General features: G+C 43.9%; 1 protein-coding gene across 1 annotated transcript; it reads left to right on the top strand.

Moving 5' to 3' along the window:
* Positions 1 to 31,342: 31,342 nt before the first annotated feature.
* Positions 31,343 to 128,002, top strand: tmtc2b (transmembrane O-mannosyltransferase targeting cadherins 2b). The gene is given in 13 exon segments (XM_053427811.1): positions 31,343 to 31,656; positions 73,398 to 73,974; positions 93,637 to 93,702; positions 93,704 to 94,484; positions 96,622 to 96,736; positions 97,129 to 97,214; positions 99,174 to 99,358; positions 100,453 to 100,531; positions 105,061 to 105,182; positions 112,051 to 112,132; positions 114,036 to 114,150; positions 118,966 to 119,029; positions 125,094 to 128,002. Coding segments are annotated over 13 exon segments (2,535 nt in total). The 5' UTR covers positions 31,343 to 31,573; the 3' UTR covers positions 125,274 to 128,002.
* Positions 128,003 to 135,470: the final 7,468 nt, after the last annotated feature.

Here is a 135,470-nt window from a genome sequence, read left to right as displayed (position 1 = left end):
ATTTCTAATTTATGATTTGTCATCTTCACTTTAATCAGTTGGTTATAATCACTAGGTGGTTAGTTAATTGATTCATGGTTGCCTTATGATTATCTATATTCAACGGTCACACAAAAAAAAGGCTCAGATGAAAATCAAACTGACAAATGTGGAAACCTTCTTTCTGGTTTCATAATGCTATTAATAAACAGACATTACAATTGGAATAATGCAATGAAAACACATCTTTTGCATCTATTTATTATAACGAGTCCGAAACAAACTTGGCAGCAAAACGTTTCACCGCGTAAAGATCCTCTTTTGGAGCTAGCGCGATGCAACTAGCTAACATTAACGAGCTAGAATGCACAACGTGTAATTAAGGCAATTTTAGAATTATTTGAGTTGCATCTCTTAAGTTTTACTGGAGGCCTCCCACACCTCAAGCTGCTACGCAAAGCTAATACCTCCTGACTGTCCACATCTGAAACCAAACTGATACCGACCATCACGCTAATAGCGAGTTAGCGAAGAAGCTAACCTCCAGGAAACTAATTCTTTATCTGATCCATTACTAATTAACGATATAAAAAACAAATGGAATTCAATGCATCTACTCGTGTAAGTAAAATAAGCCTCAGGGATCCTCTCTGGAGATGTGGACTCGTTACTTCAGAGGCTCGTGGTCGGAAGCACAAAGTATTCTGGGAATACACATGTCTACATATCTATATCATGAGACTCATCTCTGGCTCCTGAGGGATTCTGTGCCCCATGAGCGGCTTGTTTACTTCAGTAAAAGCAATTTTACAACAGCAGCATTATGGTTTGACCTTTCAGCCGTCGGGTATGGGTCTGTCTCAATCTATTATGTCCAAAAGCAAAAAGTATTGTATATTGTATATATATATTGTCGTTGGTATTATACAGTCGGCCTAAATCCAGAGCCTCCCAGAGTGTTCGATGTGTTTGAGTGTGAAGTGAAACGGGGGCTGTCACATCTCTGCATCTGAAACCCAAGCCACTTAGCTGCAATTTCAGCGTGTCCTGAAATAAATCTAACTATAGTGTGTTTCTCTCGCCCACATCCTGGAGCTGTTGCAGATGTTCTCATGACTAGACTGCATGTGGACTGCATGGCTTCTTGTTATGGATTATTTAAATAGATACGTACCGAGCAGCGGGTTGTACGTTGCCCTTTCCCGCTCGCTCCTTCCAGCGTCGCTCGTGGGAATGTCACTTTCAAAACGGTGTCGTGTGAAATATGAACGTGAACTCATTTGTTCTACAGGGAAAATGTCAGATAAAGAGGGTTTCAGTGCACATTTACAGAGCTGCTCTCCAACACAATAACAAAAACGAGGTAATAACAGGACAAAGCTACCCGCTTGAATAATGGGTCTTTCAGAGACTTCAGCTGGAGACGTATAGAGGTTATTTTTCTTACATTACAGAGTGTGATGTGAAGTAAATACTGCAGTGTAGCCTGCAGCCAGAAGAAAAAGCACAGGTTTGTTTGATGTAATAGGTTTGTAGATATATTCCAGGATGCAGTTTAGAGTTATGTGCAGACAATGTCCTTATGATTCAATGGGATTTCCTATTTTTCAAACATTTCTGGACTAGAATCAAAACTTCCAACCACCATTTATTAGTAACAACCTTATTTAAAACCTCAATGCATTAATTTAACATTACTTCATTTTGCAGTTTGATAGATCTGTGCTAGTCCTAGTTGCTCTGGCAAGCGTGTCAGCAAATTCGAGGACTGCATCAAATTAAATCAGTTGATGTATAGCTGAATAACAGAAATCACCTGCAGGTTAATTTGACTGATTTTTCTATAAGCTTAAATTTCACCCCCTGAAAGCTTCTACATTCCTTTCTCACAGGTCTGAAACTATCAAATGACATATTCCGACCACACCGTCCCTCAGACCTCAAAGTAAAACAATTGTAATGAATGTAATTAATGTATGCGGGGGAGAAATATGTGCAGCTCTGCAGAGCAAGCCCCCCCCCCCCCCAAATAATCACCTCCAGTGAAGTCATGTTTAATCCATGATGGATGAGCTGCTCTTGATTTCAGTTTCTGCTCCTTACGTTTAGTTAATGGCGGAGCTGTGCCGCTCAGTCGCAGCTTATTAATCATCTCTGAGTGTTGCTGGTGCAGGGAACACTTTGGAGCTGGATTTAAACAAGCTTGAGTTCTGGCAGAGGAAGTTCAAACTGTGTGAGGAAATAAACTGTGAGGAAACGATAATCCGATGGTGACGGAGGAGCTGGTTTTGGCTTCAGTCAACAGAAATCTGCTGTTTCATTGGAACGTGGCTACAGTCGACGGCAGATCAGAGAATCCAGCGTGAGTCCAGATCAGCAGATTTCTCTTGAATTAAAGATCTTTCGACGACTAAAGTTTTATTCAAGGTAACAGTACGTTTCATTTTGGTCACTTTATCGGTAGCTTTGCCCGTCTCTGCTCGAAATTTCGGGGCAATCAACTTCTAGCTACATAGCCACTTCCTATTACTGTTTCACTGGTAGTGTATCATTAATATGAATTGCTGTTTGCAGATTAAAACTTTGAGATAATTCCTCATCTGTGAACAAGATTTGTGCCTGATTCAAATCAGGTAGGTGGTGAAGACGACTTCTCCCATGATCCCACGCTGCTTTATGACCTCATCACACTAGATCTTTTGTTTTAAGGTGCATTTGACTTTATGTGGCTCTGCGCTGATCAGACTTAAAGGGATAGTTCACTCATTATCTCCTCATCACTGTGCTGATGGAGGTGGTGGGTGAAGTGTTTGAGTCCACAGAACACTTTTGGAGTTTCAGGGGTAAACAGCGTTACAGCCACATCCAATACAACTGAACAACATCTTCAAATGCAAAGAAACAACAGAAGGAAACATGAAATACCTCCATCCTGATCCTGTGGTGTCGAACTATCCCTTTGACTTGATGCATTAAGAGAACAAATGTTGTCTGGACGGCTGCAGCCCAAGTCCATTTCTTCGATTGTTTGCTCAAACTTACATTTAAGGAAGTTGGTGAACTTCCTCTATCTTTTCTATCGTATTATATAATGTGATTATTATATCATGATCTTACTGAGTTTGTTACAAGGATGTTGGAATATAAAGCAGATATTTAGTCATTTTTTTGTACAAGCTGAGAGACATGTTTTTAACAAAGCACCACAGATTATGATCAATCATCCCTCCCTGGAGATCTGTCTTTGCAATGCGTGATCCAAGAAATACTAATAGTTTATTATATTCATGATCCTTAAGGGATATGACGATTCCTCTTTGTTCCTCCCTCAGGAGACAATTCGTTCGTCATCTGCCTCATTTTTTCTTCATGACACCAACCTCCCGACACATCACAACTAAGGAAACGTGTGAAATTGATTATCACTTCACCTTTTTTGCGAGAGTGAAATAGCGTTTCATCATTTTAATGCAGCGCCTCAACAGCCACCATGACACTTAATGGACTGGAAAGTAGATTTTCGCTTCCTGCTTTGGCAGATAAACGCTAAACCGTGCTGACTTTTGAGATTCTGTCAAATACTGTAATTCACTGCATCATAATAATGCAGCTGCTGAGTGGGTGTGACTCCAGGGCGTCTGGCACTTTCACAGGAAAAGCAGTTTTTCAAACTTAATCCAACCACTCAATCCAAATAAATCTGTAATTAATTCTTCTCGTGACCCTTTTCAAACAATTTCCTCCATCATTCACCGCTGAGGCACCACCACCGCTGGGTTGTCGGACCTAATGCCATCTGTCTTCAACCGACTTCCCCCTCCTCACCTCAATCAAACACCGAAAGCCACGATTAAATAAATAAATGAAGCGGGGCGTTTGAAAACAAGTGGTCCTCTGTGGCCGAAGGTGGAAAGCACAGCAGGTCATCTGGATCTCCCTCCATCGGGCCATGTGTTTCCAGTTTTTATTGTTTTGGTTTTGAAAAGCAAAGGCCGCTGCTAGAGGAAAAGATAAGCGCCATCAAGCCGAGAGAGACGGCCATTAATCAAGCCTCCTCCGTTCGCTGAGGAGGAGTTATTGTTTGAATGTGCACACCACATGGTCGATAAATCCTCCTGGACTGTACCTGGATGAAAAGGCTCCTGCGTGAGATCCCTGGCTGTTCCTGTTTGGACGGAGGAGGATGAGGAGGAGGAGGAGGCTCAGCTGGAGGAAGAAATGCACGATTTAAGATTCTAGATACAGCACAAAACAACCAAACAAAATGCAAAATGAGCGTTGGGTGATTCGATCCAGGCTCTGTGAAGTCCTCCGGTTCAAGACAGGATGAGCTGTGGTCTCCGGCCTCGTGGGACAATAACATGTAAAATACAAAATGTGGGCTAATTATCCCCCTGAGGACGCTGCCTTGTTAGGACCTGCCAGAACCCAATTTCCTTTGACATAAATCACAATAAATAAAAAAGGAACAAATAATGTCTGTTGCTGCCTGTTTATCGGTCCTGAAGCGGAGCCAGACTGAAAAACATTCATCACCATGGATATCGTGGCACACAGGAAACTATGCGCGGTATTTGACAGACTGTAACCGGCTCGATCGGGTTTTTTTGTTTTGCCTGCTGCAGATGTGAGTTTTTACTGAAGAGCCAGACATCGATCACGCTGGAGGGAGCACATGTATTTTGTTAGCGGAGATGCTGACCATGACACCGGCTCGAAATTACAGAACATATATAGATTTTCTTTTTTCCATGTCAACCATCCTTCCAGACCTATAATCAAAGGCCTAACTCTGGTTCCTGGTGAGAGCTCTGGATAAGATACAAAGTCCCTCCGCTGCTGTAATGTGACTTTTAACTCGTATTTTGGAAACACACCCTTAAAATGTTTTGCAAAAACCGAGATATCGTGTTGCAGCTAACAAACGGCTCGGAGGTCGGTCACTGAAATCAACACCTCCTTCACTTTGAAGCCACTGAGGTTCAGATACTGTGAGACACCATGTGGCTTTCCGATGGCGTCCCAGGAGACGGGGAATGTTTTGGCGAGCGGGCGGCGCTCGTGCGGCTTCACCCTGAATACGACAAGCAGCAGTCGTCTCACTGGAAGCCGTCATTACCATCTCAGTAGATCATCCTGAGTCTGAATGTTCCCTGTTGTGACGGATTGTAAACGTGTCGGACGCCCGATGATCCGAGCTCCAGACGCAGCAATCAGGGGGGGGCCGGTTCCATTGATGTTAAACCATTAGCAGACGGGGAACACACACAATACTGACTAATGGTTCGCCATGCAAATATCATTTTATCATGATTAAGCTTATGAATGCAACGTGGTTGTTCGGAATGTTGATATAAAAGATTGGGTGAAAACAAATGTCTTCACATCCTAATTATCTGTCAAACAAATATTTGATTTATTTACAGACTTGATAAACCAAGATCCATGGGGTGTAGATGTATTTATTTAACTCGTATGACCTTTGATATTTTATAAAGAAATTGAAAATTTAGCTAATTGCAACTGCTTATTTATTGTGTGTTCTTGTTTTTGTCAGTCCACGTCTGTAAGTTGCTTTCGACTGCTCTTTCTGCCCGAAACCAAATTGCGTTCAGAATTCCTGAAGTTGAATTGTTTTGTATCGTATTGAACTGTATTTAACATTGAGAAAATGTTGTATAAACTTTGTGTTTGCATTGTTCTCTCACATGAATTAAAAACTATGTTGGTTCAAGCATCCAGCGAAGTCAGATCAAAGAGGATATCACATTTATGTAAGGAAACACGCATCTTAATATTTAAAATATTAAGATGCGTGTTTTACACAAGCTGATTATCATGATTAATCAGCTTGTGTGTCCTCAATTCTTATGGTGGACTTATTATGCTCTGACTGCAAAAATCGATGATTTTTCCTTTTTGGGAATGTCCTGCTGAGCTGTTATCTAAAGTAAAGGAGGGAAGTATGGCTTCTCTTCACGTGTCTGTTATCTGTCATGTGTGTAAGACTAATCCGGTGTAATGATGAATCTCGTGTGAGGAGTTTCTTCATTTTCTGAGGCCAAAGTTTACGATGAGGAGGAGGAGGAGGAGCGCTACGAGATAAACGATGAAGGTGGCTGATATGCTTTTACGTGTGGACTGTTGATACTGTAAAATAAAACTCCGGTCTCCAGGTGTTCATCCGCTGAACAAACACACACACGGGGGGGGTGAGAAGCTACATCACGTCTGCTTTTCAAATATTTTTCTAATGAACACCGTGTTCGAGTGTTTGTATTTTCACACTACGGATATGCTCCATAGAAAACAGTATAATTTGTGGGTTTGGAAGCAAAATCTAACCATTGTTCACGTGCACGCTCACAGAACAGAGTCGGAAAATTCAATAAAGAAACATATAGAAACAATATAAACCCTTGGGGCTATTAGATCGGAGAAGTTTACTGTGAAATCAAATTCTCTCAAACACAGGAAATTGCGCCCTTTGAGCTCGACTGTACACACACACACACACACACACACACACACACACACACACACACACACTCAGTTTCTACTTGTGATGTATTACACATACAGCTAATGAGAGAGAGGCGCTACTGATTATGAGTCATTGCTCTCTCGCTGCGTGTGTAATCATCTGAGCTCAGATCTGTCCGTCACACACACAGAGAACCCCCGCCTCCCAACTGGTTTTTATTATTAGAATCTGTGTGGGTTCATTTCATAGAGTTTCTGCAACAGTGGGTTCAGATTAAGAGATGAAGTTCTTTGGACATCACCTTTTACCAAATGTCAGCCCCCTGTCTTATCTCTGTATGTTGTCTGAGTTCCTAACCATAACATCACAGTGGTTCCATCTAAGATCTACAGATTCTGGAGGTTAATTTGGGGACAGAAGACTTCTGGCTCCTGTTCCTAGATTGACCAATCATGTTTGAGCCGGTTTTGTTTGCCCGCAGGTAAACAATGAATCGGCCATTGGCTTTTAAATTCATCTGCAATCACGTGCACATATCTGTTAATTGCTTTTTTATTCAGAAGTTTTATTTCGTTCATCAACCAAATGAAACAATTTAAATGCAAACACAAAATCAGGAGCAGAGCAAAGGAGCAGAAAGAAGAACAATCCTATTTAATCTGCCCGTCTCTCACAAAACATTAATTTCAATAAAGCAAATAACTCAAAATGTAAAGATCAGCTAATCAACTGTGGAGAGACATTCGACTCTAGTGACAAAAGAAACCGGTCAGAGTGGAAACAGTGGTTTGCAAACTGTCCCCTACCGTCTACAGCGGTAGACCCACAATATTGTCCGTCGCCCCCAGAAGCTCATTCATCATCAAACAAAAGCCGATGAGCTCAGAGATCGGGTCCAGGCTCACACTGGTGTGGCCCCTTTGTTTCCTGATGCCACTAAAGAGATTTGCTGACAGTTACAGTTTAATTACTTCAGTTCAGTCTTGTCAGCGTCTTGTCCTCGTCAAAGGAAAAGGTCTCTTTGATGATTATATTTAGTCATAAAAGGGATTTGTCTCCTGGTGTAAAGATGTTCCTGGGACCCATGAAGCTCCCACATTGTAAACACTTGTGTTAAAGCTAAGCCATATTAAACATGTGGGCTCTGTGTGGCCTCCAGGATCTCCCTGTATCTCCCTGACACAGCCAGTGATTCAAACCAGAGGTCACATCAAATAGCTCCAGATAAAAGTGTCAGGGACTTAATGGCTTTTCAACGCTCATCATTATTACCTTTTGATATTTGCTTAGCTCATGTCCATGTTTACCAGTTGCACCAGTTTAATATTCTTAACATATGTAGAAATCACAAGCAGCATGTCCACAGGCTGCGTCCTGAAGAGCTCGCTGAAATTCAATAAATGGAAAGTATGTGAGAAAGTGCCTTCTTTGTCTGTGTGTGTCTGTGTGTGTGTGTGTGTGTTTATCAGTGCCATGCTTTTTGAGCAATCTGTTTGTATAAAACCACATTAGTGTTGCGATGTACACAAACCTGAGGCGAGAGCATATCGTGCTCCCAGTATTAATTTAGTGTGTTGGCCTCAGGAGTTTGTGTTTAATTTTTCAAAACAAGACACAGACTTAACTGATTTCAGGGAAAACATCATTCAAGCCGTCCTGTGAGAGGGCGTTCGCTGCCAGCAAACCTTAATCGAATGAAGTAAGAAATTCCATTTTCAACAAAGGAGACTTATTCTGCACATATTCAGGTTGATCATTTTAATTTGGGTTATTACTTAAAAGAGGTTTTCGTGCAATAATCACTTTTCTAACACTGTCCATTGCTGCAGTTCCTCTCTTCAGCCTCTGTCGGAAACACTTGGGTTTAGCTCCTTCAACTTCTTCTCCTTTAGCTTTGTTCTTTTAAGCTACTTCAACGTTTCCCGCCTTTTTAATATATCTACTTATACAATATGCAAGTAAAGTTTCCTCATCTGTTATCAGGGTCGTCACAGTTATTACAGCACTTGTGGAATATATCAAAAGCTTTGTTGCCATTTGTTATTGACCAGTAAGAAACATGCTGAGTCGACTACTTTGTGTTTACGTGGAGATGATCTGCTTTATTCAGACAATGTTGACTTAGGCAGCGCTTCAGAATCACGTCTGGTTTACTCAAAGAGTACAAGTGAAAAATCTTTTGGCTCTGGATTAACAATAACTGTTTAGAAATCATAATAAACTGGTAATTCGTTGGCAACCTGCGTCCTCCCGTTTGGCTTCGAAAGCGTCTTCTCCAGTGCAAAGGCTCTTGGGAGACGGTTACCACAACTGAAGTTATGGCAATTTACAGCAATATAATCTGTTTGCATATATATATAAATTGGCATTACATCCTTGATATGCACCCAAAACTGCAGCTTTTCCAACTCAGAGGTGAGGAGCTGCATAAAACAGACATTACTGGGGCCAAACATTTCTATCCATCCACACATCTCATCTGGAAAATCCCTTTCCCTCCAATTTGACAGCGTCCCTCCGAGGGCGTTCAGATTCAATCAAAAGACAATTTATGTCATGTCAAACATGGATATGTCACCTAGAGCCAATCCCTTCCCTGGTGTCATGGAAAGTCTACAAGGCCGGAGGCGTCGGTGTACTTCTCAGATCCAGTATCGGTGGACTCGGAGCGTGAGTCCTCGCAGGTCCCGCTGACAGGGGAGCTGGTGTTTGGAAAAGTGGCCACGTTCTCTGGTCGTCCCCTGTAACCTCACACCCACTGTAGCCTGGTGGAGGAGTGCATGAGGAGCTGTGGGAGAAGGCCGTGGGAGCGCACTGTAATCCAGCTGTCAGACCAGTGAGGGATGAAGGCTGGATGTTCTGCGGGGGGGGATAGAATATGGTGGGAGCTGAATGATATTGAGACAAACACTGTGGGAGGATATTACACCCCATATTGTTAATTAAAGTCATACAAAGGTCTTTTGCATGTCATAAATAGACGAAACCCAAAGTAATTATCTTCCTCTTCTTCTCTGTTGTTGGGGATAAATTCTCATTAGAGAGTTCTGGACAACTGTCCGAGCATCCGAGCGAATCCAATCAGGAACACGTGACTTTTACAGTCTCGCTGAGTTTGTGTAATTAACCTTGTTTGTGTCCACGTGTTGTTTTTGTGTGAGTCCTTTCGGTGGACCCTGTCAGATGTGTGTCTGTGTAACGGGGCATCTGTGTTGTGGTAATATTTATGTCGTGAGTTTTATGTTTCCCACAGAGGACACACATCTGCATCAAAGGCTCTGCGGTGTCGTCGTCCGAGGAAAGAAATGCTTCTTGTTTTTGTTTCATGCATCTGAGAGCGATTTAATCCGACTAACATCAACCTGTCATCTTTGAAATCAGTTTAAGTCCCGCAGATGGAACCGATTCATCATCGGGGTTCATTCTTTATCTGTGCATGTGTGCATTTCGATTCCTAAAGTCCCTTGAAATCTATGAGCAGCTGTTTGGATTTTACTCCTGTTGACCCTTTCAGTGAACACTGGGTTTCTCTCGTCCAAAACAACATCTCCACATCTACAGGGAGAATTATCAATAGGTTCGCTGCAAACGTTTAATTTCACATCACAATTAAATGTTTGAATTGATGATTGATGACTTGACATTCACACCAACTTATCTGACTTTGTGTTTGGCTCTGATTAGCCTGCAAACATGCTGCTATAGCTTCTAAGCACCATGCTAACTTTGAAGCTAACACTTGTGCATGTGAAACGACAATAAAGTTGAATCTAATCTAATCTAATCTAACATTTGTTACCACTTAGCTGCTTGTATTTGCAGTTCGAACGTTCTCGCATGACTTTTAATACTTTTAATATTTCAGTGTGAGAATCTCACAGTCCCCAGGTCAGTGAAAGACACGCAACCGACCACTGGGATGTTTCTCAGGTGCATCTTCCTCCAGCAGCTGCATGTGGATCTAGATAACTCCACCTCTGTAGATCTCTCGTTTATGTACAGAACATTCAGACCAGACCTCAGATCATCAGGTCAAATGTTTTTCTCTATGTGAGTATCTATCCTTCATCTTTACGGCCGACGGTCTCATCGTGAGGAATTTCCTGTAGCGCAGAATACGGCCGGGCTGCAACAAATCAACTCCACTACTCAAACTTTCCTTGGAACTTTTTTTCTGTGTGTTGCTACTGATAGTTTTAATCATAATTCATCAACTTTTATCACATTATATAACCCTTTTGCAATAAAGGTTGGTTGGCTGTGTCCCCTTGGCTGATATGTGTGTGGGTGCGTATGATTGGTTGGTTTATCTTTTCACTGCCATGAACCCACCTTAGCCGGGGATCATGGGTAATATCCACCGTTCAGTTGAGTTTCAGTTCTGTGAGTTTAGACTTACTTGTTCCTCTACTTAAAACCGCATTATTGTTCGTACAAGGAGCCCGACAGAGTTAATCCTCACGTGTGGCTGCAGGGGGCGCTGCTGCTCAGTACAGATCACGTGGTGTTGCTTTAAGACCAGAACAGTGCTATATAAATACAGTCCATTTCTATATAAGTCGAAACACGTCGGTCTAACGGTGAATTTGCTCTATATCTTGCAAGTAATGCTGGAATTGATGCTTCTCTGTCCTGCAGTGCAACCGGCTGCCACTTGTCTGTGTACATAGGGCAATCGATTGCTTTTCCTTACAGACCAGACCCCAGGGGAACAGCAGACATCACCAACGCAACCTATTACAGTTCAAATCTTGCTCTTCTGGACGAGACCTCGCACACAAAGGGAATTGTCTCGTTACTTAATTGTCTTGTCACTCACACTCACACTGACGGGGGGGCGATAGTGTGTCTATACCTGTGTGGAGGGGGGGGGGACTAAAGCTCCTCTTGTGTATCAGGCTCACACATTATCTCGTGTTCTCTAAGAACAACAGTCTATTGCTATGTGGGAGTATGAGTTGTAAGTTCTGGACGCGACTGCTCCCCGGTGACCTCTGATTTAACATCCCACTCCTCGTTCTGCTGGAGTGTTTGCACTGTCAAACGATCTCCTTACTCAGCACTGTGGTCTTCACAGCCGAGCTGCGAACAATAGTTTGCTTTGAATGGAAATACGAAGATATGTTGCTGCGACCATTTGAGGTTTGGACCATGTGGCATTGGGTTCATCTAACAAACACAGAGCTGTTATTGATTTTCCCTCCGCTGTTCCCTGGACAGATGTTCCTACAGCAGAGATCACTAATATAGATGTGTCTTTGTGGAGCGGACACAGAGCCTGGCACAGAGGAGCGTCTCTGCACGGCGGAACAAAGTTTTCAAACGCACCTAAATTACAAACGCATTTCTCTTTTGCCTTTTCATCCGTCCCACATCTCCCTTCAGCACCGTCGTGTGAGCACAGCGGTGACGGTGCGTCCACGTATCCAGCCTCCAGCAGCTTCAGTCTAATTCCAGCAGTATCACTGTATTTTTCCATGCAGAGGTCTCAGATGCGAGAGGGAACACAAACACCGCCCCGACTGAATTGCTCTGATGGGAGACAGCAGGAGAAATTGCACTGTATTCAAATTCAAACACTAGTAGTTAAATCGACAACACATAGTTTAAATCCTCAGGAAATGATACGTGTAGGAAGTAAATGTTCATATTTCATCAGCCTCTCTGTCATTCATGATTTTTGTTTACTAACTGGGGATAGAACCCTGTGTAGAGCTTTCTCTTTATAGACCGTGGCACCAGTCAAATTAGACAGGACAATAGATTATTAGGCACAAGCTACATAAATAATGAAAATTTATTATCGAGACCAGAAAATAAAGGACATGAGACTTTTAGGTTTGTTGTATTTCAGTCTAGTCTCAAATACTTTCCCACCTGAAACGCTCAATCATGGTCTTGTCTTTGTTATGACTTTCACCATGTCTACAAACCTTGATTGGTTTGTAGACAGGAATGCATCCACTTTTTTAATTTCGTTGCCACTCTAATATCAGTATGGAATTACTGTCTGCAATCCTGTGAGCTACTTCCTTTTCCTACATTGTTTAAGGCTGACACATCTTCTTGCAATTGATCTAAAATTCCGAGCTGTCCCCCAAAAAATTGTTTTGGGTGATCCGGACCGAGTCCACCTCCTCTGGTCAGACCAAATCTCGGTCCATTGGACTGAGGCTCTTTCACACATGTCTTTTTGGTTCAGACTAAAATGAAAAGTCTCAAGCTCCAGACCAAACAAGGTCGATGTGAAAGTGCCTTGATATAATAAGGTCTGATACTAACCCTGGTTTTATTCTACCTTTGTAAATCAATTGAATTAATTCGTTAAATGAATACAGTTCCAGTACTTACTCATTGAATGTTGTTTTCTTGACGTCTGTAGCAGTGAGTTGAATAGCCTGTGATTTTCCGAGAGTGCTTGGTGCCACCTGGGATGCGCCTCCACCCAGATACATAAACAAACGCCAACGTAATGGAGAGGTAATTCATCCGTCAGTGTAACATTTACGATAATTACAGGAGCCGCTGTGAATGCTTAATTACCGCTATGAAGACATTCGTCTCGGCCTGTCCTTTAAATGTCACCGTGACTATGTTCCGTCTGCTCGCGGCTTCACGTCAGAGAGGTCAGCTCACGTCAGGAGGAACCGTGGAGCGGCCTTCGTTTGACGTGTCATCAGGAATTCATCTGCATTAATTAGCATATATGACCGATTTGTCACATGAGCCCATTAGTGATTTTTTTTTATGCAAAAATAACACCACCCTTTTTATTCATAGGGTGAATCTGTGTGGTTTTAGTAAATCCGTTTCTATGAATAATTCACAGACCTCGATATGAACAGTTTTCAAAGTTTCAATAAAAACTTCTTACAGATCGAGCAGGAATCTACTTTATTCTTTTATATGTTTTTAATCACTTAATAAATCACCTTCATCTAGGATCTCATGTTCACATTCACCCTGTCAACTCAGAGGAAAGCTTGTGTTTGGCATTTTCACCAGGGAATAAAGTTACGAATACTAAGATACTAATGGAAAATAATAATAGAAGACACATTAAGGGGATGATATCCATGAGAGTGTCCAATTTGGTGCAGCCTGATTGATATTAAGGGACTGTTGGGGCTTGGCGGAGGTTTCCACTCTACTGAGTGCCTTTCTAGTTGTGCACTTAAATCCCCATTATAACAGTTTCGATAGCATGTATTGTTTTTTTAATCAGCTCTCCAAATAAATTACCTTGACAGACATCTGCACTCAAATCTTAGGTGTCTGAGAAAGACCAGGATAGAGTGAATATTGAATGTTTGGTCCATCACTCAGCTCTACACAAATATCATGAATCATCTTTTTCTAATCCAGCCCCAGCATCCAGTGTTCATTTGTTTCACTCTGGGCAACCTCCCGATGTTCATCTGCTCCCACAGCTCTGCTTTCACCCAAAGCTCCCATGCCTGGGATACGTGTTTTATTTATATGACAGTTCAGAGGTTTTATTTTGAGCAACAGTCTAATATTCGTGCATGTGTTCTGCAAGAGTGCACCGCCAGCCCCTGCACCTGTTTGAAAATATGAAACACTAAACTGCGAGATGTCAAAGTGAAATGTAGCTCGCGAGCAAGAGACTTGGAGAGGGAGGTAAACGAATACCTGCGTGACGCACACACACACACACACACACACACACATACACACACACACAGACACACACACGCACAGAGCTGTGAGTTACTTAAACCTAAAAGCCGACGACTGAACCGAGCTCCCTGAGTTAAACTCTTCTTTGAAGCAGAGAAACGTGACGCTGGGCTTTTCAGAACCTTCCACTCTTCAGTCATCTCCCTGTTAACCGGATCTACCCTCCTCCCCTGGGTGCATGCACTGCAGTGTGTGTGCATCAGGTTCTATAATGGAGAAACTCAATGAGTGTGCACAGATGAGCCCGTGTTTCTGCAATGAGACAGGCCCGGAGTGATATCATGCTCGAGCCCTCGTACGTGGGACTGGTGCGAGTGAGGTCGGTGCCTGTGAGAGGGGGTTTGAGTGTGAAGATGGGCTCCAGATGGCTGGACGGTGGATTTATGGATGAACAGTGGCTTTGTAAAGAGAACGAGTGGGATGAGAGAGAGACAGAGAGATGTGTGATCTCAGTGCTGCAGCTTCCAGTTTTTCTCTGTGTCACAAGGTTTGTCTCTTCTCTAGCAAAAACGGGAGCAGGAAAACAAAACACTTCTGGCAATGATTACGCCGCTTGTTAGAAATAAATAGAGATGTTTCATTATCAGCATTGGAAATTCCTCAGTTGCTGCTGAAGATGCCGGGGTCGGGCATCTGCATGTGAACAGATCTATGAAAACAGAAAGTTTCTTTCCCTGGAAAGTCTTTGGCTCCAACGTAATATTTCAAACTTGCGAGTCTCACAAGTGAAACATCAGTTTGTATCGTGTGCAAGAGTTCTGGATGTCATGTATCCAATCACAACAAGAGCAATCTCCTAAAGCATTTAACAAGGTTTTAATATAACAATAATAGTAATCATCCCTTCCATACATGGTTAATCACATACAGCTGTGAAAAATGTGTTTTATTTTCTTGGATCGTGAAATAAAAACCTGAAACTTCAATATTAAAGTTGTAATATTATGATAATAGTAATAATATCAGGTAATAATGTGATTTTATTACTTCATGCTCAAAATCAACATGACCCTTATCATCCATATAGGATCGATCAATATGCAGAGTCAAGGTATTGGAATTAGTGCTGAGAAGGAAATTCGATATCAGAACATCTCTAGATATAAAACATTTATATTCTATAACCTCGCTGTAGTTTTTGGGTGTGAATTTAACAGTGTCACTGTGGAGCACCCCCCCCCCCCCCCCCCCCACAGTTTAGTGCACCTGTATCTACTGTAGTCTCCTTCTGCATTCCCTCCTGCAGGGGACGCTGTTTCTCCAGCTTCAGGAACATCTCCGGAGATAAACCACTCTGCCTCCTTATCTTCAAAACCTTTAACCAGCGGCTAATTGGTTTCTCACAGGCCTCGGTCATCGCTTTCTGGGACGTTGCATGTGGGTGGAGTGGGTTGGGTCCAGCCCGGCCTGCCTGCCACTTCTAAAGCACAGCGGCTGCACGAAGAGGGAAAAAAACGACGCCTTGATGGGATTAAGCTCTTCAAGATGTTCACAAGTTGGTGTAAAGCCGAGGGAAAGAAAGAGAGAGAGAGAGAGAGGGAGGGAGAGAGAGATAGAGGGAGGGAGAGAGAGAGAGAGAGAGATAGAAGGCCACTCGAGGCATTGCATTGTCACATCCTGTTGTGTGTCAGGGTGTGCGCTCTCCGACTCTCTGAAACTCACGCAAAAGACGCAAACACACAAATCAACAGTGACTTTGTGTGTCTGGCAGCAGTAAACAAACTCCATCACCGCCTCCAGCCTCAGGAGTAGAACAAAACGTGTTGGAATATTTGCAGGAGGATGCACTGGACAACTTTTGCAGGATCCAAAGAGAAAAAACCCTGCATGGGAAGTGGAAAGTGGAGAAGTTGTTGCTCCAATCGAGTGGAAAATGACTTGCACCGGTTGCCAGATGTCATCTTAAACACATTAGTTACCTGCTCCGAAGGCATGAAACCTTTGGTGTCATATTATAATCACGTGGCAGGACTTTCACCTTTTATTTCTGGTCTCTAAGCAGCGAATCAGAGTCCAAAACGAGAGCGGTTGGGTTGGTTAATGTTCGGCACGTGAAGTGAAGCACTGCAAACCCTCTGACGCTGCCTCAGGCCCAATGTCCTGGTGTGTGAGCTGCCAGAGATTTCTAAAATTCCATGTGTGAAGTTTATTCCCATAACCCATGAGGTAGAAGAACCTGTGCCTGGAGAAGCTGTGTACGGAGAGCTGGACGCACTGATGATGGGAGATGATGGTACATTGGTTGAGGGCCAATAATATATATATATATATGGAAACCTGAGCTTCAGCTTGATTCCTGCCTATCATGAAGCCTCAACCTTACTTTGTTTATATATGAATTAGATTTAATACTATTAATTGCTTTGAAATAAAGATTTGATTAGTTCAATGTTAAAAGATATTGAATAAACTAAATATTCTTCTCCCTATTGTGAAAACATTGTGTTAACTTGAACTTGAACTGATTGATTAGATGACTTAGATGGATGGATAACTATCAGTCAAAAAATCAAGATAGAGCCACCCGCCTATCATCATCATCATAATCATCATCATCATCATCATCATTATCATCATCATCATCATTAATCATCATCATTTCCTCGCATGCAGCATCTAGAATTCAAAGGCTTTCGGTACGTGGCAGGAAACCGAATCTTGCCAGTTTCAAATCAGGAAATATTCATAGTATGTTTGTAAAAGGCAGTTTACACTTGATGAGAACAATTTAGTGTCTGATACATTTTCAGAGTGATTGGACTTGTCCTCTTCGTGGACACCAGTCAATCACTTTAGGTTTCATTCATCAGAATAACGACTTTGTCTTTTAAAAACCTCCGGCTCCATATCGCTCAGAAACATTCTGAGAGAACGAAGCTGGTTCTTCTCCAGTGATTTAATTTTGCCCTTCTGATAAATTGGGGACGTGCAAGAGGCAGCTTTCTTTTAAGTGTTTGGAATCAAACATATGAATCCAAGTTCCATATGAGCCAAGCTGCAAAAACACACCTATCCTGAATTTTCCATAATGCAACTCAATAGTGTTGTTCCCTTATTTGATTTAACAGTGGGTTTTTAGAACTTTAGAAAAGACCAGTAGAAGAGACTTTATAACAATTGTATGGGTATTGATAAGAATAAAACCAGAGAGCACAATATATTGGGATGGATGTGTTGAGAAATGACAAAGTGTTTTTACTGCGAGAGGCCGTTAATGCTCCGTGAGTCATCTTGCCGTGCATCTGTGTGTGTTTAGTGAACAACATCACAGCACAGGCCGTAAAAACAAACAGATTCACATAACTTGAATTCAGTGTGAGAGTCTGATGTCCGTCTTCTTCTGTGATCTGTGGGTTTACTCTGTGAAATAGGGCGAGTCAGCACCGCGCAGCAGGGGTTGTTGTAGCCGTGTGCGTGGCTACCAGCTCCGTGTGGGGAATCCGTGTCCAGTCATAAAAGACTTCCTGCTCTCTCAAGTGGATTTGAGAAGTGCTTTGATAGAGCCACCAGAGGACAGATGATACGGAGAAGACGCTGCATGCTGCTTGTAGCCTGTAACTGAAAAAATAATCGATTGATGCCTAATATCATGTTTGCAGGACGAGGATCCGATTGTTAAATTTCTAGGGACTCGGACTTTTTTTATGACCCTTTATATCGAAGGACGATGTGTCCACTCTTTTCCCACTATAAGCCATAATATCCTGGATGTGAACAATTCCATCTTGCGTCATTTGGAGCCAGACCTTCAAGGTTCAAGGCATTTTTATTATCCCCGAGGGCCAAATAGTTGTACAGCCAGCAGGTAACCACATAAAAACAATAAATACATCAACAAATACGTAAAAACAAGACATTGAAAAGGTCGATTGGGGCGGACGGGATGAATGACTGCACAGGTAGTGATCGTGGAAGCTATCGATCATGGCGTCTCACCCCTTATCATGACGTCAAGTAACTATTTAAAACCAGAGTTGAGCAACTGGAACATACAGCATGACGGCATCGATCCAAAATGATAGAAACCTTCTTTGAATGAACTGATTTGACATCTGTTCTGACTGTTTGGTTTGCTCCTAGTCCCATCTGCTAACATTGAGGAGGAAGGGTTTATGACCTGTGCTGCAGCAAACCACCAGGGGGCCATTGAGAAGCTTTGGCTTCACGATGTGTGCGCTGTTATATCGTCCATCCAAATACAAAGTCCCAATGCTGTGGACTTGTGGGACATCTTCATAACTTGAAAGGATAAAATGGCTTCTCCTGAATAGCACAGAACTCAGTGGGGGATTTTGTAAACTCCAGTTAAGTTTCTGCACATTCCATTTCCTGTTTTATTTTGTTAATGATTAACATATCCTGTCGTTTCACTTCCTGTTTCACGACCACACCGAGGTACCTGATTAGTTTCCTGTTCCTGTTTCCCTGGAAGCTCTTCATCTCATCTGGACTTTGTGATCGACTGAATTGTGAGTAAAACCTAAAACCTGTTACCTTCCCTCCTGGGCTTTGTTCAGCCCACACAACACATAGCGAAGCGTTTATTTCAAAGTAAACCTCGGTGCTTTGATCTCACCCTGTTGTCGTACACAAGCGCTGCAAACATGTCAGCTGAGAAGGTCATCCTGCAGGGAGGTGACGTGGGTTAAACATGTGTTGAACACTTCAAAATACATTTTACGTTACAGTCTCTGCCTTCGTCAGAACACCCACATCAAGTGAGGGAATTTGCGGAAAGTAAAAATTCGTAGAAATCAGAAACACTTGAAATAAGTAACTTTTATCGGATTATTCTATTTAATAAGTTCAACATGTCTTCCAACATCTTCAATTGATACAAACGGCAATAAAAGCAGCAGCTGCCGCGTTTGTGAACTTCAGGATCGAACGTGCGCACTGCTTTTAATACGCTGGGGTTCATGTGCAGGTCACCGTTGATCAGGTGACATCTCCGACACGCCCACCAATCAGGAGTCAGCCGAGTCTGTTGCACGTTGTTCTGAGCGAACGTGTCCTTCAACCTGGAAACGGTGGATAAATGAACGTGCCACATATCTTCTGATTTCAATCTAATTTAACTCTGCCAGTGTCACAGATTCACATTCATATTTCAACTTAATGCCACAAATTTAAGGTCTTACGTAGTTAACAATATAAAACCTGAACTTACAATAAAAAGGGAACCAAAAATCACCAAGTAGAAAAAGTAGAAACTGTCAATTGAATCACTCCCAGATGTCCGGGACGTAAATAAGCTCAAACACGATCCCTTTCAAAATTGAAATGTTGCATAAAAACGTCCAAACACGACGAAGCCACTGTTTATCGCCAGTCAAAATATTTTCCACGACATCCTCCACATCTGTCCCCGCCCGTGTCTGCCGCGCCTGGCTGCCCCGTTGAGAAGACAGGCAGATTAAAGGGCCCATTAGAGGCTCGATGACACCGTGTCCCGTGTATCACTGGGGGGGGGGGGGGGGACTTCCAGTAATCCCTGTCAACGATGTAAACAGTTTGGAGGATCACTGCGCCCCCAAAAAATGCAACAAAGGACAAAAGATGTCATTATACGTGTGGAGGAATTTCCCTCGTGGTCATTATTCGTGATACGAGGCTGCCGAGCTGCAGGATCGGAGCACTCTGTAATTTCTTATGGGAGTTGGAAGCATGTTTCTCTTGTTATTATCTCCCAGGCTTTGGCAATGAGGCACAGTGTGGACTGTGTGTTCTCTCTCTTCTACTGCAAATCACTGATTCGGTCCTAATGAACAATAATTGCCGATCGCATAAGAGTGTTGGAAGCACAACACTGAAGTTTAATATCTGCTCTCGGGGGGGGGGGGTCTTTATTTTTCAAACAGTGGGTTTATGATGGACTACTTACAAGAACTTGGGGAGACTTAATAGTCAGCGGCAAACAAACGTCTGCAGCACTCCATTCGAAATTATGATGTTGGCAAATAGTCTCCTGTAACAGTTAGAAAGCCAAAATAAAAAGACAAGGAATCTCTCAGCAAAACAAAAAATACTCTCATTAACTTCTATAACTTGGCCATCTCATAAAAAAGCGTCTCGCAGTCAGGAGACTATGTACATCGGGCTTGGCAGACACTCGTGTGTGTGTGTGTGTGTGTGTCTGTGTGTGTGTGTGTGTGTTTATATGCAACATTTAAATCCAATTTCATTACATTTGACGGAAAATATGTCGAGGCTGTTTGTGGTATTGTGGTGTTTTGAGAGCTCGGCCTTTGTTTAGTATCTGTCATCTCTCCGCCTTGCATTGCGTGAGCTGGCAAACACGACTGGGACGAGAGCTCGTGTGCTGTTGTTCTCAGTTTGTTTTACAAAAATGCACCGCGGACTCAGACGGAGTATCCGATAAGATCCGATTGTTTTACACTGAAGACGTCGTCTTAAATGAATGCAGAGGCCCCCGGCTGGGAGCATCTGGTTATTTCACGGCCGATCCTTCAGTCTTGACCCGGGTTCAACTCTCCGAAGTTGACGTGGTCACATTTTCCTCATCGGACTGTTGTTCACTGACAATCTGCTGCAGACGAGCTCAGATCTGTCATCAGGCTCCGCAATAACTGAGAGCAGCTCGGAAAGCCACTCGTATAGTTTTATATCATTTCCATTCACTTGAAACAGTCACAGCGCAGACGAGTAGACGATGTAGACGATATAGTCGAGTCCAGTGATTGTGACTTGTGATATGATGAAAACACCCGGACCATTAACAGATGATTTCTATTCATTCTGAGTCAAAAAATGAAATTGTGCTGTCGATTGTGTACGTTTGGTCGATTAAGCCCCTTCACAAGTTAAATAATACAAATATGTAAGCATACTACACAATAACTTTAGGCTAGCAACAGAATTTACCAACATAATTAGAGTGACCACAGTAATGAGAATATGTGCGATCACAATGTGATGTATCTCTCCCCCGTACAACAGCGGAGAGGAGAGAGGTAAAATAGGACTGTGGTCATTTCAGGTAAAATCTTTTTACACCAATTGTAACATTGCATATAACAAATGCAAATTTGACCGTTATATATTTTTCCCGCTGCATGACTGACATTATTGTTCCATGAAGTCTCTCTTGTTTGAATCTTAGACTTTTGCCTATAGAAAGATGGATAACACAACCTAACATCTTCCCACTAGATGGGATTCTGGATATGAAGTCAGAATCTTTGCGTAGTTATTCACAGAATCACTTTTGTAGAGCTGACATTGTGTCCCATCTTATAATCTATGGTTTGAACAGTCGTGTCCATTACATAGAAAATCTACATTCATTTCAACCCAGACGAGACAAAAATCATTGCACTCTGTTGCTTGATCCCAGAATTAGACGTGTGACACGTGAAACTTATTAAGTATTTAGTTTGAAAACAGTAGATTCTGAACTCAGATGACACATATCCCTGTTCTCTCAGACATGTCATAATATTAATACCAGTGTTAAAAAATGTTTGGTTTCCTCTGATGTATAATAACACATAATCCCTGAGGGGCCACATCACACGGTCAAATTACAGCGCAAGTGTCGTCCTGTTAGCCCCAAACAAGAGGTTACAGCTTGTCCCCTTCATATGAGGCCAGACTGAATTCCTGATGTGAGGCTCCACTCAAGTGCCCGAGCACCATGTGGATTTCTGGCTCTGAACCCCGAATGGAGCAGAGAGGAGGGAAAGAAAAAAGACGGAGACAAGAACAAAAGAGAAAAAAAACGTTGGAGCCACTTGCTTTTCACTCGCCTGTGAGCCGTCGTCATCGCTGAAACTATTGCGTAGAATAAGTGTAAGCGTGGCCCCACAATTTGTTGCGCGTGTTTGCGAGAGTGGAAAACTAAGTCGGAGTGACAGGAGGCGAGAGGATCTGAGACGGAGGAGGACGGGGGGAGAAGGGGGGGGGGGGGGAGGAAGCATTCGTATGCAAGGTTTAACTTTGGTGCATTAGCATTCATAGACGAGTCACTCTCCTCTATGTGTTCAGTGCACTATAAATCAAACAGCATGTTTACAGTGTGGGAGTGCAGCGATGAAAGGGGGGGTTGCCGATGCAAGGCAGACAATGAGGCCACTCCGAAGCGCTTCACATTTGATTTTGATTTGATGTGCAAAGCGCTGCAGTTTGAGGCTGTTGTCGATGCTAATGGCGTCCAGGAGAACATCTTGATGAAATTGATCTGACTGATAATTGGAATCTGAGAGACAATAGCAGCTCTTTTTGCCAGGGACGTCTTCCAGGGGTCCGTTGAATTCAGTTAACGGATTTTCCCTACTGAATGTTTTTGCGAGCAAACGCTATTTGTGGCACGGCCCCTCCGATATCATCTGTGGCTGCTCCTCACTAACATTCACTTGTCTAATTCGGAGGGATCTTTGTGTTCTTCATGCACGGATTAGTGAAGGGACTGGACGGGTCCCAGTTTGTCCCACAAGTCATTGTAGCCTGTTGAAGTGGAATATTAATATAGAACAACATCACATCTCTGGTATCAGTGGTTGATTTAGATATTTATTAACATTATTAGCATTATTCCATTATGTCTGCCATAAGTATTTACTTTGATCTTTTTGATAAAAACCATGAAAACAATATCAAAGTAAGAACAAACATTTAAAAAAGAACATTACTCATACAATGTTTTCATTGTAGCATTAACTGGAAAAACACAAATGTCTTTTGTTGGCAATTTTGTTAAAACATTAATTGATTTTTTTTCTACCAATTGAAGCATTTTTCTTATTTTTACTTTGTTATGACAAACTTTAGAATTTCCCTTCAGGTTGTTTTTCGGCAATCAGGTGAATCAAGTCTGGTCATTCTCTTTTTAGCTCTTGTTTTGGTCTCCACCAGCCCATGAAGAAAACATCGGGCTCCTCAGCTGCTAAGTGCTACGTTGTGTTCACCAGCTAGTTGCTAAATGTTTGGTCCAGAGAAGGGAGAAGTGCACTGTGGGGGTTTTGAAAGTTTTTCCATTGTAAAAGAGCTGCAAGCTGACGCCCAAAATAATAACATGGGAGCTGTGAGAGTGAATGAAAAGAGTGAAGTTGACAGTCGGAAACCCAAACAGTGAGCTCAAGGATGCTATAAACACTTCCACTTAAGCTTTGTCCCAATTCAGGAGCCACATCCTCCAGAGGCCTCGGTCCAGGAGAAACTAAATAAGGGAGCGGACTTCGAAGGCCGAGCCGAAATGAGACGGTCTGGTCTGCAGAGGACTTCCTAGGTTCATCTCTTCTTACCACTGCAGTGTTAGCTACCCTGAGCCTCTGCACTTACACTTACTTTTCATGACCTGTGGGTAAAAATCCGGAAAATTGGTAATTGAGATTGTGTTTGTACATCGAATTCTCCTGGATTTCTACGGACTTTATACCAGGAGGTCCGGCCCGAGAGAGTCAGCAGAAACTGCGGAGCTCTCACTGGGACATTTGCGTTCACATATTCCCCCCCCCCCCCCCCCCCCCCCCCCCGAGAAAATACAAAGGAACTGCAGAGATCAGGGAATGTCTGGAAGCAGCCGTACTTCATCCACCGAAATAGCTAGCTTGTTAGCCAGTATGCAATCAATCCTGGGATAGATTAGCCCGATAAGGATTCCATGGTGCCAAGTTTGAAGAAGACAAGTTTCATGGGCCTCTTCTCAGGCACTTGTGGAAGTCATGACTGTGATTAATTGACAGCTCCACTCTTCACCTTAATAATTTGTTTGTTATTGGTAGATTAATACATTTGTTGATTCATGTTATTCCTGTCATAACTCAGCCCACTGCCACGCTGAACTTTACCAACATGTGCATTTGTTACTTTTAAAAGTAGAAACGTCTGCTGTGACAAAGGCCTTGTAAAAAAAAAAAAAAGAAAGAAGCTGTTTTCTTTTTTCTCTGTGGTATTTTTAGTAACACATGTTAAAGAGTATTACGTATTACGAGTATTTACGATAATGTGTCCTTATTTCCTCCCTCTGGTCGCTCGTTCAAACATCTGCCAAACTGCAGCGGAGCCAGCAGACTCACAACGTCTAACTCGATCGCATGACGCGACATCAAAAAATACACAATTCCATAACATCAACAAGACTCTTGTTCACATTAAGCCCTCCTCTAGCGTGTCCACTCACCAGAGGAGCCGGGGCCGGGGCAGAGGAGCCGGCGTTTAGAGGATCCCTCGACTTCCATCTTCTGCTGAACACGTTAACTGGGATCAGCTGTGCTTCTCATCAGCGGCACTCAGACCGAATGTTACACATCAAAAAATCGACCGGGACGGATGTATAAACACACGCCCTTGTAAACAGACGTGCTGGTTTATGTGCATGAGAGCAGCATCCAGACACACACACACATGCTACACACACTCTGGTACTTCACACACAGTTACAGCCCTGGGATTCACAGGCAGCGCAGATACACATTAAAATGATTGTGCGTCCTCCGTCTGAATACATCTGTGAGGTTTAGGTGGGAAATCTGCAGGCAAAGTGTAAGCTGTCCGTTGGGCCTCGTTTAAAAGTGAACATTCACCAGGTTTATGGGAACAGTCGCTGCTGCAGATTGTAGTTTGCAGTTTCACAGATAATCATCGTTGAATTTATGTGTATAACTTTGAATATAACTACTTTTTGACCATCTCTCTGTTTTATTTAACTTATTTATAGAAAAGGTCAGATGCTTGACGTTAAGTCATCAAATCGACCTCCAAACATATCCTCATTTCCGGCTGCATGGAGCATCTGAGAGATATTCCTGAGCAGCCTGGAGGACAGGCTGATTCTTGCTCTGCAGAGAGTCCGTCATCTGAATGTCCTCGGGCCAAAGGCTGTAATTTTTGCCGCTTTTAAAGGTCACAGGAGGATCCGGTACAAGTCCACACGGCTCTGGTGGAACCTGCCAGTTGCCAGAAGTGTGGGAAACGAAGGTTGGCCGTGACAGAAGTTTCAGCGATTGTCTCTGGAGTGAAGGCGCAGATTGAACCGTGGAAAGACCTTGCTGCGGGTGATTTTCATCCAGCCGATGAGTGTGAGCACCCCTGTGTGCTGTGACCGTCCTGAAGAGGACACGGGGCGGTGTGCGGCTGGCAGGACACGTCTGGGCTGGCAGAGATTGTCCCGCCACCACCACCACCACAATGATCTGATGGGTTGCACTTATCCCCTTTTACTTGGGTCGAGTTAACAGGGAAGATCGGTATTCGGAAAAAAGCCACAGCATTCCTCTGACAATGCCTATGTCTGTATAGCTTAAACAGATGGGAGCTCTTGGCCTCGCAGCGTCCTGGCTTAACGTTACTTTAAGATCTATTGTTTTTATTTATAGCCGGCTGCTGCTGTGCTGGCATTTTCATCCCGTGGAGAATCTGGTGCCTAATCAAAAAGAACTGGAAGTTAATACTGAACCCTCCACATAGCTAATGATAACACAGATTAAAGCGGACGTTTAATATAACAGGTTTCATACAATGTGTCAAAGCGCCCCATGGAAACTGTTCATTTTGCTGATAATTCGCTGGCTTTCTCTTCTTGTAGAGAGCTTTTATTGTTCTTCTTCTCTGTCTCTGAGCCATGAATAACCCCCCCCCCCAATTCTCGCTGGCCCATCGAACCTTAACCATTTTTCCCGTTGTCATTTTAAAGCTTCACGGCGACTGGTTAAAAGTGCAAACACACGCTGAGCTGCTACTTGGAAGGTAGAAATCACAGACATGCACCCACGCTTCACCCACTCCAGCTTGGTTTGATTTCACCTGGCAAAAAAAACACAAATCTGCCTCAGAACTCGTGGCTTCAGAGAGATTTTTTTTTTTTTTTTTTAAACAAGCGCTCCCTTCCTCGCCAAAGATAAAGACTCTCCCTCTCTGCGATGACTGGAGAGGGAGGGAGGCAGCGGCGTGGCGGCTGCTGCAGGGGGCATCTGGGTTCAAAGCAATACGCAGGCTGTGCTGATGGATTCCTAAGATGGTGGTTGCCTGAAGAAAAATGTAAAGTATAGCTGCTTATTTTAAAGAGCCAAAGAACCTGTAGGTTGTGTGCCACAGACGTAGGCAGGTTCATCCTAAAGATAATAGCAAGGCTCTCTCTGAACACCTCTGCTCAGGAGTAAATTGGTTTTTAAATTGGAAATGTTGTTCTCCATGCACCAGCGCACACACTCGGACCCAGTAGAGCTCAAGCAGCCATCACCTTGTACATTAAGAGGGAGCAGGTTCAGGGTAATCTTCCTAACAATCTCCAAAGATCTTTTTCTTATCAATCCATCAAGCTTCGAAGGACAAATTATACTAATGGAAATGCCACTACGTGTTGTTTGACAGACACATACTTCTTCCCCCGTCCTCTCGATGAGCCTGTTGGCGTTGTGTTCCCTCCGACTGCACCATCGACTCTGAAGTGAAAAGCAATTTACAGATGAGAGTTGCTGAGTAAGCTGCTTCAAGATGAATCCCCAGAGCTGATGTCTCGCAGTAAAGATTTGTCCTGATTAGCCTCTCGGGCAAACACGTGGAAATCAGAGGCGTTTTCTCACCTGAACCAAGGCTCATGGTTTCCTCCCCTTGTTCACACCAGTGCAGTGCCCATTGTAAACCTGCCTGTGTGTGATGGACTGTGGTGACGCTGGTTGGTTGCATCTTTCTTTCCCATTCTGTAAAAGGGGTCTGCTACAATCGAGCCACTGCGAGAAAAAAACAGCAGATCCCTAAACCTGAGAAACACCTACAAGGGCTGTGTCTGTCTATTCTTTATTTTGATTGAAGAACATGAATGAACTGTTCTTCTCGTTGCCACTCTAAGATCATCATGGTATTATGACCAGCAGCCCCAACTTCAGGCGCAGTACTCTTAGTACAAATGACCAAATGTCCTCGTCTTCAGACTGAAAGTAATCCGGTGAAACTGGGCTATTCTGGAGAATCCGGTAGAGTGATTGGTCAGTTGCTCTGTAAGTCAGCACCATCCCAAGAATTGTTTTCACTCTGCAAACAATCAAAACCACCTCTTTTGGCCCGTTGGTCCGACGCACCTTTCACATCTGTTATTTTCGTTTCGACGGTCTGAACCACACAAAGCGAGGGAGGTCTGAAAGTCCCCTTCAGATCACACGAGGATGACGAGGAAAGAAACATATTAAAAACATTTGGGGCAACAATTGGCGACAGTTCTTTTGTTTCCATCCTGACTCAACATAAAACCCCACGTGGAGGCATTCACTTGGTTTTATTCAAGTTATCGTTCATTAAAGCGCTGCCTGATAAAAGTTGTTTGTTTCGTACTGAATTTCCGTCCCCTGCAAAAACACCAACAAAGCACATTAAGCCTCTTGGCTTCGTGCAAAGCCGTACTTACGAGCGCCTGCGTAAAGCATCACTTTCAGTTTTTCACCGCACTCTGGGTTTTTTTCCATGCAGAAGTGATTTGGCCCTCAGACGCTGGGTCTGAACCTGTAATTATCCAACAGCCAGAGCAGTGTCCCTGTAATTCCTTTAAACCGTCCAGGATCCAGGGACGTGCAGGGAGGTCTTCCTCTGTCACAGTCATCAGGCAGAGCCCCACCCGGCCGCCCTCTCTCTCTCTCTCCTCCTCACACATGCACATGTTTTCACTTTGGGCCGGACACTTTACATATGTGAAGAGAACTGGTAATGATAACGCACAGTTACTGGGATTCCTTAACACAGAATCAGATATATAGATATATAGTTTACTCTATATATCTGTTTGATTCCCCTTATCAATAACTCTATATACTTAGTTATTTATAATATATTTTAAATACTTCATAATCCTCACCAACGATGCATTATATTTTAGAGACATACAGTAAACATGTGCTGTGCTAACAAACAAATTTGAGGGTCTTGCACTTAAAAATGTCAAACCGCATAATAATTCCACTAAAGATCAAAGAGAAATATTGTGCTTTTATCTCTATTAAATTTACTTGTTACTTTAGAAATGTATAATTTACCCGCTGAGCCAATGATAAGCTTCTGAAGGATGATGCATTATAATAAATAGAAAATTGACTGTATGAATTTGAATTGATTTGACGAGTGAGGAAAAAGTATTAACAGGGGGAAAGAACGTTGAGACATCAGAGAGACACGTGAGGATGTCCTCTCCCAGGGACGGACAGAAGACAAAATAACAGTATTTATAACATCGATTAGAACACACAGTTTAGTATAATATATAAGAAAATGTCTGATAGAGATGAAGGCAGCAGGAATGATACATTAAAAGCAGCAGTTATTTCCAGTAATGGTGGAATATGTGAGAAGGTGTATTGTAGTCTTGTTGTAATCATTGTTCACAATCAGCCGCCTCCACAATCCACAGGATCCACAATCAGAATCCAAAAGTAAAGAGAAGCAGTTACACGTGTGCATATGAATTATTTGATCAATCATTTCTCTCTTTGTAGTTTTCACAGTGATGGTCCTTGTTTTTTAAATGAGACATTAAAGCACATGAATGCACGTGTATTTAACCCAGTGGGGGAAGAAGCAGCATCGGCTCCTTCGTGTTTTTTATATTTCTTCAGTTCCTGTGAACTGCAGGCGAGAAGCAAAGCAGAACAACAACCTGGTGCCGATTGCTCTGATCGGTCTCATTAGTTCCTGAGCTGTGTTACATCACAGTGTCCTGCTGCCGTCCTGTGAAAGGCCACTGTCTGTTGAAACAACCCTGAATCACCATGCAAGCGGGTCAGACCACTTTCTTTGTCTGTGGAGCACTTTTTGTTTTTCTTTACAATTATTCTCCAAAGTCTTTATGTTGTGCAACATCCTCAGAGGAAGCTCGTCCAAGAACATTTTAACGGACATAGAAGAAGAGTTCGATCATTAAATGCCAAATATTGTTTCTGGAAATGAAAACATGTTATTCATCCTGAAATTGATGATCCAATCTAGGATCATGTATAATAATAACCAGATGCTGATGTTGTTCATCATGAAGATGTCGTTTTATTATTCCACTGTATTAAAGTGTTTTCAAGTAATTTGTAGCAGTGACATAATCACTGGATAATTACTAGAAAATTATTGTATTTACGTATTTAATTGCACATTTAGAGAGTGCAATTAGAACTGTGTATGATCTCTCCACTGACATTATGAACTGGGAGCCCTCTACTGGTCACTGTGGGACCTGCTCTACAGTTCCTTTCATCCTGGCCCAACCCTAAATCAATAGAAAACAATTACTGGGACGACACCGTGGAGCCTCTCAGGGGCCGAGGTGAGGAACCTGTCACCTTCTCTTTACATTAAATCAGGGGAAATATTTTTTTTACCTCTTATGATTTATTAATATGACAGCTTTTCTTTTTTCAATCGAAAGGGTTCAGAGGGTCCATTCAGAAAACTGTGATTTCTACTTAAAGCTGACTATAAGGTATTTCTTATAAACAAATTAGGTATTTTCAATCTTTTTCATTAATTTTATTTGTACATTCAACAGAAGAAACAGCAGAAAAATGTAGCTGCTGTTTCTGATCATTTAAGTTGAGAGTATTGAAGCCAGAACAGCATAAGAATATAAGATTTTGCTAAATAATTCACAGACACAATTATATAATCATCATCACGATTTTCTTAGAGATCTTGAATTAGTTATTTTTTTCTAATTATTGAAATAAGGATATAGATATTAGCTCAAACCATAATTTATTCTGCACTGTTGGAGACACATGAGCAGTGTGACACCACTGATTATAATAATATATATTTAATTATGCTGCTAAACCCAGAGAGAATGAAATGATTATGAAATGAAATTAACTATTCATGGAGTCGCTCGGTGAATCAGTGGGTTTATACCTGCAGTGACAGGACCACCTCACCACTGAGCACTGCTGCTGGCGAGTGGATCTCATGGGCTGTGATTTATCCACAGCTCAGGAGGAGGAGGAGGAGGGGGGAGGAGTGCGCATGCGTGGTAGATTCTCCTCACCACATGCGTTTTGATCACAACTGCGTCAATACACCGGAGAAAGCGAGAGAAGCAGCGGAAGTGGATCAGATTGCCCTCCATAATAAAACGTAAAACCTGAAAAATGAACAGTCGAGCATTTCCATGGGGGACATAGATGATGAATATAAATTAAATATTAATTCATGCAGTTGAGAAAATAAAGTAAATAAAGTGAAACGACTAGTTAATTTACATTTCATCTGCACATGGAATATTCATGTTTATGTTAAAAATAAATAATCCATGTTATTTATATTTCCACTCAATGCATATAATGCAGCTTAAAGTGCAACAAACGACATCAAATGTCAGCATAGAATATATAAAAGCATATAAATGCAAACAAAACATTAAAATATGAAATATTAAGTTGCTGCAGTATTTATATTTAATGAAATTGAAGAATACATTACGAAGTATACTAGCTCTGGTTGAAGTGTGGTTCATTAAGACAAGTTAAGATCCTTTATTCATCCAACAGCAGGGAAGTTTACAAGAGGGAGTCAGTAAAGTGATCATAAGTAACATGCAATATTTAAAAATATATATGTAAACAGAATATGTGGCCTGTGAAAATGTGTAGTGTATTTAATTGCACATTAGCCTTTGAGTTTTATTGACAGTTCGAAATTGAAAAAACATAATATTTGTGTGTAGTTTTGCAAATATGTGTTATATATTATATGTGCAATACAATGATTCATGTGTAATCCATTCACTGTACATATGTTTTCTTGTCATAACACTGTATATAGTAGTTTGTATTCATTCATATTTTTCTATATATTTATATTCCCTCACACTTAGGTGTTTCATGATACCTATTATAACTTACTTACTTGACTCTGGCTGCTGTAATATTGCAAATAGAGGAATATCTTATCCTATCTTATCTCATCTCATCTTAAATATTTCTCAGCACGCTTTATTTTCTAAGTCCGACCGGATGTGCCACTCTTGCGCCCGGCAGCTTGACCTCGCTCCCCATCACGACGCTCCTCCAGCCGCGGAGCATCAGAGGCCGAGTCCTGCCGCTCGGCGTCGGGTGAGGGAGGACGGAAGGACGGCGTGTGCGCGTGTGGCTTCACTTTCCCCCCCAAACCCCGCTCGTGTTCTCACCTCCACGCACCCAGCGGCTCCCCGCAGCACCTCGAGCCCGCGCAGCTCGCACCCCAACATGGGTTAGAGAGGCGGCCGCGCACGGGATTATCCACTTTGTGCACTTCGGGAGGATTGATGGAGCGGGAGACGGACTTGTGTGTTTCGCGGAGACATCCTGACAAAGACGCGGACTGAGAGGGAGGAGAGCTCGCTGGCTCTTCCCGGATCGCTTTGCACATTTCCCCCTTTTTCTTACATTTTGTTTTTATTATTATTATTATTATCGTTATTCCCTCGGGTGTGAGCGACGCAGAGAGATGTTTGCAGAATTGCTTTGCGGCACCGTGGCTCTGGTCCTGTATGTCAACACGCTGGGCGCCGACTTCTGCTACGATGACAGGTACTTGCAGAATGAATGAATGAATGACTGAATGAATGACGTGCACCTGATCCCTCACCTGTAGCACGGGTTCTAACTGCTGCACAACAACAAGGAGCTATAATAAGTTCAGTCATTTGTCTCGTGCATCTAACTCCAGTGAGCTGAGCTTCCTTCACTGACACATGCAGCGTGTTCCAAGTGCAAATATCAATCCATCAATCAGAGCATCGTCCTGTCTGTGTGCAACACTGTGGAAAATCAGTTTTACTTTGAGCTCTCAGTGGCTTTGCAGATGTCATAATAATCTCCTCCAACATGTCCACATTTAATAATAACTTTATTTGTATTGCACCTTTAATAACAGTTTTAACAAGGAGGTCAAATAAATACAGTCCAAGAATACAAAACATCACAGGCAAGAGGCAAATTGAAATCAAAGACAGAATTTGATATAACCCAAAATCTGAAATTAATGACGGTAGATATAATATTACATTTGAAATGAATGTCAAAAGAAAAAAGATAAAGGAACTGTAAGCATAACAAAAGAAGTAGTACCTGTATTTCTTATGATAGCAGATAGTATAATGATATATATTCCCGCAGCCTGCATGTTTTTATATCTTTACACTTCCACTGTAGTCTTTCTATCTTCTGGAATCAAAGTGTTGCAGCCTCCAGAGCTTGGACTTACTCCGAGTCTTGACTTGTTCCGAGGAAATAATTGATCTCTGGAGAAGACGCTCACTCACGTCTCTTCACTCCGCAGCAGGAATCCCTTTGTCCAACGTGTCCTGCTGGAACTTTGAGCAAAGTCTTTTTCTAATTTCCTTATTTATTTGCTTAAAGAATAGTGGTGGTTACAGTGCTTGGCTCAGCTACTGGGATGGTTTACTCCCTGCTGCTCCCTTCTGATATCTGATGGCTGAGTGGTTGACAGTCCCTCAGGCTCAGCTCTCCTCCAGCCGTGCCTTGATGTACATGTAGGTCAGAGCTGCGTCATGCTTCTCCTGCCTATATGTCACTGTATCCTCTTACTTTCACTTTTCACAACCAATACAGGTCTTATTCAAGCACATGAGGATTAAATGCAGCTGCTCCGGTCAGAGTTTTGTGTATGACAGGTGTTGTGTGACTATTAAAACACACTCAGAGGATACAGCCGAGTGCACAAACAGTACATTAACACCCTCCACCCCTACTACAGTTTATTTCCTTAGCAGCTGCACTTACTGCTCTGTTTAGATTTAAACATTAACACATTCCACGAGGTCTTTTTTTGCTGAGAGTCCGATTCTCTTCTTGTGGCTGCACTTTGCACTCAGGGGTCAGGTGATCCCCGCTGCCCGGTGCAGGAGAAAGATGCTGTTGTGTGTCCATTAAACCTGTCAGGGAGCGGCACAGTGTGGAGAGGTGAGAGGCTACTGGTGCTGCCGCTGCAGAGTCAGCTGCTGCTGCACAACCACGCGCCCTCCAACTTCTCCAAAGTGAGACAGAAAGCCAAACTCTGGATTACTCCACGAGGAGATGTTAACATCATGTTATTTATTACGACACGAGGTCTGGTTCAAGTTAGTGCAGGATTCTTACGACACAAACCAATGACAGCTAGGGGTTTAAAACCAAACACGTTTCTTTCTCTGACATGTTCTTTCCAGTGTTATCTGTTTCTAACACCGTGTGTTTGGTTCAACTCGCAATTAGCAGCCGTCTCCTGTCCCCTCGGGCTCCACTGGTGGAAGGGGGGGAGGGAGATAGAGACAGAGGGAGGGCGGGTGCGATAGAGATATATGATTTTGCTAAGTGAAACAGTCCTGGACGCAGAGGCTCATCTAACTTGCTAATGCTGAGCCTGTACAGAAAACAGGGCTTGTAAAGAAGCTGTCATAATGGAAGAAAAAAAAAAAAACTCGATGTGTTTGTGACTATAAATCAAACGGCAGCAACCTGCAGCCTGGAAACTGGATTTAGATCCACTGAGAATCTGATGGTCATTCATGAATCATTCACAGACCAGAAGGACGTCAGAATAAAAAGCCACATACTCCTGCAAACGCTGATGTTTCATTTAAAGTCCTCCCCCCGAATATGATAAATAGTCGCCTGATGATTTGTTTATGGATATTTTCTCACAGTGCAGAATTGATTCGTCTCTGTGGGAAGACGGATTGTTCTCTAACCTTCGCTTCCAGCTGTGAAACCAGTGCATTGACTTTGCTCATCTAGTGATTACAAGTTTGCTGTGTGTGTGTGGGTGTGTGTGTGTGTGTGTGTGTGTGGGTGCACGCCTCTGGGCTACAGAGCTGGCATAAAAGTTACCTGAGGTTCTGGAATTGATTGGGTGTTATTCTTGGTATGGAGCTGGAATGCATAATGACTTTGTTGCTTTATAGAGGGAGAGTCGACCAGAGCAGAAATCATAACCGTGCAGCGTACTGTGTGTGTTTCTTCTTCTTATCAGAGGTTTGTTTAGTGGTTACACATTCATGTGAGCAAACCTCAGGCTTTCTATACACAGCAACCAAGGCTATTAGGAGGTCACGGTTAAACGAGAGAGTTAACACGTGTTACAAGAAAATGTTTTCCTCCAGGCATTGAAAACTAAAAATCTCATGCAAGGCAATTTTCAGTCCCTGCAGTCAGTCACGGCCCCTCCCTCGATAAAAACGACAGGCTGGAAGAGTGGCTGCTCCTCGGTGCCAAATCTCCCCGGGGGAGCTCTTCCCCTCTCGCTCTCCCCTGGTCACACTCATCATTAGCACATACACAACTTTGACACCTGCTCCGCGAGAATGGGAATCGTACATCACGATGTTCATATCTCTGCTGCTGTAATCTACAGTAGGAGCTAAGTGAAGGAATGGGGAAAGCCCAGATAAATGTCAGGGGAGAAATACTGGTCCAATATTCTGCGACCTGCACTAAGCCTGCACATTAGAGACCTTTTGCGGGGGAGTGGCGTTGTTTGCTTGATTGCTGGTGGGGAAATTGATATCACGCTCGTGGGGGGAGGGGGTGACCTAGAGGGGCAAACAGCTAAAGCACATACAACATGGGTTGGATGCCCTCAAGCTGCAGGTCCCTGGTTTGACTCCCGGCCAGCGGCCCATTTGCAGGAGTGCCTGTTTGGAATGGGCTGTTTGCTCGGCCTGTGGTGATGCTTGTTGCAGGTTTCTTTTTGAACTGATAAAAGGGACCTGCAGTATTTGAGTGGCGGGTGCAGAACCCTGATGCTGCACATCTGCTGCTGCACAAGGAGCTGTTCACCTGTTTATTCAATAAGGTAAACGGTCCCTTACGTTGATTAGTCCAAGCCGTCTCCTGTTTTTTCAAAGTTTATTAATATTGAACGTATCCTGTATCCACATCGCACAAACGTCAACACGGCGCTTCTCTGGGCCTTTCACAATACAAATTTCAAGTGTGATAAAGGATAAATAATAAATGACTCTAGAGATATGCCTTCCACTGTCAGACAGACATGACAGGGTTTGTTTTTTTCCCCTCTCGACCCGTGTACTCTGCTACCGTGGATTACTGCTCCCTGTCGGTGGGCCTGATGGATGCGATGAACTGCAGCCACCTCATTTTTCTGCCCTCACTCAATGTCGTGAGGTGCGACCGGTCGAGGATGTGTGTGCGGGTCACACTGAAGGACGCAGCCTCCCTGGGCACTGCCGATGATTTATAATGCTCAGACACTCGGTGAAGGCGAGTCGCTGCCTTGCTCTTCATGCCCTGAAAGCTTTATTAGCAAATGGGTCTGCGAAGGGGCTGGGGGGGGGGCAGCAGAGGCGAAACCCCTTCACGGCTGATGTGGTTTTGTTGTGAGCTCCGACTTGATGACGGCAAAGAAGCCACACAGGGCGGGTGACTCATGTTGTTTAATGATCAACGGAGACAGAACCAAAAGTAGTGGATGTGTATTTTTGGTTTCCTTCTATTTTTCTTGGTGTTTTATTTTATTTATTTTGACTCCTGCTACATTTTACCGGCCCCTTGTCGACTGTAGGCCGTGTGTGAGCCTCTCTCCTGACTGCATCATGTCGTAAAAGCCCTCAGGTTGAATTCTAGCCTTTATGGAGCTTGTGTTACTGGTGTGAAGGCTCAGTGTGGTTCCTGTCAGGTGGACGCTGGCCTGCGATGGCCGACCTGCACCGACGAGGATTCTGCGTCGCTGTCGGTGCCCGCGACCGCCTCCTCCCTGGCTCCATGTGTCAGTGTACTGATCTGGAACCCTACTCTCGTGGCCTCTAGTATGAGATGGGCTGGTTAGCATTGTGGTTATGTTGAGGGCCCAAGGGCGGCAACCCAGCAGTCTGAGCATCTCTGCTTTTTTCCCCCAGTCAGGGTTTCTCCGTCTGCGCCCTGTAATTACCGTCCCGCTCGCAGAGAGGACTCATGACATGGTTTGGTAGACGCAACCGCTCCACTGTCTCTCCATCTCGCTCTGTCTCTCGTTTTCGGCTGTCTGCTTTTCCTTTCCACCACCCCCCAAAGCCTTTCAGGGCGCCATCTTCCCGCAGCCAATGACTGCCTCCAGATGGTCCCGTTTGGTGAGCAGTTTTTTGGTTTTTCTCCCTCCTGCAGTTTAGAGGGGGAGACGGTTTGAAGTGGATTCAAATGGAAGATGTTGAATTTGCTGGTAATTGCAAGGATGGAGACATCAAAGTTCCCAAGGAGACAGACAGTGCGTAAAAGGGTCAGTGAAGACGGCCTCTAGACTAAAGCATATACTGTATATAATGCCTCAAATGGCCATGTGTAGTGTGAATAGAATCACTTTAACTGACAACAGGAAATGATCATACACAGTTTAAAGAGCTTTATTACATTTATAGGGTTCATCATTTTAATTTGGGTTTTTACCTGAAAGGTTTAGTTACTCTAATGATCAGAAAACACATAACTTTCATTATGATGTCCATTGCTGCAGCTCCTCTTTTCAGCCTCTGTCTGAAATGATTGGTTTTAGCGCCTGTCTCTTTAAGTTGCCCTTCTCGATAAAGCTCAGTCTTTTATGATCGGTCAACTGACCGACTCTTTAGTGATTGGTCAATGTCAGACTCTGACTTGGCTTTGTTAGGGGCCGTAACAGGCTAACCACGAGGCATACATCTAGCCAATTTCGGGCATTGTGACATCACAATGACATTAGGACAGGATGAGGTGATTCAGGAGCAGTGCAGACTTTCCAGACCTTTAAGATTCACAAATAACAATATATCACTAGAGGGAAAGAAATCAAATTAAAAACGCATACGTTGTCTTCTTTAAAAAAAACTGTAAACTACTTGCAGAGGATCAAATAGACAAACAAAATTGGCTACTAGCTAGAGATTAAAATCGTGGAGCAAATATGAAAGCTATTAAAGACACATTTGTTCTTTAAGATTTATAGAAAAACCAAATGTTGCTTAAAGTAGGCTGAATATTTGCTAACAAATTGGCCATAGCAATCTAAATGTTAGTGGTTGTTAGCGGTTGTGTTCACGGCTTGTTTCTGCTGCCCCCTTGTGGCCAATGAGATCAGTTAATGATGCTTTAAATTCAATGTCAAATATAAAAAGAAAACAAAGAATTGATATAAATGACTGGTGACCAGTGCGGTAGTGGATGTTTGGGTAGTGGTTACAAGGGCCCTGAAGGCTCAGCTCAGTTTCCACCACAGAACGATCGAATCTTCATTTTTCTAAGCTCTCGTTTTCCAGCAGATAGACGATCGGGGAAGAAATGGTTATTTTCACTCACGCCACAACTGCAGATAAGCTAGTTTGGCCAAAATTCATTTGTTTCTAAAAATACCAGTAATGAGGGGTTCAGATTTGTTTCTTACTTTTCATTTACCCACAAAACCCGATAGAATTACTAGTATTTGAGTCTTGGATGGATATTTAAATAAACACACAACTTTTTTTGCCCTTACTGTCATCAGGGCTTCAATAAGACTTCATCAAATTGTATCTCGGTTATTGAATTTCACCTCTTAAACTTAATTGGAAAATGTTGGCCCTTGTTCTCCGTCCCCTTGTGGGTGAGACAGAAAATAATAAACTGAAAATGTGCAATAGAGGTTTGATTGAAGAAAAGAGTTTTATTGGTGCACTTCCGAACATGTGAAGACTTTTTAAGAGACAGACGACACAGCAGATCACTGGATTCATGTTGCTTTATTGTGGAGGTCCTCTTCCCCTACTTTTCCTTTCTGGGTCACCAGGTTTCCCAGTTACTGTCAAAGACCAATACTACATTATTTCAGATGCAGAATTGCTGAAGATGATAAAAAACAAAGACGAGAGAAGAAGCTATGACACTGAAATAAAACTAATGTAATCTTGATGCATAAACAGTTATAACACTGTTCACAGTGGAGAAGCAGAGTCAATCTTTATATCCATCATACCATGGTCACACCATAATAACAAATTGGCAGTGGGGCTGACCTTATGGCTGAGTGGTTAGGACACATGCCATATGGATGCATATGCCTTGGGCAGCTGGCCGTCAGTTTGACTCCTGGCCAGCTGAGCCACTTACTGCTCATCATCCCGTGCTCTCTACATCTCTCATCTCTCCTTCGCTGTCGTTATAAATAAAAGCCAACTAACGGGATAATCTGGCGTTCGGAACAATAGCATTCTGTCCCGCTGAGCCCGGTGGTCACAGTAATCCTGAATGACGTTTAACATCGGGAACGTGCTCTTGTGACGCCACCGGACACCCGCAGCCTCCGGGGTCCAGATGGCGTCTAGACCCTTGAGATACATGATACATACATGAGTCTTAAGTACCTGTGATATCTTGATGTGGAGGTGATCACACGGAGCGGAGGAGAGGACAGCCCTGCCCGTCGCGCTGGGATTACTGGAACAAGCTGCTATCTACCACCGGATGAAACTGAATATGCGTGGTGGCGTGCAGGGGGCTCAATCTCTCCAGCTCTTGCACGAATCAGTTGATGGTCATTTGTGATACTCTGCAGCGGTAAGGCGATGTTCTTACTGTGGGATTGGAAGCCGCTCACCAGCAGTCGCCGTGTCCTCGCTGTGCTCCAGCCAGGCCACAGCAAGCCGCTTCAAAGCTGAATTAATCAGGCTCTGATGCTTTGTAATCACCCCACTGGTATGCAGCAGTTGGATGAGAAATGGGCCATATGTAGATGTTGGGTGTGCGTTTGCCCGGTGGTGGATTGAGGCGTTAGAGATTGTTTTCGATTCACTGCACAAGGCGTTGACCTCAGTCCTCTCCGGATATTCTCGGCACTCCTTGCCTGGCTATTTAATTAAAAGCAAACAGATAATCTCTCCTAGTACATCATGTGGTTATAACAGCACACGCGTACAGTAAACGACTGCCGGCCCACACACACACACACACAGACACAGTGATAATAATCGCCTTAGATGGGGAATAATGTGTAATACCAGACTAAATCATCTAACAAGTAAATCCTTCCTCTGCCTGCTCTGTGTCGTGTGGCAGTCATGCAACCCAACAACTCAATAATGTGACAGAAAATGAAAGCTGCCATCCGTTGAAATTATGTGTCAAAATCTATTTTTGAAGGAGTTGGTTTTATATTCAAATAATTTGCGTCAGCTCTGAATTCGTTCAGATTGTGATTAATGAACGTTAAAGGTTATGCTCCCATCATTAGACAAGGGTCTCTAATGATTTGACTCCACAGGGCTAAGTTGTTAATGGGTCTAGACAAGGGTTTGGATTTCGAGGGCTAATGCCTGCTGATGGCTCTTAAGCCGTGGCCACTCTCGGGCTCTCGGCCCTCTTCATATTAATGGGATTAACGGGACTGTGGATGAGAGGGGGCATGACGTGTAAGCAGAGAACCCAAAGCCATCGGAAACAAAAACTCCCCTGTCCTCCATATCCAACAGGGATGCTATAGTTTGCCCCTTTTCAGTAGGGAAGAGGAAAAGGTTACCCCCTCTTCACAGGGCCTCCGCAACTCGGTGGTCCCATTCCCTGACAAGGAGCACTGGCTCGTCTCGATAAGGTTATGACACAAGTTGGCCCGTTTGGGTGAGATGCCTTTGTCCTTTGTGAGAAGAAGGGGCTGTGTGGTCCCTCTGTTCTCTCCGGACCCCGGAGAAGGAGGCCATTTGTCGCCACACACAGGAGGAATTAAGCCCCCGGTTGTTTTGGCGCGTTGTTTATGAAGGACAAAGAAACAAGACCTCAGTGTTTGCACGGAGCAGAAAATTGCTGCAGTTTTGCAGACCAAACTTGTCAGAACCAATTGGGTGAGCTCATGCTCTGGTTAGTGTTTTTCCAGTGGTGGGAGAGGAAGCGGGGCAGAGGATTCACAGTGAGTCAGCCAACAGAAGTATCATTGTGTTCCCGAATAAAGCCAATTCAACTTGTTAGTTTTTGGGTGGGATGTAAAAATGATGCTCCAGTCGATGCCCCTTGGGGAAATGAGGCTTCACACGTTTTTAGAGCTGGTTGGCTGCTTGGTCGGAGTCCAGTCATCTGCTTATCGTTGCCATATTTCAGTCAGTTATAATTGGAGCAATTTTGGTCTTGTGTAATTATAAGAGCCATGTTTACCTCCGACGTGGAGGTTATGCTTTCACTCCTGTCCGTTTGTTTTTTGTTTGTTTTTAAGCGGAATTGTGCAAAAACTGCTGCACGGGTTCCCACGAAACTTTGTGCACGGATGCTTCATAGGTCAGCGAAGCATCTATTCAATTTTGGTGTGGATCTGGATCAGGGGGCAGATCCAGGACCTTTCTTTAATCCTGTTCTCCATGGTGCACGGCTCTAGCCTTTGCCCATCTGTGTTTGCCGAGCATTGCCTTTCAAAGACTAAGGGGAATTCCTACTATTTTTATTCTTATTGCAGTTCTCTCTTGTGTGTTATTCCTGCTGACAGGTTATTGTGTGTCTTAATAAAATTGATAAAATCTGTGCAGCAGCAGCACATTCACCCGAGTGGACGATTCTCTGCTCAGGGATACAATCAGTTGTTTTGTTGCACAGGGAAAACAACAAAGCCCCGAATAAACCTGAATCTACTCTAAACCTTGTTGGTTATGATGGATGATAAACACAGACTCAAATTTCAAAGTAATTTAACACAATTATTGTTGAGGACTTTTTCCGTTTCTTGTCAGATTCTGCTTCGTTCCCTAAAGGACACGTGCGTTTGAATTGGTCTGACTCGTGTTATTATTGTGGTCGAAGTAGATTTCAGATATGATTACAGTATCCTGTGTGTGTGTGTGTGTGTGTGTATGTGTGTGTGGGAGGTGAGTCAGATGCAGCACAGATGGGCCTGCGGTCTGGCCAGTTTAGCCACTATAGGTAACCTGCTTCCCCCGTTAGCCCTGAAACACATGAACACTTGCCCCTTGTGCCCTTTATTGTGTGTTTAATCACAACAGAGAGAGAGCATCATTGTACGTTCATGTAAAGGGGGGGTTTTAACACTTCTTTATTTGAGGACCTGCAAACCAGCTGACAGACCAAATCTACACCAGAACACTTGTGGACAGGGACAATCTCGGCTTTAGGAGCTGCTTCCCCTTCCTGCGTGTCCCTGGCCTAACTTCCTACCTCTGACCAGACCACAGCAGTGGAGGAAGAACATCTTTTCACAAGCTGCCCTAATTGATACTGTTGGGCCCTGGGAGCCCGGCGCGTGGTTTCAGTCCTCTGCAAAATGCGTGCAAAGCACAACAGCCTGCAGTGTGCCACCCTCTGGGACACCACAGGTTATTTACGACCAGACAAGCAGTCTGGCTCAGGTCCTCGTATAGTTTCACTTAAGTGCGTTCGAAAAAATACCCACCGCACTTGTGTGTGACCCTTCCCAAGTCTGTCATCAAATAGCAACACAGAGAACGGGCAAGAGTTGAGTCCAAGCCAGAGCTGAAATCTCAGTCTCAGGGTGCTTTCCATCAAACGTGTGTGTGGGAAATGAAAGAGTGAAACCTGATATGAGTATTTTTTTTATTGGATTCCTACTGTTGGTACTGGCTTTTCTTTTCTTTATGTACCAACATTTGTTATTAAATATTAGTTTTTGGATTAATAAGTGTGTTTGGAATGGGCTGCAGTAGTTGAAGAATGGCCACTGATGCTGCACAAAGAGCTGTTCACCTGTTTATTCAAAGTGCAGTGACGCATGACTCGGTATGAAGAACCCCGAGAGGATCGGCTGTCGCTGCTGTTGCCGTGAACGTGCCGCAGTCGAGGCCGAGTAGAGTTTATTCAGAGTTTAATAATAATAAAGATATCGTGTCTAAATTGCACCCAGCTTGGACACTGCACTTCCTTCCTTCCTGAACAACACACAAGCCAAGTGTGAAGGAGATAAGATGACTAGCTCTTGAGAAATTCCAGCCACAGACAGATAGACGTAAAGATGTTTTTTGGGTCATATATATGTTTTACGTTTGGTTTAGTGTGTGGGACTTCACCAAATCCAATCAAATGTCGTATGTATATATATCGACTGCTTCTAATGTAGCTTGTCACGGCTCGGCGAGGCAGACGAGTCTGACATGGGAACGGCTCGTGTTGTATTGTGTTTCACAGACACAGCCAACTCTCCTATCCTCTCTCTCTCGTCCTCTCTCTCCCTCTTTCTCTCTGTCATCTGGAATCAAATCGCAGCAGTGACAGATTGATGGAGTCCTGGTGGTTTAACAGGCTTGATTTCAGTGGTTTATTTTGGCCGAGCGCTCACCCCGAGTATCTGCGGCCCGCCGTGTTTCTCCTCATCTCTGACCTTTCCTATGTGTGACTCTCCCTCCCGGGCTCTTCTGCCAAGTGAGGTCTTCCTCCTGCAGCCGAAGATGGATACACACAATTGGCCCGGAGTTTATTTTTGATCCGCTGAGGAAGTTCGGGCTGGGGAGGAAAAAGTGCGCAACTGTTTTTCCTCCAGCAGCCCCTGAGGTTTTTGAGGGTCTGGAGAGAAGAAGCGCTTGTCAGCTGCTCTGACAGAATAATGAGACGCCTCGAATGTGCTCTCAAGAAAAATAAATTTCTAATCTGAGGGAGATTGAGGGTGTGCTAAAGAGGGAAGAGCAGAGCTGGCAAGAAGGGAATAACAACTGAAGGAGCATTATGGCATCATAAGAAGGTCGGGGCCCCTGATTAAGTGTGACTGCGAGGGCCTTCAGGCTACCTGCAGGGAGCATGGGCTGTTCTGACTGTGAACTCCTGCTGCTCAGGGCCTAACAATATTAAGTGGGATGAGATGTTAAGAGGGTCCAAAACCACAAGGAAGCCCCCGGTGTGCTTCCTCACAACCTGTCTGGCCTGTACAGCAGACACGTCTCCCACCACCACCACATGGTAGAAGCATTAGTGGCTGTTTTAATCAGGAAGCAGCTTGAGAGGAACCTATCCTCTGTGATGTCGGCTCGGGAGCTTTGTTTTCATTTGTGTGAGTGACTGCTGGGCTCTCCGGTGAAGACCCTCTACCTTCAGACACATGAAACTACAACCTGCTCTTTTTCAGCTCAAGAGAAGGGGTCGACCGCAATGAGTCTTCTCGCCTCACGGTCAAACTTAATCTTTTATTTTATGGAAACAAGCTCCATTATCTTGGAAGAAGACAAATTACACCGGGAATGGCATTTTTATCAAGAGACGTCTGGAGGCGAGTTAGATTCCGTCGGGACTGAAGTGAAATGATCTCACCCCGCCGGCAGATTCCCTCCACTTGAGCAAAAAAAAAAAGAAAAGAAGACATTATCAGCACGAGATTAAACCACCGGCGAAGCGCTCGCTCTGCCTCCGCTGCTCATTCAGTGCCCCTCTGAAACATTTGCTAATTCAGCGCGCCTGTCACTCCGCTTGATTGATGGAGCTGATGGTTCTCGTACATGACAGCAGAAGGAAAGCAGGGCGGCCTCGGGTACCTGCCACGTGGGCCTGTCCGCTCTCCCCCCGAGCCAACGCTCCTCAACTGGGCGCTAACGTCATGTCACCTCCTAAACTGCACATCCCACAGCTCTTATTCTCCTCGGGAACTTTCACGTCCGCCGGCGGCAGCTCATTGAGAGGTTATTGATTTTTTTTTTTAGACAAGGAGTAATCTAGCACAGTTTCCCTGTGAGCACTCAGATGGCCGGCCCCTTATTAGGTGAATAAGGATTTCATTTATTGTCGTCCTGCGACTGTTGCAAAGGCCATCCATTCATTCAGTGATGTGTAAATCCATATTGGTAAATGAATGGCCTATGTGTCTGCAGCCTGCCGGGTCACACTTGCATATGTTTGTATATAAAATGCATCTTCTGTGGGAGGGGCTACCAGTTTCCAAAATGGCTTAAGTTGGATTTTTACGACTGGATTTAAAATCGACGTTCATCTAGCAGAGAGAAACTAAAAAGACAAGTTTTTTGAGTGCGTGTTTTCTATGTGATCTGTTGCATGTGGCCAACGTGTAAAGATCAGAAATGTGCGAGAGATTATTGTGTATCTCACACTCTGCTGCTGGAGAAGTTTGGCTGTAAATCCTGTGGCTGAATGACGGATGCCAGCTGTCACCGTGAACAGATGAGTTGGAGTCACGCCGGCATGTTTGGCTGCTCTATGAGCTTTTTAATTTGTGGCAACTTATCAATCAGCTTATTAGTTTTTTGGGGAAATGACAAAATCAGACTTCTGTGGAGGAATAAAGAACTGCTTTATATACCTGTTCTTAAGTTGCTGGGGACGGCCGAGGAAATGAATCATCAGGTATGGACACCAAGTCAGAGAGGGAAAAGTTTCAAAAGGCAGAAACAGAGTTTACTGGACTCAACTTTTAAAAAAACGGCCGTTCAGGGATCAAAGTAGTAGAGTAGGCAAAGACACATCTTTAGGAATGTAGCATTATTTAATAAAAAGAATGCAAATCATTTGTTTTATACAAATACAAAAGAAAACTTTTTTCTTTTTATTTATTCATAAAGTTATCTTTTTTTTTTTTGAAGAGCTTCTAATAGAGCTGCTTGACTTGTTTTGGGAAGATCTCTAGGCGCTGAGTGGTTAGCACTGTCTCTACAAGATGTGATGTTCTTGGTTCGAATCCCGGTTCAACCTGAGCCTTTTTGTGTTTTCTCATGTCTGTGTGGATTTTCTTCCTCCCAGTCCAAAGACCTGCAGACTGGGGTTAGGTTAATTGGAGACTCTAAATTGACATCCACCCAATGTCTGGCTGAGATTGGTTCCAGCCCCTGTGTGACCCTGGAAGGATGAGCGGTACAGATAATTGTTGGATGGATTACAGTTGCCTCCTTTGCCAGTCTTTTTTACATTTAGTCTATTCATTTATTTAACAAACTAAATTATTCTTTTTTTGGCTGTTGTTGCAAGTTTGTTTTTTTTCCAGAGTAATTGGCCGTTGTTTTCATGGGCGCTTTGTGTTTTACACTAAATTGCAAACTTGGCTTTCCCTCTATACAATTACAAATCTCCAACTCAGTGTTGTGATAAAGCTGCACTTGGTTCAACTCCGGTCACAGTTTGTCAACAATCAATATATTTACCTTGGGATTATGAATATTTTTGAGTAGTGATGTTCTGTAAATCCCTTCCTCAACACACGGCTCAAGTTTTTGTCGTTCTGACAGATACACTTCATGTTGCCAAGACCTAATAGTTTTACAATTCACTGTCTGAGTGACTATGATTTTGGAAATGACGTTTCCAAAGCCGTTCCATAATCACATAATCATCATTATGAATGATCTCATGGTATTTATTAAGAACACTTCTGGTCTTTGTCAAGAAACCACCTCGGCCGTCGCTCACCAGCGTCTGACTGATGGAGAGAAAATGACCATTTGAAATATTACCTTTTTATTCTTGGACGCTATCGGCGTTGAACTTTTTTCCCACAATATTGCTTTTCCAGTTCAACACAACCAGTTCATCTCTATTTAAAGTTACTTAATCATTTTGAGCAGGAGAATCCTGGGCTGGGGGAATGAAAAGCGGTGACTGGGACACTGTGGGGAGTGGAAACCTGAGCAGGGCTGAAGAACATCCATGGATCCATCGACTGTCCCGGTGTTGTCCACACTAATCAAAAACAGATTTTTATATGTGGATCTGCAGGTTCTGAAACCTGCGAGTTATCCTCTAGCAATAATATTGGCGGCGGCACCTCTTCTTTTTTCTTACATTCAACTTTTTGGAAAACTTTACAGCAGATGGACGATGTTTTTCTCGTCTGAGCAGCTGCGTCCGCAAAATAGATTTGGAATGCGCTCATTAATAAAATGCACTATTGTCCCTCACGCTGTAATTATTTGCAGATTTGTCCGACTTAGGAGGTTTTCTGTGTAACTGTCAGTGGACTCCCAAGGGTGAGTCAGCTGCTGCAGCGTGGACGCCCGCAGTCTAAACCAGATTAAGTGTTTAAACCTTTGAGTCCCCAGTCGAGAGGCTGTTGAACTTCTCCAGACAAAGATCCATATGTTTCTCGTGTGGGATTTCTTGTTTTCTTTTCCGTGCAAGAATTTAATCAGCAATTCCCAGGAAATATGTCAATGTAATGATTTCTAACCTCACGACTACATTAAATCCTTTAGAGGTTTAAAGAGAAGAAGCTTGAAGGGCAGTGGCGAACTTGATCTTTATCAGAAGATTCTGCTGAGGCTTTGATTGATCGCGTTATGGATCAGAACTGGTCAAACATCTTGATCTTATCTTGAAAAATTGATCAAAGAATGATCGTGTTTTTCTGGCCGCAGCTGGAGATGCAGAGATAAAACCCGGTTCTCCTTTCAGCACATGCACTGAGTTTTCATCCCAACACAGACACACACTCTGACAGCTCTGAGCCTTGAAGCGAAGGTCACTTTCATATTCATAAACCTTTGTGCTATTTACCAACGGATGTTCGGCTGCACATGTCGGATCATCTGTTGTTGTTGTTGATTTGTTGAGGATCAACATTATCGCTGACAAAACAAGCGGCAGCCGCCTTCTAGGTAAATACATCATGATTTCTCTGTGTGTCACAGTGAGTCGGGAGTTGTCAGTCTCAGCTCGACAAGTAAACACAATCTATCACAACAGTGGGAGCAGTATGACAACATGGTAAATGGTAAATAAGGAGCAGCTGAGAGCTTCCACCGTGTCAATCCGGTAAAGCCGCACTGATGCAAGATCAGCTGCTTGTGGTGCAACAGCAATCTTATCGCCTCTCCAGCTTTGTGCAGCAGCCTCCATTAGTTTCACTGGCAAAACCTTCATGAACTCCATAAACATGTGATATGATGATCTGCTCGGCTCATTTTTCACCCTTCATTTTGTGAGGGAGGGTTTTCTAATGCCCTCATTAGCTGATAGTTAGGAACCTCTCAGCGGGAGCACACAGTGTGTTGCATAATTTTTAAAAGCAGCAAATTACACTTGATGACGTTAGAGTGTTACTAAAAATGCTGCAAGGGTAATGAGGATAAAAGGGCCCAAACAAAATCAAGTCATCCTGTACATACACTAGAACATTTCTAATACTCACAGCTTCTGGGTTGTCTAGGGGGCGCTCATGAGGTAGTCCAGAATGAACGGGAGCCTATGGAGCTTTAGCCCCAAGACGTAAGGTTTAAGGGGTAAAAGTATATATATATATATATATATATATATATATATATATATATATATATATATATATATATATATATATATAAATAAATATAAGGGGTAGAAACTATAGATAAAGTTCCATTATACTCTATTTGCACAAATAAAGTCACCTCTACAAACGGCATCTGCCATGTTGCATTAACCAGAGAACCGTTTGTGTGAACACCACCATGACTGTTATATTTGCCAGATTTACATTTGGCTGTCAAACACAAGAATCCTTTGACCTCTTGTGGTGGATGTCCCACTGTCATGAATTCTTAACTGAGCAGAATGCTAGCGTGATGTGCGCGTGATACCGCCATCGCTGGAAGAAAAACAAAGGGTCGTTATATCATATATATCATATCATTTTTTATATAATAGTTTTTATTCATTCTGATTATAAAGTGTACATTTCTTTAAGCCCTTCAGCTCCACTCACTTGATTTCTCTGTTAGATAGAGGACTAACTTGCTGCTGCTGCCTCGAGGTGAATTGCATCCAATTTTCTGGCATTAATAGGAAGTGATAAAGTACTAAGTAAAACTTACTGTCTAATTCTACTCATTCTAAATAATCTAAATTATTCATTACTTTTGCGGTCACTGTGGACAGACCTCCTGACATGTCTCCAGCATTACTTCATCTAAACACTATTTCCCTCACAAACACATACAACAGCCCGACACCACATACTTGCGTGATGATGTGTTTATTGCTGCTGGGACTTTATTTATTTAAGAAAGATAGAAGTGGGTTGTTTATTTGGGAGTAGCCTCTATACAGTAGGCCCAGTGGGATAATTGAGAGATTTACGAGCTGGATTAAACACCAGTGCTCAGCAGGGTCGAGTATTTTTTGGTGAAGCTAATTCATCTTTCATGATTCTAATTCTTTTGTTTTGTTATTGTTTCCTGTCTGTGGATTTTTGCACAGGAATGAACAGAAGGTACCTGTGCATTTTTTTTCCCAGAATGCTCTGACTGTGAGGAGACGGGATGCAACAATCCAGTTTCTTTTCCATCCTGCTTTAGTTCTTAAACAACCAGCAAACATTTAATGTCCTCTACTGTGTTTCCTCACATTGAAGTCAAAGCATCCATCTTAGATTCTACAATACTTGTTCCTTATTATCCTTCATGATCCTTCATTTTGAGACATGATGGGAGGTTAAAGCGAGTGTTCTAGACCATGTGCTTAGATCGTTAAAATTAGTCTCTGACTATAAAAGAAATATGCAGTTTGGGTTTGGAGCATCATGAGTCTGAATGAGTCAAACAGAGATGTATTGGCCGACTGACCGACTTAGCGTTCGGCCTCAAAATCAAAGTCCAGTGGTATAAGGCTACGAAGCAGGAGGCTGGTAATTGATTTGTTCGAGCCCCCCCCTCTCCCTCCCTCCACCACTGGCTTGGTGGAATGAGGTGACATGTACGGTCCTTAGGCGTGGCTGAGCAGAGGGAGTGACGAGGGGAGAACGAGGGGGTCCGTGACCCACAGGACGATCGATAGCCTCCTACATGACGGGGGGGGGAGGTAGCTCTTTATTCTCACTCAGGCCTCAGCTATCAACCAAACATTTCTGCTGTACTACACTTGAGATGTTATTAGAAAAAAAACAAATCTCAGTGACTCGGGCCATTTGTTTTTACTGGCCATATGTTTGACTATGTGCTCTTCCATACAACAGGCATGGAACTATTTATTTTTCATTATAAGTGATATCAAGGACATAAAATGCAATGTGGATCCCAAACAAAGGGCTTTTTTAATACACCATTACATGGAGCCCTGCTATGAAAGGAAGAGAGACTTCACACACACACGCGCTGTGTGGGTTGTGAAGTTCAAATTCCACATTAGAAGTCGTTACGAAGATTAATAACCCACAACTCCGCTCTATTGGAAATGGATGAGCTCATACGGTCGGGATGTGGGCCTGATTGCAGTGTACAGTACCTGATGTCTGGGGAAAGCAATGTCCATTAAATCCACCGTCCACGTCTGCTCGAGGCAAGGCCGGGAAACTTTGTCAGCACAACATGAATAATGCAAAAGAGGACGAGGTGAAAGCACAGAGTCAAATGTTGTGAGGCTGTTGTTTTGTCCTGGGTTGTGGGTCTTAGAATTGTTTCATGTATACGTTGCGTGAACAGGATACGATCTCAGCCTACATCCAAACTACAAGGTGGGAATTTCTTGCATTAAAGGTTGACTTCTGAGCTTGTAATCATTATAGAATGCAGAATTTAACTGAACAGCAGCTGTTGGCCAAGTTGACAGGCACACCAACTTGTAACTGAGTGTCCAGGTTGCGTTCTACACTGGTAGCTGAGGCTAATGCTGGTTGGCTATCTCTGGAAGGGGGTCATGTGGATAGGAGCTTGTTGAATCGGTGAAGTAAAGCAGCAAGTAGTAGTGTGTCTTTGTCTTGGTGTCAAATCATTTCAGTTTTTTGCTCGTCCAGATTCTCACCCTCTCAGTTTAAGCGTCTCTTAAACTCCGGAGTAATGTGGACGCTTTAAAAATAAAATGTACTAAAATGGATGTAGCCTTCAATGCATTGCAGTACTTAGCAACATTATTTCAACTCAGCTTTTCTCAGCCGAAATAGGGGAAGAGGTTAATTACAGGTGCACTTTTCAAGTCATAAAAAATCCATATAGAAGAAGTTTTTCTTTTGGGTTTCAGAAAAAAATTCTCAGCGCCAGGAAAGACGGCCGAAGTGTTGGAAGGCGTAACGGCTCTTTTCGCAGCTCATAAAAAAATCTGCGAGCACACCTTGAGTGTTGTTGAAGGCCTCTCGCTGAAGGTCCCTCACTAACAGCCCTCCAAAGAGTCCCTGAGGTTTATAGGAAAGCCGGGGGGAGGGCAGCTCAGAGGATATCTGCTTTCACACCGCCGATGTGTGTTCAGTCCTCTTCCTGCCGCCGTTTAAGTGTCATACACGAATGACAGGACATCACATCATGAATCCCTCCGACCCTTTATTTTGTGAGTGGCAGCCGTTCCCCCCCCCCCGTGCATGACCACAGCCGCCAGTCGCCTCCCGACACATATCACAAAGTGCTAAAGTGTGTATTTCTTTGCCCAAGATGCAAGAGTCTGGCCTGCACTGTTGGCTACTGGACTGAACTAGATGTGTACAGTGTGTTGTGTGTTAACCCAGTTTGCGTGATTTGAATTTTTTATATCTGCTTCAGCAAGAAGAATGCACTCTGTTGCACCGGAATAACAGGCATGGGCAGCGAGCCGGGTCTCCATTGCTGCGAGTGTTTTTATTATTCTGCAGAGGTGAACGTACACCCACTAGTGTATTTGGGCTGGAGACTGAGATGGAACTGAGCTTAACTGAAGATCTAGCACTGTATTGTATTGCACATATTGGAGTTGTGTTCTTTGACAAAAGTTTAGCTTTACAAAAACTTGCACAGTAAATCTTTGCAAGCATTTTTTTTGTTCTCTGTGCTGACGCATAAGAAAACTAGAATAAGATCAGATTCATGACTTTTCATGCATCAAATAAAGAAATAAATCCAAACTTATTGCAAACATGAAAACTTAAACAAACAGTGTGTTGTTGATCTTGACCATGTACGGTAGCGTGTTAGCATGCTAACCTGGGCTAATGAGCCCAAAACGTAAAGTACAGCTGCAGCGGCTGGGCAGGGAACAAAAAACAAAACATTTGACAAATCCTCGGGATTTAGAAATTCTCCAGGTAATTTCTCAGCGATGCACGTGCGCTACATCAAACGTTTAGTGGCACTAGACGAGAGGTCAAAGAAAATTGTTTTTAATAACGAGACAAATGGTTTTTCTCTCTGCACCTGGACTCTAAGTCGACATCTATCGTTGCCAAAGATGTTTCGCCAAACCATAATTCTGCAGAGTGTATACAGCTCACTGGGTAGGAAAGGGGGGGGGGGGGGGGGCTCTGAAAGGAATCCTTCCTTCCTCTCCTAATTCGCTGACTTATGACGGGTCAAGCAGGCCGGTAAATCTCTCCTGTGAGGAGCCTCGTCCTCCTCTGAACTCTGTGATCTGACGTGCGAGCGGCGTCACATCATTAAAACCCTGCTGCTTCGTTCACATCTGTCTGCAGCTGTGCTTTACATGATCCCTCCATGTCTCTGTAACACGCTCTGCCCTCCAGTGGGTGTCCGTCCATTGTTAAGCATGTAGTTTGCAAGTAATTAGGTGCATCAGTGGATTCATCAGTGGTGCCGTTTTGCTCTGGAGATTCTCTGGAGATGAGTCTCTGTCTTTTGTCAGATATATTAAAACTCAAATAGCCGAGCACCTGATTCTGAGTGTAACCAAGAGTTGTGCCACAAATAGCCTGTAGAGACGTCACCAGCAGGTGCTGCTCTGGATGAATCCACATGAACAGAGCCTCGGGAACAGAGCAGTAGCTCCTCTTTACCAGCAGGATTATAATTATTACCTCGGCCAAGGAGGATATGTTTGTTTGTTTGTTTGTTTGTTTGTTTGTTTGTTAGCAGGATTACACAAATCCTACTTGACGGATTAACACAAAATCTGGTGGATGCAGCATTGGTCAGGAAAGAGCCCGTTCAATGTTGGTGCAGATCCATATTACGGGTTAGATCCCGTAATTTTTCTTATACATAGGGAAATAGTGTTAGCGATCGCATTTTTAATTCATGGATCTTGATGAAAAGAAATCTGCCATATTTAGGAAACGGATAGTTACGATTTTGGGCAATTTGGTGCAGATCCAAATAAAAATCTGTATCACGTGAATCTAGAAGTGTTTTCATAAGGGGACACAGGTATTTTATGTCTTATTTTAATCAATCTTAAGGTGGATTAACCATCTGACTGAGGGCTACATTTTTTATTTTGTTTGATTTGTCCAACTAACCTCCAAAACCCCACTTCAGTCCTTTTTTCAAACAATATGAAATTGAGAAAAACTGCAAATCCTCAAATCTGAGAATAGAAATGTCTCCTTCTTAAATGAAAATTAATCAATTACCAAGATCGTTAACAACCGACTTATGATTTCAGCCCCAAACCTGTCTTGTACATTGTGCTTCTATCCTACACCACAACATCAGGTGAAAAGGGAAGGAAGTTTATTCATCCCCACAGCAGTCCTGAATATTTCATCATCACTAATCCTTCGCTGCGAGTCAGAGAATCCCAAACGGGGCTCGGTGTGATTTCCCTGCTCCTCAGTGTTTGGGCCGTTAGCACGACGGTCGCACAACTTCTGTCAACACGTTATTTTTGAGAGTATTGCTTCCTCGCTCCTTCACGGGGGGAAATTGGGTTGACACTGTGATTTTCTTTCCATTTAAGCAGCCTTAATACTTAATAGTGTTTTGTCTGCCCCTGGGGCCCCGCTGAGTGTGCTCTGCACTTTTCTGGGCTGGCACACACTCTCATTACCCCTGGAAAAAAAAACAAAAAAGAAGAAAACTTCCCCTTGTTCATGTAAAACAGTGTAACCTGATTCCCGAGACCCGGAGCCGTTTGTGGGAGATTTAACATGGTGGTTGAGGCGATGCTGGTTCCCATGTACAGTCACCGAAACGGGGAAAAGAGCCCAGAAGATGATGAAGAGAAAAAACAGGCACATGTGTTAACACCTATAAATACACGGGATGAGAATAACATCATCTGTTTTGCTCCAGTGAGAGGGATTGTGGGAAATCAAAGGAGACAAAGGGACTGGCACAGGGCTGCGATTCCTGCTATTCTAATGCAGCCATTCAAAACTGTGGATCCAGTGAATGAGGCAAAAACAGGAGAATATCTGAAATGATAAAAACTGCAGACAGGGAAGCGCCTCATCTACTGATCCCACGTCAGTTCTTTATCACGTTGGACCGACACATGTTCAGGGACGACACTCGGGCTCGAGATCACCACGAGCACGATTACATGCTGACGATGTCAACTCCAATCAGAAGAGCGAGATTGCAGAAAACGTTCAGGAGACATCATCCATTATGCGCTGGAAGGAGTTATGTCTCACTCCCCTGATGAGATAATCTACTTTCACCCACAACGTGTCACACAAACAGAAAATCAGCCCGCTGGATAATGGGCCCTTTAGAATCCTGTAGGAGAAGTGATTGGCTCTTTGTTCAGCGGAAAAAAAATTTGAGAAAAAGGTGAGAGACATGTGTGTGTGTGTTTGTTGTGCATAGTGAGGCTGGGTAAGAGTAAACGTCTGTGTGTGTGTGTGTTTGCTTTTTATGAGCTCATCTGAGTGATTTCCCAGTGAGAGTGTGTTTTACAGCCGGATTCCTCCAGGATGAGTCTTGACTATTTGATGGGACGGCCCGTGGCGGCCTCCCAGTCTCCAGTCTAACGAGCATCATGTCTAACAGGTGGTCCATCTGACGCGGAGGACAAGCGGAGTTAGGGTGCTGCTGCGCAATGTGCTCGTGTGCGGCACGTTCCAGGAGACTTTCCCTTTTCCAGTAGCTCCACTTTTCTTCTCCTTCCAGAGGGGAAATTGAATCATAAACACAACCTTTCTCGGATCAGTGATTGGCAGCCGGAGCGCCTGTGTGTGGTTTATACTGTGAGTGACTGAACTGGTCCTGAAAACCTGGAACTGCCGGAGTCCACTGACGGAGCTGGAGCAGATTTCAAACACCGTCTGGATTCTACCGCAACGCTTTGTCTCGAGATCCCATTAAACGTAAAGAAATTTACACAGCTGGAAGGAAGAAAGAAACTATAAAAGTGTTAATTGCTTCCAGATCATGTGATTGAACTCAACTCTGGTTTGTTGCAGTAGAACTGGAGCGATTTGGATTTTTTGGGGCTGATGTCGATACCTAAAACATGAGAAAACTATGATTCTCCAAGATGTCGATATCAAACCATAATGACTACAGAAATGTCTTGATGCTTGATATTTAACAGGTTAAACATAAACTTTATTATTAACATTAGAAAATACAAATACAAGAAAATTATTTGAATTCCAAAGCATATTTTTCCTTCTCTACTTCCATGTTCCAAATCTTTCACATACAGAATCACAGATCAAATTAAGGGTTAATACAAAGTCATGTGACTAAAACGCTAAAAGACAAAAGATAACTTTTTTTTTTTAAATGTTTCTTCAGAGCTGCCAAAGTTTGAAATCCTTAAAAAGAGACGAGAAACATGGAAGCGTGTTTTTGGCTCAGGCCCAGACGGCGCGTCCGCTTCGGTGAAATGTCTAAGACCTGATGAATAACTCCCATCTGCAGTCGACTGTTTTATCTGCATGACACCGAACTGCAGTGTCTTATCTCACATTACATTTCATTACCTAAACATTTATTGGGTTTAGTTGATTGAATTACTCGATTCCTTCTCAAGTCTTATCACGTGATAACGTCTCGATTCATGCAAAACAAAAAAAACTAGTAAAATAGTAAAAGAAGAAATGAGCTTTGGGAATGAAACAGAATGAGATTCATCGTGAAGCCGACAACAAGTTTGCTTTGCTTAGAGGTAATAGAAACATTTCATCTCGCCAATTGCTAATTTCTGTTATTCTTTATTCTTCTGCTGCCGCCTGCAACTTCAGTCTTTTCCTTTTTTTGTTTATGGATTTATTGTTACAGCTGCGTTGAATCCCTCTGCAGCTCCAACACTCACTGTACAGTGGAGGAGGAGGAGCAGCAGGAGCAGGAGGAGCAGGAGGAGCAGGAGGAGCAGGAGCAGGAGCGTTCATCGTGACCAGCGCACGTCTCTTGTTTTGTAGTGCAGCTCATTAAAAAGTGGTGTGTTAGAATGCAAGGCCTCCGGACGGGACGGGGTCGCGTGGGGGGGAGGGGGGATGCTTGTGCCTCCCTCCCCCTCCCCCCCTGACCCACTCCCCCTCCTCTCCGTTGCTGCTGCAGCTGACTTTTAATGGAATCTGATTGGAAAGCTTGTGAATAATACCCGTGGGGTTGCGGTTTGTAGGTCATTGTGCCATTATGGTTTGTTCCTGGTCTGTCTGAGGGACGATGCATGCACGCGTGTGTGTGTGTCTGTGTGTGTGTGTGTCTGTGTGTGCGTGTGTCTGGTGGGGGAGGGGGAGCTGGAGTGAGGCACGGAGGCGGCGTTGTCGTTGTCTGGTCGAAGCATCCTAGCGTCTCTCTCTCTCTCTCGCTCTCTCTCTCTCTCTCTCTCTCTCTCTCCGTCCTACTGTACACAAGGCCATACCTCACCCCCCCCCCCTCCTCTCAGGCTTGACCCACAAATCCTTTCCTCCAGGCAACAAAGGGATTATGGGAGAAATAGACTAATCCACTTCTGCGACTTTACTTGTGCGCGGTGTTTGCCGCACAGAATCTGGCACTGGCTCAATCTGAGGGAGCAGAACCTGTCTGTGATATATTGTTTTTTTTGTGTTGTTTCATCACCCAAAGCTGCACCTTCTGTGCTTTCTACTTAATGTTGGAGCAAAGGAAGAAAAAAAACCAACCTGCTGCACTTCCATCCTGAGAGGCTTTGTTGTCTTTATTCTGGATACTTGAGAGGGAACACTGGGCTTGTAAGGGGCCACCTGCAATAACAAATTACTCCCCAGTGTGCAGGAAAACATCCAAAAGCAGCACTCCGGATGGTTTTTGTCTTGATTTATTAATATTCTGCTTAGGCCTGAGAGTTGTGCATGAATTATAGCTCGGGGGGATGGGGGGGGATGATGTTGCAATATGATAAATATACCTGTGTGAAGGGGCTTCCCAGTCTGATACGTTCAGTAGCACGTACCAGGAATGACAGTTTGTTGCCGGGCTAAACGCGCGCAGCACAACTTTCACCTCCCAATGGTATTTCTGGCTCGCTCGTTCCAAACATCTTTTGATCTCCTCTTTCAGTTTATATCTGGATGTCATGTCTTTATCTGAGGTGGGAGGTGAGTGATGGTGAGCGAAGGCGACTGAGCACGGATGAACTTATCGGCCCCGGCTTTGGCCAGACGCGTAGGGTGGAGAGCGTTTCACCACAGCTGGCTCCGGCTCGCTTGTTTGAGTGTTCCCTGTCTCGGTGGTGTGATACGCCGAATCCCCGGCTAATTCAAACAGTCCAGAGAGAATTTTCTGCAGTAAAGTTTAGCACGCCGGGGGGGGGGGGGGGGAGGAAGGCTTCTTGGCAGCAAACACAAACATTGTTCAGTCATCCCTGGACGTTTGGAAATTATCATAAAATGATTGTTTCCCTGCACGTTCGGCCTGATGATGAAAGATGGTGGGATTGTGTTCTTGGGTGCTATCGGTCTTTGAGGATGAATAGTTTGGATTCGGCTCCACGGGAAGAACACGTGAGTCGTTGTGTTTGTGTTGCTTAGTGTTGGACTCACTTCCAGATCCCAGATGCTGGACCTGGGTGGTCACACCCTCAAGGCCTCTGTTTACTGCCTCTTTGTTTATTAACCAAAAAGAGTTTCTGTGTTTTCTAGGTTAAATAAAAAAAGAATCACCCAGACGCTGCAGTGGGCGTTTACCACTCGGTTTAACAGATGAAGCCACTAAACTGTCAGTGATGTTCTCTTTCCAGATGTTCTAATGATGTTCTCATCAGCTCTCACCACCTATGTTTTCACAATGTGAGCCAGATGTGTTGTTCTGAGGATGTGAGGACACACTCTCCAGATATACTGGCCCGATTATACGATCTTTTTTTTGCTATTAAACATTTTTATCAACAAAAAAAAATCACCTTTTCAGACCTGTGCTCGTTTCCCTGAGACATATAAAGATGAGATATCCATCAGCTCTGCGGCTTTCTGTCCTGTAGAAGTGAAACATTAAGTTATTTCATTAAAGCAGAACATAAATCCCTGTATGTGTGGGAGGGTCTGTGCAGCCAGATCCAGTTCATCAGTCATATTCATACTCAGGCTCTTAAACGGTCAGAATATTTTTCTACTGCAGTTCTCATTTTTCTTTTTAATCCCCTGTCGTGAAACCAGTCGTGTTGATGCACATTATTTCCTTTTGGTTTTATAAAGAATTCTGACTAAGATGCTCATCGTCAGTGTTCTCTGGTGGAGAAAGCATGTTATTATACAGCTGTTCCACGATTTAATGTTTGACTTATATTATGATGATACAGATCTGCTTGGGTAATTTAATGACAGAGCTTTTATCCGAACTTTAGAAGCAGTAATTGAAAATGATTGGATATAAGATACAAAATCTAACTGATGAGATTATTGCCAGTTTCGATATGACATTGAAACACAGAGAACATGCAGACCTGATGTCAGCCTGCAGGTCTCTTGCAGAAGCTCGAGTTCCTCTCCCCTCTCAGCTCTCTAAGAAAAACGAATGAGCCTCTGGTGACTTGTTGATTTTGTAGCTCATGGTGTGAACCCGCTGTTACACCGACTTGTTCCTTTTTATGACATGAGTGTTACCGAGGAGAGAGAGAGAAGCCTGGATCACAAAAAAGAACTGAGCTTTTACAGCTGTGTTACATCAGCTATCATATTTTACAACATCAACTCACACCACTCTGTCCGAGAGCAGAAATCTGTTTCCCCGGTTTGTTTAACCTTATCGCTGCTGATTTCCATCACAGCCTGTTGCGTGGAAACCAGGGAACTGTTAAGCTTCTCGAGCACGCCCCCCCCCCCCCCCCCCCCCCCCCCTTCCCCCACCCTGTAACAAGCTGCTGAGTGGAGGCTGCCTGTTTCTATACATGCTCAGCACTGACAGATATATAATGACACTTGCTAGGTGTGACCCTGCTGGACAGGATGCTGCTCTTTGAACCCCCTGTCTTATCCGCTGGTGGATAACGCAGCTCTAAAGCCTCTTGTGTAAGAGACCCGGTCAGTGACACTGGGATGGAAGGGGGACAGGGGGACAGGGGGACAGGGGATGACATAAGCATCCTCTCGTTCCTTCCTTCCGTTCCACCACGATCTCTAATCCTAGGGAGGTCAGCTCCTCTGCTCCGAGGACCCTAGTTCTTTGAAGAAATGTCTCCTTGGAAGACTCCCTGCTGGCTGACCTGGAAACAGCAGCTGACGTGGACGAGGAGCTGAAGGGCCTGTTTTTAGTTTTTTTGTGTGTGTGTGTTGTTCTGATGAAGGACGCGGCTCCATCTGTTTCCTGCTGCCGAGGGCTGCGGCACTCGCAGTCAGATCGGATGAAGACAAATGGACGAACGGAAGGATGAGTCACAGCCTCGTTCCCGTGTTTTGACAGGGGCTTCTGCTCGAGCGCGTGCGACTGGAAATATTGACATGTTTGTTAAACGACTCTGAGGCTGTTTGTGTGGCACGCGTCGTTACAAATGGGTGAACTCAAATAACAGACACTTCTGCTGACGGCATTTTTTTTTTCCCCGTCTGTCGCGGTTTACCAATCCAGCGTCATCATGTTTACCGTGTAGGCTTCCATTGTTTGCTGCGTCAACACACAAGCCAACTCAAAATGTAGAACGCAAACACTTGTTGTGCGTCCCCGCAGGAAGCCGTTGTCTTCTCAGGAGTGTCTCTCCTTTCTTTTATCCCATCCGTCTCCCTCCTCTGGCTCTGTCCTCTTGTCTCTTCCCCCCGGCACCTGTCAGCTCCATTGTCCTCCCCAGAAGACGAGTAAACCCTATGCAGACGTGCTCCTGCGACCTCTTCACCGGCCCCCCCCCCCCCTCCCGATGGGACGGGTGTCTTTGTTCCCTCGAGCCTTTCTTACCAGGTTCTGGGTGCAATCAGCAAGAGGGCATCCGTCTTCCCATTGAGGGAGGCGTGGCGCTCTCTGCTCTCTGCGTGTGATAATGGACCACACATGGTTGTGCTCCAGCGGCTCAGCGAGACCCGGGACCCAGTGCGTGGGCACCGGCCCGGGCTCTGTGTCCTCTATCCTCCCCAAAACCACCCAACCCAGAAAGCCACCCTTCTTCTCAGGCTTTTGTGAGGACCCTTTCACTCGGCCTGGGCTCCGCTGGGCTCCTTTGTGCTCCTATCTGGGGGCCCGGTGCCTCAGCGGCCACTCCCCCCCGCCTTTGTACACTCCACCTCCAATATGCCACCAACAAGTATTCCAAAAATGCAATGAATGCAGGTCTTTCTATCTGATTGAATGCTCCTAAGTAAAGAGGAGAGAAAGAGGGTTTTTTGATTTCACGTGGCTCAGGAGGTTCTGCTGAGCTGATGATGTGGATAAATTCATTGGGATTTCAATTATATAATAAAACTGTATTAAATTAAATGCGATGTTTGCGTTAAGGAGGTTAGATTAACATTTTTCCCTGAGTGAGGGATTTCTGTTTCAATTCCAGAATTAGCTCAAAATCGAATCCATTAATTAAAGTGTTATAAGTGAATTAAACCCTTCTGCACTTAGCACAACTCCACAATTCAGAGAGTGCCACAGTCCCTGGAGCCGCCATCAGCTGAGTAACCTCCACCACAGGCGCTAGAAGTCTGGATACTGCTTTAAAAACCTAATATATGCTCCTCTGTCTCCAGGACCCTCTAACATGTCTGACTTTGCATTCATAAATCTTTATACCCCAGGACTTTTCCTTTTCTGTCCCTTCTTTCTGTAGAGCGGTGTGTTTTGATGTTTGACCCACATGTCGCAGAGGTTTCTTTCTTCTTTCTTTCATTTCATCGGAAGCCTCGCTAATTTACAAAACTCCTGTCGAGGGCTCTTGCGATGGCACCACCCTGAAAATGTATTAACATGAGGCATGTGTATGGTAATGATCACAAATTTAATGAAATCTCCATCCTTCCTGAGCTAGAATTTCATTGTGATGGTTTTAAACTGTAGAAGGGATGTCATTTTATGATCCTCATAAAGTCATTCAGCAGTTTTTTTCTCCATTGGACCACATGAATGGCAACTGCCCGCACAGATCTGCAAGCGTGAGGCATCACATGCAGCTCTTTTTAATGCTCTGCACCACACGGCCCTTTGTTGTTCTGCCGCTAACCAGGAATATGTGTGGAAACATCAAAGTGAAGTGACTGCCCCTTGGAATAGCCCGAGCACAACACATTCCTCGTTTCATGTATTCAGGTCACCGTCCTGCCTGTGGAGTTTAACAGTCTTTTAAGATACAAGTAGGTTTTTTCAGGAATTGTCGGGTTGAAAAGTCCTCCATCTACTCACCGGGGGTTCCTTTTTCCAAAATATCAAATTGATCAGTGGTTTAGAATTCCACCCTGTACGTCTCAGCATCTATTCACAGCCTCCGAGGCGACATCCAGGCTCCTGCTTTCTAGTTTTAGAACGCATCACTGCTCGCTATGTGTTCGCCTGTCACACACGCTACTCTGGAGTTGTTAGAGCGCCTGAAATTGAGAAGTTTGTGAATGCTGCTGGCCGCGTTCTAGTTAGAAGACTCCAGGGTTAGAAGTAGATGAACAAAAAGTACGACTTCTGGAAAAGATGACTCAGTCGCCTGCATTCGCCTCCTTATTGGTTGAGTCACGACTTCGCTATCAGCGACGAAGACAAAACAATGCAGCAGCTCCTCATCATCGCTGGTCTGAGAGAATCAATACCTCATCTTACTTGCTCTGTTTCATTTGCTGTAACGAAGCAACCAACTACTTCCTGTTTACTCCTGCACGCACACACTGACACGCTTATGTGGATCAACATAATTTAAGTTTTAAAACTTATCTGTATGGATGCAGCCCAACGCTCTGTAACATCTGATCTCAGTCGTGTCAAAACCTTTAATACCTCATCTCAAAACAATATGAGCCCCAACACCTCTGAGGCCAGTAGGGCCGCCCTGAACTTCCACATTTGCAGTAGGATCAAAAAAAAAAATATGTTTTGCTTCATAAAACACAGACGTCATTTAATGAAAAGAAGATGGAGGTGTTTGCTCAGAGTTCCATCATCGCCGGGGGATGTTTCTCAATTTTCAACCCAAGTCCCTCAGGGTGATATTGACACGGAGCCACTCTCCCTGTAATCGTTGTGAAAACACAAACACAATCAGGTGCCCCCCCCCCGACTCCAACACATCCATAGTGTTGTGTGTGGTACCTGCTCTCCGAAGAGGAGACTTCAGCCAAACACATTGATTTCTGCTCACTTCATCCAATTGATTAGGTTAAGTTCCTTCCACAGTAATTCACAGTGAATGATACAACCTCATTAACACCTGACTCTCTTTATTTTCTTATCAATTCAATTATCATGTGCTATTCTTTTAATTTATTTGTTGTATATATATTTATATAAAACCTGACCACTGCCAGTGTTGATCCAGTTGGTTTAAAAAATAATCAAATTCTGCTGACTGTTGCATCTGCTGCTGTATTTTAGTTTGGAATTCAATGTAGGCCCGTCAGTGGGAACAAAAGAAAATTGCTTGTGAATGTTATTGACTCGGAGAAAGAGATTAGCTGAGGGAAAGTCTTTTGTGGTGTGTGTTCAGACGGGAGTGACAATTCAGTACGATACAAAGGAGACATGAAGACACAAAAGCAATCACTGCTGATGGAGGAGCTTTTTCCATTTTAGGCCTTTTCAGGGCACAGAGACCTGTTATTAGATACACGTACACCGAAGATGTATTATACAAATGTCTGTTTTGCATTTCTTCGATAGGTCTTTTTAATATTTGGAAAAATAAAAAAGTAATAACAGATGTTTGGATGGATTCAAGTCATCAGTTTAGTAGTGAAACCTGCAGGGAAACAATTACAGTGACAGTTGGAGTCGTGCTTTTTGTGTAAAAATGCAGCGTGCAGAGTTGGTGCGGGACCAAAGTTAGGTTATGATTTCATTGCGTGGGATCAACTTGCGTCCCAGCCGTGCGTTTTTCACTGTTGTGATTTATGCATTTGAGAGATTCTGCACATTTTCTACACGGAAAAAAACGAAATGAGGAAATCCAAAGTCTGTTAAAAAGAAAAAGACACACAGGCCCTGGTTACAGAGGCGTTGTGGTTGTGTGTGATTTTGGTGGCTGTAAAAATCTAAATGCGTAAAAAGTGCTCCTTTTGCGAAAATGCAAATTGACACCATGTGGAAGACAAAGCGTTTAAAAAAAAAAAACAACACACAAGAGGCTGTTTGGGTTCCTCTCCGACATGTTTATGGGTTTACAAGGTGGGGCAGTCTCACGCTATGAGCAGGCGGTTCCCCTTCCCGTCCACACGGAGCTTCAGGCCCTAATGGAAGCTTTTACTTTCCCCATTGTGTCTTTACTTTTATCTTCATCTGTTTCAGTTGTGTATTTAAACCCTGTTTACCGAGTGTTAGCCCACGGTAACAGCTGATCTTTCATCTCCCCGTGTAGAATACAACCATCAATCCCCCCCCCCCCCCAAAGCCTGTTTTTCCTTTTCCAATTTAAGTTGAAATAAATAACAGATTAGCTTTGCACCGACCTGATTTCCTCTCTGCGCACAGGTTCACTCGGGCCGTGACTATCTGAGAGCAAGCAGAAGTTAATGAGGCGGTGATATCAGCCATCAGAGCTGCATTGGTCCTGTTATTGAAAGACCTGCGCTCATTGCTGAAGGAACATCAAACCCCCGTCCGTCCACTGACACACTGACAGGCTCCACACACACACAGACACACACACGTGGTTGTCGACGGGGGCTCCAGGTCTCTGTGTGAGTGGGTTACATGTGCCTTCAATTAGGGCCTGGACGTGGAGCCCAAATGGGAGAGCTGGAAAAAGTCTGGGTTGAGACTGAGAGCAGAGTGAGAACACTGGCCTGTTGTGATGGTATCTAATGAGATCACTCAGAGCTGCATCCTTGAACACTGCCATTCATTAATGTAATGATTCTTTGTGTGTGTGCGTGTGTGTGTTTGTGTACTTCCCAATTTACCAAATAAGCTCTCATGCTGTTCTCATGTTGCTGCCTTGTGGGGAGCTGGGAGAGGCTTCAGGGCTGTAAAGGTTTATACAAAGTTAATAACACTATGATCTGGGCTGAGAGAAACGTAAGCAGCCCCAGTTTAGGGGGTGAAGGATGTTTTCTCCTGCACCGTTTTAGGCCTTAAGCTGATTGGTTCTCTCTCATATTTGTGTTTGATCGATTGCACAGGGCTTCTAGAAAACAGCCGCTAATCGCCGCGCCTGCAGGAGGATGAGCTTCCTGAGTCCTCTTGCACTCAGGCAGCTTCTTCATATTTAAACAGAAGAGCCGAGAGGAGGAGGACGGGGAACTTAACACAGCTGTTTCGAATGCTGAACATGTAAGATGGTCGGGGCACTAAAGACGTCTTCTCCTTTCTGCTCCACTGGCATTCTCGAAAGCTCTTGCTGCACTTAAGCCTCCATGCAATAAACATCAGTGAGCGGAGGCCTCCACAGCGATGCGCCCATGATTCAGGCTCATCCTTCAGGGTTGCTGTGCCTTGTAAAGCCCCTCCATGCAAAAAGGTTTGGAGAAGAGGAATGGCGGAGGAGATCTATTCCAAGCCCCGGCATGTGCAGGGTTTTTCCATCCTGCTGGTCCCATCTGTCAGGGGAAGGTCTCGCTTAACCCTTGCATGGGTCAACATCCTCCACGTCCAGACCAGAACACTCAAACCGCCCGGTGGTGGGTCGGGCTCTGTTGGTCTGGCACGCAACAAGGCCACAAGCCCTAGTATAGCGGCCCTGCATTGATCTCCCTTCACATGCGAAGGACAAGCACTCTAAACAGGAGAGGAGGAACAAATCAAACTAATTTATTGCCGCATGGCCAAAAAGGTCAGAGCGTGACAAAAGCCCTCCTGTTGTGAGGAGGAGTGCTGTGGAGTGGCCCCATCCAGGCACAGTCTGGGTGACTACCGCAGCATTAGACATGGGTCAGGCTGAGGGGAAACACAGAGGTAGAACCAGTGGGAGAACAAAGACCTTCTTCTTGGGTTTTTGTTAGTGTGAGACTTTTATTTGATAAAAGCCTGCTTGGTCTAATGTTTCCATTTTAGTGATAAATTCGATAAAAAAGCCTAAAGTGACCCAGAGAAATTGAATTTTTCAATTAGGCGACCGTAACGTTGTCATTGTAAGAATCAACTAAATATGGTCAAGTAGAGTTCACGAGAAAAGCAAACATAGCTCAAGGTGTTTGTAATATCTTTATGAAATGATTGTTTTCCATAAATCTCAGTAAAACCTAAATGAATAGGCTGAATGCTTTTTTCTAGGGTCAATGATAATTTGTACCCGTGTTCAAGACGTGGGCTGGTTAACTGATGGACTGCGATGATGCCTCATTATAGATTCAGAGTTTCCATCAAGAGGTCTACATTTGTGTCTTGAAGGAACTTCTGTGTCTCAACAACTTTTGAGTTGCCATGAAGTTGGACAATGATCTTCATGTTCCCCTGAGGATCACTTTCCATAACTTTGGTTCTCTCCTGGCTCTTTGTCTAGCACTAGCATAAAAGGGTAAATACTAACACGCTTATATGCAAAACTAAGATGGTGAACCTAGACAAAAAAAAAATAAGAAAGATGGATACGAACATATTTTAGCTTTTTGACATTTGCAGCCAGAATCGGCTCAGAGGTGAACGAGGTGCGGAGCGGCTGCTTTGAGATCCTGTGTCTCAGCTGTGAATCATGAAGCTTCACCCCCATGTTTTAGCATCAACTTACTAATTAAATACAAACATACTGGAAAGACCAACACATACATGCAAATATAGACTTTTCGGCCCATGTCCCGTCCACTAACATAGAGGAGACAGGGTTTAAAACCTGCCCCCAGCCACCAGGGGGAGATCAAGATGATTTTGGTTCACTTCTAATGGGCTGTCACATCGCCCATCTATATACAATCTATGATTGGGAAGCAGGTAAACACTATTTCGGTTAAACATGGACAGCAGGTGTTCTTGCGTCACCAAGTGGAATTGCAAAGTGTCCGTTTGAGTTTCGCCCTCAAGGACTAAAACCATCTCTTATGAAAACCATCTGAACCGGAGCTGGGGAGAGTCGACTGCCCACTGCGCCCCGCCGTCTGAGGCTGCTGCTGGAAGATCAGAGGCAGTGACAGGTTCTGTTTAGCTGGAAGGAAAGAGAGAAGAGTTGGTGCTTGGGAAAGAGTGGGATGTGTGTGTGTGGGGGGAAGAACGAAGGAGAGGGGTAGAGAGAGAGAGAGAGAGAGAGAGGCCCACAGGGTTGACCCGGCAGCTCTCTGCTGTCTGGCCACAGCCCTGCACACAGATGCTGACAGATTTATTGGATACAATAATCACAGTGTAGTCCACTATATCACCCCGCTCTGCTCTCTCTGCACCGGCAGCTCCTGTAATTGGCTTTTGCACCTGGAAGTGACTATAAACATCACCCGACTTTACACTGGGAGCGAAAATATAACTTTGACGTCAACGTCATCAGTTTAGAATACGACAGCAGTGATGAAGGACGCAGTTGTCGCTTGAGTTTTTATGTTAAACACCAAAGAAAAAGCAAAGACGTTTGAAAACAAGTTAATGTAAGAGTCCAAACATACATAGGGGTTTATTTCTGGACATGTATGCAAGTTGAATGCTATTTATTGATGCTCCCTTCAGTAGAGTGAGTGACATCATGTGCAGTAGAGTGAGCAGAGAGCTTAGTTACCATTTTTAAACAGCACTGCTTCTTCATCATTCACTCAGACTGCATTACCCTGTCTGCAGTTCGTTTACGGTTTCTAAATTCAATTTAAACGATTTTATAAGCAAGTTTTTAAGAAGAATTTAAACTTTGGATATTTAGCGAACAAAAAAATTAAACAAAATCTGTTTGTCAGAAAGTCATAATGAAAATAATAGAGATGGACTTGCAAGCAGCTTTATCACACATGGCAGAGGCCCTCAGGCTGGGCAGGTCTCATAAGTACCTCTGGCAACTTCACACCATGGGATTCAATGCCGGCCTGCCAGGATTCCTGCTCTGTCGACTGGTTGGTTGGGAAAGAAGTGTGGCTCACTGGTTGGTTGTTTGGTTGGTTTCCCTGGCTGCCATGGTTAGCTCTGGTGATCAGTATTCCGGCCATGCCTCCCCCTGCCTGTCCTGCAGAGAACAAAGGGCTGATCAGGGATGCTAGGCAGCAGGCGTGGGTATTCACCGAGCTGAAGCCCTCTGTGGAGCTGGATGAGCTCGCCCTTCTCCAGACTCCGTGTCTCAGTGTCCCAGTGTTTGCTTGTCTACTGTGCCATGAAATGGAGTGAGTGTGTATGATTGTGCCGGTGGAGCAATGCAAATACCCTCCCTGAGGGGAAGACCTCTTCCACTTAGTTAGGGAGTGCTGCCGGGTGAAACCAACAGTGTTGCATCTTGAACTCTGGGAAACACTTTGCTTCCATTTACTACCATCTCTCTCTGTGCATCTTAAATGTGTGAACACACATCCAGGATATGAACACAATAAAGTAGGTTACTAAAACATATATTCATAAATACATAAACATGCCCGGGAAGCTTAGTGGATTGTGTATTTATACATCAACTTTATTACCTTCACCCAAAGATGGATGGGACATGGAACAAGTAAGAAACCATTATATTTTGGTGAGGTACTATAAAAAGAGGTTGATTGAGGAATATTTTTGCAATCCTTCTGTAACATTGTGAGATCGAGCATCCGCTGACATTTCTGCTAATTTACGAGTCACTTATTCATGGATATTGATGGAAAAAAAATCAATATGCAATTTGGTGCAGATCCAGACTAAAATCTGGATGTTGCTGATTTACTTGTGGGTTTATGAAGCTTTGTTGGGCCTTATTACACATAATGGCTCCATAGAGTGTAGTCCATTTGTCAAGTGCTGTTCTTTTCTCTATGAAATGGAAAAAATTAAGGAGTAAAAAAGCAAAACCATCCAAACTATCAATAATAAACATTTGACCTAGAAATTAAACAGAAGCAAAAGGGAAGACACATTTACATTAAGGCAGGAAGCAGAAGCATTGATACAGAAAGAGGTAAACACAACAACAATATTGAAGGTCAGAATCCTTCAGGCTCAGATTCGGCCTAATTACCGTCGTCCCTGACCTTTTATCACCATCACCAGTTTCTCATCCATCCTGAATCTCCTGCCTTTCATTAGGCAGGTGTCCACAACCAGCGATCAGAGAGTAGCAGCCTCTCAGGAGTGGTACATTTATATAAGCCAAGAAAAGAAGGTTGGATTTGTGCAACTGTTAAATATTTGAGTTGGTTAAATCAATTTAAAATGGCAATGTTGTATAGTAAATGTGATTACACCTGTTCAAACACAATGAATATTTGGAGAATGAAAAAAAATCTGTCTTTTGGTGAAAAGGAACAAAAAGATCCCCGTCCTCAGGCTGTTTTCTTTTATTGAGAGCTTTTACTATAGGTTTACTAATCACATGTGTCAAATGAAAGAAAGCAGCATTCACTCTGGACTATAGGGATTTTACAGCGGGCCCGGTGGTGCTGTGTGTTTGCTACAGTGACTAACAAACGTTTATTTCTCACCGGCCGTCCTCTTTCCCTCACCGTGCCGCTCGGCCTGTCGAAGCTCAAACATCCCAAATATTCACCGACACTTTTATTAATTACGTTTTGGCAAAGAGACGCCAGAAATAGCGAGTTGTGAAAACCAGGCCAAAGGAAATCTGGCCTGTTTTTCTCCCTGTTGAACAGGACCCAGGTGTTTTTTCTTTTTTCTGCCTGGCTGAGCGAGTCTTTAAATGTTAACGCTTGATTACATTTTATCTTGTTTGGCTCGCGTGGCCGATGGCTGGCGGGTCCCATCTTTATCCCCATGCTTTGGGAAGCTGTTTGCCACAATGCAGCAAAAATAGAACACAGTAAATTCCCCCTTCTTTCTTTCTTTCCTTTTTACACATTCTCTCCTTCCATCTTTGCACTTTTCATCCCTGTCACCTTTTACCATTAATAATTGATGTATTCAAATGAGCTCTTTCAGAGTGGGATTTGCTTTTCTGATGCGCTGAACACATGAATCACTTTAATCCAAAGACACAAAATGGGACATGATTTATTTTTCCGTGTCATTAAAGGATTCCAGCGAATGCCAGACTACTAATATTTTCTTAAATAGCGGATTAAAATTATGGGGGGATTAGACCTTTTTAGTGTATTTTCTCTGTTACGTGTCTTTCTACTTTACTATGTCTGCTAATATGAGCTACTGTGAGTGCAATGGAGCTTTGCCTTTAATGACCTGCTCGCCCATGGGAAGAAACGTTAGACAAAAGCGTGCCGGAAACAGTGAGCGGGCTGCCCCGGTGTCTCCGTGGGCCGTCTAAAAATACCACTGTGCTCCTTTCACATATTAAAGCCGGGTGGTGACATGTGGTTGGCAGACCTTTGATCAGTTTCCTCCAGACACCCGCCACATTTGATTTCTCCTTTCACAAGTTATCACAAATGGAAATCTTTATGTGCTTTGTATTTGAAACGGCGGCTTTTCCATTCTTCGCTCTCCAGAGAGAGAGAGAGAGAGAGAGAGAGCATTGGTTTTCTGATGTCTCCCACTGTGGAACCAGTGGGAATATGATTAATTGATCGAGTCTTGTCTGCACTTAAGTTTTGGGTCGATGGGTTCAACTGGCAGGATCCAGTGGGAACTGCTGACTCGTACTCAGACGGCTGCTCTGCTTGTGATTTAGATTTCAGTTGAGGTTTTATCTTGATATTCATGTAAAAACATCTGTTACTGATAAACAAATCTTTTCTCGTGTGTGTGATTAACTTTAATGAGGATGTTTTTCATTATCTCTTCCTCAGGAGGTTTTGTTTTCACCTCTGTCAGTTTGTCTGTTTGTTGGGTTGTACTCAACGGATGACCATGAACCTTGGTGGAGGGATGTCATGAGCTATTAAAAGTCTCGTTGGCTACTCCTGAAATGTTGGTTCTGATCCGGATCAGGGACTGGATCTATCCTTAGACATTGCGATATAGGCTGTTTTTCATGTTTTTGAGTTGTCCGTCTATTTTTAGGAGTAGCCAACGAGACTTTTAATAACTCATGACATCCCTCCACCAAGTTTCGTGGTCATCCGTTGAGTACAGCCAAACAAACAGACAAACTGACAGAGGTGAAAACTAAAACCTCCTGAGGAAGAGATAATGAAAAAACATCCTCATTAAAGTTAATCACACACAGAAGAAAAAGATTTTTTTAAAAATAACAGATGTTTTTACATGAATATCAAGATAAAACGTCAACTGAAATCTAAATCACAAGCAGAGCAGCCGCCTGAGTACGAGTCAGCAGTTCCCACTGGATCCTGCCAGTTGAACCCATCGACCCAAAACCTAAGTGCAGACAAGACTCGATCAATTAATCATATTCCCACTGGAACTCATGTTTTTGAGTTGTCCGTCTATCTATCCCGATGTGAACACGATATTTAAAGAAACCCTTGATGGTTTTTCTTCAAATTTGGTTAAAATGCTCAGTTGGATTCGAGGATTAACTGATTAGAGTTTTGGTGGTCAAAGGTCAAAGGTGCAGATCTGAACTTCAGCATGTCTGAAAGTGGACATCATCTCTTTCTTTGCAAAAGGCTTTTTCCCGAAATCACATTTTTATTTATGGAATAATTCAGTGATCTTGATGAAATCTGGTTTATTCATGGGACTGCTATCTGAGTTTGTGGCGCTTGGTGCAGAATGATTGAAATTAATGGAACTGTTGCCTTTCCAGTGTTTATGGCCGTGTCCTTCAGATTCAAAAAACGTTTTTTTCGCTCCCACTCTCATCTCATATTCATCGAGTGGTTGTAAAGGAAAAGCCCTGTTGACATGTCCTTGGTTTTCAATCTGATCTCCAATATCAGTCTCATCTCTCATGTGGGCGAGTCCCGCCCAGAGCGAATCAATCTTCAGTTTTTGATAGCCTCTTTACATGGGCTCCTGCTGTCATTGAACCGGGCTCCTTTCCTCTTCATCCTGCTCGTGCACTCGCGTGGTGAGTGACTCTGCTCCAGGGGTTGGCTCTCACATGATTATTTCTCAGCTAAGGAGATAAAGAGACGGCAGGAAGATTTTTCATGGAAATGCTTTTAAACTCAGCAAAAAAAAAAAGGGGGCTTCGGTTTTTGTAGGAAATTGATTTTACTCTGGGTTTGTAATTACATGGTGCACTGCTCTGTGTAAGCAATGCCCCTTTGTTAGAGGCTAATTTATGCAAGTGATGAATTTCCAAACAGAATAACACAAACAAGACTCTTTGTTTCCATCTTGGTTTAGGGGTTGGAGGAAAATCAAAAACTAATAATGCAGCTTTGTGACGAACTGGGAACAGAAACAAAACGCTCGGCTTTGTGAAGTTGAGAGAAGAGCGAGTCACACTGATGATACAATCAACAGACACGATTTCTTCTGCAGCATCTTTGGTTTGGTGAATTTTATTACGGAAACATCTTGGGTCTCTGGGTTTAAAGCAGTCTTTCAGATACGTGGTACAGTGTAATGTGTGCAGCAGGCACAAAGGCCTCATATAATAACCTTAATCTCTCTAGCTGAGGAGAAAAGCTGCTTTCACACGTGCACTGAACTCTGAACATTCTCCTCAACTTTTCTGGAGGGGCTGCATGTGAGAACACAAATTTCCTGCAAGCAAAATGTCCAGAAAATAGTGGACACGATGATGAGGATATTAAGAACACAGATGTCTCATGAAAGAGGTGCCATTGATATAGAAGACATAAATGTCAACGTGCAAAGGCAATGAAATTCATGACTTTTCGGGGATGAGGGTAGACTCCAGGGTCAATGTGCTATTAACAAATCAATTCCTACTTCTGCCACAACTCAAATCTCTTGTTGTTGTCTGACTCTGACAATCTGCTGCTGCGTCCTTCATACGTCCGAATGATAAACAAACCGGAAAATGTCCAGAAAATTGGGTCTGAACAAATTTCATGTCTGAAAGCAGCTTGAATAAACAGAGCTGTATTTAAACAATTAGAGAGTTCACATAGAAAAATATTGGTTCATATTGTGACGAGGAAAATAATTGTACGTGGCCGTGATCTAGAGGAGCTGAGGATGAATCGATGGCAACAGGATCGAGACACAGTGAAGGGGAGGCAGAGAAGTTTTCAGGGGCTTCTCTTGTTAGCGGCGACATGATGACCCCCCCCCCCCCCCCCCCCCCCGCCCCCCATTCCTGTGGGAGTCGGCGTGCAGGCCGGCGGTCAGAGGAAGGAATGTGCTCCCAGCTGGAAGTGGTCCTCCTCGCTGCAAAGCTCTGCTGAGAAATGAGCCCGAGCAGCCGCAGAAACTCAACCTTCCTCTCCAACTGGCCTCCGAGCCGGTGGAGACGTGGGACGATGGAGAACCTCTGCGGGTTAATGAGTCGCTGTGGACTGAGGAGACTCACCGTGACTAGTGTGGTCATGGTGAGTTTACAGAGGAATAAATAACAAACCTGTTAATCAGCTGTGGGCGTATCATGGGCGTGACATGTATGAGCAGGAGACAGTCTGAGAGGGGGACGTCAAGCACAGCAATAAGCCAAGGCCGTAAACTCGGTGGGCTTCTGACTGGCACTGGAGTTCTGTCCGTGCTGCTGCTGCCAGAGAACAAAAAAAAAAAGTCTGCTGTGGTTTTGAGGCAATATATAATGTATCTGGCCTCGATGGCTCCTCCACAGCGTGCAGTGGAAAAAGAGCGCACTTGTCTCCAGAACAGCTCTGAGATGTAAATGAACCATAATGCCTCTTATGCGAGCGTCTCGCGGTGGAATGAAGATCTCACTCGACAAATGGGCCAGAGGAAACAGACTGGCGTGCGTGAGTCATGAAGTGGAGAGCCGGGGGCTGTACGGCCTCTTAGAGCCTTTGGCCGCCTCGACCAGAGAAACCCAATCATGTGTGCGCTGACCTCTCAGGCGTTTCTATTGGATCCCAGCTGTTTCTCTCCCGTGCCCCTCCTGACGTTCCTTGGCCAGGTTTTTATTTCCCTTGGATCCATCATGAGGTTCAGTTCACCCTCCGCAGCTCATTTTTGTGATTAAGCTGCAACCCACAGAACCCCCACCCCCCTCCACACCAGCTTTCTGGTATAGAGGTTGTTCGGTGGAGGTCTGCCAAAATGAAGTCTTATTATCCTGAAGGAAGCAGCTCATTACTCTTGAGTCGACCGTTTTGGGGTTTTCTCACTTATATGCTTGTTTAAAACTATCTATTCCAAAGCGTCATTTACAACTCGCCTTGTGCTACTTTAAGACTTCGCCGCCTTCCCCCCCCCCCCCGACGCTCTGAACTAATTGAGTGTGTTAATTGTGGCTGCCGTCGAGGACACATTACAACCTGGTGCACTTGGCTTGTTATCACTTGTCGTGTCCCATTCATCACGCGTTTAATCACAACACTTCTGCCGTTTGCCAGCCACCTCCTCTCCGCGGGGTCTCACTCTGTTGTCTTCAAATTATCAGCAGTGCCGTCTCCCAGTGGAAGCAGCAGAGTTCTGCGACTCCTCACACCGAGGCAGGAAAGACAGAAAATGTGTTTTAACGTTACCGAGCTCCTGCAGGGAGAGTCAGGCCTTTCCTGTCCCGGCGTTGACCCCTGCTGGACTTCCCCTCAGCCTCCGACACTGACCCAGCTTGCGGCTGATGTAGCGGCATTAGGTCGGGTCACACGGGTTCATCCCTTACAGAGGGGAAGTCCAACTGATCTCTTACGTAGCCTAACAGAGGCTAAAAATACGTGTAATCTGTTTAGGAAAAAGTCCTTAAACAATCTAATCTGGTTGTTTAGCTCCGCTGCCGCTTCGTCCTCTTAGGAAAACCTCAGAGCTTTTGGAAGTCTGCGTTTTGCCAACATGGCGTTCCGCTACTGCGTCTCCTGTGTTTGTTTGTGGTTCAGGGTGTGGTGCTCTCCCTCAATCCCCTGAGTCCACAGCTGTAAGGGCTGTAGCTGCGGTGGCAAAGCTGCCCGGAGCTCAGCGCTGGCACTCGGCTTCTCTGTTTGTGAACGCAGCCTGACCACACTCTCATGGGGGGGGGGCAGGGCAATGAAAAGTTTCATTTCTCAGCAACCTATATTTTCTGCTTAGTCCACGCTGGTAAAGAATAACTGTGCACTCTCCTCAGAGACTCCGCAGTGCAATGTACAATAAACTCTTTTATTGAATGTGGCAGAGCGGTGAAGCAGTGACATTCACTGAGTCGACTGAAATGTCATAAGTACTCCATCAAATATCAATTCTTTATCCATCCATCATCAATAAATCATGTTTTTCATTTTTGTGTTCTCTCTACAGCCGTGCAATCAAAACCAATCAGGACCTGCTCCCAGAGACGCCCTGGATAAATATCTTCTACGATGACTTCTGGGGAACCTTGCTCACGCACAGTGGCAGCCACAAGTCCTACCGGCCCCTCTGCACCCTCTCCTTCCGGCTCAACCACGCTGTGGGAGGGCTGGAGCCCTGGGGCTACCACCTGGTTAACGTGGCCCTCCACGGAGCTGTGACCGGCCTCTTCACCGCGCTGGCTCGCCTGCTGCTCGGAGGAGGCCTGTGGAGCCTCCTGGCCGGCCTCCTCTTCGCCTCCCACCCCATCCACACAGAGGCGGTGGCGGGCGTCGTGGGCAGGGCCGATGAAGGCGCCGCTCTGTTCTTCTTGCTGTCGCTGCTCTGCTACATGCGTCACTGTACGCTGCGGGGCCACGCCGGGCCCTGGCGGCTGGTGGCGTGGCTCCTCTGCAGCCTGGCCTGCGCCGCCTGCAGCATGCTGTGGAAGGAGCTGGGAGTCACCGTCCTGGCCGTGTCAGCGCTGTATGACGTCTGCGTTTTCCACAAGCTCAAGCTGCGACAGGTCATCATGCTCCTCTACAAGGTAAACAAGTCTGTCCTCGGCCCTGTGGTGCAGCTTTTTCACTTTTATCTGATTTCCTGCATCTGCTCTGCTGTCAGGATTCTGGCAAACTTGTGAGATATGACTGGTTCTTCTTTGGCCCGTTACCCGGTAGTTTTAGAGAAATCCTGCCAACAGACTAACTAACAAACAAACAGCAATGATCACATAATCTCCTTGGCTGAGGTGAATAAATATGTATTTATGTTTGAAAAGGAAATCAAACATCTGAATATTCATCTCTGAGTCTGTGCTTGAGGAACATTCAGTTATGATGTAATGACAGCGATTCCAATTTAAGTTAATCTATTGAGGTATATTCTGAAACAAATATCTGATTACATTAACCCATAACTATCATTATGTCTTTAAAACAAACACAGAAATACTTTTATCCCTTCAAACTTCACCTTTTCAGCCTCAGGACTAAACTGACTTGATCTGTAACAAGGTTAAAGTCTCAGGTCACGACTGCAGTTCAATTCTAAATCTGTCCAATCGTGTGGCTCCATCTTTAAAAGTGACTTTCCTCTCACTAACAAGCATCCAAATTGAGAACCAATTTAGTCAATTAAACCAAACCTAGGATGAGAATATAGCTAATAGCCCATCGACCCCTGGATGTTCATTGCTTCTTGATGGATGGTGTCTTTAGTTTAATAGAGGCTGTGCACAACACAACTGTTGAGCTATATAGATGATTTGCATCTGTGGTCCCTGAGCTGGAAAATGTGTGTGGTTGTGTGTGATGATGTGTGTGTTTGTGTGTGCCCACGTGTGCTTGTATATACACATTTCACAGCCCAATCGAAAGAAAGGAAAATTAAAACATTCGTCAAAGGAAATCGTTGAAATAATATAAACTTGAAAGCTTTTAAAGCATCCAGCAGGAAGTGACCCTCTCGCCCGGCAGCTCCTGTCAGAGGTATTTACTGTTTGCACTCTGGGCGATGTCACATCCATGACTCTCCGCCCATCACGGCAAATTCACCAGTGCACACGAACATGACGTGAAGTGCACCAGAGCAGCCGATGAGAGGGTCAGGAGGTGAGGAGCGATAGGTGTCAGCAGGAGGAGAGGTGGAAACTACGAAAAACAAAAACAAGGAGAGGAAATAGTTGAGTTGAAGTGAGAATCCCCCCCCCCCCCTCTTTGTGTGGTAATGAAGACCGAGCGCCTCTGCTGCTGCTGCCTTCTCCACACTGTCCTCTCATGATTTAAATCTTATCTGACTCCCCGTGTCCTCTGGAGTACGGCTCATCCATTGCTTTGGGCAGACAGGCCCTTTAATGGCTTGTCAGACCCGAGAGGAAGCAGGGCCGAGAGGGCTGGAGGAGAGATGAGGCCTCGGATCTGACAGATTCTCAACTTTTTGATTAAAAATCCACAAAGCCTGCTGATCTCGTTGTCTTCTGAAAAACACATTTGACCGTCTGACAGATATACAGGTTCTGGTGCGGAGCAGGCAGCGTCTTTTCTTTCATGGTTTGTCACCGCGGTTAAAGAGTTCGGCAAGTGTCTCCAGGGGGAAATGTTGTCACTGCACAATCCAGTGTAGCCATGAAGATATCAGAGTGATGATCATTAAAAGAAATAAATTAAACTCTAGTCATGTGGCACCTTTCATAATAACACACAGCTCAGGTGCACTCACACTGAAGGAGGCTTCTTAATCAGCTGATCAGCACTTGGTAACACAAGTTAAAGTTGTGTTCATACAACTTGTTAACTTTAGTTAATGTTTTACAAAGTTGGTAAACAGTTTTTCTTTTGTATAACATAATATTGCATGAAAGATTAAACGTATGTAAACAGTGTAAGCTTGAAAACAATTCAATATCCATCCATCTATCTGATTCAGAATTAAAGTTAAACCTAATGTATAGAAAGATGGTTTTATTTTAACAAAATGGAAAATCTCAAAGACTTTACATATGTGTCCTTATTTTCCAGGCTACAACTGAACATCTGTATTTCCTTGTGCTCATAAATCACAATGAAAAAGTCTCATGCTCTACTAACGTGATAAATAGGGAAGGAAAGGAGGAATCTCGTTATATTTTGCAGTGGGGGGGGGTTGAAGTGAGGCCACAGCTCGCTCACACTTTGGCATCGAGGAGACAAAGAAGAAACTGCGTGGGTTGTCAGGCAAGAAACTTTTCTGACAGTTTGCTCAGAGACGACTGTAAAGCAACATTTCCCCCCTGGAAGTGATGCTGCAGCACATTCTGCAAACATGATGCAACTCTCAGCTCACAGTCACCTCAGTCACGTCACCTTGGAGAAGCATCTTTCCTCTGAGACTCGTAACATGTATTGTGATCCAGCCTCTCGTCCTCACAGGCAACCGGCTCTGATAACTAATGCAGCGTGTGCATTGGACTCTGTCTCTCTGCAGCGAGGCCGTTACTTTGACCGATAATGAGCAGAGGGAGTCGTTCCTCAAGGGCAGGTCGAGCCGTCAACCGCCCGTACGGTCATTCATTTCTGTACACAGCTGAAAGGGATCACAGGGAGAGTAAATACAGGGCTGGAGATCTGTCAGGTGCTGAAAACTTGGCTGCAAACTCCCCAAAACAGAGCGTAAGGACAGGAAAGCTGCGTTGCATCATTTATACTCCGTGATAAGAGGGAAACTCGGCAGGAAACAGAAACTATCACCGTGTCTCGGCCTTTTCCTCGTTGGAGAACGTGCATCAGACGGACTAAGGAGCTTGTTGCGTGACAGACGAGCCACAACGGCCCGGCGCTCTGTTTTATTACCGCGCTCTCCGCTGGTCTCGAGTCAGTTGACATTTAACGTAGGAAATAGTGAAACGAGCCCTCTTATCTGATTGTGGCGTGCAGTCAATTACATTAGAGTTTTATATCGGCTGCAAATCTCCCTCTGTGTCGTTACGGCTTCTGTGTGCGGTTTGAAGGTTACCGGAGATTCACGGTAATTCACGACACGGCTCCTTCATTTGACTGCAGACTCTATGCATACAAATCAGAGGGTAATGCGTGCATATTATTCTGATTTATTTCTTATATGTTGCATGAGTTTTATTTTACATAACTGATCTCAGAACTGTGGAATCTTGCATTAAAGACCAATTTCCTCAAGGGTTGCAGTGAAATAAAACAAAGACAGTAGAAAATACACATTTCATATTAAAGCACGGCATGTTGAAGTGAGGTCAGGACGAACTGTCATATTGAATAAAGTGTAATTTACTGTGCATGTGTGTCCTCCTGCAGGCTTCAGTCTGTGTAGTGTCCGCGTGTCAGCGATCCACTTCTTCCATTCATAAACTCTAATTGTCCCTGGGCAATACAAAATCTTTTAAAGGGGATTAAACATTAAACATTCGCCACAGGACCGTTTCTCTTTGTGTTGATGTTAGCGTTACACAAACTCCTCTGGCTGGGAGAAGGAGAGAAGACAGAGGGAACCGGAGGGACACAATGGTGCCCGGGCAGTTATTGAATAAGCATATGTTGGGTTCACGGAGATGCTGCAGTTCAAGCTCTTGGCATCGTTTGTCATCCGAACTCTGCTGAGAGATTTTATTAAGAGATCTGGTTCAACCTTTGGATGATTGGGTTGTGTTCTCCTGCAGTGTATCAGGCTCTTTGGGTGAATCAGGGTCAACCATCAGGAAAAAAGACACTTTGATGAATATATATATACATGTGGAGGAGTATGATCTTGCATAAGGGATAGAAAAACTGACAGTACAAGAATAAAGTTGTTATATTAACTGTCCAAAGTTGTAATGATACAAGAATAAATAAGTAACATTTCAAGTAAGCCTATAAAGTTGTACTATTTCTAAAATATATAAGTAAGAGTATAAAGTTGTGAAATAATGAGAATAAAGTTGTAATACTACGAATATAAATTATTATATTTAAAGAATACATTGATAATAATAGTATAAAGTGGTAATATTACATACAAGAATATTTTGGTAGTATTCTGAATATTAAATTTGTATATTTACTCTCAATTGTTATATGAGAGTAAAGTCATAATACTACGAGTATGAAGTCGTATTATTACAATCAGTAATAGTCTGAATATTAATTTATTATATGAGAATAAAGTTTATCTCATCAAAGTGAGACTTTATTCTCATACTATTAGGACTTATCTCAGAATCTCAGAATTATTTTCTTCGATATGAACATAATAAAATACCTTCTCCGTACAGAATGTTCCTCCAGTAAGTAGCAGTTAAACTTTTTATGACACAATAACCTCCTCTATAACAAACCTGTTTAGCGTTGAACCCACAAACACGCATAGTGTTGATAGCCGGGGCCAATCACAGGCTACTGCTTACATAATTAGTTCTTTCCAAGACGTGTCCTGTGTTTAAAAAGTGTAAAAGGAAACAGTCATTAAATTGTTTACTCAAGCTGACCTTTACTATGGTGAAATTCAGCAGTTCCCTGATTAAAGCCTTTATAACCATGGGTTCTTATGCACCCAGCTACTCACAGGCAATGACTTTATAGCATTCACATGTAACACAGTTGGCAGCAGCGAGTGCGTGTGGTGCGACCACAGTTTATGTGGAAAAATATGCTTTATATGGGACGGTTCCTGCACAGCCTCGGTTAACGGGCTCATTTTCAACGAGAGACACTGAAACATAATTTGAGCTCTTAATTTAACAGAGGAAGGAATTCTCCTTAACGTAATCTCCAAGTGTTCAGTCCTCAGGATGAAGCAGTAAGTGTCTGTCCTGAGGTGTTCTGTCTTCGTTAGTCGAGCGGTAGAATAAATGTTTAGACAGTTGTTGAGAGTGAAATTTGAATTTGAGTGGAAGCTGTAAATATGGGAAAACCAGAACTATCTTGCTTTATAATTCTATCTAAACATTTTCACTCGTTTGATGAGCAGCTTTGAGAATCCATTGTTTTATTGTCTGTTATGTCCCACTGCTCTCCTACATCTTAACCTGATAGAGAACCTGTCAGTTGTTTTTCTGTGAGGAGGCGACACTGCTTGTTGACATGAAGGTGTAGTTTGAGCCCAAGTCCCCGAGGGGCTGACACCGCTGACGTGACCGTGACAAGAGCGACCCTTTGAAAACACAATCCAGACGCCTGATGCTTTCAAAGTGTGAACAGGATGAGAGAGATATCATCTCAGTGATGTCATGTCAGCACTGTGCGTCCATTGGTGTCCCCTGAACACACCGAGGCTCAGGTTTATCTTCAGGGGAACTTGAGACGTCCCTCTGCTCATTTTGTCTTTTGTCCACGTCCAACATGCGACAACGCAACCGCTGGAAAATGATTTTTCTAAATGTGGGACGAGACCCAGCTGTCGAGGTTACACAATTTATCTTTTCACACCTCCGGTTTTCAGTTCACACTTTGGCTATTAGTGCAAGGTCAGTGCTTGAGATGTGTGTGTGTATATGTGTGATTTGTGTGTTTTCAGTGTGTGTGTGTGTGAGAGATATGTATGGATATGACAGAGTGTTGGACTGTGAGCTCAGGTGTTGAGCTGCTGCTGAGGGCCGACGAGGCCTGACCTCGGGGGGGGGGTGTCGGAGATGGATCAGAGTGTGAGATGGGAGGTCCCTTCAAACATGTGTACGTGTGATATTGCATGATCACACACTGCTTGGTGTGTGTGTGTGTGTGTGTGTGTGTGTGTGTATATGCGCTACAGACCCGACATGCAAAATATGACATTGTTGTGCATTAGACGAGGGAAAGGGAAAACAAACCGTGCCACAGGCGTTCTTACCTGGGGCTCCACAGATGCTCCTCAACGCTCTAATGGCTCCTGTCACTGGGTGATGGATTGGGCTCGGTGGGCTCAGCTAGCGCCCCCTGCCCTCACCCACCTGCCTCTCACATGGGGATTCAAACCAACGCTCCTCGTCTGGAGGGAGGCGGCCAGTAGGAAGTGTGCTTCACAAAAACAGTCGTCGAAAAACAAAAAAGTAACAAAGGTAGATGATACAACTTAAGGTATTCGCCCATATATATTTAGATATGTATACTTTATTTCTATTTTAAATTTTGATATTCTATTTTATTCTTTTTTATACTATTTCTATTTTATTTTATAGGTTGTAATTACTTGAGCATTGCTAGAAGAGAGCCTGTGACTCAAGCATTTCACTGCCAGCGACTGCTTAATGGTATTGTTGTGCATTTGATAATAAAAATCTTGAATCTTGAATCAACATTTTGGGATACATGCAAATTTACTTTTATCCACTTTCATGTCTGTTCTTTTGAAATCAAGCTAGTGGGAAGTTAGCTTAGCTTAGCACATAACTTGTTTTAACTTGTTTCGTTTGCATCACCAGTTTATCCCAACTTTACCATTGTACTGTTCGCTACTGTACCATTGAGTCACTGGGATAAGTTGCCCCAAGAAGAATCCAACCATTGGAAGGAGCCTGTGATGTTGGCTAACGAAGTCGCAGCACTCTGAGGCCATCGGTCCATTTAGCCTTCGAATGAGGAGGCAACAGGTAGAGATTCCTTGAGCTTTCTGAACCCGGCCAAGAAAGCACGCAACCCACCATAAAACCACAACATGTTTTCTCCTGCAGGAGATGATATGACTTAATGAGCTTTGATCGTGGCGGCAGATGTTGCTTCCTTTGAGTCCTGTTAACTGTTTCCTGTTAGCTTCTAAGCTAACGCTAACCCCTTGCTGGAGGCTTATTAACTGAAGAGACGTCAGATTAGAAAGCAAATGAGCGTTATCCAAAATATCAAACCGTGTCTTAAGCTTTAAAGGTTCTGTCTCCGTATCAGTTTGGATCCGAAGCACATAAAGGTAATAAAGACATTCCTCGTACAGAACAAGTCTCTCGATCCCTGAATGTCAAAGCTTTTGGGGCAAAATGAGGCGAGAGCAGCCCCAGTGATGAAAAGTGACTTGAGCTGGGTTTGCTTCGGTCGACCGTTCATCAGGCGTAAGTGAAGCTGACAGGCTCAGTGCCAGCGACAAGCCAGCACCACGACCCGCCTGTACCGACTGCAAGGAGATGAAAACAGAGCGCAGAAGGAAAATGCCTCAAACAAAACCTTGTGTTGGTTTCAAAGGCCGATGCAAAGATTTCACCCTTCGCCTGCTTCCCCTTTCTTTTTATAGCCAGCATGTCTGAGAATCGATAGTGGCATGTTATGTAAGAGGTTAGTTCTGGGAAAGGAATGTCCCACAGCACCAGCGTCCTGTCGCGTGTCCTCGTAGCAAATGCACACAATGTCCTTAACGGATTTATATATAATCCTGCAGCAACCGGCTCACAGTAATTAAATGATTTTAATTAACCGAGACAATCTCCGTGTATTTTCTCTCAACCTTTTCTTAAGTCCATGAAGTCATCCTATTTCTTTCGGCACATTTATATATTTTAAAGCTTTTTTCAAACTATGATATAAGGGCAAATACAATGTGGTCCTTTGTGTCTGTTGCCGACCATATAGCTCTTATTTAAGGTTCCTTTTCATGGCCTCAGCAAATGGACTGCCATGTAAAATAAGTCAGCCAGAACTGCATTACTTGAGTCTTCCAGCTACAATACCAGTGTAAAACAGGACTTGTGTAATTTTTATTTATCACAATTTGTTTTAAATATGAAACTGAAAGGGGCATTTCAACAAAAACAAGGCTCAATTAAAATAGATGTGATTTTAAACATCTTCCAAAATCACAGTTGTAGACCAACACAACTCATGTAGAAGTTGTGTTGTGTTAAATGAAGAAAACAAGTTGTTCAGAGCCGGATGACAGTTTTTTTTTTTTTTTTTTTTTTTTTTAACTGGCTGTTTGTATACTCACCAGAGTAATTAAGGCTTTCAGGAATCCTCATCAAAACAAGCGGCCACAGATCCAGTAAACTGTATAAACTGCAGCCAGAGCTGTTGAGAGACGGATGAGAGAAATGTAATCACTCAGATGCAGGATGAACAAACTTCCACTTTACACAAACAAAACAGAAACGAATGACGGGGCTGATCTGCTGATCTTCCTTCTGCTGCATCATCTCATTGTGTTCAAATAGCATGAGGCTTGCATATGTTTGACTCATCTCCAGGAGGAAGTGTGTGTGTGGTGATTTTGTCGGATGCTAGGTCAGCTAGTGATTCAGAAACTTTTTTATGCTTAAAATAGTTTAATTCTGGAGACGTGCATTGTTATGTTGAGACATAGAAATGATGAGATGCCCCAACACCCATGTGAGCCATGTTACACTTAACTTCACACCTAGATTTGAAGCAAAAGATACATGTTATTCTAAAATGATAAAATGTAAAAAGTTTATACGGCTGCGATATTTTCATGACAGTGAATATTCTTCTAACGGCTCCTTCATCATATATATCTATATTGAGAAGTTGTTTTCTGATGAAGATATGTCTCTGATCTGAGGAGAACACAGAAAAGATGGGAGGAATAATTTAGAGATAAATCTGTGAAGTGACTTCCAAACAACTTTGAATCCATTTGTCCTTTAGTCTGTCTTTGTTCACGTCTCTTCTCATTTACATGATATTTCAGTGATTGTGGAACAATGTAGTGAATTTTCAATATCCCCTGTGATGAAGCACCAGTGGAACCATCTTCAGCTACTTTCCCCCTCACTGCTGCTCCTCTCGTACCCTCTAACTGTTTTCCATTCTTTCTTCTTTATTGCTGAGTTGCAGTTTTTTTTTGTCCTTAAACAGTCAGTGGACCATGTGGACTAAATGGACTCTGGCCCGCGCCCAATTCTAATTTCTCCTCTGCGACACACTGGAGTGATTATCGCAGTGGTGAAGCGAAGCCACACGGGACAATCCACCGGTTGTAAACATGCAAATTGTGGAAAGAATCCCTCTTCGCATTAGGATCTGCAGGAGGAAATACCAGCATAGTTTTTAGACCTAGAATAATTAAATCCCTTCGTTTTGCCAGATCAAAGCAGCGGCGCTTATACGAATTTAACTCTGCTGTGAATGTGATCGATCACCAGTAGAAATGCTCACGTGTTGCGTCTCATCGTCCTGTCGCAGAAGGATTGGCTGTTCCAGTAGAAAAGCCACACAAGACATACAGGTGACTGGTTTCTGTGCCAGCACATCTGGGAATTCTTCTCTCAATCCCCCAGATTCATTGGTAGTCTCGGGGCATGCTGCTGTGGAATTGAGTTATCAAGCTCTGGAGTTCGGGGACGTGTGGATGCCCGGGGCCCGACGGAAAGCAAAGCGCTGCCTGAATACTCCCACAGCATTAAAACTCCCTCTGTTCTCTGCTCCATCGTTTGGGGTTTTCCTTTCTTTTCATTCTGTCATTTGTGTCTAGCGTTCTTCTTCTTTCTCCCCCATTCCCGAAGATGTTGTGAGTCTGATCCATGGATCCTCTTCTTTGGAAATTAGAGCTGAGTTTGTTCTATCTTATAGGTTTTGAGTGCATGCTCTACATTTTAACTGGATTGTGACAAACTGCATCTGTGTAATCTCTTTTATTTCTCTTTTCTGAACATGAAATATGCCATAAGGTCATGGTTGAGATTAGCTCTGAAGTTGCATCTACCTTAATTAAAGCAACTAAAATGTCCCCTTCTTGCATCAGTGAGGTGTTCGCCACCTTTCTTCTGCTTCTCTTCATCCCCGTCGTGACAGCAGAGCTCGTAAAGCCCAGTGTCGGAGGAGCAGTGGGACCAGAGAGGCTGAGTGCACTGGTTTTATTTTACAATGAGAGCGAACAAGCTGAGACGTTGGTATTTGAGGCAGATTGTTGAGGACTATGCAGCACACATGACTCACGCAGATCTTTGAGCAGATGTGTAACTCGTTGTTCAGAGGAGAGAATCCACAGCTACGGTGTTGCCTAGCATTGAGGCGTTGTGTGTGTGCCGGTTGGCTGCAGCCGCGCTGGACTTCTGAAACCTTCTGAAACTGGAACTGGGACGAAAAACAGCCACAATGAACCAGACCAGTCCACTGCCACGACTACAGTTACAGCCTGTGTTTAGTTCTGGTTATTACAGTTTACAAATGTGACCAAAACTTTTTCATTTGACAACTTCCCTCGTTGCCCCTCATAGTTATTCTTCTGTTAATTCTTTAGGAAGTGGCAGGTGGATTGATGTACCTGAAGGATATATGAACATTCCAGATATTAAAGTGGTACAACAAACATCTCTCTGTATCATGCAACACTGCACAACAGCCACACATAACATCCCATCAACATACAGTTGAGCCTTTACTCTCTTCTAATAAATACTCAGCACAGTGAAGTATTTTTTTGCAGTGCTGTTGTATGAGACAGATACATTTTAACTAGATGGACATAATACACAGCCGACTGAGTGTGTATTTGTAACGATCAGTTGTAAACAAAGGCTGCAAAGTTTCTGACTGGAATTAATTGGCTGCACTTGGTACTCACAATTAGAAATAGTGTTTAAGCCTTGTAGCCTGAAGATGTTCTTTAATTAACTTCATCATATAATTCATATATTCCATCATAAATAATTATTAATAGAGAATTGGTTTCACATATTTACCCTCACTGTCCCCCTTTTTTTATAAATGAACCCTAATTAACTGTCTTACCTTGTGCTTACATTTTGCTTGAGTAGAATGTGAACGTTTCATTAAATTAAATTAACAGTACTTTAAAGTGCTACCAGTACTTCTTCCATTACTGCATAGTATTGCAACTTCCTAATATTCACTCTCTTAACTCTGTTTTTGGTCTCTACCAAGTCCCGAGGGAAATATCAGCCTCTAAATGCTTCACTCTGTTGACCACAGACTGTCGCTCTTCTCGATGTAGCTGAGCAGTGGATTTGAAACAATGGCCGACAGCCCCAAATGGAGCTTTGAGCACAGAGAGAGTGACAGTTTGAAAAGTTTTAAGCCAACGTCAAGTTTGATGTTTTTTTGACCAGACAACTGAACAATGAGCAAAAATCCCCCTTAAACCGACAGGAGCTTAAGATTTGGATGATGTGATTTTGGAAGACATTTTTCATATTGCATCATTGGAATTGCTTTTATTACCTTTGAGTACTTTAAGCACAACCTTGGAATCGAGTCTCTCCCAAACACAAAGTCATAGTTGTTCACTTTCCTGTGAAGGAACACAGCTCTTATTTTGTCGTTCACTTTCCAAACACACACTCACTCACCCGTTGTCAAGTCCACTGGCAAACAAGTGGAACATTATCATCTCATCAGTCATTTTGGACTCGGTTTTGAACCTGGACTGCTTCATGGTCGACGCTCATTCGGCTGTTCGTCATCTTCCCCCGAACCACAACCGCTCTTTAGGCTCCATGTTAGCCGAGTTTCTCCCGTTCTTGTTACCAACCAGTGTAAACAGCAACAAACTGCATCCTGTCGCTGACATGTGGTGTTGGACCCGTTACGGGACACATGCTGGAGAAAGCTATTTCGTAAAAAGTGGTTCACTCGAGGAAAAAAACACAATCGGCACAATTTTCTACATCCAGTAACCGACATCTGCTTAGCTGTGGATCCCAGCTCCGGCTTTGTGTGTCTTATTCATGCATGGTCTGTGGGAGCGTCTCTAAACCCCCCCCCCCCGCAATAAAACGACTCTGATCTCCCAAATGCGTCGTAATGACTGTGAATCCATGCACGGGCAGAACTAATCTGCTCGGGGGATACAACCGGCAACTTGCTTCCAAAACAGTAACAATTGTTAGATTTCTTTTCTGTCTCTATGTTCTTTTCCCATTTGTCTTTTAAGTCCTTGAGAGACTGTGAGCAGCATGGAGCGTCTTAAGCTCTTACCTCCAACCCAATTTTCACCCCCCCCCCCCCCCGCCTCCCAGGACCTTGAATCAGCATCATGTCACAGCAGATTTGCAGTAGCGGCCGTACAAACCAGTTGGCCCATCGTGGTCGAAAATAAATATGGGGGAAGCGAAAGACCAGAAATCAGGAACAGTGAGTTTGTTTTTCAATCCGTGGCTGTGGTTTCACTCAATAAATATCTCCCCTGAAATGTTAAGGGTTTGAGTTGACTTTGTTTTTTTTTTCGCATTGTGATTATGTTCTTATTGTTTGGCCTGTCTGACCCTTGACTGCCGCTGAGTGCTGCTGAAATGGAACTTAGAGTCGTTTCATCTTCGGGGGCTTTTCAGAGAGTGAGTGGTGACGTGAGACCTTCGTGTGCTTGCGTGACCCGTGCAACAAAAGCAGAAAACAGAAAAGCCACAAAAAAAACAAAAAAAATGTCTGACTTGGATCTTGGTTGTACCAGTCAGCGGCTCGTGCTCGAGGACAAATTGTCGTACGGAGAAGTTTTGTTGCTTTTCCACATTTTGTCAAATCGGGTTTCAGTGACCACTGAGAACTTGGAGAAGTGGAGGATTTTCCATTGATTAACTGTTTATGTTCCTTTCCTCAGGCCCCCCCTCGACTTCAGCCCCCATCTACTTACAACATATAACACCCCCCCCATCCTGTAAGTGCACATTTCACCCCCCCCTCCAGAGGCACCTTCTGGCTGGGGGCAGAAAGCGATGTGTCTTTCCTGTGCCATTATCTATCTATTGATGTCTGATTGCCACTGATGGGAAAATAAATCCACCTCTTGATTTTGGCACTCGGGCCGTGGAGAGACCCTCTCCACGGCCCCTCACCCAGGGTCATCTGGCTCCGGCAGGGAAAGAGGACATTTATTTTAGCATGATTGGGACATCGAGAGTAAGTGTGTTTAAAGAGGCCGAGTGGAAGTGAGGCAGAGCGAGGCGAGCTGGAATGTTGAGTGAAGGTTTAGAGAGAAATGGATCCCGTGTTGGTTCAGTGATTACGGTTAATAAAAGCACGGCCGAGAGAGCACGAGCCGACGTGTTTGAAGATGTCTTGGTCAGAAGTTTGCTTGCTGAGATTTATTTTCTTTCACCACATGCGTTTTAATCCAACTGCTTTTTTTCCCACATCAGATCTTTGGGGACAGGCAGCGAGAATCAAACAAGCATTGGATGTTGAGCACCACAGATTGTTGTGTGGGGTTCGTTTCCCTTTGTTTTTTACCTCCTCCGTGCTCTCACACCCCCGCATGGATGGAGACTCTCTCATCTTTAATCTTTTACAGTCAATAGTCTCCTGCTCATCACTGTACCGTCTCCCGCCCCTTCGCTCTTCCTCAGACAGATCCCCTCCCTCCCTCATCTTCACAGCTCAGTCTATCCACCAGTCAGACCAGCCGACTCAGTGGGTTTTCTGATGGGTTCACACGGGTTAAAAGCTTTGATCATGAGCAGTGCGCGGCAGGTCCAACGCGGGGGTTTTGACTCCGTGACCCTCTCCCACCACGTGTCCTGCAGTCCAGCAGCACTTCACTCAACTCGAGGTCAACTGGAGCTACACACTGTCACTTATCTGGGGTTATCTGTGCTAAAGTGATGACAGACTCCATGTTGGTCTCAGGAATGAGAATTTATCACATGCGCCATGAGATGATTCATGGTCCGATCTGTCTTGTGTCAAACAGTGTGTTTATACACTGAGTGTATATCAGTCACCACAGTCTTGTTTAATGTAAATGGATACTTCAACATTTTGGTGATTGAACACTTGTTTTTGAGCATTAAATCATGGATACTAGTTATGTCTGTACAGAATTTAGCTTAGAGCATAAAGAATGAAAATGGTGTGAGATCAAGTATTTCTTAAGCCCATTTATTAACACGTTATATCTAAACTTTGTGGATTTTTAGGGAAGTTATGTGTTGATATTCAATGTTTCCTGTCTTTGTGCTAAACTAACTATCTAACTGGCTTCTGCGTGGTCTGTACATAAAGATGGACGACATGACAGCTCTTCAAAAGTAAAGCCAAACTATCTTTATTGCCCTCTGGTGGTTGGATGCACAATAACCCTACCTTCTCCATGCAAGTGGATGGGACATGGGTCAAACTAAAGAGTCAAAGTAGCCATTTAATACAATTTCTCAAAGATGTTTCTCTCTTTTTAGGTAGTATTTTGGTTTTAAGTAGTTATCAATGCAATAAAAATTTTAAAAAATAGTGTAAAGTCCTGATAAACAGCTAATAATAAATTGCGATCGGGTACCGTGGCTCCAGTCCACAATCACTACTGGTCACACATAAGCTCCCATTGAAAACAAGTGCACAAATCTACAGCAGAAATCTTATCCAGGGTACAACAGGAGGAAGCAAGAATGTTTGGTCCATCTTTATTTACACTCTATCGGCAGCTGGCTTCAGCTTCACACAGCAAATAAGCACATTTCCCAGTCAGTAAATTCACGATGAAAAAAGACTCGGCTTAATCACATTTGTAAAACACGAGCCAGCTGTTTGTAATCCATTACACGTTGTTAGGAAGTGGATAGTTGGGCTCTTATCTTGTCCTGCCTGCTAACAATCAGGTTTTACACCCAAAGGTTCTTTACCGTCTCCGAGGAGGGGATCACAGCAGCTGCTGCTGATAAGGCGGGGGGCGGGGGGGCAGGGGGGGAGATAGATGGTGAATTTGTGGTTCATCAGCCACAAGCTTGATTAGTTGATCCAGCAGTCAAGGGGGAAAGCACACAAGCTGATTGTACATCCATCCATCAAACCTTCACAAAGATTTATGCAGACTTTTTAAAGGGGGTCTGGTGTTCTCACCAAACCTGAGCCGTGTGTGTGTGTGTGTCTGTGCCTCAAGGCTTTGAAGGTGGTTGTGCTCTCTGATTGGAACCCCGTGCTCATTTTCACTTCTATTACAAGTCCATCAATGTGTAGCAGAGTCTGATGAAAGGCCCGGCGCAGACAATTGATCTCGGTAATGACGAAGAGGAGGCGATGGTTGAACGTGCCACTTCTCCTTTAGTAAGATTCTCTCCGAGGCGCTTTGTGTGAAGCGGTCACGTCGTTGCCGTTTGATGAACAACTTAGACCTGTCATGTGATGGATTTTCCTTAAAATGCATTTATAGAAGTTAAGGTGTGCATTGGGCAATTATTCAAAAAAGCCTGTGTGTACCCCGAGGATAGAGCAATTCTCTCCAAACTAATTAATTACATTTCTCTCTGGGCTCTTTCCACTTCATTTTGCCTCAAGACTTCTCAAGCGGCTGTTAGAATTTCTTTTTTTCTTAGATTGAGTTTTCTCCTCGTTCAATTCAACCTAATCAGAGTGTTGAAGGGAAAAGGGGGGGGGGGGGTGTAGCCCAGGCACAAATGGGGATTTCTTAATTGGCCTGATTTGCATTTCATCTCTAAGGATATTTTATTCACACGCCTGCCCCATAAAGGCTAAATTGTTTCAGTTCTGAACTGATTGCGCTTGAAACACAAAAGGGAGGGGAAAGAAAACACTGCCCTCATGCCTCCTACCGGGTTGTGCAAAACCACTTACTTCAAACTAAACTGGATTATACACAAAAGACCCGGAGCTGGAATGCCTCGGTTTCTCCCTGCATAATGGAGCCGTCGCACCCGGGGAGCCGTTGCCGGGGTCTGGTAATTGAACTTATGCCTTTGAATGGCAGACATTTTGACCGTGGGCATATTAAGGAGGATGCACATGTTTGTTTATCTAAGACATAATGGACGTGAGGTTCATGTTGTCCCCCTCTGGAGCATCTCTGGAGCACTTCCTGTTTACTCTCTGCCACTGTATTTATTTGTTTGCCTTTACAATTATTTTCCGTAGAAAGTTGGTGAAGGAGGCCATGAAGGAGCAGTGGGGTCAATAATCAATGGATTGTTTATTTGCTGCATGTAAATGAGTGATACCTCAATGTGCAGTAGGGAGGGGGGGGGGGGGGGGGGGGGGCTGGCTGTGTCCTGGAAGAGTCGGGTTGACATATCTGTTTGTCACAGTGCCAGGTTTGGATGAGTACGTGCCAGGTTGTCATCAGCAGAGGTGGATATTCACTTGTGCCGTGTCATTGTCCTGCAGCCAGAATAAAGCTCTGCAGAATCAAAAAACAAAACATAAATCAGCCGTAAACAACAGAACCCCCCCACCCTCAGGGGAGAAGAGGCTGTTGTGTGGTTGGGAACTTGGCAAGCTGCACCGTCTGAACAACACCCACGTCTTTGTTGACCTGCTCTGTCCGTCTGTCCTGCCGAGCGCTCTAATTCACCACTGTAGGCTGAAAGTCTGGAAAGCCCTCGCTTGTGCCAGAGAGTCGTCCTGAGGAGTCGTAGAAGAGCCTGTTCACTCTGAGCTGGATCCCCCCCACCCGAAGCAGTGATTGAGATGCATTAACACCACTCAGCAAACCTCTCCGTACAAAGCACAGCCTGGATGGGGCCTCGCAGACCACTTCAGTCCACTTCGTCTCCTTTGCAGAGTTCCTGCTCACCTGCTTGGAGAGAAAAGTGGCTGCAGTGTGTTTCCACACTCCAGGGGTTTTAGGGAGGGAATGAAGTGGCCCGTTAAAGCTTCTGTGTGTGTGTGTGTGTGTGAGACTCGAGGAGGAGGAGGATGATGGTGATCCATTCATCCTGAGTGTTCAGATGCAGGTCGGATGACAGATTTCAAAGTTAGGCTGGAAGAGAGAGTTGTACTTTTTTGGGAACGGTGGATTTTAATGGTTCTGTTATTCTTGTAGGTCTTACACTGCAAATGCCTAATTTGTCTTTCTTTCTTATGTGTCAATTATAAATCAAAGGTAAATCATTTTCTATAATAAACATTATCTTCAAGTTTTTTGAACTTTTATTGATTGTGTTTTTTGGCCTCTTATTCTTTTTTTTAAATATGGGACGTAAGATTTGTACAAAAATAAATGCGATATAAATAAAACTAAAGTATTTCAAACATCTAGGACGACGCTGCTGCAACTCTTTCTGGAATCTGACCTCAAAAGGAGTTTTGTAATTCGGGAAATTGAATTCTTGGCTGTGAGCTGTAGCCTCCTGATTACAGTACAGATGTCAGAGTGGTTTTGATCTCTGGGTTAGAATTCAAATGCGTTCAATGTTTCCCAAAATACTGAACTGTTTATTTTAACCGGTACAGGAGGATCGATCCCTTCAGCCTTTCATGTTGTGTCTATTTCTGCTTTTACCTCAGCAGGCAAATCCACAATCAGCAGAAACAGAGATGAATGATTCCCTTGATTCACGACGGCTAATTAAGTCGATCAGAGACACAGTGTTCACATCAGATCGACAGGCAATTGGGCTTTTTTTAATAAGACAATCTTAAGCTTTTCTAAACACAGGCTCCATTGTTTTGTTTTCAGTTGCTGTGCTCTTTGTTGTTATGCTAGATTGTGGTCACAGTCGGCTTTGAAGAAGCTTCATTAGACGACATGTTGAAAACGCTTCACGCATGAAGTCCCTGCACATCCACTTCATATTCTTCTTTCACTGTTATTTAAGAGCATCTGAGAGTCATTTTCTAATGCTTCTAGATTCTGTATGAAAAGGCCGTTTCTCTGTGATTTACTCTGTTCCGTGTCCAGCCCACATTTTTCCCTCTGGATTTCCGTGGGGAGCTGACGGTTACAGTTTTGGCAGTCGCTGAAATTAATGAGAAACTGGGATGTGGATTGAAACCATGACCTTTTCGTTGCCATGCGACAGAACAACTTCTTCATCTGTGGTGTATCCTCAGAAAACAACTGATGCACCGCAGGTAGTTGTCAAGTCTCCACTGAAGGTTCTGACAGCTGACCTTAAACCAGCTGATTTCTATTTCTTTCTTTTTTTGCAATCTTGTGATATTTCCCAAAACCGCCACGAGTGCTGGATACAAACGTGATGCTTTAACCACGCTACTGCTTCTCTGGGCTCCTTAGACATATCACTATTGTTATTAGGGTGAAGGAATAATTATATTATATGAATAATAGAATTAGTATTATACAAATTTAGGTAATTCTCTTTTTTTCTCTAATATTCTGATTATACCATAAACCACTAGATAGTCAGGATTTTAATTTGTTGTAGAATCCGACTGGATTATTGGAGGCCGATGTTGATTCTGATAATTTCTTTATAGATAGATTGAAAGATATATGGATATATAGAAGATATATATTTAACCTGTATCTAAAGATGTGGTTTTCAAACCCTAATGACGGACAGGTTATAGTGGCTTGAAATGTTAAGGTTTAATCAAATTTAAACCTTGTTATAAAAATCTATAAATAAATAAAAACAAATGCAGCCAAATAAATTGAACTTAAATTAAGAAACACTTTTTTACATTAGATCTAAACATAAATGGGCATTTTTATGCATCGTTTACTTTTGAAGTAAAGGTTTTCATATCAATGCATATCGGTAAACAAAACAGCCGATACTGATACATCCATAAAAAGCTCATATTATAGAAACATCTGGTATTGATCTACTTTATATTGTCAGGTGCTGTTAACATGTAAACTCCTGATATTGTACTAGTGCAAGTATCACGATTATTTGCTTGTAGATCATTTTCATGCTGATCTCCTGTGTTAGGTAAGTGTTGGTCTGCAGCTCTTTGCCTAAGCAGTGATCATTAGCAGAGCTCTCTTCCCCCCCCCCCCCCCGCCCGTAGCCACGTGTCCCCAGCAGTCACTTCATCTGTAAATGACAACGGGCGAGACAAGGGAATCAATAGCCCCCCCCCCACTCAGAGCAGCGGCTGGGCTGACGTTTATGATCACAGATGAGACAGGTCTGTGTCCTCTGGCGCTTGTGCAGATGGAGAAAGATGGAGGTAATGTGGGGCTATAGCCTGTGGTGCCTGGGGTTTAACTTTAAATAATGAAAAGGATCGCATCTGAGGAAAGGTCCAGACTGTGATACCCTGGAGATTCAGATTCAGTCTGTGGAGACTAATGCAACAAACCATCTCACATTTAGATTTTCTATCTTTTCTGGCCTTCTGCAGCACGGCATTATTTATTTATTTTTCATTTCATTTTCTTTATGATTTGTGAAGTACATAACAAGGTATTACTGCAGGATTTGAGTGGACGCTGCTGCGCAAGGTTTCGAGAAATCTCAAACATTTTCCAATTTGAATGGAATGATTGTTTTTTTGGATCCAAACAGTGGAACATGCCTGTGGGAAAAAATGTCCGGTCACTTTTCAGGGCTCTGCCAGCAAAGTATTAAACAACCAAACACACTATAAATATCTCAAAGACGTATCCCCATGTTATACAGCAAAGTTTTTAATATCAAGTCTGTAATATGATGAATGGAGTTCATAAAGTTGTGTTTCTTTTGAGACTTCTATAGAGAGGCCATGGAGGGGGAAATATCTGCATGAATATAGAGTTATGATATAAAGTCACCTTCACTTACAAACAATGGAGTTAGTGTTCAGGCTTGATTAAAAAACGTTATTGTGCCATTTTGTTTTGTTTTGTATGAAAAGGGGTTTAAAGAGTCAATATCAAATGATAAATAGATGATACTGAACTGTTTTATTTCCAAAATAATCACTGTAGCCAAAACAAATCACATCAAACTTACTTCACGTTGTCATCATTTTCTAACTTGGTCTTAAACACTGTTTCTGCCACGTATCCGTTTTATTCTGGAGAGTTGAAGTGAAGTTAGATGAGACATTTCTTTGTGTAATTTCCAGTCCATAGTTCGGTTCAAATTACAACCACCCAGAAAAACAAGCTCTCCGTTCTTTTCCTTTACCATTGTATTGAAGTTTCAGTCTGTGTTGTCTTTGTCTTTCAGAGGAAGAACGTCCACCTGCTGCTCAATGTGTTCCTACTGGCCGGCTGGGGAGCCATGCTGCTGGCCGGCCCGCTTCTACTGGATGGGCAACAAGCCGCCCAACTTCTCCAACTCCGACAACCCGGCGGCCGACTCGCCCTCGCTCCTCTCCAGGACGCTCACCTTCTTCCACCTGCCCGCCGCCAACTTTTGGCTCCTCCTCTGCCCGAACATGCTCAGCTTTGATTGGTCGATGGACGCCCTGCCTCTGATCCGGAGCTTGGCTGATTGGAGGAACTTCCACACGGGGGTCTTCTACCTTGGACTGCTCCTGCTGGCTTGGTTTGGCCTGTGGACGCACCACACAGCCAAAAGCAAGGAGACGAACGGCAAAGCCCATCATTACACCAACGGCAAGAACGGACACAGCAATGGACACAGTTACCAATTCAACAATCATGAACACACAAACAATTCCCACACAGGCCATCACAATAACAGTGCTCAAAATGGTACCAATAAGTACCATGAGATCAGGACTCCACTGCCCACCTCTGAGAACGTGGTGGTGTTCTCTCTAGGCCTGCTGGCGATTCCCTTCCTCCCGGCCACAAACCTCTTCTTCTATGTGGGCTTTGTGATAGCGGAGAGGGTCCTGTACATCCCCAGCATGGGCTTCTGCCTGCTGGTGGCCGTGGGCATGAGGTCCCTGTACGTGCGGCTGCGGCGCCGCTCCTTCAGGACGATGCTGGTGTACTGCAGCGCCGCCCTGGTGCTTCTGTTCGGCGTCAAAACTGTGATGAGGAACCGCGACTGGCAGAATGAGGAGATGCTCTACAGGTCAGGGATCTATGTCAATCCTGCTAAAGGTGAGACCCAGCACTGCTGTCATTCACATCAGCATGCACACAGGTTGTAAATTATTGTTTTTTTTAATATGATGCCTGTTTTTTTTACTGAAAAATAAGCATTTAGTCCATTTTAATTAATGGAAGTGCTAATAATAAGTAGCTTCAAAGTGAGCGTTGTGGCTGCACTGACCTGATAACATGGGGGCAAAATGAAAAGCAGGATGTTCCCTGATGCATGCACGCTCCGCTCATGTGCACTGACTCTGTGAGTCTGCTGCTGGCCCGAATAACTCAAAGTAAATCTTCTTCAAAGTGTCTCGTCTTCATCACTCAGCCTAACCGCTTGATATTCAAGCTCTTACAAGTAAGAGGCAGAGTGAGGCTGGCGTCAATTTTGAAAAACCAAAGGCCAAGCTCCTTCTTAGAAATACCAAATGCTCCTGTTTATCACGCGTTGTGTCATCCAATCTGTTTCATGACACAGCATCTCTGATCGGCAGCTTCAACAAGAGATAGAATATTCAACAGCGTTCACATTCAAGGTCACGATGGCAGAGCGAAGTGCTCCGAGCTGCTGAGGAGGGAAGGAAGGCAGGGACACACAAGGCAACAGCAGGACACGTTGTGTTAGCTAATTTCCCTTTCAGATTCTGCAGCGGGGCTGAGGCATGACAGCTGTTTGCTTTGGCAGAGCAGAGCAGAGCAGCAGCAGCAGCAATGTCCCCAACTCACAGGCATTACGGCTAATATCAGATTTGAATGGTAACTCAGTCTCAAACCCAGTCACTGGAAAAATGATGAAATCTCTTTGCCATAAAACTTCATGAATGTATCTGTGCACTTTCTGGATCCAGAGTAACATGAAAGAGTTTTCTGCCTGCATTTATTTATACTGAATATTCTTCAGGGAGCCGGTCGACGTGTGGAGTTTGAACAGTTAAGTAAACACAGAGCTTGAAGGGACTCTCAATATTTTAACACGTGTCAACAAAAGCAGCACGAGTCAGAATTGTATCTTTAGTGGAAATGCAAGGAGCTGCATTATCTCAATTATGTTGTACTTGTGCGTTTATATATGACACTATAACACAAACCTGTAGCTGTGTCTCAATTCAGCGGCTGCATCCTTCGGAGGACCGGGTCTTCCTGTTGTGTCAGCAGATTGTCCAGCCCTTACAGTCGTCACCTAGCAAAAGAGCTACAGATGGAAAACATTCATTTCCTTTGATTAAAAACATTCGTACTTTTCGTAATTCCATTTCAAAATGAATTCTTCTGAGGTTTTTGCTTCCCTTTTTTGCCGCCATTACAGAGTAGGTCACTGAAGCGCAATGACTCATGGGATATTTAGAGCCGGGCTGTTACTCGGGGGGGTGGAAGGACACAGTTGTCGGAGCCTTCGAACTGGGACAGGCTGTGACATAATCAGTCGACAAATCAGGCTTCCAGGAGGTCACGGCCCCCGAATGGAGACGCACTGTGTTTAATGACAGCCTCTTCAGAGATTCTTTAAAAAAGCAAAGTTGTTGTCGGGTTCGTGGAACCGGAAAAAACCCTCAAATAAAGATTAACGATGATTTCTTTTTGCATGGTGATGTGCACTGGCTACTAAATATCAGCCATTAAAGCTCAGTGCGTTTCCCTCTTCCGCTGTCATTTTACATCCACCGAGTTCCTTTTGTCCCGTCTCTTCCCCCTCTCTTCAAGTCTTTTCACACTTCACCAGTCCCTCTGCACAGAATGTACAAAAGCTCTTAGCAACCTTTTTCATCCACCTGTCAGATACTGAATTATGCCATTCAGCGGTAATGCCATTAGCCGTGCAATAGCCCTGTGGTGGTCTTCTTTTCATTCAGGCTCTCATAGGAATCACTGGTGGTTTTGGCACAAAGCTCCCCCGGTGGGTGTCATCTATTTTCACTCGTAAGGTTTTCGGTGTTCCAGCCGGAGCACCGTGCTCCTCGGAGGTTAAAAACACTTATCCCACCGCAGTGTGAGGCCGTGAATAACAAAAGGAAAAAATGATTACTCTGCCACAGAAACATTGTCTGCTGCTTTCAAGGGCTTTTTTAGCCATCCTGGAAAAAAACGTGTTATTCAAGAGGGTTTCTCCTTTCATTCTGTTTGATTAACTTCTGCTTTTGTAACCTGTCAGCATGGGGCAACCTTGGAAACGTCCTGAAGAGCCAGGGCGAGATGGAGGAGGCTGAGCAGGCGTACAGAAACGCCCTGTATTACCGCAGCAACATGGCCGACATGCTGTATAACCTGTGAGTTTGATACTTCTCTTTCTTTTAAGTGCTATTTTAATTACTTGAAAAGTAAAATGCATGATCAAATGGTGTCTTTTCCTCGCACGCGTGTCCATTGATCAGACTTGTTCTCTCGGGGGAAGCGTCTCGTTTTCCCCAGAGTGCGGTTTGCCTGACAGGATATTTAATGATCCTGGTTTAGCCTGAGGGGGGAAATGCAAAACATCCACAGCCAATACTCACACTGTGCTCAAATGTCTGTGGTTTCCTCAGATCAAATAAATAAACGGAGCTCCTCTATCAAGCGCTGGTGTTCATGCATGACACCAACAGGGGCTCATAACTGGAAACATCTCTTTTTGAGTTTCTTAAGCTCTAAACGTTGCTTCTCCCTCTTTTCTCTGTTCCAGCGGTTTGCTGCTGCAGGAGAGCAACAAGTTCGCCGAGGCTCTCCACTACTATAAGCTGGCCATCGGGAGCAGGCCAACCCTGGCTTGTAAGTACAGCTTCTCCTCTTTTCTTTTTTTTTTAATTGACAATCTCCAGCTCTTGCGGTTGTGGCTGTGCTGTGTCCAGGCAACAGGGAGCTGTGGTTAATGCGAGGGGAGAGGAATAGGTGGCAAAGGGCAGCGGGTGTACGGCTGAATGAAACATTCAACACGGCTGTCAGGCGGAGCTCTCCAAGCCAAGTCATGTCAACAGATCAGGAAACTGCATTATGTCATTTATTATGAATCCAGGCCGAGGCACTCTCTCTCTCCCTTCTTTGAATCCCTCCTTCCTTCCTCACGTTCCTCTTCTTTTCCATTTCCCCCCCCCCCCCAGAACTATATATATTTTTTCCGCTCATTGTCATATTCGCCGCCTGATTAGAACAAATAGCTGCGTATCTTCCCTGATCATGCAGGAAATTAGCTCCCCATTGTTCCAGGCATTAGTCAATGACAGATAAACAGAGAACCTTAAACGTCTCTTCCCTTTTTTTTATTGCTGGCATTAATTATAGACCTAATCAAGATGATGGTTCGACTAGAACATTTCCATTCAGGGTGCAATTATCCAATCTGTTCTTGCCCGATAACAAGGTTAATTAATTATCCCCCGAGCAGCAGACACGTTAAGGGCAGAATGAGAATGTGACAGTTAAGGGTTTTTCCTCAAGGTTGCACCATTACTCACTGCCTAGTTGGGAGCTAACCAGTGCAAAACCAGTGTAGCGTTTTGTAGAGACATCCTGCTTTGTGATAAAACTCTATTGATGCCTGTCAGTTTTTTTTTTTGCAGAAAATCACTTTAGAAACCAATGAAATCGGGGGAAAAAACCTTCTTTTGTGTGTCTGTGGGTTTTGTTATGTGTCCCCTGTCAGTGCTGATGCATGCAACGGGAAACAAACGTTTATAAATTGACAATTGAGAGCCGCACCACGTGGGACAGATAAGACTGCGAGGCGTGAGGACGCAGAGATAAATAATTTCAAGCTTTGAGATGCGGAATCCCAAGGACAGAGGCAGAGGGAAACTTCTTTGTCTAGAAAAAGGCCGTTTGATTCTCAGCCGCCGCCTTTAACTGGATTTTATGTCAACAGCCGATAGGAAGACGAGACTTCCAGATTGATCCGCGGCATCGAGTTAATTTATTCCAACAGCCAGTCTCGATCGGGAGTTGTTTACAGAGGCGGGTCCGCGGGGACTAATTACACTCCGGCTGCGTATCGATCATCGGACACTGTCTTTGACCGCTCAAGAAAAAAAAAAGTTTTGACAAGCCTCCAAAGTGTCCCGCGGGGTCCAGGCAAAGGTCAGACGTACAGTTCAGTGAGCGTGGAGACGATTAACAGTGAGTCGTTGTTCCAGCCTGAAGGTGTATTTCTCTAAAGAGTCGGTCATTACTCAGCTTCTCAGCACCGTTCATCTGAGGCTTCAGGTCAGGGAGAAACTTAGTGTGTGTCAATGGAACAGGCCCTTTAGGGAGAGAAGTTACACAACGTACAACACAATTGACTTATTTTCTTCTGTCGGAGGAAACTATCAAAGAATCTGTTCATGTATATTCTTTAAATGTCTCAAAACAACAAGACCACAGTTTTTATGGGTCAATTGTAATCCATCACGATCATTGCTTTGCATTCTTTCGCCAAAGCTCTACCAATTAAGAGTGCAAACGGTAACGGTGGTGAAGACAACAACTCCCATGATCCTTTGCTGCTTCACAATATCGTCAAACAAGTTCGATGGTTATCGTTTTGTTTGTGAGACCGACGTTTTAAATTGTATGTTTATATTTAAGTTGAATCAACAACAACAAACAAATATGTTTTTGGCTTGAGGAGTAGGTGTCAGATGATTTTAAGTTTTACTATAAAATGCTACAACCACACAATCGTGCACGGGCCATCGACTGTGATGACTGAAACTTTCTAAGCTAACGCCAATTTCGATATTGTCTCCTTTTCAGCGGCCTACTTGAACACGGGCATCATCCTGATGAATCAGGGTCGCATGGACGAGGCCAAGCGCACCTTCCTGACCTGCGCCGACATCCCGGACGAGAACCTGAAGGACCCCCACGCCCACAAGAGCTCGGTCACCAGCTGCCTGTACAACCTGGGCAAGCTGCTGCACGAGCAGGGACATCAGGAGGTAACCACCCGCTCCACCGATGAACCATCAGACATACACGTGTGCCTCGGAAAATCATTTTGCATGCTGGGACTTTAATTTGCAGAAGTGCACGGTGGTGTTGAAGACGCTGTTTTAATTTAATGCTTCAGAAAGCTAAAAATATATCTGCTGCGGAGCTGCAGTCATTTCTAAATGTGAAGAATGGTTAATTCCTCCCAAAGCTGGTAAATGTGATAAGAAGGCCGACATGCAGCTTCCTATAGCAATCCATAATACAGAATATAAACTATCACATAACTTAACATGCAGATCACATCCACATGTTGGCCTTTAGATTGCATTTACTACAGGTCCCATAAACAAATGTACTTTTAGTTTAGTCTAACAAACACCACGGCTGCCACCATAGAAAAGGATCTGCACCGAGTTACACGCTGTAAAAAGAAAAGCTAATGTGTTGAGATAAAGTGCAGCGTTAGCCTGAGGAGCCTTCAGGGGGACACTGAGGAAACGCTGGGTTTGAACAGGGACATGTTTTCAAATTGCCGGTGTCACAGGGGACCCGGTGTTTTGTGGTAGATAATCGTCAGGCTGTTTCCAAACAAATTCACTCTCTTCTCTCGCCCCCAAAGACCCACGGCGCTGGCTAAGTGATAACTGGTTCCCAACGCTACCGATTCAATCAGGAATGAGACAGTGGAGCTGCAGATTCAGTGAAGGACCTTTCTGAATGGTTGGCCTGCTGGAGAACGAGAGCAGCCCCAACTTCCTCCAACCTTCAGCATTTGCTTCAGCATAAAAATGCTCTTTCCATTAAAAATCTGAAGGAACCCTTAGCTGGCTGCACATACACACCATAAATATAAATATATATATATATAAATGTACCAGTGTCAGTATGTGATGCCGCTCTGGACGTCCTAACAGCTGTGACACTGAGGATAGACCCCTCTGCTCCCCCGATTCCACGCTGTGTGTTCACTGTGTCAGAGCTGCAGCTGCAGGGGGGGGGGAGACTGCTTCAACCCCAGCGCCAATTCCTCCGGGGGTCTCCCTCTTCTCTCTAATGCAAACACCCACCCTCCTCTTCTTTGTGTTTGTTTCATTCACAGGAGGCCGTCTCCGTGTTTAAAGAAGCTCTACAGAAAATGCCTCGACAATTTGCACCACAGAGCCTCTACAACATGATGGGTAAGAGCTGCTTTTGTCTCAGGACCACACTCGTAAAACGCCCTTTTTGTGTGCGTTTTTATTTTAGTGTCCGAGTAAAAAACAGACTGGGGAACCGAGGGGAAGGAGCTGAGCTTGGAGTTTTCTTTTTTAAGAGAAACTGTCTGTTACACATCAGACAGTTTGGTTTCACTTTGTTGTTTCTGAGTCTCAGGGGAAAACAAAGAGCCTGTCTTTTTACTTCTGGACAGTCGACATGGTAACAGAACCAAACTTCCAGAACACTAAGAATTATGGATTACTGTTTTTTCTCATGTAGCTTTGAATTTGGGATAAATCTGGGGTTGTTAACCTCAACTGTGGAACATACCCAAAGTACCGGGAAACACAATATGAGCTTTTGGGAAGAAAGTCATATTACGAGTATAAAGTCGTACTTTTATGTGCCTTGTCATTTTACAGTGGGAATATCAGAAGATTAGCTAGTATCCGGTTAAGTTGTACTTTAGTATTCTCACATATAGCTAAATACTTCATCTTTTGGCTCATCGGCTCCTTATTATCATCATTATCAAGTATCGGGACTTTGTGTAAGAAAGAACCTCACGGCTTTGGTGTAATTTGTCTCTTTTGGGGAGGAGGAAAGGTTTGGAAGTGGTCGACTGTGAAGTTATCGTGGTTACATCTGGGGTTTGTAGTTTTTCAAGAAACCATTAGATAGAGTAAACGTTTTGGATCCAGAGGGAGGGAGCACAGGTTCTCCTTGCTGCTTATTTCCCCCAAATCTTCATATTCTTGAAATTTCTGTAAGCTTAGGAGAAAGTAATGAGTTGTTTGTGTTTGTAGATTTCTTTGAGGTCACACATTTATCCTAATCCACACCACTAGAGCTGTGGGGACTCAGGTGATGTCAAACCTGGGTTCAGATTTCCAGCTCTGGATCCTAAACTTTCTTAAAGTTCGTCCTCGGTTATTAAATATGTCGATGAAAACTAGGTCAGAATCACTGTCGGCTTCATGTAGTCCACAGATTATTTTGAGCCGCGGCTAAAGTTTGGTGTTAGAATCTTTAAGGAGTATGGGCTGTGACTCAGGAGGTAGAGCGGGTCGTCCACTAACCACAAGGACGGTGATTCAAACCCAGGTCCTTTAGTCTGCGTGCCAGAGGATAGTTCAGCAAGATTGAAGCCGCAAATTGCCCCTGAGTGCTGTGCCAGTTGTGATTCAATGTGTGAGTGAATGTGTGAATGTGATGTGTAAGTAGATCATCAGAATAAAAGTGTGAGATCAGCGTCAAAGACTTTAATCTGTATAAGTTTATCAGTGAAGTCCTTGTTTCAGAAATGTGATTTGAGATTTTGCAGTGAAACGATGTTTTTACTGAACAGTAGTAAGATTTACAATATTATTTTACTCTGGGATAATTTGCTTTTTTGAATAACAGCTGTGGAGCAGCTGCTGCAGGCTCATTATAACCACTCTCTCTCTCTGCTGTTTCACTTTCTCTCTCTCTCCCTCCTGCCTTCTCTCTCTCTCTCTTTGCTGTTTCACTTTCTCTCTCTCTCCCTGTTTCTCCCTCCTGCCTTCTCCCTCTCTTTTTGCTGTTTCACTTTCTCTGTCCTGCCTTCTCCCGCTGTCTCCCTTCTGCCTTCTCTGTCTCTCTCTCTCTCTCGCTCTCTCTATCTCTCTCCCTCTGTCTCCCTCCTGCCTTCTGTCTCTCTCCCTCTCTCCCTCTATCTCCCTCCTGCCCTCTCTCTCTCCTGCCTTCTGACTCTCCCTCTGTCTCCCTCCTGCCTTCTCTCTCTCTCCCTCTGTCTCCCTCCTGCCTTCTCTCTCTCTCCCTCTGTCTCCCTCCTGCCCTCTCTCTCTCTCTCTCTCTCTTTCATGCACGTGCAGCTACTTCAACACACTGACACATTAAAACCTGGCACGTCTGTAACCCGGACTTGTTAGTGCCACGGTTCCTCTTATGCTTCGGCAAAATGCAGTTTGACAGAGCTACTGAGATTGTGTCAGAAGTGTTGATGAAAGCTCCAGTCACCGTTAAGGAGCAGTCCTGCAGACTGTGAAGGAGGCACCGAGCCAGAGATCTGTGATTTCTGCAGCTTAGCGTCGTTTCCTCGCCGATCTGATTTGCACATTTGGCACACCTGCTCGTATCTACTTCCTTCCAGTTTCACTCGTGCTGCTCGTCAGACGCCACGGAGCAGGAGCTTTCATCTGAGGCAGAGCTAGGTGGTAATCTGCACCCAGCTGCTGCAGCTCCAACACTCTCTGGTGGGCCGAGGAATGTTCCCCTCAGAGGAGCCCGGGTTCTCAGCTCCTTGGATTCGATGTCACTTCTAATTGCACGTTGATGTTTGTGCTAATCTCAAGCGGAGGGCCGCTGCCAGCAGGGCCAGACGAGTAGTTTAAACCCTGTCAACAGAAGCAGAGGTCATATCAGACAACTGTCTGCATTTTTAAATCTATAATATTTTACAATTCTCCTTTAAAATGTATAAAAACAACTGGACCTATGGTATATATGTTGTTCACTATTATTTGCATCATATCCTCATCACCCGTGGCTTTGACCGTCTCTGCTATAACTTACGATTTATCATGGACGAAAGAAACAATGTTAGCCTGGTAGCTGTTTTTAATACTTTACTTCCAGTGGCAATTATTTATTGACATTGGCTGCATAATGTATATAAAACTTTAATACATTACCTCATTTATTACCATGATTTGCATCCGAGTCAAGTCGATTTCATCGCCAATGGTGGTGAAGACAACAACTCCCATGATCCCCCGCTGCTTCACGATGTCATCAAACTCTGTCTTTTATTATCGTTTTGCTTTAGAGCCCCCTTGTGGTCGAAGTAACATATTGTACCTCTAAATAGCTTTGAGTTAATTGTAAAATTCCACAATCTTGTTAAGGATTTATTAATCCAAAACCTTTATTACTCATAATTCCAACTAATTGAAAAAGTTTCTACATTATGACAGTATTGTGTTTGCGATTTCTGAGATATCCTCTAATCCATTCGCTCTATTTTCTGTTGTCTCCAATATCCTGGATTTCCACCTCTTGAATCTAAAACATAAGGCCGTGCTGATGGATATCGTTTTAAAAATATATTCTCATGTATTACGTTACACGTGTTCTTAAGCCTCGAGCTGTATTCTCTCACTATAAAAGGAAGTGACATCTTAAAGTTGATGTATTTTACATGCCCACAGAATGTTTCGAGAGCTATGACGGCGTTATCGCACTTTGGACAAAGTGTTTTCAGATTAAAACGTCGCCCAAGTTCTAACTGGGCGTGTGTCACCTGCTGCTTATCACGGTTTCTTATCAGGACAGTGATTAGTCTTAATTCTGCTGGAATTAAAGTTTCAGTCGGCTCTTGTCTAAACAACTTGTCTGGACACGATGGTTGATCGTATGTCAATAGACATTTTCAACACCTGGGATTCGTTCACTTTCTTTCCCCTTAATCTGTTTGAATGTTGATTTTAACCGTGTTGTGTTCAATTACCAGCCAATGTTGTCAAATTCTTTCAATAATGTAAGTGTTATTGGACGGCTATGAAAGAGAGGTCATTGTTGTTTCAGGTGCTAGCAGGCGGAGGGTCAGATGTTGCGGTGGGGGAGGTATCGGATGATGTCTGACAGACGCCGGGGAGCGAGAGCGTTAGAGACTCACTCCGGCAGCTCTCTAAAAATATCCTGAATCCTTGTTTCAGATTCTTTTAAGAACTCGACTGAATTATTTTCAGATTCAAGGAATCAAAGATGTTCAAGGTTTATTTTGGTAAAAGTCGTCCCAGAATAATTTCTGCAGTTGTATATGTATTTAACTTTATCAACCTCTTAGTAAAGTGCCAAAACTTTAGTTATGTTTAGTTTTTTATTTGTACGCATCGTACTATAGGTACAATTAACAACACAAACAGTATAAACATAATCTAAACTTTCTTTACTCTGTAAAGTGACTGACAGGGGGTTTTACATTCATAAATTAAGCTTCCCCTCTTAAATCAACTACTGCACAAATAGTCTATTTTAATAAAAAGAAGAAAAAGTGCACAATTATACAAAGTTTATCTATATATTGCACATTTATAAAACAGCCTAATATTGTATATAGTAGTTCTATTCGGTTTCTATTCTCATTTTACTTGTGCTGCCGTGTCAATTTTGAATTTCCTCTTTGAAGGCTCTGTAAAGGAAATTAGCTGAGCGTAGCTTAGAGATACAAATGAAGAATTCTGTCTTACTGTGAGTGAACTTACGTTTCAGGTCATAATTGTCGTCTTGCATTGAGTATCATTAAATCGTGACATATTATTGCATGGGTATTTAGAAATAATAGAAGATCATCATATGTGTTAAAATAGGACTGACTAACACTGGGAGCTTAGTGTTGAGTTGTGTGTCAGACTGGACTGAGTTCTGTCCTGTTGAGACTTGTGAGCTGAACAATGGGACGATGTGTGATGTGTTAACCTCTGACACGTTGACCTCTGACCCCGACCCCTCACTGTGCTCTTCACAGGAGAGGCCTACATGAGACTGAACAAACTGCCTGAAGCTGAACACTGGTACACGGAGTCGCTGCGAGCCAAGCCCGACCACATCCCTGCTCACCTCACCTACGGCAAACTGCTGGCTGTCACGGTAAGATTTTGAGAATGGAACATAGAATAGAATAGAATATTACTTTATTGTCTTCGGTTCACCAATAAACCAGCAAAGACAATGATAAAAACAAGCAACAACATCAAACAATGAGTACAGTCTCGTAAAACTTAAACGTTTCAGAACTAACAAAGCTGCTGTTGGCTATACTGCGGCTACAATGGCTACTGCTAGCTAACTCCTCAAAAAACAGGGTAAATAACAATGTGTCCCAATTCAGAGGCAGCTTCTGTTGGACAACACGATCTGGGCCACACACTTTTTGGGCTGCATAGACCTAAAATGAGGTCATTGGTGGACTTAAAAAATTGGAAGTTTAGGTCTTGTCACTGCCATTATCACTTTGAAAAGCAGTTTTGTCATCCAAGAATGAATCTGTACTGTTGGCCCGAGAAGGATCCAACCTTGGCTGCTTGCCTTTGAAATGTGTCGGCCACATTTCAATGGGACAGCCTCCTCCTGCTGCTGTGAAGGATTCCATCTTAAAATGCAGCCCCTGAAGGATGCAGCCCCTGAACTGGGACACAACTCATGAGTCAGTTCGCTGACTCGTGGCCTCAGTTCAACAAAAGTTGCTCAGACAAACCAGCATTAGCTCCACCTGCGCCTCACTCAATACGTGTCCAGGCAGGTTGAACGTTAATCAATCAGGCTGATGAACGAACTGATGACTCTCGGCTCTGAAACTCTCATCGTCTCACTTTTCTATTCCCTGAACGTCCTCTCATTCTCCACCTGTCTTCCTTTTCGTTATTTTCACTCTCTCAGTTTATTACTCTTCCTTTCATCCGCCCAGGACTCTCATCAGTTCTACTGACGGTCGTAATGTTCTCCTGAAGACTCCACAGTTAATCAATAGTGTGCGGGGGAAAGAGTGAGGGACGGGGGAACCGGCTGGAAGAGAGCGAGAATGAGAGGAGGGGAACTGTCATGTTGAGTTTCTCAAGATGTTCCTGCCTGTCTGGACGTGTCACTTCCATGTGAGGGCATCACAAAGAGAGATCGATTAGGTTTAATTATTTTTTCTAAGATTAATATCAGACATATACATTTATATATACATTTTTACTTCAATGTAATATTCATGTATATGTTGGAAAAACAAACTTAAATTAAAAAAAGAATATCAGGATATAATATGGTTAATAGTTGTAAGAGTATTAATAGCATTTTATAAAAACTATCATAGTTTTGTATAATAATATTCTACAATAAATGAATTATGAAATATAGAGCAATATATTATAAAATGAGATGTAGCAATAGAACAACAATAAATACTACATTGCATCAGCATGGTATATTATTACGATTCATTCCTCTTAATAACACAAATAAAATGAAGTTTAGCATAAAATATGATTACTCTAGTTATAATGAAATTATCATTATTACCATCCTATGATATAGAACATATATAAATGATGTGCTTTGGAGAAGTAGTTCTTCCTGATTAGATAATTGTTAAAACCATGCTACTAAATGCTGCAACCCTGTAATTAACATGTTATACCAATTAGAAGTAAAATATTTAACTGTGGTGAAACAATTTTACATCTGACCTGGTTTATTTGCTGCAGAGATCAAATCCTTTCACAGTCACATACCTTTGTTTCAGCAAAGGAAAGGTCGACTCTGCTGATTGGGCGGAAGCGTTTCAGGGTCACTGACTCTACGAGGACATGTCAGTCAAGTGGCCGAGTCTTAAACAGTCTTCCGTTACAGATAGCAGCGAGAAGGGCGTGTGTGGTAGAGAGCAGTGAGCTGTCAGGACGGAAATAAACAAATTAGAGGAAGAGTAGCTCAGAAGGTCAGAGGACGGGTGGAGGCCTCGTCTTCAGTCGACGTGTCCTTCTCCCGCTGTCTGTCTCTCTCTGATGAAAGGACTCGTTCAAAAACCTGGAGCGCTGGTGTCTGAATTTCCACACGGATTCAAACTCTTCCTGGCTCCGTCCTCTTTCATTTCCTCTTCTGGAAACAGAGTCTTTTTCATTTGTACTCGCTCCAAATTTATGAATTTGTGTGTATCACCACTGATTTGTGTGGAGGAATTTCACTGGCACATCATTTAGTTAAACTTGTAGGAAAAATGCAAACTTTTCCAACAGGTTTTAACACTTTTTAATGATTAATTTGACATTTTGTCAAAATAAAGATTTTCTTTGCATTTTCTTGCCAAGAATTAGACGAGAATTATGAAGTTGATATTTCTGTGTGGCAAATATGAAGCTACTGCCTGCAGCTGGTTAGCTTAGCATCGTGCATGGCCTGGAAACAGATAGCTTAATATTGTCCATAACAAAACCACTCATCATCATCTCTACAGCTCGATATTTAACATGTTACTTTTCATTAGTTTAACCCAAAAACCTTCTAAGCAGAGCAAGGCTTCATTTCCCTCCCCCACTTTCAAGTCTTTTCAACCTTTGTGCTTTCTGGCAGCATCATACTAACATAACACTATAATAATACTTTCATATAATAATATAATACAATAATATAATAGCATAATAACAGTAAAATGTCAGTGAAGTGGATGATTGTGTGTCTAAATTAAATTGAGCTCCTGCACCACAGGATTGATTTTCCCATCTGTACTCAGCACCGACTGATGGTCGGCTCAGATTACCACTCAGCTGACAGCACAGATCAACGTCGTTCATTAAGTTGACATGAATTCTTTTCTGACAAGATAAAAAAAAAAAAAAAACTCTGAAACCAAACGCCGTCAGTTTGAAACAGTGCAGGGGAACGACTCGGCTCCTCTGGAGGACCGCGGTGAGAGGCGGGGGGGGGGGGGGGGGGGGGGTGGACACGAGGAAGAATTCATTCGTCCGTGAAGAGGAAACCATTTTATTCAAGAAGGTGATATCGATTTTTGGAGGAAAGGCAGAGTTTGAACCTGCGGGGACGACTCTCTGAGGATCTCTGACTATGATGGATGGTGGAGGTGTGTCGAGCTCCGGTGATCCTGGGTGCAGATAGCACCACCAGAGAAGTTGTTTAGACGGATGTACAGTCTATTTAGCCAGGAAAAAACTTTTGTTGTAATGTTTTGGAAAGTTTTTACCCATTTATCCCAGTCAGGTTGATATCTGTGCTCCTCTGTTTTGGCTGTGTCCCCTGAGCCTGATGACACCAGCATTTAAACCTGATCATAGCCAGCACAGGAAGTCGACCTGCCCCTTCAGCCCTAAAGCCTCCGTCATCCTCTACCTCCAAACTCCCTGTGGCATGACTGTGAGTGATGAAGAAGCTTCAGATACTGTCGGGGGGGGGGGGGGGGGGGGCTTTTTGAGGTTCCGATCCCCGCGGGGGGGAGGGGGAGAGGCTGCGAGATAAGGCTCGACAGCCGGGGTCAGGGAGGGGTGAGCGGACGCCGCCGGAGCTGCTCCGGAAGCTGAGTCGGAAGAGAGAGAACAGTTGCTGTGATTTGTGGACGAGGGGAGGAACAAAATGGGAAAGGAAGGGAGAGTTCATCACACAGATCAGTATCGCGCCCCCTGCTGAGCTGACCCCTCCACACCTCCGCTGACACCGTGGGGAGGCGGGAGGTGTTTTCCGGGCGAGGAGATGGACACGCTCGCTGGGACGCTCGCAGCGTTGGATTCAGTCATCCACTTGTCATTTCCTCCGCTAATAGGATGCAGGCTCGGTTCACAATAACCTCGGCGTCCACAGAGCCGGAGCTACATCTGCACTTTATCTGACGCGATCAGGAAATTTGAGGTGGGAGGCACGAACCAGTGAGCTCAGCATGTGTGTGACAAAAGGGAGGATATTGCAGCCACGCAGGGATGTGACTGGAACGAGCGGATGTGGTTATTAGACAGTAAAAAAAAAGGTGATTTTAACACTTTCCTTTCCCACACACACCCACAGTGTATGGGCTCACAGCCTTGAGGTGATTTAAATTCAACAAAGAGCTGTCACAGAACCTGGGCTTCTTCGTCTTTGTCGGTTCAGCTGAGCGTCTTCCATCAGCTCCCACATCACACAGGTTTTTAATTTGAGCCAGTTTCACTTTAGAACCTTTAAATTCCTAGTTCACATAATAACAGTATGAGAGACAGTTCCATCTTGAAGGGGTTGAGTTAACTAAAGACTCTGACTTGATCGTCAGTGTGTATGTGAAAGGTTTGTTTGTCTGTGTGAGCAAGCCCTGTGATTGGCTGGGCGACACTCCAAGGATAAGCAGTAGAGATTTATAATTGAAAAAGGAAAATCTCGTTTGTCATCATGATCCCTTCACCAGTGGTGGCTGTGGCTGAGGGGGTAGAGCGGTCAACCTCTTACCAGAAGGTTGGTTAGGTCTTTAAATCAATGGTTCGACTCCAGTCTTCCCAATCTGCACGCCCTGGAATTGCCCCTCATAGAGAAAGTGCAGCCCATGCACTGTTAAATAAATACAGACCATTTTACCACTGCTAACATGCTAAACTAAAATGGTGAACACTGTAAACGTTTACCTACCTAACATCAGCGTTTTGGCCTCTAGCTCCAAGCATCAGAGAGCTCTACATCACAGGGCTGATAGTGAGGTTGCCTGTGCATGACTGAGAACTTGGCGCTTGTGCAGCCTGAAGCCTGAAGCTATGACCTGAATTTAGCTTCCATCCACGTCTCTAAGACCAAACTCAGCTCGATCCAACTGCCGCTGCCAAATATAAGGCCTATAACCGGCACGCTGATATTTTCATCTTTTCATTACAGACTGTGACCTTGCCAGGCATGTGCAAAACATTGGACACACACGCCCTCTTCCACAGGGCAGCATGTGTTTTATGGCAACAATGCGACACGCAGGAGAACAACTATCACAAAACTTGAGTGTTTTTGCAGTAGAAAGATGGGAAAACATCTAAATATTTGCAACAATATTGTTAATAACTTTGAATGTTCCTGTCCGCTGAAGCTGTTGTTCTGCTGCTGCTCTGCTTTGTGCATTTTAAAATTTTTAATTAACTGTATTGTTGACTGTTGTACGGCGACCTTGAGTATCCTGAAAGGCGCCTTATAAATAAAATGTATTATTATTATTATTAACATGACGGAAGAAAACAAAGAAGACAGAAAAAACTTTAGATTCTGAAGCCAAAACTTTCCAAGGACTAATGATCAACTGGTCACTTCTTCCCACAAAACTCACTCTGAGCATGTTCTCCATTATCGCACTCAGACCTGTCATCGTCCAAATTTTAAATCCACCAACAACTGCAACTCATTTCCCAGTGTGAAGGCTTAATTCAAACAGTCTCCTCTATTATAAAACCAGCTGGAGCTCAAACACCTCCGTCTGCGAGTGTAAATACAGAGATGATTCTTTTCAGACCGCGTTCGCTGCTTGGCCTCATTCAGCGATATTAAACATATACTTAGCACGAGCTTTACTCTCCACAGCATCAAAGGGAAACCTCCCTCATACATTTACATAGTAAAATGATGTATTTGTTGAATCTGCAGCTTGATGAAAAGGTATACGCTCGACTAAGTACCCTCATTTATAGTCGATTGTACTGATTGGATTCGAGCCTGTTCTTCTGTTTGAATAGACTGAAGTAAATCAGATGAATCGTTTCTACTGACTCGTTCAATTTTATTCTATCTTTCAATTTCAAAATCAGGTTTTTAAAGACTGTGCTGAACTGCAGTTTGATATCATGCATTATTCATGATAATGTATTGTCTCACACTAACGGGCGGCTGCGTTGTTGATGCTTAAACATCAGCTCTTCACAGATGAGCGTGCGTGGTTAATTGTTGATCAGATGGCATCTGGTGGCCGGCTGATACCAGGAATGCTCAGAGGTCCCAGCTGCTGTTTCTATTGGCCAGCTGCTCTGTGCCGTTTGAGCTGTGATTGGTTGAATGTCACCGTTTCGAAAGGACCCTGAGATGAGAGAGAGTCTCCTCACCCTCCCTGTGCTGTATAGATTCATCCATCACTCTAAAGACCCGACACACCACTGCACAAAGTGTGTTTGGATACTGGACCCACTTTGCTTCCTGAGCCGCCCTCTAGTACGTCCATCTATACATTAACTATACTGCTTGTCCTTACTGGGCAAGCTGGAGCAAATCCCAGCTACAACTTGGCTGCACTGGTTTCCAGCGTAATTCAGGGCCAACGTAGACACAAGAACTATTCACTCTCACATTTACAGTACAACATCAGGTCAATGTAGAGTCTGTAATTAACGTCTGGTAGGAAGATCGTTTACCAAGAGAAAAAACAGGCAGAAAATAAATAAAAAAGACTCCAGACGAACTGGGATTCAAACAGGGAACCTTGTTAACCACTGCCGCACAATGCCGCCCTATTGTAGCACACACACACACACACACACACACACCCACACACGCACACACACACACACACACACACAAACCACTATGCACCTGTATGGATTCCTACAGACACGTGAGCCTCTTTGTCTCTCCCCTCCTCTCGCCTCTCCGCCCTGCCGCTCCATTTCCCTCCACTGCTCTCTGTCTCGTTTCCCAGCGGTCGGGCCACACACGCTGGCGTTCTGCGGTCAAACCCTGGAAGTGTTATTAGTCCAGATAAAAAGTGTGTAGTGAATAAGCCTTTGCCCCGTCAGCTCCGCCGAGCCAAGCACGACAGCACTTTACTCTGACAGGAGGACGCATGAGCTGGAAAGAAAAACACTCGTGGTTCACGTGTTTCGTGTCTGTTTATTAGTATTTATTGTCAGAGTGGGTCTGTGGCTTGGAGAGGGACTCTAGGTACACAGAGGTTTTCTGGACTCTTTCTGCGTGTGGTGTTTTTTTGGAATGACTTGTTCTCGAGACGATAATGACACTGTTTGGATTCTGCGTCCTTCAGGGGCAGAAGACGGAAGCGGAGAGGTACTTCTTGAAGGCCATTCAGCTCGATCCCTCAAAAGGCAACTGCTACATGCATTATGGTAAGTTTTTATTATTATTATATTTTTTTGTATCCTCCCATACAGCCGTTTCATACGCAAACGCACAAAGGCAGGAAGTTACACACCTTTCATGTTGTTTGTGTCGGCTGACCCCTTTGGCATCTCTTCCTCCAAACAGCCCCAGTGTCGGTATGTCTGTGATAAGTGTGTGTGTGTGTGTGGGGGGGGGGGTCAACAAGGATGATTTCCTCTGATTGTTCTCTTTTATTTGATGGAAATATGGAACGTGACGATTTCAGCGTCTCTCCTGGTTCACACGACTTGAATGTGCTCTTCACTCTTCCAGTCAGATCGAGTTCGGATGAACTGACACAACGATTAATTCCTTGTGAGGCTTCGTAACCTTGTGTGTCTGAAACAACGTTTTGTGATGAACTGATTTGTCAGCTCTGTATCTTCACACCAGCTTGAGTCTGACATTCAAAATGATCTGTGCCAGGGAAACGGTGGATTCTTCCATTTGGTTGAAGGACTATTTGTCTTGAGTTGTCACCTGGAAGGAAGGAAGTGATGAAAAACTGGCCCAGATGAAATGCACTGATGAAAACAATCGAATGAAGTCCAATTCATCCAACATATTCATATATTTACAGTTTTTATAGCAATGTTATAATAATTGAATATTATAGTGTTGTGCCTTTATGATAGATACTGCGGATAAATCACCAACGTTTTCAGGGTATCTGGAAGTCATGAAAAGTAATTTCCAAGCCAAGTTTCGATCAAGTTCCTTGGAAAGTATTAAAACTTCCCAAAGTTATATTACACCGTTTACTAATATATCCGTGGAGTACTGTCACTGGGCTATATCTACAGTCATTAAAGGCATCGTCTCATAGCAGAGTGTTGATAATAGAAAAAACTTTCAATTAACATTAATGAATTAATGATTATTTTTGAATATACTGCTGGGAAGTTCTGACAAAAAGCGTAACATAATCAAATTTCCTTCAAGGTTATACTGTCCCTTTTTATCACCCTTTTAATTTTTCACTGATATAATTGTGAAACTAGTATGAATTTGCGTTCTATTAGATATTAAAATGATATTTAAAGATCTCAGATTTAATATAGTTTCTTTGAGCCCTGGCCTCTGGTTTGTGTTGAAAACCAGACCTTACAACATTCCCCTACAGGATGAGCAGGACTTACAACATCACACTTGTTACCCTTGGATCCCCTTTGAGAAGCGTCTGTATAAGAATAGCCGAGCGCTTCATGACTCCTGTGTTTGTTGATGCAGGAGCTGTCGTTCCTTTATTAGACATAGATTTGCTTTGATATCTCAAACCCTGCATGCAGAGGTGTTCTTAACCTGGAGCTCCTTCACACTCACTCATGGTCCGAAGCCTCGTCTCGAGTCTGCCTCTCACCTCGGGCCTCGGCTCACGGCTTCGGTTTCATCCACGGTTATTAAGGAAAATATGCTCAGGTTCACTCGGTGGTTTAGCATCCTGCTACAGCAGCGCAGCAAACCAAAGTCAACACGGTGTTCATTTCTCTCCGAGCCCGGGCCGCTGCGAGGGGTCCACCCTCGGTTCCCGGCCTCGTCAGGCTTCCTTAATCCCATCTCATTATGTGGGTCCGCTGAAAGGCAGCCACACCCATAGTCCGACGCAAACCTCCAGCGAGAATCAGTTTCATCTTAAGAAAACAGATCCATCAAGGTCAGCTAATCAGAACAAATGGGTCTGAGCGATGGCCAGAGAGCGATGGTATGCTACACTCACATCTAGTGTTTCAGCGTATTGTTTCAGGGGCAGACGAGGCCGTCCCTCCACCGGGGCCAAAGGCAACACTCGGAGGCCGCGTACCCCTCCGTGCCTCTTCGGGGAACCCTTGGTTAATTCCACCGCGGTGCTGTGCTCTCCTCCCCTGCCAGGTCAGTTTTTGTTGGAAGAGTCCCGGCTGCTGGAAGCGGCGGAGATGGCGGAGAAAGCCGCTCGCCTCGACAGCGGGGAGTTTGATGTGGTCTTCAGTGCGGCCCACATGCTCAGGTGAGTGTTGGATCCGAATTCAGCTTCTTTCTTTTTTTTTTTTTCTTGCTACATATGATGGTTTTCATAACTCAAGCACATGCGGCGTTGGGCCAGTTTATCCAAGGCTGAGGAGAGGGAGGTTGTGTATGAGAGAGAGGGAGGTCCTCTGTCTGCACGGTTGATCCAGGGGCTTACACTTCTCCTCAGCCGCTGTGATTTACTTGGCTGTGGTCTGTAATCCCCCCCCCCCCCTCTCACTGCAGTGCCAGCCTGAGAGCTGCTGGTTTGTCTTAGCGTGCTTCTCAGCGATGTATCTTCATGTGCTCTCTCCTCCTCCTCCCTCTTCCTCTCTCTCTCTCTCTCTCTCTGCAGCTCTCTCTCTCCTCTGCTGGCTCCTCTCTGAGACTCAGGCTTCAGCTGATGACTCTGAGCAGCGAGAGACTTACTCACAAGCTGTCGTGTTACTCAGAGCCAGCCGTGAATGGAAATTTGTAAATACAGATTTGTGCCAACGTGCAGTGCATCGCTCCACTGACTGAATAAACCTACAGAGGGTATAATAACCCAGTGCAGAGATTACCTGATTTAAACTCATCAGGAGTAGCTCGGGGCTTTCACATTAACATAACAGCAGCCGGCTGAAGGAATATGGATTTCTTTAATTTCAAGACTGCATATCTGGACCTAGAGGAGCACTGAGAAAACACATCTACCTCCACACAAGGCCACTTTATCACCACACTGAAAATACATTAAGATGAGATTCATATACTATGTACACAGGAATGTTCTTTAACTTGTTCACATTTTCACCTGTTAGATAATAGCACTTTGTATATGCCCATTTTTGGAGCTAGGCCTCGCAGCAGCCATTGGTCGAGCCCACAGGCATTGTGTTTTCATGTTGTGCGTCTGTCACAGTCTTGTGAACAGAATATCTTCAGAACAACTTGAGGGAAGTTCTTCAAATTTAGTCAAAACATTGACTTAGACTAAAAGATGAATTGATTATATTTTGGTGGTTGAGGGTCAAAGGCCGAGGTCACTGTGGTCTCCCAATTGTTTTGCTTTGTGAATTTGTTATATCGGAAATTCCTCAAGAGAATTATTTCAAATTTGGGACAAATATTCACTTAGACTCATCGATCAACTGATACGATGTTGGTGGTCAAAGGTCAAGGGAACATCGGCCATAATGACATCACAACTCTTCCACCCAAGAAAATCTGTGACTTAGTTTGTGGGTAACCCAACTAGCTAACAAACAAATTGACAAAGAGCCTGATGGAACTGCTCATGCATTGGCCGAGGCTTAAGCACGGCTCCACAGCTGTTGTATGCATAGCTCTTCCCCCCACCGGTGCGATCAGGCAAAATCTTCACCACCAACAGCTTTCAGTGCTGAGAGCCTCTTCCAGGGTCCGGACCCCTGGCAGCTAAAGAGAGCGTCAAGCAGTGTTTGGGGCTGAACTCCTTTCCGCTCGCTTGGCATGGGGTCCCAATGTTCCACAGCTCGTGTTCTTTATGTTGTTTGTCTTGGACGCAGACGTGGAAAGGCCCTCGGTCGGCGGGGACACAAGTGAATCTACACAGTGGAATGAGTGTGTGTGGGGGGGGGGGGGGGTTAAAAGGAGGGACGGAAGCTCTCGGATGTGCAAATGTCTTTTATTGCTCTCTCGAGCTCTTGCCTTTTTTGGACGAACAATTTGATTCAAACAATGTTTATTTTTTTAAAACTGCCTCTTTTTTAACGCGTGAATGTCGGTAAAGAAAAGCTGGTTAATGGAAAGGTCGGTGGGGATAGGATGGCGTTTATTCAATCTGCCGTATATGTATATTAAAGCCATGCCCACGCACATTATACACATACATAAAACCATACTCGCGAGGGAGTGTTTCTTCTCTGTAAGCGCACAGAACAGTATCAACATCAGAGAGGGCTGCGCAAAGGGGAACGTTTCAACTGCGGCTCCGAAAGATTTGTGCGTTACCAGCATGTCATGATATTAGACATGGCAATTTGTTCATATTTCAGTGTCCAAATTGTTTAAATTGGTTTTGACTTGATAACGCTATTATCATAATAACAAGAAGAATCGGTAGTGAGTTGCATTAGGGGCACTGCACAGTCGGTATTACCCTCGGGGGGAAGATGTCGATGTTCAGTGTCGCGTTTCAACACAGAAAAATGAGAATCTGAGCTGGAGACAGATGCGGTTTAAGCCCAAGTATCTGGCTGTTGTGGTAAACGCTATTTGTTCATTCAGTCATTAGCATCCAGCGATGTCCCACAGCATGTCTCATGAGCAGCACTGTCACTGAGGAGGATTGTGCATGTCTGAGGTTAATGAGGCATGTCTACACAACAAGACGTGAAAGTAAAAAAAGATCAGCGGTCGAGCTGCTGAAATGAAATATTGTTAAACCCCCCCCCTCCCCTCCCATGTTTTTTCTTAAACTTCATTCCTCTTCCATTTTCCCATCGCTCCTCTCCTCGTCCCTTCGGCTCCTGTCCTCTCACAGCAGCTCTTCAAACCCAGGCAGCGGTTCACATACTTGGCGTCCGTTGTCTTCTGCTCTCTCACAACCCGCAGACAAACCCGAGGAGCTTGTGCTGCTCCTCTGCTCACGGTGTGGCCGCTCTCCAGCTCGCTCTCTGATAATCTGTTTATAAATGCGATAATGATATTATGGAATTGGATTGGTGCGTTTTCTCCCTCAGAAGGATTGTGCTTTCTAAATATTGTACTGGCAAACAAACATATGGTTGTGGTTGGACGCCAAACCCACATTTATAGTCTCAGGACAAATTCAGCAACTGGAGTCAGTGTCTGGAACTCTGCTGGAATGTAAAATGCTTCTTTTTTTATTTTTTTTCGGGGGCTGGAAAAATTCAGCTGCGCTAAAAAAATAAACAGAAGTGGCATCTGAAGTATATCTGAAATATGTTAGCGGATAAAGAGAAGGATGAGATTGAAATTCAGTTTTTTAAGTTTTGTTCGGGTCATGGCTCCAGACGTGGGAATGACGTCTTAAATAGTCTATCTTACTCAGAATAAATCTAGAAATCTGATTGCCTTGTAAAAGGTGAGTACATATAATTAGTCTTCAGCTTTGTTTACTTTATTTCTACTTGTTTATTCCCTTTAATGAAAAGTGGAATTAACATTTTCTCTCAGTTTTAGGAGTTGAAAGTAAACGAGTTTGTCTGACTTAACTGAGTAGTTGTGTTTAATCAGTAGAATTCAAAAAACAGCCCCAGATAAATATAGTTAGCACAAAAAATAATTTGTATTTTGACTAATTGTTATTTTAAGTCCACTTCACTTAGCCGAATGATTTAAACAATCGTAACACCTTGACTTTTATCTTGGTCCATGTCCCCTCCACTAACACGGAGGAGATTCAGGTTATATCCTCCACTGCAGCCAGTCACCAGGTTGTGATTGAGATGCTTTGGCTTCACATTTGAGGAGCATTTGTCGTACATCTTTATTTACACTAATAATATATAATAACTAGATCGTCTGCTATCATTTGCACAAGTAACTGTACCTGCAGCTCAAACACTATCAAACTAAGAAAAGAGCGGAAATACTTCTGACATGTACCAAGTACTGTCTCCCCAATAATATGTATGGAACAGGAATTATTTTGTGTCCACAGCATGATGGGAGGCACTGCTTATATACCCCCTATTTTTGGCAAAACAAGTATTTTACAACCATCATATGAGTTGAATTAGTAGGATAGTGAGAAATAATAAAAAGGAGTATGCCTAGTTATTACCTTTTTCACTGTAATGTGTCACAGGCTACATCTAACTAAAAACATGCAGTAAACTCTCTATTCATTCATGAGTGAGGAAGCCTAGGACTGTGTTTTTCAAACCATACATAAAATAGCGTTTGTATACACAGGCTGCTGACCTGGTAATCCTCACCTAAAAGCTTTTCCTTTTATCTGGGACCACATGGATGATGATTCCTTAACAGGCAGCGACAGCCCAAATGAAACTGCTTCCAACGGCCTCGCTCTCTTTTGATCTTTACGACTCCCGGGGCTCCGCAGGCGGCCGTCACCCGCTCTGTCCTTGACTTCGTCAAACTTTGTTTGTAATGAGACAATTGTTACCATCAGTGACAAGCGTGCAGCTGTGGACCATAAAGGTGATTTCTGAGATACGGGAGAATTAATAACCGGAAACTCTTTGTGACACCGGAGCCACAGATTTGTGTATAACAGCCGCGGATTATGAAGGAAGACACGGAGCATAATACGGGACATTTTTGTCTTGACTGCAGGTTTTATGTCCTCAGGAACAAAGTATTTCTGGTTCCACTCAGGGACTCATGCCGACAAGCCATCTGTCCAAAAATCCTTTTTGTGGTGGTGCAGAATATATACGACATATTTTGGTGCATGGAGCAGGAATGATCCTCCATACTGTTTTCACATCAGTGTTGCAGACGCGGTCCTGTGTGCCAAACCACTGTTACGCTATACAGAAATGTACATTGAATATTTCTGATCAGCCTCAGATTGTTGTTGAGATTTCACGAGTTGTCCAATGAGCCAAATGTTCCCGACCACGAGGTTCAATTAGAACAGAAAGAGCTTCCAGTGCATTGGTCAGCACAGATGTTATCAAACATGAGATCCTATCAGACGAGAAACCTACAGGCTTTTCTCATCCCTCATTGCTGTTCCCCCCCTGCTATTTTCTCTGTGACCCCTTAGCGCTAGTAAACACGCCGGGTTCAAGGCCTCATGCTTAGCCAGGAGCAATAAAGATGAGTAACGATCGCCTCTCTCTCTGTTTTCCCTTTGCAGGCAAGCCAGCCTAAATGAGGCAGCCGAGAGGTACTACGGACAAGCAGCAAGCCTGAGGCCCAATGTGAGTACAGCCACAACGAGCTAATCACCCAGATGACTGTTTACCCTGATGGACACTGTGCAATCACACTCTGAATGGCTCTCCCATGTTATCACTGCCCGGGCTGCCTCCTCACAACGGCCGTCATTGTCAGTGGGTCCCAGGAAGGGCTTGGGTCTGTAAGGGGCATCGGGTTCGACTGAGCTCAGAGGTCTGTTTGTGCACCATCCATCAACAGCTTCAAAGAAGGAGCCCGGGCGACTAAATTGAAAAGAATAATGATAATAACGCTCGGTGAGAGGACTTTGACATGTTGAAAACTAAATGGGGGTCGAGTCCATTGGTTTGAGTGAGGGCCGCAGAGGGAGAGAAATATGTTTGGCATGTGGCCGCCCTGTTTGTTCCTGTGTCTTGATTAGAAGAAATCACTTCAGGATTTTTCTGATCAAAATGTATCTGGACAGTGTTAAACAGACGATAAAGTTTGGATCTGCCTGCAACCGGACCTTAGTAGAACATAAACAAACAACAAGAAAAAATATGAACTTGAGGGAAACAATAGGATGATTTAGAAATCTCCACAGAAACCATGAAGTTGAGCTCCTCTCCCCTCAGCGTTGACGTAATTTCAAATCTTTTGCCAAAGCAATTTTTAACGTCTAATTAAAAGCAGATGGAAGATAAGAAAATTAATTTATTTCTTTCTGCTCCACTTTAATCACACTCAAAGTTAATGTGCTTAAGGTGAATTGTGGGATTATTTCCATTAGTTAAATCTCATTCATTCCGTACAGACTGTTCTTTGTGCCGTGAGAACACTTCTACTGATCTGATCTCTGTTTATAGATTTGGGAATCTTCAGAGGAAAAGTTCAGATTTTCATCATAAAATGTGAGGACTCAGTTGGTTCCAAACAAAACCAAGCTCATGGAAAAATAAGAAGCCAGAGTAGCTTTGAAAACAAACTCTCAAGGTGCTGCTCTCTCCCGGCTGTGAGACAGGTCACTCCTCAGCTGTTTACCATTTATGACATTTCAGATACAAATGAACAGCATCAATAAAACATTTTCCCTATAGACAAGCGAGTCTAAAAAACTGGTGACTGGTAAAACGTTCAAACAAAGCAAACTTTTAGTTGATGTGTAGATTCCCATGAAATGAAAGCAAGTCAAATACCAAGTTCTGTTAATCGATCCATGATGCTCATCCACATTCACACTTTCAAGTCTCTGTCTTTAGCCATTTTCAGACTTGAACTCTGGAAAAGGTCCAGGCATTTTCCAGTGTTGAAGCCGGGTTCCAAACAACAGGAAAATGCCTTCAACATTTCAGCGAGTGTTGGCGCCTGGGTTGAGCCGCTGGAAGCAGCACATCCACGCCGGCATTGGCCCTTTTCACCAAAAGCTCTTGAATCTTGTTGTCTTTCCAAATTCACGTCGACGGCATATTCTACATTCATGGCTCCCCTCTTTATCCTAGTGTACTTCTTCTTCTTCCCTTTTTTAAAATATATATTTGGTTTTACAATTTTGCGTTTGTCGTGTGTTGGAAACATCTGCGACTTGCTCAGTACATTTTCTTGACATTGTACCAGGGGCTGGCTGGAAAAGTTCTGGAAAACATCCAAAGATGTCGGCAAACGTCCGTAGACACTGACTTGGACATTTGTGTTTTTTCCAGGCCCTCCGGAATATTTCAGGAAAATGTCCCCAATTCGGTGCATGTCTGAAAGCAGCTCAACTCTGCAGGGACATATCGACCAATGTGAGACCGATTGTTGTGCAGTCCCCTGATCCTCTGCTTTAAAATACATGCCGAGGATGTCTGTGGTTCCCACAGCTCTATTTCAGGACCAGATCTGTGTGATGTTAGTTTACTTGGCATCTGTAATTTTACAAATCCCCACTTGGTCACTTTTGCTTGGACGCCTCTTGGCATTTGTATTGCTTGCAGATGATGCACAATCGTAATTTAGTATCTTCATCCGTCGTCTTTACCATTCTCCTTTGTTCTCTGCGATGCGACTTGACTTAAGCCATGTACCCTGTCCATCTTCATTTGTCATTTCATGCTCTACTGCGGCTCGACTCTTCCCTCTCCAAAGGCACTGGTGTTTCATATTAAGCACATGTGTCTGCTCGCTCTAAGTGAAGGGGGACAATTCCCTCCATTCAAGGGATTTAGTCCCTTATTCCTACAATCCCCTCTATCTAGAACAGCTAAATCCTATCGGATGCTTGGTTTGCTTTGGTTGCTCTCGGCACCTAGTGACATCTGTCCTTTCAAAGCTCCATGCAGATATTCTGGACTTGAATACCTTTCTGGAGTCATTGTGGCCAGGTTATTCCCCAATCCAGCTCCAAATTCAACTCTGGCCGTCTTAAAAGCATATGCTGCTTTATGGTCCAGGCTAATATGCGCCACATCTGGCCGTGACTCTGCAGCTTTGCATGCCAGTTTTGGGAAGGGTAGCGAGGCAGAGAGGTTACAGAGCAGCAGGAAATGAAGGAAAAAGGGAAACTTTTTGACGAGGGGAACATTTTGCAGAGTGTTGCAAGTGTCAGAAGGGCAAAGGATAATGCAGGAATAGAGAAATAAATCTATAAAGTCCTAGCTACGTGAAATTGGGACAGAATGGGTTGGGTGAGCAAAGGTGGGAGCCTACAGGGGAGACAGGAGCGAGGAAGCTCAACGCGGTAATAAGTTCTGCATGGGCGGAGAGACAGAGCTCTTAAAAACTCGCAGTCTGCAGCTGCACTGAGAGGAAAACCAGGAGTCGCTTGATATTCTACCCAGGACTCTTCACTCAGGGCTTCATATGTAATGTCACTCATTAGCATCCATCCCGGAGGATCTCAGAAAGCGTGATGTGCCAGGTGAGGTCAGCTTCTCGTGCATTCTCCTGATTGATTTGTTTCTCTGGAAATTTCACAAAGATTTTTTTTATTATTAGAGTCGTTATGAGTCATTCCAGAGACATCTTCAACTTCTCATCCGTCCAGAACCGACTCCTTCCTGGACAGACTTCTGACTCTGGACCTCTCCAACAACCTGTGTCATACAATTTAAAGTCATATCAGTTTTATTTGTGCGGCGCCAAATCACAGCATCAATAATCTCCAGCCGCTTCACGCAGTGCGGTGGAGACTCTGCAGTATCGTAAAGAGAAACCCAACTGTTCCCACTGTGAGCCAGTGCTTGGCAACAGTGGAGTGAATGTGTGGGCGGCCATCAGGAGATAAAAGGGGGACAGTGGAGAGGAAGGGGGTGGAGACCAGGCACAGTTGTGTTTAAGCACTGTCACACTGTCACACTGGTTATCTGTGAAGGGAATACTTTCAAAACCATTGTCGTTCCATGTGAGATCACTGTGTTGCTCTGGGCTAAAGAGTCACTGAGACATTCCTGTGTGAGTCTGCCAGCAAGAGTCAGCAAGGAGGGGCCGAGCATCAGGGTGTTGTTTGATCATTGTCACTTAAATGTCTCAGTCTGAGCCATGTTCCTTCATAACCTGACTGACCTCGTGGGCCCCATTCAGACCTGGAATTAACATCCGTCCAGAGAGATCAGATCACAAGTATGTGTGTTCACACCTGGAAGTAAATGTGACCTGAATGTGTCTCCTGTGATATCTCACTTCCCTGCTCCACGTGCAAATAATCACGTTCATAAAGATTTGTATGTGTGTGTCAGTGTTGATATTGACTTTTTATTTTTATTTTCATAATCTTCTCTCGATGGTGCGTACCCTCTTTTGTTTGCTAGTTTTCTTTTATCGGATTTCTATTGTTGTTATTGTGCAAGGAAACCACATTTTAAAACTCCCAAACCGGGAACAAGGAATGAGTTTGCGTCCTGGAAGCTCTTTGGAAAACTTCTCCTTAGCATTACAGCTAACCGCTAGCATGGGCGTGTTGATCTGTTGAGCGACAGGATCCCACCTGTACGTAGCGCTGAGCACTTCCGATCACTCAGGACAGATGTTAACACCTGGTTTAACCAGCCTCTTAAGGCCTTAGGATGATTTCACTTACTCCACAAAATGGCCTAAACTCCCAGTTTCCCCCAGTATACACCTACACCACTTGTCCCTTCCTCATTGCAGCCTCAGTATTAACGTGTCACTTCCAATCAGGTCCATATGTATAAACAGTTATATTTGGGCTGTGGCGTTTTGTGACTTGTAAAAATCCCCAAACTTGCAAATGGATCCCCGAGCGTTATTTTGTGGTTTGACCCTCAAGTCAAACAGGAGGTGATTTACAGCCCAAACAGCCTCAGCATCACCCCCGACCATTAAAATCCAGAACTTTGGCTGCTCCTGAGAATAATAATAACCCGAAACACAGAGGAGAAATGTTGTTTTTCTTGGGGATTAACATAATTGCACAGCATTAAGTGAGCGAGGAGTCACGGAGCGACTGCGGTCGTGTCGGTTATTCCAGCCGTTTACAGCGGTCGAAGCTTCTGCATGTTTTATACGTGTTGAGGTGAGAAGTTCTTCCTCTGCAATAGACACAATGATTATCCCAGAGTCTCTTTGATTTATTCATTTCTACTATTCCCCCTATGAGAGAAGCAGCTTTGGAGAACGTCCTCGTCTAATTGTCATGGACGGATCATCAATTATGAAACTGGAAAAACAGAGAAGTTTTGTGAAACGAGGGTGGAGCCAGTAAAGGACGGTGGTTGACACAACCTGGTCAAAATGAGATAAATGGCCCCTCTCTGAAAATGTCTGGATATCTGCACCTTGAATATGGAAATGATTCAAACTCACTTAAATACATGTAAGGAAAAGGTTTAAGTTCAAATAATGTGGTTGCTTGTGTTCAAGAACATTAAAGTTTGACTTATATTCCCTGAAGTTATGCAAAGACGGCTTTTAATGTTTCCGTAGCCCAGTGCATGTCACACATTCCACAGATTTCTCATAACATTTACAAAATACGTTTATATGTTTTCTCTCATGCAAAGTACACTGGCCTGAGAATTCCTCCTGATGAGCTAATAGGCCGTGAGAAAGAAATGAAGGCTTGAGGTATCGAGCACATTAGTAAATGTCAAGATGCCACAACTATGTGCAGTTCCCCGTGACAATTATATATGAGGTAATAATAATAGAAAGGTAGTCACGAACACGGCAGTAAAAGTTTTTACTGCCGAACTGTTTTATTTGGCTGCTCCTTGTTTCCTAGGAATCAACAATTACTGAAATTAAAACCGTCTCAGCAGTAAAACAGTAGCTTCCTGACATTATTGCTCGTTTTTTCCATCAACTGGAAACTGGAAACCTCGTAGTCTTTACAGTGATTGTGCTGCGAACACTTTCACCCTCATGACTCACCGGCTCGTCACTGCTGCTGCTGCTGAGGATGATGACTCTGCCCCGTGGCTCCAGCAGGAATACACAGCCCGTTCAGCTAGGCCCACTTCAAAGTGGCTGCTCCCTCTGGCTCCCGCCACAGACGTGACACAGGGACTCACAAAGCAGCGCGGTCACCGGGCTCCACACACGGCACCGCAGCCTGGGTGGTGATCTGACAAACAGGAACCCGATCGCGTGCCCCGAAGCCTCCCACGATGACCGAGATGTGCTATTACAAGCCTGCTTCATTTGAACAGGATAATAAAACTGTTTATTTCTTATTTTATATATCCACACTCATTTTGCTTTGCATTTTAAGAGTTTTTTTCAATCCGGTCAAGTTCATTCCATGTGACTCAGTGAACATTTGAATGGCATAGTACTCTCCACATCCCATCCCATCCCCCCCCCCCCCCCAAAGTATGAATAGTTATGACTTCCCTTGCATTATTCATCTCATAAATTCACGGCCTCTGATTTGGAAAGATTCAATTAGTAATTTCTTTAAACAGACAATTTGTGATGAGTTAATAACTGTTATTATGTCAGCTCGGTCTTTCTATCCCCTCAAAAACTGAATCACAGTTAATACAGACTGTCCTCTACCTGCTGTTTGATAATAGGATGTCCTGTGTTGCTGTTCTTGGAAAAGTACAGACTGTGTCTTCTTTTTGCTTGAAGCTCATCTGAGGTGACACTCTTCTTTTCACTTTTCAGTATCCTGCCGCTCTGATGAACCTGGGGGCGATCCTCCACCTCAACGGGAAGCTGCAAGAGGCCGAAGCCAATTACCTCCGAGCGCTCCAACTGAAACCCGACGACGCCATCACCCAGTCCAACCTGCGCAAGCTGTGGAACATCATGGAGAAACAGGGCCTGAGGACGATGAGCCCCTGAGCTCCTTCCCTTCCCCCCCACCTCGAGCACCTGCAACGTGTGTGCCGGACCCGGAGGAGAGGTCGGACCCGGAGGAGAAGGCGGCCCCTGCACTCCTTGTACACTCCTCTTCCAGGGGTCATGGAGGAGGCTCAGGGAGGGCGTTTGCTCCGAGAGGCTGTGATTGTGCCGTGCAGCCCCTCGTAATGACTCCTGAGCAACTCGTACACATCAGGCCAGCAGCTCCTCTCAGAAGCATTGCTCACAGTTTGGCCGGCTCCGTGCAGTTTTTGGACTCTTTAGAAACTTTCTATAAAATATGAGCTCCCATGGGAACCCTTTTTTTTTTCTTTCTACTTTTCTTTATTCCTTTTTCTAACTAGAGCACTTGAACCAGGAGCGAGACCATAGGTACATCCGTCAACATTTGTGATGAATTAAGTCGCATAAATAAGCAATTGTAGTTCAAAAGGGTCGAAGCTGATTTGTCCCCGAGCAGCGCGGGGAGATAAAGTACAAACGAGATCTCAGAGCGAAGCACTGAGGGTACTTTCCATCAGGATTTAATAAAGTTCTCGGTTTTGATCAGATGTTCAATCTTGATAATGAAGAAAATGAGATATTATGAAGAAACCGGACACCGTGCAAAATCTCCAGTGAAGTTTCGAGTCGTCTGTGTATTTTGTTTTTCACGTCCTCAGTGGGATGGTTTTTTTTACTCGTGAGATTACACACACTTCATAATGAAGGAATGGAAATTAGCACCGTTATTGTAAACCATTTGTCGCAGACGCCCCGGGACGTTTGTCCTCAACTCTAAAAAGGGAATTCAACTCATTAGCCATCACAGCACAACAACAGCCTCTAACAGCTCCACACAGACTCATGTTTGTCTTGTTTTGGCAGGAAAAGTAAAAAGAAGTGAAGGAAGTGGGACTCGTTTCACACTGTAATGCCTTATAATAAATTTTGTGAATCTTCTTTAGCAGTGTGCGGTAGCATGCAGGCGTCATTTTGACCCCTACTGCTTCTCCCAGTTCATAGTTAAAGAAGCCAAGTCACCATAGAAGCGTGTTCGTTGACAACATGAAGAAGCTATGAATGGAATAATTGAGATACCCTTCCCATGGAAGTCACAGAGAACAACGGTACGGCAGTTAATGTGTGTGGAGCTGAAACAGATGAAGGAAAACTTCTAACCAAATACAGGAGCGTTGCCGATGCACATTTTTTTCATCTCATGGCACGAGACAGGGCGCACGTCTCGAGGGAAATGTTTTAACGTTTGTGTGTTTGAATAAAGACTAATTTCGTTGTGTTTATATAAATGAATCCTAATATATATCTATGTTGTGTATATTATACAGAAAAACCATGCAGCAAAAAAGTAGCCAATGGAAGCTCCGACGCTGAGGAAATTTGGTTTGTTATGTTAAAGGGGAACTCTGGTATTTTTAAATCTCGACCCTATGCTTGTTAATGATGGTGTGTAAATGAATGGTCTTTAGAAAAACTTGTAGAGTCAACCCAGCAGGGGCTACAATGTAACCTTATGGGGCAACTGCAACAGTCAGCTAAATTACAACAAAAAGTTTTTTCCACTCTTTTAAAAGTTTTCAATTATTATTCTGGGTCTTTGCTTGGTTATTCTGGCAACACAACATATTTCTTGCTCAACGGGAAGTCTCACTTTGAACTGCGGCAGTGGCTACAATGTAATCTTATGGGGCAACTGCAACAGTCCACAAAATGTCCACTGAACATGCAATTTTTTTACAATAATGAAATTGTTAGGGCTCAAATGGTTATTCTGGGTCTTTGCTGAGAGTCTGCGAACATTATGTGCTCTCGCGCATAAGTACCATTCATCTACACACCCGTATTTAAAACATAGGCCCAGTTTTTCCCATATTGTCACCCCTCAGTTCCCATGTCTCAAGGTCTCATTTTTGTAGATATTCTGTGTAATTAACATCTGCTCGTTTGTCGTCGTTGTCAGCAATTACTTTTAAATGAGATGACACCTCTCCAGAAGTAGGAATATGAGCAGTATTTTTGATCAGAAAACCCTCCTGAACTCTCTGTGTCCTCAGTTTATTACATTGTAAGTTATTGCTTTGTGTTACCTCGGCAACAGAACCAGCTGGCACTGTGTTTTTACATGTAAGATGAAGGAAGTGAGCAGATATGTCGTTTGTGTTAGAAAAGAAAAAAACTCACAAAATCACTTGAGTCAGGCCCATTTAAAAAGCACCTGCACCGGAGGAGGAGAGATTGAATATATATTTGTCACTCGCAGTCAAAATGGTGTCGGCTCTGTTCTGTTTATGACTGTGATGTTCACTTGTCGAGTAAAATAATCACAATTTCACATTCATTCCTCCCTCACATCACAAAAAGAAACAACCCATGTGCTAATTTCCCCTGTGTATATAAAGTGTTCCTGAACAAACACTGATAATTGTTATTGCTTGAGTGACGATGTAAAGAAAACAAAACATAACAAAAAAAAGGTTCACTCTGTGTCTCTGCTCAGGGATCTCAAGCGGTGGGTTATTGCAGAAACTTGTTCACAGAGCGTTTTACTAAATTAAAGATTTATTTTTGAAAAGTTGTTGTATTTGTATAAATTATGAAGATTTGTAGCCTTTTTTTCCTCCTTTTTCTAATATAAAAACGAACAATGTGCCAGAATCCGACCTTTGTCTCTCAATGTTGCTTTTTTTCCACAATAAATTGATGGTGTTCTGCTTTTTGTTTTGCCGTGCAGCCGTTTCTGATGTCGATTTCACATGAATTTATGGTTTTCATGTGGATTTTAACAATCGCCTACTTCCAAATACACACACGTGCGCCTTCACACTCTGCAGCAACATCCACAGATCCAAGTGAGGTTTCCTTTGTATCCACGTGGGATATCAGACTTAATAGGGTGGTCTCTCAAGCTGTGGAACAGGGTTTTACGGGGCATTTAAAAGTCCCTCCCCCCCTGCAAATTTGCTAAATCGTGTCATAAAATCAACTGGAATGGAAGCTCCTCCGCTTTGATCTGTGAACAACAAAGAGGACATGTAAATATTACCATATGGAATCGTGGGTAGCGCCGTGTACACATGGCTGGTGTGCTTCCATTCCAACCACCCCCACAATCCAAACTCCCGCTGACAAGCAGAAGGCCTTTCCCTGAGAGCGGAGCAGTCGGCCCTGTGAAGTTTCTCACATGTCTACATGAGAGGTCTGCCCCCGAGTTCGGAGCTCGCCATGGTGCCCGGCTCCCCCGATTGGACTGGAATGCTCGGAGGCTGCTCGCACTGTCCGCTCCAGCTGAATCCTCTTCTATTAAAGCAGGTGCAACTCACGTGTCTTGACAAATGTTGAGAGAGTGAAGTTCGCTGACAGAGTCACACTACAAAGGAAATGTGCTTTTAATTTGTGCAGTAAGCCTCAGTAGGCATTTGGACTTCCTCCCATATGAGGTCAACTATACTGCTGACTGTGAAATTACATGTTGGTGCATATGGAGGCAGCAGCAGGGGAAACTGTTTTAGGACTAGGATATTGCTGGCATAGTGTTTGCCACAGCCTAAAGGGGTTTTCTACCATTCTATCGTAGAATCAGTCTGAGAGTCCGAAGAAATCTGGACTGAAATATCTCAAAACTCCAAATCTACTAAATGGATTTGGCAGAAAGTCTTCTAGACACTCACGGTTCCCAGATGGTGTGATACCCCGATGGCTTTGGTGTTCCCTCTTTCCCTCTAATACCACCAGGCTCACATTCGGGGCTTTAGGTGAAATATCTCAACAGCTTTTGGGTGGATTGTCGTGAAATTTATTACAGACGCTCATATTCTCCTCAGTAATCACCAGGACAAGTCATGACCCACTTTACCCTACTTTGTTTTTAGTGCTAATTAGAGGCTAAATGTTAGCATGCATAACCTCAGATGGTAAATATGGCATGTTTGCTTTGCAGCCAACTATTATTGCTAGCATTGCAAACTGCGAGCATAAACATGTTGAGAGTTTGTCAAGTTTCGCAGACATTTGCCATGTAAACAAAAAGTTGGACCAAGCAGCTCTATTGTTACACATGCTAGTTTAAAACAGATAAATATTCATTTTACTGTATTTCAGTGTCGGTCTCCTTTCAACACGTTGCCAATGCTATTTAATTTGCCTTTAAACCTCTCAACACCTGTTAGCATAGGCCGACTGCACAGCAGGAATGTGAGTGTCCATAATAAACCACGTACAGGATGGTTTTCATTGGCATCATCATGTGCAGTTGAAAGCCAATAAATTAGAGACGACGCGATACAATCATAACCGAAGTGATAAAACACGAGCAAATTTATATCTGTAATGTAAAAAATGTCAGAAAACTTCAAATAGTTTTCTCGTTAAACTTTCCCTTGTCCTACCATGGACACGTTCACCTCTCTCAGGGCAGTAAACCCTGGATTCCCTCTGGGCAGCACCCTCCACTCCTCTTACTTACTGTACTTCATTGCTTTATATGACCTCCTGCATCCAGAGGAGTCCAAACAGGGAGCAAGGAATTTTTCTTATTATGCCGTGATCTGGCAAATCTGCCGGCCGTTATCAAGCAAATATGTTGTGGTATGTGCCGATGAACTATCACCACTTTGATCTGAAGTGGCTGAGCCGGGGCGCTCATAGCACCGGGCCGGCTGCTCTACAGCGGACGGCTGTGCGTGATGTGGAGAAGCCCTCCCCTCTGGAGCCAATAGCCGTTGTTATTACTTGATAGAAGAAGTATTAAGATGAAGCTCCTGCATGAGATGCGAACTCTGCTTCGCATTATTGAAGTGTTTTGATGTTCAGAAAGGAAATTGTCTTTCTTTGGCGTCACGTCCCAGTGCAATATGTGCGCCCGCAGCTCGGTGTAACAGAAGCCGTGCAGTTTTCTGAAAATTCAAAAAGAGCTCATTACAACATGTTAAAGTTCAAGGGACGGGGGATTTACATTTTATTCGTGTCAAATTGTAGGTAAACCCACCAAGGGGGTTTCTAAGCAGCACAGAGGTTTTGACTTATTGTGTTTATGAAAAATGTGATTAATTGTTGCCAGAAGTGGGTCAGCCCCCCCCCCCTCCCCCTAAAACCCCAATTAAACTGTGATATAACTAGAACTCTGTAGAGCGTAAATCTCCACCGAGGCCCAACAGTCCTGGAGCTGTTCTTTCTTGGCCCATGTCCCATCCTTCCACTTAAGGTGTGTAAAGTTTTTCTTGACACACGTCCTACGGGACATTTCCACATCATGACATTACATGCTAACAAACAAAGCTGGTGGTGAACTTAGCTTAGCTTCACCATGATGGCTTTGTTCTGAGCCGAGTGAGATAAAAGGAGAAAGACTGAGAATCTCTGTTGGCAACAATTTTGCCGAAAGGAAACTGTTGACATTCAGCTAATTTTAAAGGAGCTATTTGCAGCTTGGTAATGATGCTAACTATCTAGTGTGCTTAGCTTGGAACACAGAGATCGTATCATGGCTGCTCTGGTTTGAGAACTAAAAGCTACGGTGTTCTCTGGAATGATCCCATCATACTTTTGGGAAACTTTATTTAGCTTTTATTTCTACACAGGCATAATGAAACTCAATACTGTCCACACCCTCCCTCCTCATAAATCATGACAACACATTTTTCAAAATTAAAGTCATCAGGACGATGTACATGTAGATATCCAGCATGAGCTTTAGATGTTATCACTGAAATCCGTGTGTGTTTGTGTATAGACACCCTGGGTGGTTCTCTGTCGTCTCTACACCATAAATCTTCTTGTCAGTGGCACAGTGCTCTATATTTGGGTTTCAGCCTTGACACAAGTCTACTGACAAGCGTACATGGTGTACTACTACTCCCCCCTGAAAAGCTTCAAGCTGCTGATGCATGCGATTCCCAGAACTCCAAATTTAGACATTCAGTGCCAAGTCTCACCCGAATGTCAGAAGAGACGTGTAGGAATCCTCCAAGGACCCAGTCCCGGTTCTGGCTAATTGTTCACAAAGCACTGCTCTTTTCTATTCCCCCTGGTTGGACCCTGTCCCCATGTAAACCAGCTACCACAGTCCATGCACACTTAGGCTTTTGTGTGCGATCGTGCAGGTGTACAATGATAGCCTTAAAATAGGAGTCAGAGACACAACCCAGACCCCCATCTCCCTAAAATGGCCACCCCCGAGGGTTTACAGAGCCCTATTAACAGCCAGACCCTGGAGGCCTTGTGAACAATCCATTTTGTGTGTTTTCTTGGCAGCCAGGACCAAACACATCGAAAGAAATGGCCCCATTTGTTTCAGGTCTACATCCAACAGAATGTACTTTGTGTTCCTTCTGCCCTCGCTGATGCATGGAAGCTGGAGTGTCCTCTGAGCTGGAACATTACAGTGTGTGTGTGTGTGTGTGTGTGTGTGTGTGTGTGGAACGATGTGTGCGAATGGTGTTTGTGTGTGTGTACTCAGAGATGAGGCAGGTGCGGCCTGTGCCTTTGTTAACGTCAGAATCGATTCGTTCCAGAGACGGAGACGAGATGTGAAGATCCCGCAGCGAGCTGACACTCGTCTCCACGCAGCTGGATTTCCACTCAGACCCTCACGTGGACCACATGCGAGCGTGCGAACCGGCGTGGGCCCAGAAATCCTTTAGGCAGTTCTCTCTGCCGCCAGAAAGATCAGTGTCATGCGATGGAGGGCTGCAGAGGAATTACTCATCTGACCTACAGAGAGGTGATTCCAGGTGATTTAACGTGTAGCGACAGCCGTGAGCGGAGGTCTGCAGCTGTTTGAGCAGCGTTACGGGGGAGCTGCATATCTGAATGTACAACATGGTTTCATCAATAGACTCGAGCATATGGGGGGAGTTTCTTTTTTTTGCAGTTTTGGCAGGGAAGACCTCGACTTGTGGGGTGGGACTCAATCAAGGCCCCACATGACAAGTCTAAATTGTTCACAAAACGAATGCCAGGATAGGAAATATAAAAATAAATATGTATGAATATATTGATACACGTAATCGTCTGCTAGATTCAGTGCAGTGGAGTCTAATGTGGACACTGCAGCTGGCTGCAAGTGCAACTTTGGAATTTGAAGGCTTGATGCAATCGACACAAACTGAGAGTGATACAGCAGAGAAGAGAGGAAAGATGATGTTGTGGGGGAAAGCTGTGGAAGTTGAGTGAGAGAGGAAGAAGAAGTAGATCTAGCAGCTGGAGTGCGACTTCATTAGAGCAGAGTGAGACACACAACTGACTGCAAACCCTGTCTGTCCACATCACTGTTACAGGAGCAGGGGACTGTCAGTGTCAGTGTCAGTGTCAGTGCTGAGCAGCAAGTTCAACAGAGAACTGAGTTTGTATCTACAATAATTAGTGTTTACAGAATGACATCAATTCACCGATTATCTCGTCTTCACATCAGAGTTTGACACATTATTTAATATCCCACTTCATGAACAGTACATTGTACAGTGTGGACTAATTAGGGGATTTTGTAGACTGCAGTTTTGACTCTATTTCAACTTTAAAGTACACTGTTCTTAATGTGTCTTTCCTATTCTCTTTCCCCAATTCACACTTGAACAGTCCTATAGGCAAAAATGCACAAAATATACATTATATAATACATCTTACATAGTTTTTCTGTGTTTCTATAACTTTGCCTTGTTCTGTTAAATGTATTTTCATGCTGTCAAATTAGCTGCACAGCTTTACCCCCAATATTGAAAATAACCAGACTATTTTCCAGCATATTAATTCAGTTTATCATATTCTTCTGCAGATATCACTGACACCTGGAGGCTGGCTTCCTTCTTCACCCATCTGTTAAAGAATCATTCCTAAGCTCCCCTCCGATACATTCCTGACGGCCGCAGACATTTATTTCCACCGGCCACAGCTATGCTCTTGTTCCCGATCACGTTAATGTACTTACCTCACAGGCTGCAATTTATAACTCCAGCGATTTGTCCGGCGGCTTAAAAACGCCACACTTCACCGTGTTAAGTAGATGTTTAAAGTTACAGCTGTTTTATTCTTTGCAGGTCTGTTCACACTGAGGGTAAATCTACCGTAGCAGATGAAATAAAAGTGATGACCGAGCATGTTCCCTTTGCTTCGGACGTTTGGCCTCATATTTTGGAAATAAAGAGGCGTTTTTATCGTGTCTCTGTTCCGCAGCCTTCTCTCTTGATTAAACTCATTATCACGCTGAAGGGATTTCTCGCTATTTTTCTGCAGCCGTACCATCCGTCAGCTCCTTCTCGACCGGATCCCCCCCCCCCCCCCCCCCCCCCCGGAGCCGAGTTGTCCAGATTGTTATTTGTCCTTAGTGCAGAGGGACCGGCTGATTAAGTTCCTCGGAGACCCATTAGAGCGGCCAACCTGTCCCACTCAGCCACCGCCACCATCCGTCATGCAAATCTAGAACACCAGCACCACGCTCCCGTCTGCCACAGTCTGCTTTATTACACCCTCATGTCAGAAACCAGTAAAAAGTCTGCCGCTAACAACTCCCGACACTTCCTTTAAAAAAAACTCCCATAATAACAGAAATGGGACACCGGTGGGCGAGCGAGGACGGAGCAGCAGGTCTCGTATCAGCAGGGTTCGGTTAGCCAGGTCTGACACCCCCCCCGGCCCTGCCCCATATCTCCTCTCCCCGCGGTAGCTGACCCAGGTAGCTGAGTCCCGGACAGATGGCGGGCTGCTGTGTGTTATTCCACCCTCCACTCTGGTGAAGGAGGTAATCTGCGAATAGGCCTCAGGACGCTGAGCACCAGGGTCCCAGCCCGGAGGCCCCCTGACAGCTCTGATATGAATTCCAATGGAAAATCTCCCCAAGCTGCGGTTTGGACATCAACCAGTGGGTCTGACTGAGCCCTGGAAGTATCCTGGGGCCAGTTTACTCTTACACCAGCAGTATGTGGTTCCTTTTCAATGCTTTGTCAAATGTAAAATGTATATGTGCTAATCATTAGTCTATGATTACCACAGAAATTAGAGTATACACTGAAAATACCAACCCTGGAGCCCATTGGCTATCATCTGTTGATATGTTAACAGTCAATATTTTTCGGTCGTCTGGTGTTGACAGTGGAAATCTGTGCCAAACCTCCATCTTCTGTTCCTAGTGCAGTGTTTACGGTCCAAGTCCACACAAGTGAAATGTTCTTCCACACAAAAAACACAAACAGCGATACTTTTTATTGCCGTTTTAGGTCCAGACGACATTTTGGCTCAACTCTGTTCACAGCTCACTGAATATTAATGCAGATAAGCCTGTAGCCGATGCATTTCTGTAAGTGTGGTCGGCCTCTTTTGCTCTCAACACGGACTGTTTAACTCTGGGCAACCAAAACCTGCTCAGACATGAATAATCCAACTAAAGACGTAAAACCAGACGGATTCCAGACCCAGAGTCTCGTCCCTCGACTACAGATTCTGCTTATTCACATGCAGAATCCGTTAAAAATAAAAGGTTATCAAGGTATCTGAAGAAATTCTATTTATTGGATACCTTTTAATAGCCTTACATTTGTTTTTAGCATTAACTTTTCCCTCCAGGATTTAACTCGTGAAACAAACTCTTGATAAGGCCTCTGGGTCCCCTCCTGCAGAGGTATGAGCATGTACAAACCATTTGACGCCGAAGAATTTAGCTGATGAAGCTAAAATATCTGCCTGCGTCTCAGAGTGTGTTACACTGATGAAGTGTTTATTTGGCTGAGATACATTCGGTGCTGCTAAAGGAATCAACAGACACGTTTCGTCTCATTTCTCGCCAAGATGTGTCTGTGTTCTTCATCTGTTTAAAGAGGCCTGAGTGCAGCCGCACACGTGTGGAGTCGCCAGAATCAAACGAGCGAATGCAAATGTGTCTCCTGTCAAAAACAAAATCCCTTTTCTTTCCTCTTAAACCAAATGATTCCTTATTTTTTCCAAACCTGTTCTGTTTCAGACCATGCTGATGATGATGGCCTCATTACAGCCTGATTGTAATTGATGCCTTTGATTGTGTCGAGCTTTGCCATCCGCGGCCTCGTGAGGAGCTGGAGGCCACAGAGCCTCGTCATACAGAGAAAAACCCAACAACAGCACGCACGCCTGCTTCTGTTGTGTGTCACACCAGACAGGAGGGGGGGTAGGATGCTTGTGATTTGCAGCAAGAGAAAAAGATTGATGTGGAAAAGT

This window comes from Pleuronectes platessa, chromosome 7, assembly GCF_947347685.1.
Source record: "Pleuronectes platessa chromosome 7, fPlePla1.1, whole genome shotgun sequence".
Classification (NCBI taxonomy): Eukaryota; Metazoa; Chordata; class Actinopteri; order Pleuronectiformes; family Pleuronectidae; genus Pleuronectes; species Pleuronectes platessa.
This window is presented reverse-complemented; position numbering and strand designations above follow the sequence as displayed.